Source organism: Drosophila teissieri, chromosome 3L (assembly GCF_016746235.2).
Source record: "Drosophila teissieri strain GT53w chromosome 3L, Prin_Dtei_1.1, whole genome shotgun sequence".
Lineage (NCBI taxonomy): Eukaryota > Metazoa > Arthropoda > Insecta > Diptera > Drosophilidae > Drosophila > Drosophila teissieri.
Genome location: NC_053031.1, coordinates 10,357,846 through 10,500,976, shown reverse-complemented (window position 1 = coordinate 10,500,976; position 143,131 = coordinate 10,357,846). Strand labels below are relative to the sequence as shown.

The window sequence follows — 143,131 nt, the reverse complement described above, 5'->3', positions numbered from 1 at the left end:
GGATCGCAGGAGGAGCAGGAGGAGAACCTCAAGGAGCCGCGGGCACTTGGAAAGTCCAGCGCTTAGACAAGTGCTAAGTGCGAGGCATTTTTATGAAATTTTAATTAAAAGCGAGCAGCGAAAACGAAAAGGGAAAATCGAGCGGAAGCAACTACGGGCAATATCAGTTAAAATCGGTCACAAGTAGGCATAAAAATCTCTCCACTAAAAAAACCGGTGGCAATCTGGTCAGATTTCGGTTTCACTAAAAACACAACAACAACAAAATAAAAAAAGAATATAAAAGAAAAAGGTAAGGTAAAGGTAAAGTACAAGGTAGAAAAAAACACACAAGACGATGTCGGCATCGTAAAATTCTTAAAACATAAGTATTTTATGGTCGCAGTGGCAGGGGGTCAACTAAAAAGCGGCGAAGAAATATACTAACTACAAGTTGACAAATTTGAGGCCCAAAAGAGGTCGAGAGGCTCATCATGGAGGCGATGGAGGCAATGGAGGCGCCCAAAAGGAAAACCAGCCTCATAAACGACTGCGATTTAATTTAACGATTCCCATACGCCGCCAACAGTTCAGTTGGCGTTTGGGGTTGGGGTTGGGGCCAAAAATGGGCAGTTAACTGGAAAAGCCGCAGAGAGCGGGAAAGATGTACCGCCAGACAGACAGACAGACTGACCGACAGAAGCCACCCACATAAAGCAGCGGATTCGGAACAATGCCGAAACCATTGTCTCTCGCATCAGGCGCTGAAATTCACTTGAAAAAAGCTCGTAAAAGCCGAAAAAACCGAATGGAATTGGAAATTCCTTTGCCATGAGTGGCCGAATGAGAGATGCTCTGCCAGCCAGGTGTGGCTTACATTTTGTAGAGAGATTTCGATAGAGATTGATAGTCTGCGTAGTTTGAAGTGGCAAGTATATGTGCCTACATCACCTACCATTAACATAAACCCTTTACCTCGTTTCAGAGGTAGCAAGTTCAAATAAGTCTGTCCGTCTTTTTGGGGAATCTTTCTCCTTCCTTTGACGTTTTTCCAGCAGGTGGATTTTCCATCAGCACTGTAAACATTTCGAGAGCAAGCAGAGCCCACCCACCCGAAATCTACGAAGGGTATTATTGACAACAGTCAACAAAGAGATCCATAAAAATGTATTGAAAAGCCCTAAAACGAAAGCGGTCCGAAGCGAGGGACTTGTGTGGACGCAGTGCACCCAAAATCCAAAATCGACGTGCCACGAAAGGGGGCATGGGGGGAGGGCGGGCAAAGGGGGGAGGGGCAGCCAATAAAGGGGGCGGGACACAGGTAGAGATCAACAACGTTGATCACGCGCATGCGACGACATTCGATGTGATTTCGTTTGAAGAGCGCCGCGCGCATGCGCGGGAGCAAAACAATCGCTGACAGTCAGCGGCGACTTTCAGGCGGACTGAACGGGGTGCACTTGGAGAAATACTACATGCTTACTAGAATGATTCGAATTTAATCTGGATTTGTATACCAAAGTATCAAGTTAGTTGGAACTATAGTTCTAACCAACTTAGCTCTAAGCAAAAGCTTATTTAGAAACTAATTTAGCAGTATTCCTTATATAAACACAACTAGTAATATTTCTCTCTGTGCGCGGCGCACATGGGCGTCACGTCCTGCGGCTGAACTGGGTCAGCTGGGCAGATCCCTTCGGGGCGACGCCTCTGGCAGCCGAATGAGCTCCTCCTAGACCGCCGCTGCTCGAAAGTCAAAAGTGAGCCAGTGCAATCTGATAATAATCTGACAAACTGTCGCCGGCGTTTGATGGCGCACAAAAGCAGAAAAGCACAAAAGCGCGCACAAAGGAGCAGGAAGAAATCAAATTTAGGCAGGGAGCGGCGGTGGCTCATCGGTGGGTTCAGTGGTGCGGTGCGGTGGGTTCAGTGGTGCGGTGGCTCTGAGCGGTAGCGATTGCCTTTTCCTAATGATGACAATTTGAGCTGTACAGCGCCGAGTTTAGTTGGCTTAGAGCTGAGAGCTGCTAGCTAAGAGCTAAGAGCCAAGAGCCAAGAGGCACGGAATCAAAGTCGGGGCCTGTGTTGAATTTTGAATGATTAGTTTGATTCGCCATCGATCGGCAGCAGATTGAGCCCGACTTTTAAATGTCGGCTGGCTGCATTTGAGCTGCAACTGAGTTGCAGCGACATCTCGGCTGCTTATTAGCCGCACTAAATTGCACTAGGGACCCAATTCCACGACGATCGCCAGTCAGGCGATCTGGCTCTCGAATGTAACGTGTGTCAGTTTTAAGGCAAGCGTCAACTCTAATGAACTCTTGTGTGAATTTAGCTGAATTCGATTCGCCGCACAGCGGTGCACAGCGAAAAAATAGAATATTTTAAAATGATTTTATGAAATTTGCATTCCCTTTGTTATAATACCATGTATTGTCGTCATATTTGGAACGCACATTTATTAAAATACTGACCTTGCAAATTTTGCTTACGTTCCAGAGTACTACGTCTCAGAATTACCATTTAAAAAGTGTTACAAATTTGTGTTGAAAAAAGCCATCAATTACACTTATAAGTAGGTAATAAACGCAAAATACAAATTTTTAATACTTTCAAAATGTATATATAAATAAAAAGCATTTATAAGACACTTTCTTAATTGAGTTGCGAATGTTTTTCATACGTTTGCTGTGCGATTACGTTATTTCTCTGCCTGATTGAAAACGAAACTTGGAAAGTAAAGGGTGAGTGGATCAGGTACTGTATATCAATTAAACGGACCGACTGGATCGGCCCCTCTCCACTTCCCCCCTTGCTCCCCGTGAGCGACGCCCACTTGGGCTGGATGATCAATGATCAATGGAGGAAGACACATTGAGGCACGTTCGGTTCTGTGCAACATGCGAGCTGCTTGTCCCACGTCAAGTGCAACAATTGAATCGCATCGCAGCAGCAACATCGCAACATTGCAACATCGCAACATTGCCGCTGACCGCTGACCAGTAAGTCGGACTCGAAGCTCCTCAATAAGAACATTATCGCAGAGGCACCGTAATCAAGATCAATTGCAATTACAACTCACAATGAATGCATTTACCTCCATAACTCCGCGACTATGACTGCGACCATAGACTCGCATACGACATTGAGTTTGAGACCCTGACTGGCCATCGATCTAGTTGCTGCCCACCTTTGCGGAGCGACAGTCCAGCGATATGATTACCCTCCGCGGAAATCTGGACAACTCAGGTTGGGAATCGGGGTGTATCCAAGGGGAATGAATCCGGTGGAGAATGGGCAAGACCGGCTGCAGTTGTCCTTCTGCGCGGATGATGCGACTAATGTGCTAAATTCACACAATTCATCATCATTGCAGTCACTGCAGTCCGCTGGCAGACTGCGATCCCGGACACTAACAAGCCCAAATCATCTTTTACAGTGGCAGAGGTTTAGCTTGTCAGGAGATTAGTGGCACACAAATAAATGTATTAAATTGTGAATATGCCACCTCAGTTTTCTTAATGACTAAGCCTTATATGAAAGAATTAATAGAATGATTTTCTACTGAACTAAATCAGAGAGGTAATAGATTTTCCTTGCACCTTACCCACTGTATTGTATACAGACCCCTACTGATGTCCCATCAAATCGATCTCCTAGCGCTATAATTGGTTAACGAGCGTTCAAAACTCCGCCAGGGAGGAGGATCAAGAAAAGTGGGCGGCGAATCAGCCACTGGCCAGAGGCGCCTTAATATGGCAAATGATTGACAAGGAATCGCTTTTGGATACACAACATAATACATTTATACCATATCCAAGCACCGCGAACTGAGAAAATGCGTTGGCGTTATTCAAGGGAAACCGAAAACGAAATGAAGGCAGTTCGAGTTGGGGGTACGAGTATCTGTAGCATTTGTAGCATTTTGTGATTTCCGCGGAATAGATAGATCTACAAATGTGAGTATATAAAGAGTTACGCCCGCCTGGCCGCCAAAGTCGAACTCCGAGGGCCCGGGAACTCTTGATGTGATTTCGTAGAAGCGACGGTGTTGTTGCTGTTGCTGCTCGCTGAGCGGTAGGTCGGTGGTAGGTAAAGCGGATTGCTCCGACGACCTCCGGCGGACAAGCTCAGCTCTATTCCATTTCCATTTCCAAGTCCCCAAGTCCCCGAGTCCGATTGCGAGCCGCGAGTCCCGTCATCATTTCATTGTGGCCATAAACTTGCATTTATGATGACTTACGGGTCAGTTTTTCCTTTTGTTTTTCAACTCTCCACCGCCGACGTCGTCGTCAAAAAAAAACCAAAGCACTTAATGTCGCACATGAGTTACAAAATGCGATGGTTGGTTCTCCTCCACACACTTGAGATGTAGGAGGCGGGGTTTTTGGCAGGTTAGCCCCGGCATTACGGGGTCTTGGGGTAGGAAGTTGGAGGAGTTCGAGCTGGAGTCGTAGTTGGAGTCGGAGTCGGAGTCCAAGCGGAGTTGAGGCGATTTGAGTCGCGTTGCTTCGACTGCGAGAATCCGCCTGGTGTCCATGTCATGGTGTTTGGCTTTTCGGTAGTTTATTCTCCCGTCTGGTGTCTTTTTCGTTTGAATGAGCCCTAGAGAAGAGTACTGAGTAATGGCAAGAAATTTGAAAGAAAACATAAGGCGCTGCCATTTAAAACAAGTCGAATCTCTCTTAAACGGACACCTAACGGACAAACTTGTTTTGGCACAGCGTTCTCTCGTATACTTTAATATGTAATGTTGTAAAATATTTGGAGGGAATATTATGTAGTTAGTTACATTCAATAGATTTTTTTGTTTAAGATTAAATGCAGTAGGGTATTAACCAATCCGACTTCCAGTAGCACCATCTCGCTTGCCTTTTTTTGTGGACCAGGCCAAAAGCGAAATCGTTGTTGCTGTTGTCAGTTGTTTTCGTTGTTTGTTCTTTTGTGTTAACCTTTTGTTTTTACCTGATTTCGACGTCGCCGACGTCGTTTACCAAACGCATTCGCCCTCAATGTCACAACAACAACCACAGCTACAGCCACAGTCACAGCCACATCCACAACGGGCAACAATCGAGAAGAGGAAGCCCCAGCAGTGGTTGTTGTAGCATTCGTAGAAATCACAAGTGCCACAAGCGCGCTTCTTCATTGTGGGAACTCTTTTTTCCACAGCCCCAAGCCTTCGATGCGTGGTGTGCCCCCCACCACAGTGGAACTGTCCATCGGCGATCGACGATCGGCGATCGGTGATCTTCTTGTGGGCACTTCACATGTCTCATCAAATATCCTTTCGAAATCGACTTGATTAACCATTTTGATGATCGCTGGCAATGAATATTTATTAACTGCGCCCAGAGGCGGCGCCTCGATTTCCCACACTCTCTCGGTGCTCGTAAAACTCAAAACTCAAAAATCGAAATCAAAATTAAAATCAAAATCCATAAACATTAATTTTCAAATGGAAAATCAAAACAAAACAAAAGGTGAAAAATTGATATAATTTTTAAGTAGCCTGTCTGTCTCTTTTGTAACAGTTACCATTTGATAACTCCCATTAAAAAAAAACTTTAGTACATATAAAATCGGGCTAATTGGGTGTTGGCCGTTGACTGTCCGCGAACTAGAATCCCCAGCAAATATAAATTCGAGTCGAAATTCAAATACAGTTAATTAACTGTTGGCCGGGCTCAGTTTTATGACTCAATTTGGGGAGTACAACAAAAATATATAATCAAATTGAAAACTTATTAAAAATGGCGCAGTAAAATCTTCAGTTCAGCTTAGTTTTAGGTTCGCCTGGGTGAGTTTTGGTGGGGTGTTTTCCACCTCATTTGCATTCGAGATTCGTTAATTGGGATCAAAGCCTTATCTCACTCACAATTAAGCGTATGGCAAAAGAGCCTCTGGGCCGATGAGTGATAAAAGCGATCGCATTAATGGCATTTAATGAACCGCGTCTAGGGAAACACATGTCGGAGTTACTTGCGACTATATATTTTGGATATACTCGTATATTGCCAGCGCAACGGAAACATAAAAGCTCAGAAACGGTTGTAAAACATCGGAAATGTTTCAAGATAAGCTCCATAAAAAGGAACTCGATTTGGAATGGGATTTCTGTGAGATTTTCAAACCGTTTTCAAATATAAATCCTATTTTGTTAGTAGAGAAAGGTGAATAAAGCTTTACTTACTATTTTAATAGGATCCACTAAACGGTTTTGATATTAGATGAATATTTTAAATGTAACCATATAGTTATTGGAAAATACGAATAATAAATACTAATTCATCTTTAATAAACCTTTATCTTGATAAAACTTGATAAAATCGCATATGATATTATAGCTAAATTAGCTTAAGGTCTTTAGACTGAAAGAGAATGCCCCAATAAGAAATGTATACCTTGGGTTTCACATCTTTTGACGTAGTTTATGAACTTGAGGCGAAAACCGAAGACCGAGTTTCTCCAGGCGGATGTGCGGTATGAGATTACCCCAAATAAGCCACGGATATATAACTTATCCGTGTTTATAGCGAACTTTGGATGACTGCACCGCAGGCCACCGAAATATATTAAATATATATTTGGATTGCAGACGGATATTTGAATTTTGAATATTCGAATGGCGCTCCACCGGATGGGTGGTGCTAAGTGGTGCGGTGGTGCTGTGGTGCGGTGTTTTAGTGTGGTTTCGGATGATTTTGTGATACACCACCTCCGGTGCATTAGCATAAATATGAAATTTATCAGCGGCCAGTTGAAATGGATGCTGATTGAACTCATTTGGCTATTCAGGCAATTCTTTATGGGACGCCACATCGTAAATTGATGCACAACCACACTCGTGTTTAGACAAAGGCTGCGTTAATAAATAGACACATGAAGCACGACAACTAACACCATTAGCTCCACTTTGGATGGTTAAATTATTCACAAGCTAATATGGCCGATTCCGGGCGACACACAAAACCGAGCGATAAAAGCCAATTTGTCTGTCATTTTTGGTCAATTTCATTTCATACAATATTTTAGTGGTCATTTTTGGCCCCTCCAGCCACTCTACACACTCTGCACAATGAATATATTTGCTCCATATTAAAACGATACGCTGTCTGCAATTTGGCCTAGACATCAAACAAATTAGTTTATCAACAGCCAGCGAAAAGAGCTGCTGATTAACTGATTATGCGGCCCTTTCACCCTCACTCCCTCTGTCTCTGTCTCTTTTCCCCCCGCCTATTGCCATCTCCCTCGCAATTAGCATAGGACGGGGTGTGGTCGCTTTTGGCCCAGTCTAGCGTCTAAGCCAACCAGCAGCTGGCAGGCGGCCATAAACGCCGGACCACCAACGGCAGCAGAAAGCGGCCAACAACAGGGCCCAATGTTAACCCACTCGCTCCGCACTAACCTCACCCAACTAAGAGGTTGAACTGCAAGTTAACTACAAGTGTCCATAACATCCACTAAATGTTTAGATTTCAATTTAAACTCATTTATTTTCGTATTTTAGTCATTAAAGACACATTTTCTGTGCAGCTTCCTTAACAGTTCATGAACCAAAAAGTCTAAGAAATAAATAAACTTAATAAAAATAATTTTAAAGTTGCAGTTTAGTTTGATCAAAGTTTACTCTTAAATGTTTGTTACTTTCGTACTTATTTAAAATTTGTAAATACAAGAGTTTATAGATACAAACAAACTTCTGTATTTAATAAAAAATTTTAAGTAACAAGAGTTTATAGATACAAACAAATTGTTTGATAGAATTAATTAAGAGAAACAAAATGCCTGCATAAAAGTGAGAAGCAACTAGTTGTATTCGCTTTCCAAGGGTTAACCGCCTTTGCTTTCGATATCTACGTCAGACACTAAAATATTTTTTATTACCAACTCAAATTAGTACGAGAGATCATAATTTCATAGACATTTCTTCTGCGATTTTATTGTTTTTCCTCGGACTCCGTAACATGAGCCCCCAATGAGATGAGTCGAGTTATGATGGGGACATAAATCTGAAACGTGGAGGAGCCATCGAAGGCGGTGAAATAAACCCCCAACGAAGTCCGAATTTCTGACAGTTATTTCTAAATTAGCCTTTGGAAAGCCACAATCATAAAAATATGATATTTCCTAATGGCCTGGGTCCGCGATCGAAGAGAGATATAGTGGATAGATAGATATATAATGGTACCATTCAGCTGCTAATTCGATAGATAAGACGTGAGCACTCAGCAACTGTAGCATGGATATGGATATGGGTTTTATTTATTGAAAAGGAGGCGGGTTGCTTATAATAATAAAGACATAGTCATATATTTGCGGCCTTAGATCGGTTTCACGTTATGCTCGGACAGCAACCAGTTTGAAAACTTGTTGTAAAGAGGCGATACTATAATTTTTGTCAATTTTTCGAAATTTATTTTATGAGCTACAATTTTTGTCGATCGAAAATAATGCCCAAGTAGTCACATAATTCATGCAAAATTTTATTTCGCTGCCACAATTATGCAAATTTTAATTGAAAGATTTCTCGAAGCCGCCGCCGCCGCTGCCAACGAAAAAAAAAACGATTTCTTTCAAATATTTTTTCTGAAAAGAATTTCGAAAAACACAATTTTTTTGTGTCCGCTCGCCGGCTGCCGCTTGCCAGTTGGCCGTTCTTATTTATTATAAATTTATACTTCATGTTTTGGCCGAAAGAAAAAAGGCTCAGAAATATCGAAAAACCAAAAACGAAACTCGGAGAGTCGGAAACTCGACGAGAACTGGCAGCATTGGCCTATAATTAAAGTATCATATAGCACTCGCGGGCTGAGCGTGAAACTGTCAAAATATTTCCAACTTCCAACTCCAGACTCCGTCGTTATCTAGCTTAGGCATAATGATTAGCCTGGTCATTAGCCGAAAACCACTCCGAAAACCAAAAACCGAAAACCGAAAACCGAGAGGGATTCATTTGAAAAGCCTTTAAGCCAAAATCTTATTTGGGGTTCGCTTTTGTTTGGGCTTAGCTTTGCTTTTGGGTCTGTCTCTTAGTTTTTTTTTTGTTTTTTTTGTGTTTTTCTGGTATGTCTTTTGCCGGGGGTGCAGCCTAATGATGCTACAAATTTTATGCACACATGCCTCTATAATTATGCAGACCCGTTGAGATCGCTCTCCCTCACTCAGCCCCTGCTGCCCCCGTTTCCTGCGGCATGGAACTTCACCCACAATGTGCGGCATCGCAGTTAGACGGAATCTTGCGGATATATCTGCGTATCTGTAGCTGTATCTGTATCTGTAGCTGTGTGTATCTGCACTGCGCATCTATTTATGCTAACTAAGCTGAGCAATGCCCGTCACTCCATCATTTGTTTCGCTGTCTTTGGCGTCTTTTGTCTCTGCTGGCTTTGTTTGGTTTTGGCTATTTTGAGTTTAGGCCATCGCTGGCCGATTTATAGCGCGAAAAAGCGTTTGAAAATCAATAATAGACGCCCGGGTCTTAAGGGCCCGATGCTGATAAGCAAGTGACAACGAGATTTCAACATCACAAACTCCCTATCAAAATCGAAGTTTATTTTAATGGCCCAGGCGGAGCGAGAGAAATGCCAAAATGTCTGATCAAAAGCTTGACTATCAGCGACTGCTTAATAAATAAATTAAGTGACTAGATGATCAGGGGTGTAGTCAAAGGGGGCTCTAATAATTGGATAAGGTTTATTCAAACTAAATTTACCGAATCGTTAGGATAACGTATTATGAATATTATTCCAGGCTTATACTTACTTTTCTAAGATCTAAGATTTCAGACCTATTTAATAATATATATATTGGTTTAGTATTTATTATTTTGAACCCACTCCCTTTAAGTTGTGCCCCTGAACCAACTCTCCACGCTCGATTTGGGCTATCTGGTTGTGCATATCAAATTTCATTCATCTCGATCCGTTAGTCAAATGCGATGTGTATCTAAGTAGACACCGTGGCTCGCAGATACAGCCGGGTGGGTATACAATAAATTTATATATAGATATATCGGCATTATGTGCCGCGACTAAATCGGAGCTAATTAATGCCCCCAGAGACACTCCTCCCGCATAATCAAGCTGGCAAACTGAGCCCAACGATTCCCAATTCGAATCCGAATCTGAATTTGTATCTGAATCTGAATCCGGAGTTGCTTTCTTTGGACGTCTTGCCTTTGATGTTTATGGATCTGTTCTCAGGCTTGCCGATCGATCGGCTTTTGTTAATATTATTAAATTAAATATGTTGTTAGTGTTGTTTACGGCGCCTTTCAGTGTCGCCGTTGATGTTTATGTCGATTTCAGATGGGTGGGGTTCGCCATTGAACCACTGAACTGGTGGACTTGTGGACTGCTGGACTGGTGGACCATCGAATGACTACCGTTAGGGCCGAAATCACAAAAGGCAAGGCCAGTTCCAATCAAGTGACATTTACAAGCTCTTATGCAAATCGCGCGGCCTCTTAAAATTCTAATTTATGAAATAAAATAAATGTTTACGGCCTTTTAATAAAACGCGTTACAATAAAATGCTTGAAATTTATATAAACCCCCCTGTCTAGGCCAGACATTTTGGCAGCCCAGAGGGGAATCCCCGCCCATTCGGAGGCGAGAGAGAGAGAGTGATCTGGTGGTGATCTGGTAGTGATCTGAGTTGGCCGGCGGAAATCCTCTGTCAGTCCATCAATATCAATCCGAGTGACAAACCAGAGACAAACCAAACAAAGACAAGCATCGCCGACGGGTTCGGATACGGATTCGGAATCGGAATCGGTTTCAAGCATTGCTATCAGTATCGGTATCGGAATCGGGACTCAGATCGGCATCCAAATCGCACTTGCCACGCAATTTCAAAGCAGCAGACTCGGAATCGGATATGTTGTCAAGTGTCAGCTGGCAGGCAAGTCTCGTCGAGGATAATGCACTGGGAAAAACAATATTTATTTGTAAGTTTCAAATATTCTGTAAAGTTCGAAAGATCAACATGAAGTTCCTTCAATCAATAGGTTGCATTTTAAATCGTTAAAAATCTTGGAAATTCTGAAACTTTGGTGCATATTTCTTAGTTGTCCTGAAATAACACATTCAATTTCTTGAAGTTTGGTCTCCTCGATCTCCTCCACCTTTGCAGCGGTTGTGAGACATCTTCTGGTTGGAGTTGGCGACTCTGCCTCTCCAGACGATCTCTCAATCGCGATCTGGCGCGATGTGACGGCCTCGATAGCGACGCTTTAGTGTCGCCTAATTAAAATAATATGCCTACTCAGGTTACGTATCAATAAATTTTGCCGCTCGCGAAAGCGATTCTGTCCATTGTTCACCTGCCTGTCGCTGCGTTGACTTTCCCAGCCAAATGATCTGGCGACCGAAAACCATTTCTCAATGGGCTGCAGCCACTTTCGCGGCCAATTTCATGAAAAATTATGTATAAAAGGCCGGTCCCGGCCGTCTGGTTTATGTGCCAGCCGAGTTAATTACAAGACGCGCCCACTACAAACACTCCATGCTCCAAGCTCCAAGCTCCAAGCTCCATGCTCCATGCTGCATGCTCCATCTCGAATCTTGAAGGGGATACCCCGACTTCCTCCCAGCAGTCGAGCCCAATCAAGCTACGCACAATCGAACATTTCATTCGCTCGCAGGCAGCGACAATAAAAGTAATGAAAGGGAATGGCCTGATCTCAGGAGATCTCAGCAGATTAGGGGGATCGACCTGGGAGAACCCTGTAAAAATTAATGGTAAGGTACTTGCCGAAAAGCAACACAATGATTTCCTAACAAGAGTTTAGTTACAACTATTTTCCAAGACTATAGTTGTTGGTTTTCAATCATATTGGCAGATTGTGTGCAGCATTGGTTACTCTTAAAATATCCATTGATCGACTGGCGGATCAGATGGACCCCCACCTCCAGGGTATTTCGAGTTTCCAAAAAAACAAATCGTCTCTTTCTGGTCGCTGGGTCGTTTTTCTTTCGGCCGACTCAAGCAGCGCCTCCGATTAACTTACAAATTGAGATTAGCGGGACATCACAGGGGCAACTGAACAGGCAGCCGGAACGCAGCCAGCGGTACTGTTTCCAACTGAACCCGAGGCGAACAAAGATGCAGACAGAGACTATGGACTCCAGACAACAGACTCCCGACTCCCAACTCTCGACACTCGATTCCAGACTCCATACTCCACACTGCAGACTTCCAACTTGCAGCTCCAAGCTGAAGACTCAACACGATCGCCGCAGGAAGCGATCGCCATGGGACGCGATGATCAGGTGGGGGGCCTATATCTTCTGGCACTCGAAACGCAACATTAGCACAATTAAAAGCGCGTTCCACGCATTCATTTTTCATAATTTAACACGCTGCCCCCGCAACCGCAGCGAAGGGTTAAGGAGTCGCCTCGAGTGTGGAGTCTTCATCCACAGTCTTCCCTCTTCGGTCTTTGGTTTTCGGTCTTTGGTATACAGTCTCATTAGATTTCCCATCTCTAATTATGTTTGGGAGATATTTGATTAATTGCCGGCGGCTTGATTGATTGTGTGGGACCTGTAGTGGGAACTGGAATGGGAATGGGACTGGGAATGGGACTGGTACTGGGGCAGCCGAAACACCTTGCTCACCTAGAAGCAACATGAGACACGCTGCAGCAGCAACAGCAGCAACAGCAACAGCAGCAACATCAATAGGCGCAGACGCCACAGCTTGCCACCGCAAGCAACTGTTGCTGCTGCTGTCGTCGTACCCTGTACAAAGTCAATTGTGGGGTATGCTGAAGTTTTAAATAGAATCAAATTTATTGCGAAACTTTACTTTTGTCATTTAAAGTCATTTATAAAGTACAGTAAAGTATAAAGTATATAGTAAATATATCATCAGGAACACTACCTATGCTATTAGATTGACTACTTATTACATATAATTTTTTATAAGACACAAGTTCTTACAGTGCTTGCCCTTCAAAAAATGGATCTATACAGTTTATTAATCACAAAAGGATGTTGCAATTAGGCAAGTATTTTTTAATATATTTTATATTTTTACTTTATTTATCATTTAAGGGTATTTTTCAGATCGATGCCCTATCAGCGCAATCCCCCACTTGTTAAATGTTGCTGCATGTCAGAGTTTCGATGTTGCTGCTGTTGCAGCTGTTTGATTGATTGCTCCAAATCGGGCATTGTTTGGCTTTTGTTTGGCTTATTGTTGCATTTCAATGCCGTGCGTTCGTTGCGTGTTGCAGCGCCTAAACAAAAGCTCGGCAATCCAGAAATCCGGCAATACGGCCATCGGCATTTGGGCCCATTGATGAACCGATGAGCCATATGCTCCTGGGCCAATCAATGACTAAGTGATTGGGCCCGAATGCAAAACAACGATTTCCTGCCAACGGCAAATTCGTTTGACATCGCTGGCCTACACAGGCCAGCCAGCAGCCATCGGCCATCGAATGAATCTCACGCACCGAACGGCACAGATAAATAAATAAATAAGAGCGGCTGACAGGCAGCAGGCGTAAAATTTATAGCTGCCAAAGGACAAAACCTCCGACAAACCAAACGGAAGAGAAAAAGCCGGTCCTGTGACATGTTAAACGACTGCATCGACTGCAAACGGAAAGAGGGAATGAGTTGGCCAACAACGAGAGGGGCAAGGGAAGTGGGTCTCGCCATTTGCAAGGCATTCGATTTGGCAGCAGATACAAATTAATTAAGCAGCATCCAGCAGATACGCTAACTTAATCTATTCGCGCTATAAATCAAATCGCAAAGCAGGCTGGCTTTTCGCAAGGTGGCTCTGCAATCGGCTGGCTTTTCCGCCTCAACTCCATTTTCCGTTCTCGTTCTCTGCTCTGCACTGCACTGCACTCGACTTTTCCGCACTCAAAGGCGCCGCAAACAATGTGAGTTGTCAGCGTGCAACGTGCGATGTTGCAATGTTGCAATGTTGCCATGTTGCTGCGGTGCTCAGGAGATGTTGCTGCGGGGCACAGTTCACGTTGCTCGCGGGCCAAGGCCTTCTAAGCTCGGCTTTCAGCACTGGTCATCAGACATTTCATCGACGCACTATCTCCGATCTGCCAGTTCTTCGAGTCATAAACATCCAACGCTTATCGGAATAGATAATTGCACCCTCAATTAGGTGTGTTTTGCTAAGTGCACTTAAAAAGATACATTTAATAGAGATCCATAACCTATGCTAAAATTAAAAGAAGTAGCTGTTAAATTATTAAGACGTTTCTATTCTGAAAGTTTGCTTCAGCCTTACCGCCAGAAGCATAAATCTTGTAGGGAACGTATGTAGGTATGTATATACTCATGCTTTCAAGTGCTTATTTATATGTAACTTATGATTTGAAATGAATATCCTTTTATTTCCCAGTGTATTAGTTATATCCAAGCATTTAGAACCAGAGCAACCACCTACCTGCAGCAGCAACACGGTCATCATCATCATCATTAGCGGGCTGCAACACACTTTTCTACGCAACATGTTGCAGTGGCTGCTGCGGCTGTTGCTGCTGTTGTTGCTGGTGTCTGGCGGCAACACTTGGCGTGGCGTTTGTTTATCGCTTGTTGCCAGGCGCTGCTCACTTGCCGCCCACTGCCCACTGGCCACTGGCCACCAGTCCCGTGGCCACTTAGTCCCGTTAGTCGCGGCCACCGCCGCCACGCATGTTTGGCCACTTCACGCGTTATTTACAGTTGCATCGGGGGAGGGAAGCGGCCCAAAGTCCGTTAGATGTCTGCTGCTGCTGTTGCTGTTGCATGTTGCTGCTGCGGCCATTGCTGCTGCTGCTGCAGCTCGCGCTGCTCCATCTACGTCACATGAATCACGGCGAGCAGCAACATTGGAAATTGAGGCAATTTGTTTGCTGTTGTCGCGCATCCTGCGGGTAATTAAAAAAGGCGCAAGAACACCATGGCACAAAGACTACCATACGCCATCATATGCCACTCTACTACCATGGCCAATGGGCTATGTTTTGGCCATAGAAAAGAAAAGGAAAAAAGGGGACAAAAAGAAGAGCGAACAACGAGCGACATTCTGCCAACGCAAACTGGTCACTGCAGTGGCAATTTGTGGCAATTACATGCGGAGCCATTTACATTTAGATTGAAGGGTATTTATCTACGCCGATCTTGGCCGCGGCTTCCACTTGGCTCCAGGAATGAAATTTGCATAAATCAACAGGCCCAAAAAGTTATCAAAAAGGAGCTGCTGCGCGTCGCTGCGCACAATGGGGGTCGTTCAAATAGTTTCGGGGAGGTACATAAGCCAACTTTGGGTTAAATTAAGTATTCAAAGTGGTTAATTTAATCTCAACATGAGCTGCCACAAAGAAAATGCATTTGTAGTAACTTAAACTCAAATAAATAAGTTGTTATATGTAGGTAATCATATATTTTAAGGCAACTTTCATAACTACGTTGAATCTCAAATAACCAAATCATGCTCAGTACTATTAACTTTCCCCCATCTGTGCAAAAGTACTGAATGTTTCCCATGTGGGATTGCGTTGGCGCCCCGTCTAATGAAGTCTCGTGCAGCGGAGATACAAAATGCTAACAAGTTGTTATTATAAATCGACATGGAAATTAGTTTACACTTGAAGCCAATTGCCGTTTGTCGTTTGCCGTTTGATTTATTGCCGCCTGTCACTCGACTGCCAGCTGTCTGCCTACCAAAAAGAACCTCAGAGATCGGCTTCGAGCTGGGGATATAGACGCCAGATTCAGATTCAGATGCAGATACAGGTACAGATTCGGCTTTGAATTCAGATACAGATACGGCTACGAATACAGATACAGATACGGATTCGAATACGTATTCGTATTTGGATTCAGACAGCCGAAACCAGCAACAAAAACGACAACGACAACGACACCACTCGAATGTCGTCGGCGCGTGGATCCCAGACCAGGGTTTCGATTGGGCTGCCGGCTGTCCGCCCAATGTCTGCTCGACTATATGTACTATATGTACGATATATGCATTACAGATCTGCTTATGCTTACTATAACTCATGGCAATCGGCGACTGCAGGCAAATAAATTAAAGCGTAATAACAAATAAGTCGTTCCGTTGACGTTGGGTGGTTTTCGCCCACGCCAGTGCAATTTGTCTCAGATCTGCCAGAAATCGTAGCAGCCAGGGTTTCTTACTCGGATTGCAAAATACGTAGCAGTCTACCAAACACTTGAACTGCTTAAATTGCGAAATATATATTAAGTAAAGCAAGAGTACTTTCGTGGTATGAATTTTACTACAAGTATATTACTTTAGTGGTGTGAACTTTACTACAAGTATATTACTTTAGTATTATGAATTTTTGTAAAAGTAGAACACTTTATTGGTCTGAATTTTACTAGAAGTATATCTCTTTATTGGTCTGAATTTTACTACAAGTATATCACTTTATTGGTATGCATTTAACTACAAGTATATCACTTTATTGGTATGAAATGTACTACAAGTATATCACTTTATTGGTACGAATTGTACTGCAAGTATATCACTTTATTGGTCTTAATCTTACCTCAAGTACCTGTTAAACCTTAAGATACATTTGTAACAATAAAGTGAACGCAACTATCAGTTGCACATGCAATGAAATATCCTTAGGCTTAAGTTATGACCCGTCCAATTTGTGAACTCATTTACCATTTTTTATTCGCAATCTGGCCGGGCGCTTTTAAGCTGTCAATTTTTGGCCACTTTGTGTCTGTTAAATGCCTGCTTAAAATGCCACCACACCACTCTCCGCCCATTGCAGCCGTGACACGCCCCCTTTTCGGAACAAACCAAAGCTGTCTGTAAATAAACGCTTAATTACATGTCATTACACGAAAGGCTCGGATGTGGAGGAAACCACCTCATAAGTAATAAAGCACGTAACCGCAACCTGAAATCCGATTCGGAAACGGAATCGGAATCTGAATCTGAATTGCTCATTGCAAACGGTAGCTCACCATGAATTATATCCACGAAAATTATAAGCATTTAATGTAAGGATTCTGATTAATCCTAGAAATAATACTAGACAATGGAAAAAAGAAAATCATAAATAAAGTAAAGCTATCTGTTATTACTAACGCATATTTCTGGCAATTTATGCAAGCGAGGAAATTCCGTTTTTTTGAAAGCTCGTGAGCCACCCGAGTTTTTGCATCCGCAAAGTGTCATATTTAGCGAATAAGCTACGAATCAATTTGCAGATGGCAGCAGGTCACTTAATTTCAGTCGAACCAGGCTCATTTCCAGGCTGGATGACATTTTCCTTTCTGTGCTGGGCGTTTATCAGCATAATGAGGAAACAACTTTTCGGACTTATCAACCCAACAACCGCTGGAAGTCGGGCCACTGCCCACCTGTCAGCTCCGCCTGCTGGCTTCGGATGAAGCTGCCTCGTAGTGCTGGGAGCCATGGTGCCAATGGAGCCCATGGAGCCAATGGAGCCATGGACTGGCACCGAAAAGTGTTGGTTAAAGTGTCAGAAAATTTCATTATCGCGCCGCCAAGCGAAAAATGTCGTGCGGCATGCAATACGCAGGGTATGGGGCAGCGGCAGTTGAGGTGGATAGCATTGCTCCGCCCGTGTCTGCAGCCATTTATGCCAAAATGAGATACAAATGAAAATTCAACAAAAAGCGCAGGAGAGCGCCACGCAGAGAAAAATGTCATAATTTCAGGAAATAGTTTATGGCACTTTTTAGAATGGTTTACATAATCTTACGACAAATACCTATCTTAAAAAAATATTATACATTTTTAAACATTTTTGTATGCATTGACTGCATTTGCATTGCATGGTTCTGAAGTCAAATATCATCTTAAAGAAATATAATAAATTTGTAAAAATTGTTGTATGCATTAACTAGTTCTCCTTTATTTCTCTCTCTGCACAAGTAGAGCAGAATATGTGTGATACGGGACAGAAAAGGTAGGCTGATCTGGTCGACACCGCAGGGAAAGGGGACCCACTCCAGCACCACTCCACTCCAGCTCCACTGCACGGCTGATATTATTAAAAAACTGTCAAAAACGCCTGCGCAATGGGGCTGGATGGAGATCGCGGACTCTGTGCGTGCCTCACTCGAATCTGAATGCGAATCCGAATCCAAATCAGAGTTTCAGTACGAGCATGAGGCTGCGCCTGGCTGCCAGTTGTATCTGTAGCACATTTATCATTTCCATTTCAATTTTGGGCGCATTATTCTGGCAAAACTAAATAGCAGACAGATGCTGGTCCAGATGCCGAGCGTGGGCGGACAAGTGTCTGATTGGCGCGTTCCACATGGCGTATGAGCAACGGCCATGCGGCACGGCCAACAGCAACATGTCCATGTCGCTCATTATGGGCAGGTTTCGCGCGTCTGGCGCTGGTGTGTCATAAAACAGTTTGAAAACCCATAAAACTGTCACTGGCCATTTTCCAAACGGCCAATGGTTCTGAGTTCTATACTCTGTTCTCTGTTCCCTGTGCTCTGTGCTGTTCAGGAAGTGTCTGCCGGAGAGGCCTGGGAAAGTAATAGGACTTGGAGTGGTCGCGATGAGCGGAAATGTTCGCCAATCATGGGCGAATAAAAGTAATGGCGAGCTGCTCGAATCAGTCGTTACTTTTGGTCAGGTGCGAAGCCATTTGCCATGATTTAGTGGCCGGCATTTAATTATACACATGATGCTTCATTTAAATGTGTAATCAAGAACAGGTGTGATTTGGAGCTTGGGCTGTACCGTATGTAATCGTATGTGTCATAAAAATAAAAAAGATTACTACTGTGATTTTCACTTAGATTGCACTTTGTTTTACTATCAGCCCACGGGGAATAAGATTTCAAATTGGTTTAGCTCTGTGAGCAACTAATTGAATTAACAGACAATAACTTTTCTTATTTTTATAGCTTAAATTAAATAATCAATAAATAATTAAATACGCTTTTACCATCTATGTCGTACACTGCAGTTAAATTGAAAAAGTGCATAAACATGCTTATTTATTCTTGGCTTTTCATTCCCATAAAGAGGTAGTTGCATTCGATTCAGTGGAAAGCTGATTCAATCTGAAATATCTGCACTGTGAGTTGTAAAAACGGTTTCATTTAGAAGTCCTTAAAGAGCAGCAGCACATATGTCTCCCGTCTCGAATAAATTGTGCAAATCTCGCTCGTCCTTTGGCTGCGACTCTTGCCATTTGGTATCCTTTGCAGACCTGCCAAAAAGACGGCAGATTCTGAAGGAAGGCACCTACGAACGGGCCAAGAAAACTGCAATGCCAACAAAAGTCAGTCAAAATTATGCAATTTATGAGATGTTGGCTGCGCTGGAGGGGTTAACCAAAAAACACACTTGGCGCCAGTTGCGGCATTGGGAAAGTCCTGGAAAAGTCCCATTTCCTCCTGCTACTTTAGATAGTTTTCCCGGCTCTGGCCCGGCTTTCCACCCATTGGTATTCCTATTTTGTTGGCTGTATAAATTTGCTAACCACGTACGCGACTTTGGCCCTGCAATGCGGCGCTTCTGCTGCTGTTTCACCAAAGTTGACTTCGTTGAGCTCCTTTGTTTGGATTTTTTCCAAACTCCTTTCGCCCCCTTCCCCCTTCCCAATTTCGAATCGGAGCTGTGGCTATAACAAAATGTATTAGATTTCGCACAGATAGCACGAGTTGAGCCGCGCTGAAGCGTAAAAATGTGCGCCTATCAAGCAAATTGTATCAGCAACACGTTCGGATTGCTGTTGTTGCTGCTACAGTTGCTGTTGTTGCTGCTGCTGCTGCTGCTGCTGCTGCTGTTGACCTGCGCGATCTGTGGCAACATCATCTAATGTTCGGGGCTGGCCACACTTTGTCTGGTAATTCAATGCCAGCGGGCGTTTTGCCATTTCGCACCTCCTTGACTTGCAGCTACCTAAAAATGAGCAGCAAAATGGAGGGGGGAACAAAAAGGAGGAAAGAAATACCCACCTGCTCCCAATGTGGCAGCAACTGTTGCAAGATCGCGCGTGCCCCCCACAAAAGCGGGATTTACGATTGCCCCAGTATAATCAGCGCAGGCGAATCGCGAACGGGCAATAAAATGCTTCCGGTGCAACAGCAACAACAGGCAGCATGCGGCATGCAGCAACAGCAGCAGCAGCAGCATGTTGCTGACGTTGGAGTGATGCATGAAGATTATCATGTGATATGTTCTAGAACGCGTGGACGTTACAGGACCGCGGGCTCCAGGCTCTCCACAATCCATTTTTTTGGCTGTCAGTTGAGGTTGTTGGTAGTGGTGGTGGTGCTGCTGCTGTAGCTGCTGTGGCAGCAACATGTTGCCCGTTTGGTTGTTGTCGTTTATCAATGGCAGCTGATCGGCGATGCATTTGATGATGTGGAGTCCTCAGGCCGCCTTACCAGCAGCACATTATCTTAATGTGACTGCAAAATAAATGCGTTGAGGGGCCATTAAAATTGTCGAAGAGGCTGCCGTGCCTGCGCCATTGAGAACTTACATTTCGCGGGACTTTAGCAGCTCCTTGGCCTCATTTGTCTTGCCTTCTAATGGATAAAACACCCGTACTGAGAAAAACTATAGGCATAATATGAATAAGGCACTGAATTAAGTATAAATTCATATCAATTCAATGATATTATTATGTATTAAAATATCTAATAAACAAATATTTTTCCCTTTAAGAAAGTAAATTTATGCCGAAACATTTTTGTAAACTGTTGTTTAATTTCTACGAGTGCAATCTCATTACGTATACGCCGTGGTGGCCCCACAAGCCTTGTGTGGTCGTGTCTGGCTCATAATCTGCTTTCTGGCAGCTGGCAATTTGCTTAGCACCCGCTATGAAGATAAAGCATTTATTGTCTTGTAATATTTAATCATCGATTCGCGGCAATTTGTGCACTTGTTGCAGCCACATCATCTGCAGCAAAAGCAGCAACAGCAGCAGCAGCTACAGCTACAAATGAGTCATCAATTTGGCTGCCGCCCATAGAGAGTTTTATTTTAAACTCCACTCACCCACACGAAAGGGCCGACGAGAAAGGATGAAAAGTGGGGAAGTGGTGAAGTGGAGAAGGGGAAATGCCGATCAGATAAAGGCCTTGGCAATCAGCAGCGTCATAATTTTTCCAGCGATAAATGAGTTGCGATAAGCAGGCAGTGAAGGCGAAAAAACCAAAAAAAAGAACAGAGTGAAAAGAGCCGAGTTCGCTGTAATTAAATGTCGTCAATTAATCAAATGTCACAATAAAAATAACAGAGTATAAAAATCCTGAAATTAATATGCGTTAAAATGGAATGGCCTCAACATGAGCAGCAGGAGCAACATGGCCAACAGCAACAATTGTGGCCAACAGCAGCAGCAGCAGCAGCAGCAACATTCTTGGAACAGAAAATCGTGGGAGCAATTATAATTATTTTTAATACAGCGCAGCGATGGAGGAACAGAGGCAGAAAGTGCGATGCATATTTGCAGATGCATGTGGCAGAATCTCCGGGATGCTCGCCGCTTCTCTGGGTGCCCCGGCCGTATTTCATGGGTTGTCTCCAGCGGAGGAGGAGGAGGAGGAGGAGGTGAAGGAGCAGGAGGAGCTGCATGCAGTGAGATGAAGGGGCAGCTGGACATCTGCGATTTTTATCGCTGCAGCGCATATAATAACAATAATTCTTAAAGTGGGGGAAGGTCAAGCGCACAATGACAACAGGCCAAGTCACAAGAACAGCAGCTGAGACCCCAGAGGGTGACCGGTGGGGGGCGGGGTAGATGGTGGAGGGGAGGGGAGGGGAAGACAGACTGGTGGAGACGCTTAAACTCAGCAGCAACATTAATTTGCAGGCACGACAACAACAGCAGCGAAGCCTCAGATACATTTGCATAAGGCTCCATAGAGATGTGCAACGTGGTAGTTCAAATAAAAGAGTTAGTAAATTAAATATTATACAATTTAATTGAAATAAAAATATGAATATGAATTATCTAATAACTCCATGTAGAACTACTCATATATAAACAATATTTTATATTATTATTTAATACCTCAATATAGAACCACTCAAATTTAATCAATATTTTATAGTAATATTCTATATTTATTTAAATATATTACATGCTTCAGCACATTATAAATAATAGTATAAGTTAGTGACATATTTTTCTGATTGGCATTTATTAAAGATGTAAATTTATCTCAGCAATTGAAGTTTCCTCTTCCCAGTTCGTGTCACGCACCCATCCCTAGGCAGTCCGTCCCTTTGGGGATCCCAGGCTGCACAAGTTGTAAAATGATATCATAATATGCGCCATCAACGGTTGCAAAATTTATAACTTATTTCGCGGAGAGAAAGGGAAATGGAGAATATGTGCCCCGCGGGGGAAGCAGAAGGGGGTTAAGGGAAAGGGTTAAGCGTTGGCGGCGCCAATTTGCAGCAGGACAAGGCATCCAAAGACCCCCTACAGTAGTGCCAATGAGCTGTTAATGCGAGCGGCAAGGATTTCATTTCATTTCGTTTCATTTTGTGTCCCTGCATGCGCCTTAATGTTGCGGGTGATTGCGATTTGATTGTCCTGGAAGTCGAAAGTGTGTGAGAGAGGGAGATACAAGGGGAGTAGAATGGGAGCCATGGCCCATAAGTCAGACAAATATATGGCCAAGAGAGTCTGGCCAAGAGGGTCTGGCCCAGCTATGTGGGATGTCCGGCAGTTGGCAGCCGACTTGGGCTGTGTGTGTCAACAGCATGTCAGAATGGGACAGCGGCCTGTGGGCCACTAGACAAGTTGCAGTTCCCCCTCCTGTTTGCCTTCCCCTTCCCTTTGATTATGATTTTATTTAGCTTTTTTTATTATATTTATATTCCACTGGCTGGCTGGATGGCTGGCTCTGCTCCGCTCTTGAACTTGGTCTGGCCCGTGGGCAGTTGTTGTTACGCTTGTCGCTTTCGAGCTGTCTGGGCGTTGCCGATAGTCAGCGGCAGCAACATGAAAAGCTGCAACACAACAGCAGCAACAGCAACAGCAGCAACTGCTTCTTAGCCATGGCAATTAATTCATAGAGGCTGGCATTTATCACATTTGGCTGTTGAATCAATTAGCCAGGAGCCACGAATACCTTTGGGTTAATCAGGCTTTATCGCACAAAGAAAGTAATTACGCTTTAATTACTCATAACCCGTAATTGTGCACTTGAGCAGTTGAGTGAAAGATCTATTGCAAATACCAATAGATACGAATGATGAAGGTAATGATTCTCATACCTAAATACTGAATGAATTTTCTTTTCTGTAATAAAATTCCTATGGAATTAAGCATCTTATAAACTGATTGGTTATGCTGCTTTATATATTGCCAAAATTTTCTTCGCCACCACCAAAGCCAGCTTTCTGCAGCGGTGCGGCAAGGAAGTCATCCGAGCCAGGACAGATTTCCCAGCTACCGCTCTAACGGGACTGCAGCGCCATCAATCTCCGCTGACAATTCGCGTCTTTGTTGCTATGTTAATGCTAATTCCTCGGGAGAAACCGGGAACGGCATTGGAACAGCGCTGGAATGGGCCAGGGAAGCGACAAAGTTGTCAATGATTTAGTGGAATTTTTATGGCAAATTTATTTGCGCACAGGAGAAAGATATTTTAATTGATTTTCTTTGCGAGATTTCCTCTGGAGAGCCAAAGTGTGGGAAGACAGCAGAAAGCAGCCAGCAGAAGGAGGAGCACTTGACCAGTTGACCAGTTGAGCAGTTGAAGAAAGTGCGCCGAGAGCGGAGCTGGCAAATGATATATTGATTTGTGGCAATGTTATTAAATGCTCGTGGGCCCCGTAATAAAGTGGCTATGAAGGAGGGGCCTGCGCTGCAGAGGCAGCCTGCTGCCACATCAATTTCTGGTTTCGATGCTGCCCCATTCTTGCCGCATAATTAATGCGAAAACCAACGCACTTGATGCGTACGGAAGGCCGCGGCGAGCAGCCCCAAACCGATGGCGACCCAACCCAAGGCGAGCAGTTCCAGTTGCACTTGCTCCTCCAAAACGAATCGCATCGCATCGCAGCGCAAAAGTGGGAGCTGCAGCCCGCGGTGTGGCATACACACACACACACACACAAATAGCAAGGATCGCCGACTGCAGCGGCAACTGGAAACAGCTCCCCACGCAACGCAGACGCAGACCTCAAGGCAGGCCACAATGCACTGCAACAAATAGGGGAGTTATTACTTGAAATTAAACTAAGAACTAGAGAGTGCGCACTGCATAGCTGAAAAACATTAACTTATTAATGATAACCCAAAAAAGAGATGTACGACTTTCATTTAATTGAACAGCTTATCATGTCAAGGAATATGTCATAGATTTTTCTCAGTGCTCATCTTCCCGCCAACTGCAAATTCCGGAATTTTTAATAATTGCACTTGTTGCGCCCCAAAAAAGAGACAAAAAGCTGTGGACACAGGTTCCTCGTTGACGAGTAAAGGAGACCGCACAAAGGCGGAATGAGAAGGAAACTGAAGCCGGCTCTTGGAAGTCCAAGGCGACGATGAAGACGACAACCGCAGCAGCAGCAACAGCAACGCAGCAGCAGCAACAACGCAGCAGAAGCAACAGCAACAACGCAGCAGCAGCAACAGCGACCACGACAGCGGCAAGATGACGAGGCAAGGCTGCAGGTGCAACCGGCACTGGAAGTCCCAGGAACCGCTGCGTCTGCGTGGTCATTCTCCAGTGGAGGAGCAGAGGAACACCCCCTCCTCGCGAAAAGAATTCCCCCCTCCGCCTCATTTGACTTCTCGTTGGCGAGATAAATTATGTCGCTAATGCAAAGTGCTCCGCTTTGTGTGGCGCGGGGAGTAGTTACCTGCACATGTTGCATGAGAAGAAGGGAAGACGCACTGCCTCGTCGGGCTTTATCTACCACTGAAGTTTCTGCGGCGACTTGGGACCTGGGACTTGGAACTTGGAAGTCGGAGACGGCGGTAGACTCTGGGAGTAGGCGTATTCCATATTAGCGGTACAACTTGCAGAAGTCGCGGTTGAAAGACACTGAGATCCGTATAAAAGAAATACGAATATCCGTTGATAAAGTGACATCGTTAGGCTGGCGCTGTCTCCCCGGCTAATTACTCCAGACTTCAGTCTGAGGCGTGGGAAAACATTGGAGCGCAGATGGAAACGGAGATGGAGATGCAGATGGACGGAGGTTCTATCTGGAGAAGATTGGGTTGGCTGCAACACGCAGCTCTCGAACAAGTTAATAGGTAATTCGAATTTGAAAGGTAATTATTTTTATTTGAATTTTTGCTCGAGGAAATCACCCAAATTAAGGAACCAATTAGGCGATGTGCTTAAATTATTTAGCCAAGCTAACAAAGCGAAAAGTGCAAAGTTATAAAAATATATTGGCAAGATCTTTAGTCTGTGAGATGAAAAATCTGAAATCAAATTGCCAGACCAAATGTTTGAAATGATATGTTAGCTATGTCTTCATATATGCACCCATTCTAATAGTTTAATTTTAATTGTTTCTGTCAAATATGCACTAGAATAAAACGAATCTATAATTCACATGATGGCAGACGAAATAAATGATATATCTCCCAGACCTATATTTTCCTTTTTTCCCTTTGGCATAACCAAATTTTTCGTATGTCTCGCCATCGCCGCCTTCAATTCTTGGCAACAGGCTGAGAACAACAAGCACATCCCTCAAATCCCCTGCCCTTGTCCCTTAACGAAAAGTTTAGGTGAACAGAGATTAATATGTCCAATTACTGTGACAAAACCGCAAAATGTTGTCTGCATTCCCTCCGATTTTTGCCGCGAACAAAAATGATATAATAGTGCACCGCCGATGTGCGAAATGCGGTGGTGCGGACCACTGATGGCGGTGGTTCTGGTGGAGCTGCAGTCCGAAAAAAAATTTTAAATAAATTTTAAATCAATTTAAGTGTTTCTTTCACATGAATTAATACTATTTTCATTTGAATATATCACAAATATAGCATAAATAAAAGTACACAAACGTACCACAACCACAACGTACAAAAACCCATAAATGCGAAACAGATCCTTCAAGATTCCTATAAGTTTGATATCTTATATGGTCTTGTTTGCTGATGATCACCATATACCATACTATACTATACTAAACTTTTTCCCCAGTGTGCTGGTGAGCCGCTGAGTTGGCGGCGCGTGCTAATTAGCGTCAGTCGTCGGCGGCGACTATAAAAAAACGTAGGCTAATTTGTGGAAAACGCTGCCCCACCCCCGGGGCGCAAAAGAAAGGGGTGGACCCAACCCCCAACTTGATTGGGGAAAATGCCTACCCCCACCAGCCCCTCCCCCCCACACGTTTAACCCTCTGAAGGCGCGCAAAAACATTTTCCATGTCACGTTGTTGGCGCAAAGTTTTTCCTGCCATTTCGGATGACAATTTTTGTGTTGCTGCTGCTGCCGTTGCTGCTGTGCATAAAATTAATTTCGCGATGTCTTTTGTTGCCGCTCACCTAAGTGGCCAGGCCAGCGGAAAATGGCTGCCACAGCAGCGGCAATGATTTTGCAACAGCTGCAGCAGCAACTCAAAGACAAAACAAAAAAAAATGGAAAAATGAAAACCAACAAAGCCAAATAAAAGAACAGAAACAGGCGAAAAAAGCCAAAAAAGCGTGCTCCCATTTTGGCCCTCTCGTTTTTGTTAGCCATTTCATTTGCTAGACTTTTTATTATTAGTACTTGTTGTAGTCGCTGTTGTGTTGTTGCTGCTAATTTGAACATTTGCGCTGGCTAAGCGAAAGTAAACAAGAAACACACATGCTCCACCCAGCAAAATGTTTTTGAATAAATATTTTTAATTAAATTCTGCAGCCCGCTGACTAAAATGAAAGACTTCTTCTGCCAAAAGTTGAATGGAGGCAGCAGTTTAATTCGGTGAAACAGGAAAAGCACAGCGGGCCATTCTAAAGGTGTAATTGTATCTTTAGATGAAGTTCTTGAAGTGAGCCAAACGTTCCTCACACATCACAGATACTGTTCATAAATCGCGCAGGATTATTGCCACCAGACGTGGCACAACCCCATCCACAGTTTGACACATTTCTCAGACGAGTTGGGGAACTCTTTTCGCAGCAATTTTCGAAACGAATTGCTAATGAAAATGTCATTCGAAAATTGCCGCACGTACGAGGCCTGCAAAATGGGCAATTTGTTGCTCGTGCCGCAAAAGCCGCAAAAGATGAAATAGTGCACAAAAAATAGAAGCTGATTTATATGGATGGGTTTCAATATATTTTGGATATTTTTGAGTTTAGAGTTTAAAGAATTTAAAAAGGAAATTGTGCACTTTATTAAAATTTAAACATAAATCAGTAACCTCTAGGTAGTTTAGATATGTATCTGTGCGGTTAAAGTTCAGAGTATATAAAAGGTTACTTTGAAAAAGTATCCAGTTGTTTATAAGCAAGTTTCAATATATTTCAGATACTCTGTATCTCTGTATCTGTGCGCTTAAAGTTCGAAAGACGTAAGTGGAAATTTATGAACTTTTTACTGTCATTTATAATACTGTCGTATATACTTGAAGCTTACTAATTGAACCTTCAAACGTTTACATATTACAAGCTAAGCATTTTGAAATTCTCACTTTCCTATCTCACTTTGCCTATAGTTTGTAACAAAAAAGGTCAACAAAAAGGTGTTATAAAAGCACATAAATAGACTTAAACTAGAGCTTAAGGCACCAAAAAAGAGTCAGATATGTTATATTTTATAAAAAGTAGATATTCCCAAGTATTCAGTCTGATTCCCCATTTTTCCTTTCAGTGTAATCCACCCGCTCACACCTGCTCTTATCTGCAGCCACGCAGCCATCGAGTTTGCGTCTCGTTAACTGCCAAACGTTTGCCGATTATCGCGCGATTTTTGCATTTCTCTGTGGCAAACAAAGTGTAAAATTATTTAATGCATGTGCTCAGTGGCGGAGGAGGGGGAGGGGGAGGGGAGGGAGTTCAGTGGGTGGCTGGCTCCATTGATGGGCAGCCAGCGATATCATGGGGCCTGCAATGCTGCCTCCTTTGGCTGCACTTGCATTTCGTAGGTGTTGCTGATTGCAGCACGTACTTGAAATCGAAACTGCGAGAAAAAGGAAAAATAAACGGGGGGCGATCAGGTGAGCCAACCAGTCGGAAACTCTTTTTCTTTTTTTTTGTTTTTGGCTCGCTCAAATTCAATTTAACTTATGCAGCAGCCGCGTTGTTGCTGCTTGTAATTTTTGTTGTTGCTGCCGCAGATGCAATCAGGCAAAAGTCGAGGCAAAAGCTATCGATATCAGTTGCAGTGTGTTGCTGTTGTTGCAGTTGCTGTTGTTGCAGTTGTTGCTGTGGCCGATGTTGCTGCGGAGTCAAAGGCAATCGTGCAACACGGCATGTTGCAGCTTGTTATTGCTTGATTGCCGCTAAAATTAAGTTGGCTGCAGCCACAATCCACCAGCAGCAGCAGCAGCAACATCAGAGGGAGACTTCAATGATAAATCACTTAATTGCACAGCGAACGCGTAAAATGGAAATTGAGCATGGTTTGCTATAAAAGCCGCGCCAAGGGGTTGAAGGGGGAGGTGGGGGTGGCTCACCCGCATCATAAACTCTAATGATTGCCGGCCACCGCCACCGCCACCGCCACCGCCTTCAATATCAATATCGAAATCAATGCCTGACAAATTGACACAATTGCCGCATGAGTCAATTGAAAGCGAAAGGAAAAAGCAGAAACACAAAAGCGAGTACAAAATTTCTCACCCATGCGGCAGTTGTTGCCCCATGTTGCCGCATGTTGCTGCTGCTGCTGTGTGTCGCCGCCTGTTGTTGTTGCCGCTGCTGTTAGTGGGCTGCCAAGTTTGTTTGCCACTTTATTTTATTGCCGCCCAAAAGGCAATGCGACAACACCAGCAGCAACAACAATAGCAACATCGAGTCCGTTGCAATCAAAGGTTTTTTTGTGTTGCCCCAGCAAAGTGAAACAAATGGATGGCCACGATTCTAACTGGGAATGGCCCACCCTTCGACAACTGGTGGCAGCAACATCGCGACACAGCAGCAACATCAATTAAGCCAACTGGCCGCAAATTGCCCTGCCCCCGAATGGCGAGATGCGGGTGTAAGTTGTCGCCTTCGTTGGCGTTTGTTTTGTCACTGATTTCATTTCGATTCGATTGCAAATTGAAATCAATTGTCACCCTTTTCTACCCCCGCCGAAAATCTCAATTGGTGATGCATTGATTGGGCATCATTTAGTGGCAATCTGGAATGGTTGGAGCAACACATTTGGACGCTGGGAACTGCAGCTTTTCCCATTCGAAATGGGTTTCCCTTGATTCCCATTAGTTATGGCCCCCGCTTGATTAGCACCCGAAATCAGTTAGTAATTAACCCCTTTTGCGCCTGCTTAGCCACCTGACTAATGCGCGTTATTAATAAGCATGCGACAGCGATCCCCACGCGGTTTCCACGCGGTTCTCATCGAACTCATCATCGATTCCCAGGCGCTGCCCACGCAAAATTTTCGAGTCTTGAGAGTCTTGAGAGCTGAAGAAACCTTCTTTAATTTGGGCCAGCAGCATTTGGACTTCGAGGGATTGGAAAGCTGGCCGAGTGTAAGAAGATACAGATACAAAGGCCAGACGACGGCGACTCAATTCAAGCAAACGACTGAATGACTGATTAAAGCCAGAAAAGGAGAAACAAAACGAAAAAGCCGCTAAGCTATTCGAATGCTAAGGAACTCGCAGTGCCCTGTAATTCTGTAGCAAATTACGAAATCGGAGAAACAATATCACTTATGATTGAATCTAAAACTAATCATTATCATCATTCTGTTATTCAGTTTTTATGCTGTGTCGTAAGATACTTTCCTTCAGACGAAATACTAGTTGTTGCTTACAAGATAAGCTTATTGAATAAATTCATTGAATTATATTTGAGTTCAAAAACACATACCTCTCTCTTAGCCTGCTACCCTGTACACAAAGGTATTTAAGCCAAACCCAGGGACAACATCCAAAGCGACACACACAAATTAGCATTTCCCTTGTTGCAGCAGCAGCAGCAGTGGCAGCAACCGAAGAGAAGAGCCAGAAGCTGCAGGAAATCGAGGCGAGTTGAGAGTCTGAATTCGGGGAGAATCGGTGGCATGGCGACTCCACTCGACTCATCATTAAAATGTGTCGTTCCAAAAAGAGGCAACACAAAAAAAGCAGAGGGCCGCAGACAGAACTTGATAGCGACATTCGCCTGTCGCTGATGTCGTCAATGTCGATGTTGCTGCTGTTGCTGCTGTTGTGCTGATGTTGCTGTTGCACAAAGAAGCCGCCAGGGAAAAATGCGAACGAGCTGCATACTCCCACAGACGCGACGATCCCAACTGCACCTGCTGTCCTCTGTTCCTGTCGCCATCCCCATACCCATCTCCCCATCCTCATCCCCATCTCCATCCTCATCCCCATCCTCGTACCCATCATGATGCCCATCCTCATTCTGCCAACTCTGTCCTGTGTCCTGGGCCGTCATTTAAATTACATTAAATTGTTTGCGCTGACCATGAAAAGCTGCGGCAAATAAATTCGTTAAAATAACTGAGCCGAAAAAAAAGCAGAACGCGGCCTCAGAGATTTGCTGCTGCCAAAGTGGAGCAACAGTTCCCCAGCAGCAGCAACAACAGCAAAAGCGGCAACAGCAACAGCAGCAACAGCAATTTATGCGACCATGTTGCTGGCGGGCATTTGATTTGCAACACAAACAATGACAACGGCAACAAATTTCATGAATGAAAGATTGCTTGGACAGGAAGTGCTCCGCATAACGGACGCGGAGGTGGAAAGGATGTGGTTGTTGTCGATTGCGGTTGCTGCTGCAGTTGCTGTTGCAGTTGCTGCTGCTGCTGTTGCTGCTGTGCTGGTTGATTGTCTGTCGATAGGCGCGTTGTTTTGTCAGTGGGTTGCGCAAAAATGTTGCTCAATCAGCATGCATAATGCAGCAGCAGCGGCAGCAAGACAGCAACTTCTCGACGAGGGTGGCTCTTGTAGTTTTGCCAGAAGTCGCACAAATTGAAGGCGATCTCCCCCAGTTGCAAGTTGCTGCTGCTGCTGGAGAATGCGCTCGTTGCAACTTGCTGTTGTTGCCGTTGTTGCTGTTGTTGCTGCTGTGGCCAATTATCCGCTTGGACACTGACATTGAGGCCTGGAACTCTGCCGACTTACTCCTTTTAAGGAGCAGGTTAACGAAGCGCATTTATATTGTAATTATGTTGCATTCGGCGTTAATTTTGTGGCCCAGTGAAATGCCTGCTGCTCGCGAGGGGCACCTGCAACTTGTGCCTGCAACCCTTTCGTCAGTCGCAATCATTTTAATTCAATTTACAAGTTCACCTTCCTCACCTTTCGCAGCTCCTTGCAGCTCCTTGCAACTCCATCACTTTGGCTTTTTCGCGGGTGCCAAGTGGCAGCCATGGAAATGGAATTTTCTGCCGCTGATGTTGCCGCTGTCGGTCGCTTCGATTGCTGTTGTTTCAGTTGCTGCTGCTTCTGTTGCTGCTGCTGCTGGTGTTGCCTTTATTTTGGCTTTGCTAAATTAAGATTCCATTAGTTTTGCGGGCTGCCTCGGCTTTGGCATCTTAGAAATGCTGGCTGCGGCAGCGACTATAAATCTTGCAAGTGTCAAATGATGCAGTCGCCTCCTCGCTAAGTGCCTGGCAGCGATTCTTCCCCTTCCCATTTCCCCTTTCCATTTTCCCTTTGCCCCTTTTCCCTTTTCCTTGAGACGCCCCCCTTTGGGGCACCGCCCCTGGAAATTTCTCTGCTCTCTAACTGGCAGACAAACGTGCGGAGGAACAATCGAAACGTGTCGTAGACAATAAATTCCAAACTACAATAAATTATTGCTATAAATATTTCGCCAAAGCTTTTTGCCTCAAGGCATCTTCTTTTTCGCTTGTTTTTCTCTGTTTTTTTTTTGGCCAGGAAGCCGGTGACAGACTGTCGGTGAGTGAGTGTCAGGGAGTTTTCAGAGTGCCGGAGCAGTCAAAAAAATTGAATTAGCAATCGAATCCGTTGCGGAATCGCCATTGGCTTGGGAAATGAAATCCCCCGGCTCAAAGGAAAGGGATTGAAATTGAAATGGTAAGGGGTTGTGGGCCATTGCAAGCAAATCCTTTTATGGCCAGGCCAAATAAATCATCTCAGCCGCACAATGATGAAATTATTATTTATGCAGTCGGCGGGTCTCTTTCCTCTCACCTGGCAGTTTTATTTGTGCGTGCTTTCTGCTCCAGTTAAATGTGTCTCCTTTACTTTGCACCTCCAACTCTATACTCTTTCTTTTTAGAATTTAAGGTTTAAAGAGGGACTTTTGAACATGTTGTTTATGAGACAGCTGTGCAAATTGCTGCGAATAAAGATGGTAAATATTATTAATAGATTTATTTAAGAATGATAATGTATCATGCAAGTTCTGGGGAAAAGGCTTAAAGCTGGCAGTTAAAAATCTTTACCAGTTTTTTTATATTTCTCCTTTAAATATTTATTTTCAGAAGAACTGGAAAATGGGGTTCAGATTGGGATAAGTTACTAAAGAGAATTAATTTATTGATATGAGATATGAAGGGTATGCATTTGGAATACCTTTTCTAATTCATTTCAAATTTTTAGCAATGTAAAATATATTTTCTAGAGATATTTCAGTTGCGTTGGTTTGAAGTTAAGATAGGGCATACACCTAACTTGATAAGGCTGAAATCCTGCTTCCCAGTAGCCCAGTTGACCGCCAAAGTTCGCTGCGATTTGGCCACTTGTTGCAGCCTTTCCCGAGCCCATTCCCCCCAGTATCCTTGCCCCATATCCTCGCCCCTCCCCCTTTTGGGGCGCCCAACTGTAAGCCTGGTCGGTTGTCGCCGGTGGAATGATGGCATGCAACATTTACCGTATTAATAAATTATGAGTATTTATGTGCTGTCAGAAGTCGTGACGGCAGAGCGACACACAAAGTGATAAAATTAGCACACAACAACAGCATCGCAGCATCGGCGAAAATCTCAGTGCGTTGTTGTGTGTATGTGTGTGTTTGTATCTGTAAATGTATCTGTATCTGTTTCTGTTTGTATTTGTTTTGTTTGCGAGGATCGTAAATAAAATATGCGTTTTTGTGCTCAATTGAATGTCTTCATAAGCGGGCGGCACCAAAACAATTGGAAATTTATGTCCGCGCCATATATGGAGCAGCTTTTGAGCATATGTAACTGTAAGGCTCGGAAAACCGAAAACCGAAAACAGAAAATCGAAAACAAAACCACTGAAAAGCAACAGGTGCAAAAGTTGGCCATAAATATTTGTGGTTTGAAAGGGGGAGGGAGAGGGGGGTTTATTGAGCGGGGCGAGGTGCTGAGATTCGGACTTGCAATGGACGCGAAGATCTTGTAATACGTCCTGCAACAACGCCAATAACAACAGCGACATGCCAACAACAACACTGCAACACTGCATTGCTGCAACACACCAACACCACCGGCAACAACAACTTGTCTTTTGACACTTGGCGCATTTGACACTCAACGCGCGCATTCACTTTAAATCTAAATTTACTGATATCTGCGTACAAAATAGTATCAACAGCGGCGACAGCAGCAACACCAACAACAACAACACCACCAACAGCAACAACAGCAGAAACGGCAACAACAAGTTGGCCGGGCTAAGACTGTCGAGTAACGAACGACCTTAGAGGTAATAAACATAAATAACGCCATTGAAAGCAACGCAGACGCAGCTGAGAGAGATCGAGACTGGAGACTTCAGACCCCAAGACTGCAGACTCTGCACTGGGAGAAAAAGTGTGCAGAATTCTGATTGAACTCTTAGAACTATAAATAGGTTATATGACATTAAATTACTTGTTATCTGCCATGGCAACTTGAATAAACTTTTAAGAAATGAAGTTACCATGAAGCTACCAAGTAAAAGATATTTAACAAAAAGTTATTAATATTAGGAAAATATATATTTATTTTAATAAATAAGATAATTGAATTTCTTTTGTTGTACTAACTTTACACACACTTTACACAAACTTTACACACGTAAGTTAATTTTTTTTTCAGTGCAGATCGGGCCAAGAGCACTAGAAGTGGGAGGTGGATAAGGTGCAGCAGGTAGCAGGGGCAGCGGGCAGGAGGCAGGTGGCACTTGGCAGTTGGAACTTGGCACTTGGCTCTTGAGAGGGGCGAGAAGAGGGAGGGAGGAGACTGCGGCTAGCCAAGCTATATGTCCGTAGACAGGCCGAAACCCTGGCTTGTTACTTTGTTGGCCACAAAAGACGGCGCGGCTGTCTTTGGGCCGTTGTCTATGGGCGGGCGTCGGAGACGGCGAAGGTCAACAGATTGTCGCTGTCGCACTGCACTGGACTGCACTGGATGGAGTGGATTGGAGTAGAGTGGAGTGAAGTACTCCATGGTGGCTAGATGCTGGTGGGGCTGTGGATGTGGATGTGGCTATGACTATGGATGTGGCTGTCGATGCCGGAGTCTGTTGTCTCTGGGTTCTCGGTGGATTGGTGGATTGCTGGTTTTCGGCTGGCTCTGGGCGTTCCCGTGATAATTGTTTCTTGTCCATTTGGCCAGCTTGATTGCAACTAATGAACTCTAATGAAAAGCCAGCAATGAGATTTCCATTTGCTTTTATTGGGGGAGGAGGTCATTACCCAAAAGTGCAATAACGGATAAAGAATTCGGAGATAGGTCAATGCGGCTTGTGAGAAAGAAAAGAAAAGAAAAATTTAACTATCTTTATTGGCTAATGACTAATGACTAACTAATGGGCTTTGACCTCTGCGAACTTGTACCCATACTTTGTAATATTATTGGCTTGGGAAAGTATAGTATAGCAAACTAAACTTTACTAGCTATAATTACAATTACAATATTTAATTGGTATAATAACAAGTACACTTGTGTTGCATTTTAGCTCATTAGCTTTATATTCTCACTTAAGGAGATTGTATAAAGCCATCGTAGAGCTGAAAAACCAGAACATAGAGTCCTGGCTTAAAAGTACGACCTTTACTCCCAAGAAGTTGTGGCTGAAGCCCAAGAAGTGTGTCCTGTGGTCCTCTCACTCTGCCTCAAAACCACAAATCTGGTCAGAAAGACATACAACTTAAAGTTGAAAGTAGTAAGTTGTAAGGTGGAGTACCACGATGATGACCACCAATTGCGAGCTCCGATTTCCGATGCCGCTGCCAAAAGCGGCGAGCGATGCCGAGTGATACCAAGTGGCAAGCGGCAAGTGGCAAGAACCATGTGCCAGTGGCAGGCCCACTCACTCAACCACTGCGAAGTGCTGACGAAATGTCAACAATGCCAACAAGTCTATCAGCCACAGCCACATCACTCGGGAGCGAGAGCCCAAAGCTGACACCCACAATGCCGCAATTTGCATAAGCTGCCAGCAGACAGATTGGCGGGTGAGGGGTGGGGATTTGGAGGATGGGCCACCAGATGAGATGGATGCAGTGGAATGGCATGGCATGGCATGGGATGGGATTGGATGGTTTCGTCTGGTTGAGTTGGAGGAGGCAGCGGCTGCGGGCCACAGACTGTAGGTGGATGTGCAACAAGTAAGCCAAGCCAATCATCGAGACAGCAGCCACATCTTCAGTAAATAAATAAGTTAGCTTGGGCACGAAAATAAATATACCCTAAAGACTACATATAAAATACAAACCTTACATTGTATAAACTGTAACCTATTATTTTTAGTGAAGCTGTTTATAACAAAAATAAGTTGAAAGGAAATTACTATATCTGTGTACATAAAATATCTAAGAGATACACAAGTGAGTAAACTTTACTGCAGTAACTAAACAATCTCAAACTTTCAAAATTAACCTAATATATCCACTTTAGTTTATCATTGTAGAGCATTTTATTGGGTGCTCAAGAAGCGAGTACATTCCGCCTTTACTTTTCGGTAACCTTCACTAAGCTAATGTTTACTCCTTCAGTGCATCCTGGAGCACTGTTTCTTTTTTGGTTTTTTTGGCGAGGGAGTGGGGAATAGATTGCCTCCCGTTTTGGGAGCCCGCTTTGGATGCTGCCACAAGACATAATAAAAATCTCTTTTATGGCACTTAAGTGCTCTGTGTGTGTGCGGATTGTGGGTAGCATTTACCTTCTGCTCCGGCCAAGAGCCACAAAGCTTGGGCTTGCAGCTCCAGCTTCAGCTTTAGCTCCGGAGCTCCGGAGTCTCTGGAGTCGAGATTTATGCGACTTTTGGCCAAAGTAAATTGTGCATAAAAAAGCCAGGCCAAGTCAAGCCAGTGTTTGATGATGAAGTGCTCAAAAATATATAATGCGAGCTGTGGAAATTTACTAAGTGCAAGAGCTGAATTTATTAGACAAAAGTTTGCTGTTTACGAGCTGTTGTCTCAGCGCGTGCTTATCAACTGCTGGCCATCAGCGGTCTAACTTATGGACCACTGGTCACTTCTTTTTGGCCCGGGTAACAGGTGCAGTTTGGCCGTGGTTTAGGCCCTATGCAGTTGGTCAAAAGCTCGTGTGCAGTTTGTAGTCGGAGTTCAAATGGAAAAAGTTCGCTCCCACGATGCTGGCAAATTACACGGAGAGAAATGAAAAGGGGAGCCAGCGAGCGGGAGGAGCTACATTCAAATCCCATCAGCCACGCAATGCAATCATCATGATCATTATGAGCGGAAATGCAGGAAAAGTAGGAGGTTTTTAACAGCCGCCGACCGCCGACTGCCGACGGAACGGGCGGCGATTGCAGTCGCATTTTTTACCCACTGCCGCTAATACCCAGTGCTTTGATTGGGGTATGCGCGACTAGCAAAATCAAATCAAGTAATATAATCAAAGAAAAATGTTTGTAATTCTGAAAACTTCAGACTTTGAATAATGATAATTGAAAACCTTAAATGCATACATAAATATATTGTTAAATAATTTGGCAATGTTGGAATATAATATATATTAATACTAAAGAATAAGACTTTTCTCTTAATTTGGAATTCAACTTTCAAGAACTTTACCAATAATATGATGCTGCAGCGTCTGTTTAACTTTTCCTGAAAGCTTTGCACACTTCTTGGACACCGACACACCCATGACTGATTCCAGGGTATCTCCGTTGTCCTGCTTCCCCGCGCCCAGGCTCGCTTTTTGCTGCCTTGGCCGGCATCCTGTTCGTTCTGCTGCCGCTGCGCAGGCATAAAAAAAGGCCGCGCGGCATGCAAAAAGTGCCGACGACGACGCCGACGCCGCAGCGAAGGCATTTTATGTCGCCATTGCCGCAGCAAATGACTTTAATTGCATTTCTCAATGCGGTTTTTCAGCTCGCGGAGATCCCAGATCCCAGTTGCCATTCCCCAGACCTCTGGTGTCCAATGAAGTGGCACCCTCGGGTCGCCAGTACTAAGAACTTATACCAAACTCAACCCAAGCTCAACTGAACTGAACAGAACAGAATGGAACGGAACAGACAGGGCGGCGTCGTGGTCGTCGCCAGTTTCAGCAAGCTCATCGACGCAATCTTGATATAAATAATAATTAAATGGATTAGCTCGCATATCGGCCATTAGAGAGGGAGACGCCCGGCTCGCGGTGAACGCCGCTGGCCAAGATGCTGATGGCCAGATTGCAATTGGTAATGCAAACAAAAGGAAGGCCTGACAGAAGCCGCATCTCATCTGCAGCATCCATAAGTTGCACACTGCGAAAAATCTAGCAATATCTGCACCATTTCTATGTTCTGTATAAGTAATGATTTAACTAAGAAACCGCACTGAAATATTAATATAAAAGCGAAATTAAATGGTTTTACATAATAATAATGTAATATACCTATTGTTATTGATGAAGTATCATGAAGTATCACGTTGTAGTGGGAATTATAGTATCTAGTAGATAGACCAAAGCACATATAGTATCCCAATTTTCTTGCAGTGCATCCACATCCCGCCGATGATGATCGCGAGTGAGCGGCTCGCGCTTGCGCTCAATTAATTAATGGCAACTGCCATGAAAGAGCCGACTCTTTGGCCGCAAAGTAAAAATCCAGCCAAAAGGCCGATCTGCAGCCGCAGCTCAGCGGAGATCGCTATCGAAAGTACGTCTGTACATGCGTGTAGTTTACATACTCGTACAAAGCAAAAAAGCCAAGTCCGCGTTCACACGCCGCCAGCCAAAACCACCTCTCCACCTCCACCTCCATCTCTACCTCTACCATCTGAACTGAGCCTAAGCAAACCCAACTGAAACGAAGCTTTGAATCTGAACTGAACCGAACTAAACTGAACGGAACGGAACGGAACATTCGCCCAATCGAATCTGCGCCTGCGCAACTCTTTTTCGGCAGCAACAAATTTCCAGCTTGCCGCCTTTCCATTTTGCAATACCCTATAGCCGCAAATGGGTAGCTGTGCGTTTCGCACAGCAAAACAGGAAAAATAAATATTACACTAAAATTTAATTTCCGCCAACCGCTTGGTACTCAGTTTAGAAAATATATTTATAAGCACCAGATCAATTAAAGGCAAACACGTTTTGCTCGTTTAAAATACTTTTAAAAACTAATGGGTTAATACGCCTTTCTAAATGAGACATTCCATATTTATTTGTTAGAAAATGCCTCAGCATATGATATGAACGATATCAAACATACTTAATATTAGGTACTTATTTTAACTAAAGATCTTTGATTTTGCATACTGGTAAAGAGTATTTTAACGATCGGCTTCTTGGCCTTTCCCCAATTTGGAGGGCCTAATCTGTGGCTGCTTCTTGGCTGCTTCACCTGGTGCTCCATCCTCTCCATCTCCATCTCCAACTCCATCTCCCAGTCCACTTCTGCTGACTTTTTCTCCTGCTCGGCAGCTTCTGTCTATCGTTTGTTGTTCGCCTTGTTTGGTCATGAGAATTTGCTTAATGAATTTCTTACAGTTTTATCGCTTAATTTGGCGCCTAATGAAGTTAGCAATAGGTGTCCATCCCCCAGTTTCCCCATCTCCCTGTGTCTCCATTTCGCTATTCCCACTGATTCACTCCCCCTTCTCCTTTGCATAGATTACACATACGCCGTGTGGTCCCAAGCAAATTGCTTCGGACGTTGGCAGTTCCCAACGTCAAATATTTGGCTTATCCCCTACTTGAAATCGCCAATCTGGACAAACAATTCCATATATACTCGTATATTATATGAACAAGAAAAAACATTTGCTGCAAATATTTTTTGGTAATATTTTCCGTCTACTTCGCATAATTACAGACCCAAATGAGGAAGTCTGAGAAGAAGGCGGAGTTTTTCGCCAGTCGCGTCATCATCGCGTGCTGGTGGCATGAAAAAATTGCCAAAAAAATCAGAAAAAAAAGGAGCAGAGAAATTAATTTTTTATTTACGAGCTGTCACAAATTCTGCTCTCTTTTTTCCTTTTTTTCGCCCCGTCTGTTGTGCACTCCACTTGACTTCTTTTCGGGTTTGTTTTTAATTTTTTATTGTTATTTTTTTTTGCTGGGGCTGCCTAATATATCAGGGGGCGGCAATTTGCGCTAAGTGGATAATGTGCATAATGGTAGTTAAATTTAAATATGTCGTAAAACACTTCATTTCGGCTGTAGACAGTCTGCCATGCCATGAAAAGCTGTCAGCCAAAAGTTTGTGTATCCTGACATCCAAAAAAATGAGGAAATGCTAATGGTAATTATAGGAGAAAATAGTGAGAGAGTGGATTGAGTTCGAATATCTGCAAACTGCAAAAATACCAAAGCAAGTCATGCAATCGCTGCTCTTTGGAAAGAAAGAACGGAACTCCAATCTTCAAGTTGAATGTCTTTGGGCTGCAGAATAATGAGAAAAACATATCTTACATATCTGCAAATTGCCAGTTGTCAACAATTGTCGTTCGATTTGATTGCCATTCGATTTCCAACTGTCAAATGTCCATTCGCCTGCGGCAAAGACAATAAAGTTAATAGAACAAATATGCAATTGATAATGGCCTGGTTTATGAGCATGGCATTTGCACTATAGGGGTACACTGAAAATCGTAGCTTTAGCTTAGCATAGCATAGCTTTAGTTCTTAACTAAAAAAGAGACTTTGAATTTTACTTAATTTTTACAAATATAAGTGTACTTTGTGCTATATCTAACAAAAGATCATTTCCTCTCCGTCTAGAACTTATTGAAAACTATTTGATTGCATTTGAGTAACCCTTTCATTGGTTTTCTCTCAGTGCAGCGTAAGTATGTGTCGTTTGGCCCGATACGACCTTGAGGCAACCAGTCATGTAATGAAATGCAATTACGATCAGAAACCGCACGACCCACACACAATATTTCCCCGAATGCAACTGGCCACACAGGCTCTGCCACAGCGTTTCCCCATCCGCAAACCGAAAACCCCAGCGATTTTCCATTTTTTCCTTTTTTTCATTTTTTTCAGATTTAAGCCATGGCCAAGAGAGCCAATATCCGATCCGAGTTGTGGTCGCAGTTAAAGGCTACGCATGCTCCGCGTGAGTTCTGGCGATAAATCGAAATTGTTTGCACTGCCAAAAAGCAAATAAATGCATCAGGTTCGTTGCATTCGAGGGAGTTGCACACACACACACACACACACACACTGTAGTCCAAAGCCCATCATGCGGCATGGAGTTATGGAATTATGTGTCAAATTGGCGCTGCAACAAACAAGAGTTAATGGCCCCATCCGCGGCGGCCTCTGGGGCTGGCCAAATGGAAATGGAAATGGAAATTGGCCGAGCGGAGGACGCCGCTGCCTGTGATTTTCCGCACATTGAATGTGTTTTTAATTACCAGCGCGGAGATGCCAAGCGGCCAAAGCGGCTGCGTTTGCCCGCCAAAATGCTACATTGGCAAAGTGGCAAAATGCTAAAATGCTAAAATGGTTAACTGGCCAAATGGTCGAGTGGCCAAATGGCTGAATGGCCAAATGGTTGAATGGCCGAATGGCCGAATGGCAAACCGAAATGCCAGCGCACACGCTGCACTCGTAGATAACAATTTTGCGGCGATTTAGGCATGTCCGAGATGCAGCTGCCATTGGAGCTGCGAATGGAGATGGAGCTGCCATCGGAGCTGGAGTTGGAGTTGGAGCTGGAGATGGAGCTGGGGATGGAGCTGGGGATGGAGCTGGGGTCCTGCAGCTGACCATTGGCAATGCCCACACCCAGATGCCAGATTTCAGATGCCAGATCCCACATCTCACTGCCCAGCACCCGCGAAGCCGGCGAACTGCCTGCGATAACCGTCTTTATGGGCAACTGGAGACGGGATCGTGAGGAAACTGTTGGATGATCTCTATTTTGCGATATATATCGTTAGGGATATATATATGGGGTATATCTTTGGCTCACTAACCTTAATAAAAGCCCTGCTCAAAATTACTCCCTAACCATTAATACAAATTTCTAACAAGGTTTATTTATGTTACCAAAGATAACTACATCAGTATATCTTAGCTCTTTAAAAAAATACAAAAAAATAGTATATATTTAAAGTAATATTACAGCATCATTTTATATAACAACATAGGTATTTGTTATACATATTTAAGGGTTATCAAAATGTTTGAGAATGCTTTTGAGCTAAGTTTGTATTATTATTGATTAAAGTGCAATCTGCAATCTGCAGATAACCTAAATAAAATTAACTATTTAAGCACACGTGTACTTACAGGTATAATTACTTGTTCAAAGGCGATTTGGCCCAAGGCCATCTCTAGGTGCTACTGTGCTAAAAGTTTAGCATGCGGAAAATTAACATGCGGCTCAGTTCGGCTGGGCTCTCAACTCTTTTTAGTTCTGGTTCCCCCCGCCCTCCTCCTCCTTCGCTTCGCTTCTCCATTCGAGTCGGCTTTATCTCTGCGTGTTTCCCGCTTACAGGGGGAGGTGGAGAAAAGGCGGGGGGGGCGGCTGTGAGATTTCCCTGGTGAGAAAAGTCAACGGGCAGCGGCTTCCGAGGGGCAAATTGAGCGTGTGACCAAAGTCAAGTGCAGTGAAAAGTAATTAACTGGGATTGGTGGTGGGCCAGTGGTGCGGTGGTTGGTTACTTCGGTGGTGCGGTGGTTCGTTGGATCGCCACTCAGTGGGTGAGCGACCACCGAGCGGAGCAGACAGAGACTTTCGAATTATTGAATTCAAATGGCTGCGATTATTAATTTTAATTCTGGGAAAGTCATCAGCCAGCAGCAGTCCCACTGATCCACTCTGATCCGACACAACAATCGCAATCGATTCGATTGGCGGTGCAGGCCTATTAAAATATTTGATTGGACCACCGACGGAGCTGGAGAGACCTTCCATTCCATTTAGTTCTTATGTTTTCCAGTTTCCTGATTGAAACATAAAATTCGTCGCAGTCAGCCTCTGAATGATTTCTCCATCGGCTATTTTTAGTGAGAGAAGCAGGGAAATATTTCCCAGAACTGTCCCAATCTAATGCAATTTGACATGCAACAAGGCAAAGTCAGTCACCGACTCCTGGCTTTCCATATTCCCCAGCAGACTCCCCCACATGGGTACACTGATCAAAATGATCAAAATAAGCTGTTAAAATATTTATTTAAATTAATAGTTCCTTGTATCTTTGTTTGATACCAAGCAACTGTTATTCTCAGAATTTTCAATTACTCATATAAATGTTTATGGTTGATCTTATTATCTTACTACTGCATTACTACATTACTCACTACATTGAGCTTCTTTTATTCGATTTGCAAGGCAATGCCACACATTCCGATGCCCTATTTTCTCAGTGTATGCACTTTCCTCCTTTTGGCCTGCGGACCAACGGATAGGAGGATGACACTTGTCTCCGACTGGGGATCCTCCCTCTTCGTCAAACGCCCCTTACATCTGTTTAGGGTGATATTTTTTTGGAGAATGCATATCAAGCTCATTACATTGCAAATTGCAGACGCGGATTCAGTTTCCTCGAATAGTTTTCCCAGTGAGTTGGGATTCATCTCCGAAGTTCAACACACCGAGCCTCTGCTGCGATGCCACTTTTCACACATGTGTCTCCTTTGCGATTTTCCCCACTTGTGGTTGGTGCGGGTGCATGCCCCACGTACATATACATATCTACATACATACAAAGTGTATATATAAAGATCTGCAGACAATCTGTGGAACAATGTGATAAATCTTCTGCTCTGCCAAGTGCAGGCAGCTCTGGGTGGGAGTGTTTTCCTGGCTCTCGTCTCGTTTGGGGATAAGAGGTAATAATAGGGATAATGGGTGTATGCATAAGTGCGACTTCAGTTATCGATGGATGAGCTTTGAAAGCCATGGAAACTAATTGTGCCATGGCACAATATTTACTATGCCTTAAAACATTCATTCAAATTACTGACAACAAAAGTGTACAAACTTATTTAATATCATATATTTATATTACATTTTTGGTATATAACCTTTGATATTTACAGTACAGGGTATCTTGCGTGTGCTAAAACTGCAAACGATCGTGGCATCTTCGCTCCATTGCTCCACTGAAAGTGCAATGTTCAGACGGGCAGACAACTGCTCCTCCGTCCTGTGCCCCTCCCCTTAACCCCCTGCTCGCTTAACCCTTGTCTCCATTGACTTTGCCACACCAACGCAGCCAACGGCCAACAGCCAACAACTTGTACATCATTTTCAATGCTAAGGCAACATGAAGAGCAGCCACAGCGAACAACTTTGCTCATGTGGCCGGCAGATTTAGTCTGCTCGTGCATTTTTTTTTTGCTCCACCACCACCACCACCGCCAAATAGTTGAGCGCAAATTACAAATTCAAATTTAATTAAGTAAAAAATTAAACAAACATGCAGACGCGTCTGCGTTGTAGTTTGTCAATCTTCATGGGCAAAAGGCGGCGAAAAAAAACCAACAGAAATCCGAGGGTATCCGGAGGTGGGGCGTCTGTCAATGTGACAAGCGACAAGCGGAGGAACATGGAGAATTCTCTTCAGTTTACACCCCCCCCCTTGAGAGATACCCCTTTGCCATGCTGCAGATGCAAATCAATGGCAGTGCAATTGACATCGGCACTTCAATCGATTGTCGCTCTTCTTCGCAGCCCGTCTCTTTTGCACCTCTAAATACGCGCGGAGCTATAAATGTTTCAATTAAAATAAAATAATATGCCCACTCGACTTGGGGCTCGCCTTTTATGGCCGCACTGCGGAAGGTGTTTGCTACGCTCTCTCCTTCTGTTTTCTCTATTTTCTATTTTTCTTTATATATGTACTTCTTTTTTCCTGCATAATTGTATGGAGCGCTAGCCACCCAACCACCCTACTCTGCGAACCACCCAACCACCCAACAACCGTGAATTATGAACCACCACTTCTCGGCCAGCGGAGAGTGTCCATTAGTGACCGGCAGGTATCAATTTGCAATGGGCATGGAAAACAGGGCTATGGAGGAGCCACAGCGAGCATTCAATTAGGAAAATCACAGTAGTGCGGCAATTATGGCATCGAGAGGAGCCTTCAAGGATATGGAGGCGGAAATTAAATTGAAATTCTGCCAGCATGGACAATATCTGACTGCAAACTTAGCTCGATATATAATTAAGTACAAACATCTATAATGTAATGCTTTTCAACTTTTAAATTCATATTCATATGCACCTTTATGCTACTAATCTTTGGTTTATGAAATAAACACCTAGAATCACATTTGAATTTTAAGAGAATGTGACTAAAGACAACTTTGCTTGACAACTTGCTGAGAAAAATATTAACTGATCAGGCAATCGCAGCACATTACCATATTCCAGCCTGTCGCAAGCGATCGCAGTTTGGTCACAGAATTCTGCAGCTCGGCAAACAGGCAAATCGCCATGACTAATCGCAGTGACTAAGTTCAGTGACTCGAAGGCCCAGCCCAGTGCGATTCCCCAGACTTTCCATACTAGCACCTCCCCCCCTGCGGCAACACCCCTCTTCTACACACCCATCACTCTAGCGGCTAGACCATCGAAAACTTGAGATGCGTTGCCGTCCATTTGCCATCCATCAGATGTGAGAGGTAGAGTAGTACGAAATGCATTTGCATTTTGCATAAAGTTGGCAACGTTTTTGGCCTGCAGGGCGCATTGGGAATCGCGTTGTGTCAACGGTACTTTGTGCCATAAAGCGTTTAGCCAATCGTCCGACTTGGAAAATGACAAACTGGCCAATGGACCAATGGACCAATGGTCCAACCAACAGACGAACAGACCAACCGAGTGGCTGGACAACCTGTTGCCGCCTGGCCAACTAATTATGGAATCGAATGAGCCGGGCGATGACATTAATAATGGAATATTTAGCATTAAGTTTATCGGCGGCACCTACATGAAATCATCATTAAATGTTGCAAACTCGTTTGCCGCAATTTGCGGCAGCATTATCCATGTGGCCATGTGGACTGGCTGAGGATGTGGCATTTTCCACAGCCGGAACGTGACTGCTCCTCCGCCGAGGAAACTGGGAACTGGCTACTGGGCCCAACGGAGGCAATTGATTTGACTTCCGCTCTGTGTGTTCTCGACCTCAGGAAGTGGCCCGACAAAGTCTGAAACCCTTATATAAATCAATTTCGATATTTGCCCACTGGCTGCTGAAGGGGAAGTTGGGGAAATCTTACAGAAGAAATCGCATGATTTTGGAACGCTCTTTAGATAGAAAAGATAGGAAAGTATATACATATCTACACAGAAAGCCAACAAATCTAAAAAATTAAAGGTGAGTCAAGGGAATAGATATTTGATAAATACCAAAAATGCATATTAATATGAATAATTCATAAGTAAAATTGGAATATTTGAGAAACAATCCTTCTTTTTTTGATATGCAGAACTCCCTCAGTTAGAGTAAAATGCCAATGAAAACGGAACTCGCAACATACGTCAATGTGGCAAAAAGGACAAGCCAACTTGGCAACAAGGGCAGTGAGAAAAAAAAAACAGAAAGAGCTGGAGAACAGAAAACCCAAGAAAAGAAATCTCAAGACGTTTCAAATTTAAAATGCGATTTTCCAAGAGAGATAAAGGAGGGGGAAGGGCAGACTTGGCCACCACACACATATGCCAAGTCAAATTGAAAGGATAATTCGCCCGCAAACACCCTCCTGGGTTTCGCATGTGTGTGTGCGTGTGTGTGAGTGTGGGTATCCTTGGGCGAGTTTATCCAAGACCCCGCCCGCCACATTTTTCTGTTCCTTGCCCCAGGACCCGGACCCGCTGGCAACTGAAGTCTACTGCTGATGGCATGCTAACACGCCTTTGAATTTGCCAATTGCTGTTGGCGCACGTACAAAACACTTAAATTCTCACAGCCCGAGCGCCGAAATATCCTTATGCACCCGTATTCCCAACCGAGCATATATATATATATGTATATATGGAATATATATGGACGGCGGCTGCTGACTGTCTGCCTGGCCTGGTCCAATGGAAGGACCCGAGGAGCCTTGGCCTGCCGCAAGGATTGCAGGGCACGTTTAAGAAATAGAATTTTTAAGCAAGTGCCGAGCTCGAGAAGACTTCCCAGTGGATTAGGATTTTGGTACCACGTATTTGGCGAATAATGGGCATATTGTGTATATGTAAGACTTGAAATGATTAGAAGATAACTCTTTGCAATCCAAACGACTTGGTTGTTATTAGTGTGAGGCGAACCTTTCCTCCAATAGATACATATAGGGAGGTCACCATTTAAGGACACCATTTTTAAGGACACAACTCTTATAATAACAACTAATATGGAAAAACTAATCATTTTTTACTGAGGAGTATTTCATTTAAATACTAATTTAAATCTATACATATTCTACTCAAGGTATCTGATAGTTCACAGATACTTCTGGTTACTGCAAGCTTAACTTTGTATCATTATGCTTTCCAATCGCTTCACTTCACAACCACCACTCTTCCCTTGGGTCCAGCTGTTAGCACCCGCTCTAATGAATGTGCATCGGTTCAATGCGATTTCCTGCACGATTTGTTTGTTAAAAGGCAATTAGTTGATAAGGGCTGTCCTGCCACACTATCCTCCCGCAGTTCCGCAAACTTTTCGGGGGATTCCCCGGCACACACGAGTCGGTAGTCGGTGGCGACTGCTGCATAATAAATTCGCTAACCACGTAATGCTGCAGCTGCAGTGCAGGGATTTCGCATACATTTTTTATGCGAAACACCCGCCCAGCGACGAAGGCGAAGGAGAAAGGCAGAGAAAGGTGGAGAAAGACAGAGAAAGGTGGAGAAAGGGGATGAGAAGTGGGGAAAGGCAGACAGGAGACAGGAGACAGCGAAAGGACTGCAGGAACTTGGGTCAGAAAGTTTAAGGCAAGTCAAGAGTTAACAATGCGGCTTCAACGTGTCACAGGACCTGAAACTTGCCCTCTACTTATTTCCCCTCCTTTGTGGAACAACAGAAAAACGTAAAGGATGTTTTTGCGAGAATCCTTTAAGTTCGCCGGCTAATTGGATTTGCGGAGCTCAATAAAAACGAAATTAAATCCACTTTCTTGGTGTGACCACCAAAGCCCTCCACTTTGGTTGACCATTGGACACAAAAGTTTTTGGCAGCCATTATGCATAGACAACTAACTATGAATATTTTTGGAGGAGTTGCCTCTCCCAGGAATTGAGTTTTAGTGACTCGCCGAAAACTTTTGCATATTAAAAGGGCATAAAAAGCAATGGCCACAATTTCCGTTGCCAATTGCATAAAAAAGAAATCTCTGGCTGGCTCTATGTTGCATAACCAACGTTGCGTATGCGCGATTTGCCCCTTCTTTTTCCCTCTTCTTTTTTGGCAACCGCCGCACCGCCAGATAAAATGTCATTAAGCTAAAGTGCAACGGCAGCGCAGCAAGGAAGGAGTTAAGAATTCGGCCGAGGAGAAGCAGCAGCTGCCCACACAGTGGTCAAGAAAAGTGCTCGCACATTGCGTGACGACGCCTTCGCATGCCGAAAAAGCAGCCAAGGCAAATGCAACAGCAGGACATGGATATGGGATATGGATATGCAGTCCAAGGCAGGTAGAAAAGGAGTCGCAGTCGAAGAGTTGGTGCCTCCTGTTGGCCAGATTACGCGCACGATATGCTAATTTACAAGGGGCCACGCTCGCAGCGAAGGAATTGCAGATGGAGATGGCGATGGCGCTGCCTTGTTGTGGGCGATGACACGATGGCCACGCAACGGTCCTAAAGAGCACTGCAAGAAAAACTTATAGGGATCCGGAAACAAAAATATTCCAGCTATTCCGAATGATTCATAAAGTCAAGCAGTGGTAAGTTTGGATCTTGCCTAATAATGATATACAACTTGACAATATTGAATACAAAGAAAATTGATGTGCTTTACTTTATTGCAAGTTTGCAGAACCTGAGTTTCATGTCATTTTATAATATATTTTTTAAGATTTTTGGGGTACATACCCCTTTCTTGAAGTGTAACTACCCGATCCAAATCAGGCGCAGAAAAATGTGGTAAATACAAGCAATCGAGTTGTAATAAATTTCAAGTGTAGCGCACCCGCGCCCCAAAAGCTCCAAAAAAAAGCCAGGAGGCATGGCAAAGACTCCAAGGAAGAGCTCCACGCTTTGGAAGAGTGGGAACTTGTTGCACGCATGTTGACACACGCATGTGGCATGAGGACGAGAGGAGCCATCGGTGCAACGGAGATACGTAAATAGGCGTTAGAAAGGTCTAAGCTGAAAGCCGTTGATATCTGGCAAACATTTCACCTGTTTGTGGCGCCCAACGGGGCTCATTTCCCTCACCACCCCCCACCACCCATTCAACCATTACGTTTCCCCCTCTTGACCAACTTCTTTTGCGGTTTAAAGCACTAAAATATCGACTGGCTGGTGCAACGGTTGCATGCAACAAGCGTCAATCACCCGCACAAGACTGAATATAAAAACCGTTGCCTGTTTTGCTATGGAAAATTGTTGATTTGCCGCTTGATTGCGTGCGTGCTGGAGTAAAAAACGAAAAAAATATATATAATAGTTGGGGGCGACGTGGTGGAGAGGGGGGAAACGGGGTGTACAGCCTGAGGCACCTGCACCTGACCATCGGGTGATTATAGAATCGCACTTAGTGGTGCAACGGGAAAGGAAGTTCGAAAGAAAGTTTTATGCCTCGAGTTTGGATGGCCTATTAAATGCTCTAAAGCGCCACCTATTGTCAGCGGGTGAGCACCTTGGTCGCAGTGCGAAGCTATATAAATATTATAAATATATTTATCGCCGCCATCCAGGCAAAAAGCGACTAACTCGAGTGTTTGGGAGACGGCTTAAGTTGAGCCCATGAGTTAATTGAGGGTCTAGGAAAGGCATCGTGACTGCGAACTAGTGCATACCCTGTACTATTGGTACAAGTTTCTTTACAACTGAAACAGATCACGAATCTTAATAGCTTACTATTTAAATGTATATACATATATACAATGTATTATACTGAAAGGCTAACTATTAACATCTCTATTACTGTTCAATAGAGCAAAGTTATACTCTGCTAATTTTCTTAAATGTAGCACTATATCTGAGTACCCTGCACTACTACTATACCCTGCACCTATTATCTAAGTGCCGACACCCCTGACATATCCCTGATACCCCACTCCAGTCCACTCCACCTCCCCATCCTGTGCTCTTTTATGACACACATTTTTATGCCGGAAGTCTGCCCCGTGGCGTTGAGCCAAACAGGAGGAGACATCCGCGGGGCAATCGCCAAGGGGGGCGTGCCAGGAGGGGCTGGAACTAGAGGGCCCCCCAACTGGGAGTGCAGAGCCTGGGAACGGAAGCTGTGCTCCACCGGCTGCAGCACAGAAGACTGGCCAAACGACAAGTCCAGCTTCAGTGGGCTTCAGAATGGGCAGCGGCAGTCATTAACAGCTTGCAAGCGTGGTAATTAAGCGTCCTTCGGCAAAACGAAGGTGGTGCTTTCGAGTCGGAAGCCCAGCTGAATCCGCTGGAAATCCGCAGCCTGGACAAACCCCACTCCTCCACTCCCCCACTGCATCTCCGCCATTGTCTCCAGCAGTTAGGTGTTAATGGAAAATTTGCATTTTCGCTTAAAGTTCGCTGGGCCGCCCGGTTAATGCCTTGCGACGCATCGATTCGACATGAGCTGGTTAATTGAATGTTTAAATGCTAGACAGGCGCAGAGTGAAGGGTGCCCAGTACCAAAAGCCGAGTGCCGAGTGCCACCAAAGCCCAAAACTCGTTGAGGGGCGAGCTCAATTGCTTTGGCCACGGTTGTAAAAAACAGACGCAAACCGCCCAGAGAATCAGCCACACATGTGTGGGTCAAAACGGACATGGCTCAGAACTGTTACCAACCTCTATTAATATTGTATATCGTGGCCAGGTTATTACAAAGTATTACATCAACAGAGTGCAAACACTAGCTTTTACTAGAGCACTGTTACTTTTCTTTTAACCAACAATAGATTTGTTGAAAACTTAAAGTACTTTTTCAGTTTAATCACTAAAGTATCGTGGAGAAGCAATAAAGGCACAAGTGAGCTGCAGAACAAATTGTTACTAATTAAGCTATTGGTGGAGCAAAACTGCAGCTCCAATCCAATTAATAAATACTTTACCCAACACAAGGCCCATTAAAAGTAAAGTTTTTAATAAAATGTTCCAAGAAAATTCAGTGCAATGCACGAAAAAAAATCGCAAGCCAACTGGACTATTATGCATCGTAGAGCGTAAACATGGTCAACTTTTTATAGATTCGCAGCTGCGATTTTCCCTGGAAATCTTGACGCACAATTATGAGCAGACTTTGGCGGATGGGGCACTGGAATGTCAGCACAGACCATTTTGCTGCACATTGTCCTCAGCGCTCCTTGGGCAATGGATAGTGATTATGGCACCACGATAAGCATATTGGTCAAACGATCCGTCCGCCGATTGGCGCACCAAAGTGGCAAGAGCAATTTGTAGCCGGGTGAACGTGCAACGACCAAAACGGCAGCAAAACCAAGCAAAATCAAGCCAAGTCGAGCCAAGCATTTCATTTAATTTTTTGTGGCTGCTGTGGCCGCTTAATTAATAGACAGCCTCACTGGCCGATTGTGCTGACCACTTACCACTTGCATATGATCAGTATGTGTTGATTGCCGGTAAGCATACACTGGCAGAAAATAGCACTTATACGGGAGAGTAGAAATACAAATTAATAGAAATTATGTCACATGCTAGATCAGCAAAGTAGCCTTTGATCAGACAACATAACTCACTATAAAAAGATTAAATTATGAACCTAAATGTATATTATTGTTACTCATTTTCTATTACTTCTTTATTGAATAAATATGGAGTTTAAAATGTGGCACATTTGTTAGAATACAACACCTTTTTATAGAAACATAAGATCACAGTATATACATATGTATATGATTCCATAACTACATCATTTGTGAAGTCAGCTTACCTGGGACCACTGTAAGCACCCACAATTTTCCACTTTTCAAGCCAGGCAGTTTACAATGCTCTACATTTTCAATAAACACAATTCCGCCTCCGATTTGGCATTTTCCCCAGTGCCCTCCCAGTCGTGAATCTGAATCCGAGTCCGAATCCGAGTCCGTATCTGTCCGGTGGCCGCGTATCGTGTTCGAATCTCCCATAGCCGCTGCTTTTATGGGCCGCAGTGTGTTGACAATTTTTGCCATATGTGCAACGGCCTTCGCGGCCGTTCTTGTCGCATAAATCAAGCTGCAGTTGCAGTTGCAGCAGCAGCACCAGCAGCACTAGCAATTGCAGCTGCAAGTCAGCGGCGCGGGAGAAAAACAAAAGCTCGGTTAAAAAAATATAGTAGATGTATGTATATGCAAGCGAGTGGAATCGGAATTGCGGGTGTTGCTCGTTTCCCAGCCTGCCACAACGGGTTTTCCGCTCAGGCGACCTTAGGAAATATGCAACTGCAACTGCAACGGCGACAGCAATTTATTGCCCAGCCATCAATGGAAGTCAATGAGCTGCCACTCCCCCAAGAAACCCCCCTCCCAGTGACTATGCCTAAGCTAAGGTCGCAAGTGGGTGTGGGTGTACCTGGTAAAAATCAAGGGGGTAACTCCAAAACTCCATCTGCACCTCCACCTGCACCTGCTGCTGCTGCTGTTGTTGTTGTCGTTGCCACTGCAGCTGCAACATGCCACATGCAAATTTGCGATTAAGGTCAGCCTGCTGCATCACCAGTCTGGGACTCAGTCTAGCGATGGTTTGTGTAGCTCCGATCGTGGGTGCAACTCATCGCTGGAAGATGAGTTGGCCGGGGGCCAAAAGGCAGCGGAGCCAGGGGCCAATCGTTTGTCAGCCAGAACTGATGGCCCCCACAAATGGGAAGAGTCATTTCAGGCTTGATTATTCATAGCGGCTGATTGAAGGCGAAAGGTTGGGACGGACATGTTAATGGAGAGTTGCTTGGGATGTAACCAAACTATTTAGGTATCTATTATATTATTACTATTGTATTGTTTATTGTTTGTCTTGCCTACAATAGCTTAGTCTCTTATATGGTTAATTATGCTAATAGTGGGTTTAAATATGTTTAAATAATGTTACTTGGGTTCCTTGATTCTTGCATTGCCCCTTGACATTTGATATGAGTAAACAGTACTTCTTTCACAAAAGCTGTCAATGTTCTTATCCTTGGAATATGTAGTAACAAAATATCCTTTTCATATACTTCTAACACTTGATCTTTCTCAATTCTAAGGATTTTGATATGTTTCATTCCCAAATATCATTGTGTGAAAGCCATTAAATAGTGGTAGAAACTTGCCCCAAATCCATTTACCACCAAAGAAACACCAACCTGCATTATTAGCAGAGGAAACCCACAATCGCTTGGCAATTTTGTGGCTACAATTGCGTGATTCCATTGATTTGTTCCTCGAATGGAAACCCCAAATTCCCCCGCCAGTGCAGACAATTTTGCGGCTGTTAACGACAAATGACATTCGGAAAGCTATGAATTTTATGGGCAGAGGAGCGCAGCTCGAGTGGATTGAAGTGGATTCGCGTCTGATGGAGTGAAGAACGCAGTCTGCGGTGGTGCAGTGGTGCAGTGGTGCTGTGGTGCAGTGGAGCTTAGGTGAGCGGGTTATGCGGGTGCTGCGAGCAAGGAACCCAAGAAGAAACCCCCCCTCCCCCCGCCAGACCCCATCTAGCCGGTTTCACCTGCCAGCCGCCGCAGCACTTTCCCCGCCCCCCGTGATGCCCCACCCGTCCGTGAGCTTGCAACGTGGTGTAATTAATGCAGCAGCAGCTGCGCTTTGCCTTCTGCACCACCGCCCCCTTAGGCCCCTGCTCCCCCCACTGTCCCCCCCTGCCCCTGACCATCAGGCTGTTATCTCTGGCTGGCGTATCGAACAAGAAAAGAAATCTTTTATAGTCTTTTGCGGTTTGTCTTTGAGTCATTTTGGCATGCATTTGGCATCGATTTAGAAACGCTCGCCTGCCCCGCGATCCGAGTGCGTGAGTGTGGGAAACGTGGCCCCAGTGCCACCACCGAGTGCCCCACCGAGTGCACCACCAATGCCCCAACGGGCACCCAATGTCCCACACTGCAAACAATCGCCACTTTGTTTGCTTTAAAATGTTACATATTAAACATGGTTCAAGTCATATTACTTACTAAGTGTAAACCATCACTGAGATAAGGAAACTGTTTAAAATACGGACTATCTTTCAATAAAATGTTTAATTGGTTTGAGTACAACTGTGTTTCGCGCAGTGCAGGCGGGTGAAATGAGCGATTCCAATCGCGTTTCTTGGCTCTTTTGGGGCTGCCAAACGGAGCGCGGCACCCGCCGCAGACCGATTGGAATCGGCAGTCAAAAAAAAGGAAAAAAAGCAACAGCAATCACAGCAGCAGTTGCAGTTGCAGAAGCAGGAAAAGCATCAGCGGGGCAAATGCGATTGCGATTGCAATTGCAATTGCAGCACCACCGCCTCCTACAAGTTTTCAATTTCTCGTCTGGCGCTTTGACAAGCGAATTTTTGGGTTATTTAATTTCTGCCGCCACCGCAACAGCCGCCAAGCAGATGAAACACGAGCGATAAGCGCCGCCCAAGAAATTGCATTTCATTTGCACTTGCAGTTGCTCGTAGAGTCGGTCGCCCAGCGCTGCAAAAACAGCAAATTGATGTGGGGCCCCAAAATCCGCCCAGAAGACATATCATCTAGAAGAAGGAGGCCCTCACGCAAATGGCGGGTCAAGAATGCCATGTTCCCCGAACCCAACTGAAGTGAACTGCTCACATCAGTTCCATTCCGCTCCAGCCCGTGTCATCAGCATCAACATGATGCGGGCCATAAAACTGATGGGGGATAGTGCATGGAAGGCATTGATACCCTGTGAAATAACTCGACAGAAAGATCAACAAATTATAAATTAGGGAAAAATGTATTCTAAGCACTATACAGAATAATTGAAAGGTAAGAAAGTAAGAATAAATTATACAGTTTCTAGGATATAAGACGTTCTTAACAGAAGGACTCATTTAGAATGTCAGTTATAGGGTATATTACTATTAAAAGGCACTCTGAATAATACTAGGCAGCTCCCAGTTATCAAGTAATTGCTACATACTTACCTTATAAATCAGCAGAGTCAAACCTCCTCCCCCAGTCGTCATACCCTCCGCTGCAGGGTAGCAAAGGCCAAGAGTCCTGGTCCAAAAAAGAGCTTCCAATTTGTGCGGCTTGTCGTAAAGTGTTTGTGTTGTTTCTGTTCTGTTGCTGTTTCGCATTTTTTCGCCACTTGCCTAGAAGCCATTCATTCATTTGGTTTTTATGAGCCGAGGCGGCGAGCGGCGATGAATGTGCAGCAGGATCTGCAGGTCGTCCTGTTTGCGAGTTGATTAGAAGGCCAGGTGCCAGCTGCCTTTTGGAGCCTGCTTAACCGTGTCTTGCTGCGGCATGTCCTGGCACTCTAGCCACTCCTAGTCCTGTTTCGCTTGCAGGATGTGGCATGGGGCATGCCGAACACCTTGCTGTTGATTTACGCCTTGGCTTATTGCTTTTTGGCCTGGCCCAGACACCCACAGTGAGTAGTCGCAAAGGAACATTAATGACAAAAGGTAAAAGGCTAGCGAATGGGGCAGACAAATGGCTTGGCATTTTTTAGAGTTGTCCAAATGTTTGGAAGTGTGTTAATTGTGCGATAAATTTGTTATTAGATACTGCCAGCGATCAGTAAATCAGCAATTGGATATGCTGCAGCGACCTAAAAACGAATGCACTGGCAAAAGAAAAAGCATTTGAATGCGTGCTGCAGTAAGTCAAATATTTTGAATTGCTTGACTTGAATTTGCTGCACCAATTCCATGGACTCTCCCCTTTCGCCGCCCAAAATCCTCAGTAAATAATGAGCAGGCTGTGCCACCGAATTCACCTTGGATCGTGCCGCTCCATCTTTCTCCATCTTTCTCCGCCATAAGTGAGTGATGAGCGATCGCAATCGGGAGCTGCTGATTGCAGATGCTTGCATCCGCGGATCGTGTGTACACAACATATATATACAAGTATATTTATATAGCGAATATATCAGTATCAAACTGTGCCATACAGGCAACTCGAGTTGCGTTGGCACCTGCAGCCAGCAGTTTGAGCCTCCAACTGGGCCGCCGACTTCAGTTTACAACTCAATAAAGTGAGTGAAAGGGGAGAAGCTGCCCGAAATTGGAGCAGTCTAATGGAAGGAAACCACCGAAATGGGCGTCCGGATCGCGTATATAGTCTCCATTCCTGGGAAAGGGAATTCGCCAGCTGCTTTTTGCTGATTTTCACTGGATAATTGATGACCTGCGAAAGGGGAGCAGACCTCATTCCAGCCACTGCCCCTCGAAGGCGAGGTCGAAGTGATGGAAAGGCCTGAAATGGCAGCCTTGACAGCCTCGCACCTCAGGTTACGCACTGATTGCGCATACGCAGCGTGTGACGCACCGATTTCCTCGCACAGCCAAGGGTGCACTACAAGAATTTATACACTTTTCAGATATTCCAATTGTGAATTTATGAGCATTCTCATAAATGTGTAGCTATAAAAGGCAGTAACCTATTATAATCATATGATTTGAAAAATATTTATGTATACAGTAAAGTAAGAAGTAAGAAGTAATATAAGTATATATTTTATTCTTTCCTGTGCTTTCCGAAAAATGTAAAATGGGAGGAGCATCCATATGTGTTGAGTTTAACGCAGCTGTGAAAATAATTACAAACTTGATTTTATTTGGGTATTCCAGTGAATTGTATCTGTATCTGATATTAATCACAATTTGTTCACTTGCAACGAGATCATCCTTTTCTTAATTAAGATATCCTTTGCTCGCATTGCGCCTGAAACCAGAACGTCTGCTTTCTCGCAGTGCGCGACGCTTTTTAATAATTGACAATTAAAGTAGCAATAATTGACAATAAATATTAAAGGCAGTGCCGTAGCGCCATGGGCCACTTATGCAGCTACCGCTCGGCTTCGCTCGACTCGGCAATTAATGGCGCGTTTTAGCCATATAAAGCCAGGTCTGAGTCTGGGCCTAAGTTCCAGCCCCTGTTTAAGCCCCAATCTCGACGTCAAACTTCAAACGTCAAACGGAGGCCGACTGCGATGACGATGATTATAATGATGACGCTGCCTGATGCCGCTGATGACGACAGTGTGAGAGCTTTTGCCCGTCGATCGATCGACCGGGGTTAATATAACTCAATTAGCTGCAAGTTGGGGCCGATAAATCAATCAGCCCGCTAACCAGAGTGGGTCATCCAAGGGGGGCGAGGCGATTGGGGGCTGGCGGTTTGAATGGTGGAGCAGATTCCCTGCGGTTTGGCACCTGGCTGCGACTCGTCCGCTGATGATTTGCGTGCCGCGCTGCCATTTCTCAGGATCGCATTTAACATCCGGTGCTGCCACAACTCCCACTCCCGATTCCAACTTAATTGAAACATTTTTGCGTAAGCGGTCAGACAACTAAACGGGGGGGGGAGTCGGAATGGAAAGGGGGGACATGGCACCTCGCCCACGCACCATTTTGTAGAGGAGAGACTCCAGGAGACTCCTGTCCTGTCCTGCAACTCTGCCACGGCTTGTCACAAATTGAAAGCTACAAGCGGCAAGTACACGATTTATGTGGGCCGAATGGGTTGGGGGCAGCTATTCGATCGGCAACTGCTGGGAGGGGGTGTGCAGATGTTACAGATGCACTAGGAAAATTATTTCAAATAACTTTTCCTTTTATACCAATTCAAAAGAGTCACCTCTTATTTAAGAAAACTCATACAGAAATTATAAAATAATACTGCGCTGTTAATAAACCTTCCTATTGCTCTAAAAAGCAGTTTTATATTGATTTCTTTAGACAGTTGATTTTTCTCAGTGCACAGGATCCATTCTGCGGCAGATAGCTGGTTGTTTGGAACTCGCAGTTCGGCGCTCTTAGCTTCGAACTGCAGTTAATCCAGCGACATGGCCATGAACGCCGCCAGTTTATGGCATTTTAATGGTCACTTAATTTTGTTTATGTTTAATGGGCGCGCCCCTGTCAGCTGCCCCGTCGCCCCCCCCTGCGGTCCTAGCCCCTGCACCCCGCCCCCTGAGATATATTGATTGCCGATTAACCGAAACGATGCAATGGAAACGCCATTGTTGGCCAAATTGCGCATAATTTCAGCTAGCTGCAGCAGGAGCAGGAGCAGGAGCAGGAGCAGTGGCAGAAGCTGGAGTAGTGGCACTAAAATATTTGGCCAAGCTTGTGCAATTTTAATCAGCTTGGCTTCCCGAGGCGGCGCATCTCTTTCCCACAGACGCCAATCGGCCCATGGTACCCATGGGTCCATGTCCATGTCCATGGCCGATCTAAGGCTCAATGGCGGAATTAACAAAATCATAAAGCAAATAGTCGGACCATATCGGGGCAATCGAGGAGAGGGTGAGCAGTGCTCGGAACACTCTAATGATGATGAGCGCATCGCTTTTTCAAGCAAATTGCAGCCACATTTCCTTTGTCGGCTCTCGCACCTCGGGATCCTCGAGTTCCTGGTCTTCCACGCCGGCCTCTTAACCCTCGGCATGCCCAGGTGACACATGTGTAACATACCCGCGGATTATGGCAAACACTCGAATACCACCTGCAGACTCCACTTATCGCCATCGATTTGGTCCAAGTTCGTGGTTAAGTAGTTTGACTTGGTCATTGCCATTCTTCTGTCAATTTATAGAATTAAAAGTGTTAGTTGACTGGATTTAAAATTCCTAGTTCTTGCCCTCTTATGTACTTCAAATAAACATTTAAAATTGTTTGCTAGATAACTACTTTAAAAGGCTAAAGTCCGGGAAAATATAAATAATAAGCAGAAAGTAATAAATATTATAGTTACAATAAATAATAAATATTTATACTACACGTAATTGTTTATCTCTCATTTTGTTGTTTAGCTTTTAAGCTTTAACACTTTAGTAATAAGACACTGAGCAAAACCACAATGTATCAGAGGGTTAAGCTGACCATTGTCCGTGGAAACCGCCGCCCGCTACCCCTTTCCCCCTCGCCCACCCCTCGAATCGTAATGATTTATTGGCCGCCATTTCAGCGACATTTTATTGCATTTTAATTAGCGTAATTTCAATTTTTGCCGCCGCCGCCGCCTCTGCCAGGCGAAACTTTTGATAGAACTTTCCGAGCTGGGGGAAATTAGAGAGTCGATTAAGGTGGAGATTACGATTATGGGGCCGGGAGGAGGGCGTGGGGCATCTCCAGCGAAACTCAAGTGCTCATTAAGTTTGATTTAACCGCCTGTCACTCGCCGCACCCACGCCCTTTATTTTCCCAGCTCGCGTGTCGTCGCTCAACGCCCACAAATAGTTCATAAATCCGCAAGATTTAATAACTCATAAATGCATGTAGATGCAACAGACGACGAGCAGCAACAACAAAGCCCGTACAATGTGCCACATATTTTGAATGTCGCATAAAGAGCTCTATGCCACAGAAATCAGGGGAAGGCAGCATCTGCACACATGAGGTGAAACAATGGTGAGACCGAAGCTAAAGTACCCTGTAAATTAATATTTCGTTACGTAGTTAAATGCAACATAAATAAGAGAAACCAGTTAAATATTTTAACAGCTTGAGTTCATAGTATTTTTATTATTTATTATAACCAATTTATGCACACTAAAATGTTATATTAATCTAATACTTGTACGTATTTTGTAGCTTAATCTCACAATTTTATCTGTGAGTTTTCAAATAGCTCTTGGGTTATAGTAAGAGTAAAATATAGTTATATTGCTTATATAAATGGATAATATATTATTTATAGGCACGCTTTTCCCAACAGCTTCATTATCATTTTCCAAATGCCTCGACTCTTTATGCAGGGTATAAGATATTAAGTGGAAAATTGGTGAAGAAAATGTCTCATACCGAGTCTTCAGCCTGATACCAGCCACGAAATCATTTACCACCGCGAAGCAGTTTCCCACGAGAAGTAGAAGACTGGCTTCCTATAGAATAATTCATAAAATCGCAGCTAAATAAATAAAATCCGCTTGGGGCAGCGAGGTAAATGATTCCGCCAGCGAAGTCATCTTTCTTCGCAGCGCTGGCAAAACGATGACAAATTGCTTGAAATAATATAAATTTTGCAGCCAAGACAGTAAAAACTGTCTGCACGGCTGTCCGTCTGTCTGGGCTTTTGGGTCCCAAAGAGCAGCTCGGGCTCCACATGAAATGGGAGTTGGAGCTGGAGTTGGAGCTGAAGCTGGAGCTGGAGTTGGAGTCACACTTTGGAGCTGGTGTTTTGGCATGGGAGTAAACTGTTGTTTTTCACGACGACGCGTGTCACATTGTCCACCCACAAGAGCAGACGACAGGCCAGACTGGAAATCCGGATGTGGAGCTCCGCGGAGTGGTGAGTGGTGAGGGGGGTCTTGGGAAATTTGCATAATTCGTTGGGAATTGCGTCTGGGGAATAGCACACCCACGCCTCCTCCGCGGGGAGACTCCAAAGTAACGCCCTCACTTTCAGCAATTTCCTATAGAGAACAGCTTAAACAACTCGTTATTGGTAACATCGATTTGGGGTAACTTGATCTTTGGCTGTCTAGTTCAGCACCTCTTGAAAAAAATTAGACTTAATATTGTGATGTTTTTTCATAGCCACTCAAACAGCTAATCTTTTTGAGAGTTAGTTCAATAGGTTACCCATCATAGCATTTACTATACTGCTAACTATATGTATATTATATCAATAAAGTTGGTATCATACAAATTTTGTAAACAAACAAAGCTTTCCATTTTTCCTTCTTAAGTCAAAAAAGTGTAAATTCAATCTTTTTTCAATTCTTATTTCAATCAAGTAACCAATTTTTTTAACTCTTTATAATCAATTAAAAAACCATTTATGTAAATGGAAACCCTGATGGGTAAAAGGGGTTGCTCGTGCTGACAATTAACCACTATTTCCCAGAGATTTTCCCGCTTAACCCGTTGGTGCACCCGCATGTCTTTCTGTTGCGCCAACAATGACAACAAATTGATATCAGTGCGAGATGTGAACTCATTAAGTGGAACAAGCTCATTACTCGCATTGCCAGCCAAAGTGATCAATAATTGTTGGGATTTTCATTTAATTTGTTTGAATTAGCAAGACGGAGGCGGCAATATGGCAATTCCCAGCCACATGCTGCAGTGCACTTCATAAATCTTTGTAAATTTATCGTTATCGCCCAATAAAGTGTCACTGGCGATATAGCACCTCCGACTTCTGCGGCTCCGGTTCATGGCATCCATCCCGTATGAGTGATAAATCGAGTGCGTCCAGTGCGTTTGAAAATCGCAGGCAATTAAGCAGCCGGAACAGCACTCGCCCAGCAGCTCTGGTCTGTCTGGGAACCAGCAACCAAGCCAAGCAAGCACCTTCAACTCTTGCAACATGTGGCAACATGTGGCATTTGGCCACTGTGCACCGTGGGCCATATCAGCGAGGCATCTCTCACTTCGGCGGCGGCGGCGTCCTCTGATTGCAGCGACATGCTCGAAATTACTTTTCTGTGTACAAACTGGCACTCGCAGGCGAGTCAACAATGCCACAACTCCGCCTGGGATGTGGGAGATTTACGACCTGAGGAGACGCCCAAATGCCCTAAAAAGTTCGAACTTCAAGAAAAGCTACTTTCAATTTAATATGCATAATATGTACAATTGCAAGTGCAATCACTAATAACCCGAATAATCGCTATTCAAATATTGTTGTATAAAAGAGTTGAAAGAATAATAAATTATTTAAATATATAGAAATCTTACTTACCCATATGGAAACCGGATATATATGTGGGGTAGAGATAAACTCGAATGCCAACCTCGATTCGCTTTGTGTATGAACCCATCGCATACCCTTTCCAAAGGCACCACTCATCCCAAACGGCTGGCAAATCTCAGAGCTATGCCCATGCCAAATGCCAGTTCAGATATCATTGTCTTACCAACTGCTACACATTTTCACACACTCCTCGAGGATTTGGGCCAAGGAGTGTTGGTTGTTGTTGGAGGTGAAACGAAGCGGCATCGGCAGCTGCGATAAGCGGGAATTAAATAATTTTACACTCCTCGCGATTATCGGCAGCGATTGGCGATGCCGATTGCCATGCGGATACGATTTGGTATATGCTAACGAGCTGGCTGCCTATAATTGGCCCAAAGGCGCGGACTCTTTGCCAAGTTGATGGAGGGGGGAAGGGAGGGGGAGGGGGCGAAGAACGTGGCCACGCGCTTTCGATTCGACTCCTTTGGGTTTTGGCCCGTTTGCTGGTTGGCCTTTTGGCTGCTCGCTGCTCGCTGCGTCTCGGGAGTCGAGTAATTGACAAACAATTACCTTTAACGCAGCATTGTTCCCCGGGTCTCTTTGATCCATCGGCATTCGTTCGGCATTCTGGCTTTCAAGTTGCGAAAGGAGGCAAACACCTCAATTTTGGTAGCCATGGCCCCGCCAACTGCTTTGCCTATGTGTGTGTGGGGTGGGCTCTCCAGCCCAAAAGGTTCTCCGCTCCACGGCTCCATTGAGCATCGGAAATCGGTAACCAGCTCCAGCACCCGCACCCACCAACACCTGCCTTTCGGTGGATGGCGATGGGAATGGGGAACTGCACAACGGAGATCTCGGCCAGCGGAGCCGGCGACCATAATAATAAATATTTCATGAAGCTGTCAGCAACAAATAATCTAAAAACTGCACCGCACTGGCCAAAAGCCACAAAAGAAGCCGCCAACCACTGGACCACTGGACCACTGGACCACGGCCCAAAGTCAAGCTCAAAGGCAAAGCCCAGCCTAAACATAGTACAAAAGTGCACTCAAACAAAAATTAAGTGCAAATATAGTATTTTCATTCATCAAATACTTCGATGAATCAGCTATACTTCATGAAAAGAAGAAAGAAATCCATTAACTTCTGTGCGTAAATGAGCTTTAAATGTGTAAGTAGGATATAGTTTTTGATATAAGTGCCATTTGAATGTGATTAATATATATATATATCACATATTTCTCTCAGTGCACTCATCAAAATCAGACTTGAGCCAAGAAGAGCGAGCAGAGCTATTTGCGGCTCACAATGAACACTCGTCGGCTCTTGTGGGTGTTATTTCGCCCATCTGAGGAAGTTTTTGGAGGGCAGGTGGTGATGGCGATGGCGATGAAGGCTACCGATCGGAAAGCGAAGTACACAAAAAACACACACACTATAAGAGAAAGCATTAACTTAAGATAGGAAGAGTGCAGTGCATTTATTAAACATAAATTCATGGCTATATGGATACGAAAATCGAATTCAACCCAAAGAATCCCCCGGGGTTTGGCAAAGATTTCTGGCGAGGATTTGGTCCATTGCATGTGTCAGGGGACATGGAATTAGAATTTATTGTGAAGAGACGTCAATAAGGTAAGGAAATTAATGCCAAGGCTTTTGCTTAACAGTACTTAAATGTATATAAATTAGACTTGATGCTGCAGACAAAACTATATGAAAGTATTTTCATATAAATATAGGATTTTTATATGACATCAGATTGCAGGAAATTAAATTTAGAAATGGACATTTGATTCTTCAAAGGTTCCTATACTCTTTAGAGTAGTAAATATAATTCATTCAGCTTACTTCTGTTTTCTCCAAAAACGTTTGAGTACTAGCGATTATAATTATGAAGTAACCCCACCTTGTCTTCCGTTCAGTAAAACAAACTTGAATGCTTCGAAACGCGACCATAAAACACCTAAATAATAAAAACCCTCAAATTCCCAAGCCATCGATCGCGGTGAGTCCTCCTGGATGGATGATGGATGCACTGACTGCCAGGCAGCAAAGTTCCCCGCAACGACTTATAGCCACCTTCAGCCCATCGGCGAGCCAAGCCAAGCCAAACCGTACCGATTTGAGCCTGTTTCAGTGATCTGGAGCAGCCGTCGCCCGGCTCCATGCACCTGTCAATACATTTGACATAAACCGGTCGCCTCTGAGCTTACGCACTGCTGGGAGTTTGCAGTTTGGAGCTGGGAGTTTGGAGCTGGGAGCTTGGAGCTTGGATGCTGGAATGGGGAGTTGGAGGTTGGGAGTTGGGCGGGGGCTCAACTGGGCAGGTGGAGTACTGGGGAATGCCTGGCGGACCTGTTGCCATCATCATCATCATCATCATTATTGCCATCTTGATCGCCGCAGTTGTGGTCGTCATCATTTGATGCGTCAAACATGCGCTCAAACGCCTCGATAGCGACAGCGAATGCAACTGCAGCAGCCACGGCAACTGCCACTGCCACTGCAACTGCAACTGCATTTGCGACGCGTTGGCGACTGCAGAAAATTTTTATTATTATTATGACCATTTTAGCTACCAAGCAATGCGTGGAGCAGGCGGCCAAGTGGGCCGTACAATGCACTGCAAGAAATTTAACTAGAAACTTGATGTTACCAAAGAAAACAGCTTTATAAAAATGAAATTCAATACTTATCTTAAGTATTTTTTACCTAATAATGCTAATGGGTTTTTCTGAATTTTTGGAAGAGATATTCTAACCTAGTGCTACATTGTTCTAAACTAACATGTTGCTATTTCATAGAACACTGTTGTTTTATTATATTCTATAATATATCATGGCTTGGATGCATACCAACTGCACAAGAGATTTATTACCATTTATTTTACCATTATTTATTAATAATTAAAGCTTGTCAGATTTGTAACCCATAAATACAATCATTATTTAAGTTTTCAGCATTTTCCTTTAAGTTTCAATCATGTTTTCGCGCAGTGCAACTTCAATGTCTGAGATGCGTCTGCGCCGGCGCAGCAGTCGGCCAATAAATTGTGACGCTAATGTAAAGTGTGGCAAGCCATTAGTAGAACGAACGGCAGCTCGGCTCAGTCAGGATCGGTTGTTGAACCCCCGGGACAGCTGACGGGTCTGGGTCTGGGTCTGGATTCTGGACTCTAAATGCTGCATGCTGAATGCTGGATGCAAGATACTGAATACCGAATACTGGGAGCGGGATCCCATGCTGGAGCTGGCTGTGTGGGAAGAGGCAAGATCTGAGGCGGCTGCCACGCCCTGCAGCAACTGCACATACATATAGTATGGTATACCCACTAAGTTGGCATTTTTATGGCATCCGCCGCGAACAGATTTCACTTCCAGCGGAAAACGGAAGCGGCCAGTTGGGCCGTCGATCGAGTTGGGTAGACTTGGCTTGGCTTGGCTTGGATTGGGTTGGGTGGGGGCCAATTCAAATCAACTCCCCAGCGGAGACGACTTCCTCAATGATGGCTATAGTTACTCATACCCTGAATGGGGCTCATACCCTACTAATCCTAATAAGGAAGTTGTCATTCATCTAAAAAACATTATATTTCAGTTTTTATATTTTAAAAATGTAAGTCTATTTCTTGTTTTAAAAAATGTTATGAGATTAATATTTAAATTTAATACAAATGTTTTGGCTTATGCAAATGTGGATTTAAGCCGCCAAAATAAAGAAAAGAGTGTATTAAAAACTTCGTTGTGGCGATGGCGCCTTCCTTTCTGGTTTTTTGTAGGCGCACTGGACTCTCGTTTGTGGTTTCGATTTAATAGATTAATTAGAGGCCACACCGGACCAGCGGCCGCCCAGTGATCAAGCAAAAGTTGTTGTCGCCGTCGGACTTCCGCCAAAAAGTGGGGGAAAAAAACATGAGAGGCATGCAATTGTCACAGCAGCAAATGCAATTTCAGCAAGTTAAAGTTTATAAAGCGCTGAAATCGCAGAGGTCTTCGCCTGCTGCGGTGGCTGTCCAAGTTTTTTTGCTCCGACCTCAACTTCCACTTCAACCTCATCCCCAGATGCAGAAGCCACAAGGCACTTGATGCCAAGCGATGGCGGCGCTGGTGGCGATGCCGCATTTCACTTGGAGGAGGAACGGCTGCTGCAGCAGGAAAAGCGGGTGGAAAAGCAGAGGCGAAGGGGAAGGGGGAGGAGGGGGCGCACCCAACGAGGACAGAACGTGGTTAGCAAATTTATTATGTAAACGGAAATACGGCATATCCTTGCCCAGGCAATGTCGGCGCCGCAGCAATAGAAATAGTTTCCAGCCCGCTGCTAAAAAAGCAGGACAAAGGACTCCCGAATCGCAGCCAGAGATGCCTTGGGTTTTTTATAAAAAAACAGATACCTAGGAAAATCTAGAGAAATTAAAATAAATATTTAGGGCTAAGTCGGACCACATAGTAAAATATTATTTGTAAAGAAACTATCTATGGAAAGTAAAACTAATACATTTCATAAACATTCGCAATAGAGAATCATAAAATAACTTATGCTTAGAAAACATGGCAAGAAAGGCACATAAATAATTTGAAAACGTATATCTTTTAAGGCAGACAGCTTAACATATTTTTAGTAATATTTATTATTATACGATCTGATATATTAGTTTATATGGTGTATTAGGTACTTATAGAAAATTGACCATTGTAAATGATTTCAACACATTTATAGTTCCTGATGTTTTTAAATATTTTTTAAACATTTTTTTTACATGAATTGTTATTTTTAATATTTTTTACGTTTAATTCTTTATGAAAGTAGCCAAATACCCACCACTGGACACAAGACGGCGAAGGAGCCCGCTCGTAAATCGCATAAATTGTATAATTCTGGGCACTCCGTTGCTTTTGTTCCTGTTGTTATTGTTGCATGTTTGTTGCTTCGTTTCGTTGTGTTGTGTGTTGTTTTGTTTCGCTGGCTGTTTGCTGGATTTTGTTGCCAAATTGCGTTTGTAGGTGACTCCATGTCCTGTATCTGCGCCCAGCGCCTTCCGACTTCAACTGAAACAATATGCTGCCAAGAGCAAAATAAGGGGGCGGCAAAGTTGCCCCGCCTGATGACAGGGGCGTGGCATTAGTGGGATTAGTGAATTAACGACAGATTGCGACACCTGCGCCAGGAGTCAGCAAGTTTGGAAAGTCGCATCGGATTGAATCCCATTTGCCGGCTCAATTAACAGTAACTTAAGGGAATCGGGTTCATTTAAATTCATGAAGTTTCCTTGCCACGTGGTCACGAGTTTTCCCTGGCAAAGGGAACAAAAAATGGGAAAGGAAAAAGGCAAACAGGACAATGACAGTAGACAGGACGAACGAGCGTTGACCACAACAGCCGCAGGATAACGTACGAAAAAAATAGAAGTGGGTAACAGGGAAAGGAAAACAATTTTATGGAGGAAAAACACGAAAAAATGTTGCAATTGCGAAACAAAAATTAAATGAAGACAGGACCAAAATAAGTGCATTTTGATTTGGTCTATGGATTTTCGAGTTAGTCCTTCAAAATGCTGCAATTGGACTACAAAACGAAAAAGGCAATGCCAACACACTTAAAATTCAAATTAGCTCAGTTTGCATTTAAAAATATTCTCGGCAAATTAAAAGGTCAACTCATGAACTCAAATAATTTTTTAACCATATTTTGTTTAAGCAACGCTTAAATATTTCGTTACATTTTATTTTATTTTTATTTTATTTACAACATTTAAAACCAACGAAATGCAATATGTTAATTCAGCTGTAATCCTATGCACTAAACGTATACTTAATATTTTAAAGTTGCAATATTCTCTGCCTAAACTTGTCGTTCTGGTTGCCCGCTTCGATTTCCGGAGGTCCTGGAGGTCCATTACCATCGCCTCCTGTCCACATTTGACTTCATTGCTCTCAATCTGGTTGAGGTCATACGAACGCATCAAATAGGCAAAGTTTTTTGGTAGCCAGAGCGACGCCTCGTGCCAAATTTATGACATTGAATTTATGTGCAGCAAGGCGTGCCGCCCCTCCAGCGGAAAATTGGGCGGGGCTGAAACGAGGAAGTCGGGCAGGAGCAGCCGATCGATTTGGCAGAATTAACATCTAAACAAGTGTCGCCCAGTGGAGCTGTGGACGAAACCCAAGAAGCACAAGAAGGCGAAGAATGCACATGAAAAAAGCGCGTTAAACTGCTTAACACTTCTGCATGGTCACCCAAAAGAAAATGGAAATGAAAACGGCAATGGAAATGGAAACTGAGGCCATAACTCATGCGACACGATGCCGGGGCAAATTGTCTTAGAAAAGCCAAAAAAGGAAATGGCAATGCATTAAGAAATAAGCAATTTGCCTCAGTCGCAAGCAAAAGGAGCCAGGAGATCGCATAAGGAATCGGCGAAGGAGCCAATTGGGGGAGGAGTTTTCCCCCAAAATGGTTAAGCCGAGCCAAGGACACCAAGAAATCCCCAAGCCCCGTGTGCTCCATGCTCCATGCTAAGTAGTTGCATTAAAAGCTTACAACAAAACCTGCGACAGACAACGGGACAAGAAACAAATTTTGGGTAACTCGATGTGCCTGGGTCATAAAGTCAGCCCCTCCGACTTGCCCGCAAGTCCTCTTCGCACTCCCCCTCCTTTTCAGTGTATCCTCACCGACTTTTCCTGGCAGCGACTCAAAAATGTGCGACTCTTTGGGCGGCGTTGGGGTTTCGAGCGTGTAAATCATGCGGACTTGTATGCAGAGTTCAAATGCTTAAAGATAATTTAAGGTTAATTCAAGTTTATTTATGCTGAATGTAACATGCAATAACACTAAAATTGTGACTATGAAAAACTTGTTAAGAGACTATTAAACTAAGGAAGAAAATATGCACGGTCTTTATCGCAAGGATTCTAAGAAAAAGGTCGATACAAAGCAATCATGATTACCGAAAATAATCAAAGTCACGAACAACAATGATAACAAAAAACTGAAACTAAAATCACACATAAAAAAAAATATATAAAATGGCTTTTAGTCTTAAACCAGAAATATGTTTAAATAATCTATTTTATCTATATTAATCTATATTTTTAAACATAATTTTTAGCCTGACAGTTCTAGAACTTTAAATTTCCTTGAGCGCCCTCTAGTGCCTATCATGCAAACTCGGTGTAAGTGTTCGTGACGAAAGCGAGAGAGGGCGCCACAACAACAACCTAAAGAAGCAAGTACAAGCTCCGCCATAGCGGAGACTTCCACCCATAAAAACAAATATTCTATTGAACTGCTACCAAACTATCTCAAGCTTTCTGCATTAATCTTTGCTAAAGATTATATTGATTTTAAAAATAGAGAGACTGTTTGAAATTCCAAGACTTAGATTAGCGGAATACCCCAATTTTAAAAGGCTTTTTGGTATATTTACAAAGTTGAAAATGGCACAAGCTGTATGAATATATAAAAGCCGGACGGCGTAACTTTCCGATAGTCGCGCGGTCACACTGTTGGAAAGTGAATAGAATAAGCGTGAATAAAGCGAGAAAAGCAAACGCAAAACGTGAGACTGTGTGCGTTCGCCGTCTCCTCGCACCGAAGTGGAGCGCACTTTGATTAATTCCGTGGATGGAGTGGAACAAGAAACACAACTGGAACAACAATTGAAAAGATGTTAAGCAGAGCACAGAGAGAGCGCAAAGTGAACAAAAGCGAACGGTGAAAAGCACGCGTTTTGTCGTTTTGTTTTCCGCTTTTCCAGCAGCCGTGTGCCAATTCGCTTCGCACATTCTTCGCAGCCGGATATTGTGGAGGCAATGGAAAGCGCAAGCATGTGTGCATGTGTGTCGCTGGGATAACGGCGAAAAAGGCGATAGAGGAGCTGTGAAACGGCAACAAAAGTAAAAAACTTAAGCTGGGATCTAAAATCGGATCTCAAGTTTGGGGACAAAGAACGAGTGTGAGAGAGAGAAAGACGAGGAAAAAGATACTCACACACGCATACATTTAACCGCTTCACACGCTCTCCCGTGTAAAACCAATACAACAACAAAAAACAAAAACAACATGCAATTGTTGCAAAGTAGTTAAATAATTCTGCCCTGTCTGCGCTTTATTTCCTTCTTCATTTCGGTTCTTCTCGTTTTTGACTTTTTGTTGTATATTTTCAACAAGTTTCTGTTTCTCGCTTTTCCCCACACACAAACACCCACCCACACAAACAAACAGTTCTTTTTTCGTTACTACTTCCAAACAACAAAAACACACGGCACACGAACGCCAACCACCAATACCAAAACAACGTCTCGTGTGACGTGCGAGCGCAGAAATTGTCGTCTTTAGATTTTGTTTGTGCACTTTTCGCCATTTCCCTTTGTGTTCCGTTGTGTGCAGAACAGGCGGAAAGAGGAAAGAAAGGGAGCGCAAGAGTGGCCGAGAAGCACCTGCGAAAAAGCCGCACGAGATCGCCAGAAAAGCAGAAAATCGCAAGAAGCAAAAGCGACCGGCTCCCCACTTCCACACGCAAACACCGAGAGCTCCCCCCATACACACACACATCCAACACTTGTTGCAGCGGACGAGGAGAAGGGGCGCCAGAACGATAAGAGGGAAAGAGACGCGGAGCAGGAGGAGAACAAGTGCCTAAGAAGACAACAACGCGCATCTGCTATCAGCGAATACCACTGCAAACGTAAGAACGGGGATAAGGAATGGGGTGAAACAGACCTGAATGATACCCTACAAGGAATACGTTGATAGTGCCCCCATAAGTCAACAGTTATGTAGTATCTTATGTAAAGTATGGGGAATGTGGGGATTGCAGACCTAGATATAACCCTATTAGCATGCATAGCTTAAAATGTTTACAAGTATTTAACTCTTTAAGAGAATGATATCCCTTTGGAATGTGGGTCTTAATAGACTACTGAAATCCGATAAAGTTTGCATTAATAATACATATGTCAAAATGCAGATAGGTAATCATTGGGGAATCGTTAGTAATACACTTAGATATTTCATTTAAGAGCCTCCGGTTTTGTAGACCATAGTATATCCATAAAATGGACATATAATAGACTTAAATTTCTTTTTATAAACTTATGCAGTGACCAATAGGACGCAGCAGATGGATAATTTGCTCAGTGTCTAGTTATTAGTGCTATAAATTCTCCTATATGAAGATAACATTGAATACTATAGTTGATATAGGGCCATTAAGCACACGTTCTGGGACCTCTTTGGCCAGCCCACCTACCTTGCTTTGTATGCACTCCCTACCGAACTAAACGGTCCGGTAATCTGTCTGATGGGGTTTCTAAACGTTTTCCGATTATAAACACACCGATCAATCAATATGCTAGCCGCGTGTTTGGTATCCCCCTCATCAGTTGTAAAAACTAGTGCCATACAATAGTCCATATACCATTAACGAGGAACGGAATCGGGAAACGAGTACGGCACGCTATCCGCCGGAGAAAGACCGGCTGATAAGTGATAAGCCGGACGGACAGTCGGTGCAATTCGCCAATGGCCCCACAATCTCGCATCTGATAAGGCCGGAATCACGATTTTCATGTGCCGCACATTTAAATTAAAGGCGTCAAGCTATAAAATGATATATGAAGAGCTTTGGCACCTATCAGCGATTGTTATTTTCAAACGTGCAATAACGGGGTAAAATATTGAGGGGATCAGGCAGGCTAAACTTATGGCCCTCGAATGTGACTGTTCTTATTTTGGGTGCTCTATTTTTTAGATGGTCAAGGAAAAGCCCAACTCGACTCGCATCTACGACAAGGATGGATTCAGGCGGCGAGCTGCCTGTATCTGCGTGAAATCGGAAAATGAGGCGGAGGTGAGTAACACTACGTAAGGTCGTTTAAGTAATTTGGGGTTCATAGATACTTTGGATTTTGCAAGTCTTAAACTATTTTGCAATTTTAAGAAATAAATTCTACTAACATACAATTTACTTGTACCCAGGTACTTCTGGTGACATCCTCTCGTCGTCCAGAGCTGTGGATCGTTCCAGGAGGCGGTGTTGAACCCGAAGAGGAGTCTGCGGTGACCGCCGTACGCGAAGTGCTCGAGGAAGCCGGCGTAGTTGGCGATCTGGGTCGTTGTCTAGGTGTCTTCGAGGTAAATAGGTCAACTTATAAAGAACTTCTACAATGAGCTAGTTTCCATTCAAACTGATTCTTAACTGCGTCCCGTCGTTCAGAACAATGACCACATGCATCGCACCGAGGTGTTCGTGATGAACGTCACTCAGGAACTGGACGAGTGGGAGGATTCACGGAGCATCGGCCGCAAGCGCCAGTGGTTCACCATCGATGATGCACTCTCGCAGCTGGCGCTGCACAAGCCGACGCAGCAGCACTATCTGATGCAGCTACAGCACTCGAAGACGTTGGACAACACGAATCGCGTGGTGAACGCCACGCATCCGCCCAAGTTGACCAATGCCGCCACTCCAGCCGCATCGCCCACCACGGCATAAAGACATCGGGATGCAGGATGCAAGATGCGGATCGCAGGAAGCAGGAACCACACATGCACACCACACTTAACCGCGAGACTAATCCAACACTAACCCTACAACTAACCCCATACCGAGAACCATACACATTTTGACATTTTGGAAATTTACATATAGACAGGCAGTCTTCTAGATTATGTTGGTTAAGCGATACTTATGTTACCCCGCATCCCCCACATAGCCCCATTTGCGTTTAAGTTTAAGTCAAGGCGTTCATTTATGTCTTTAGTAAGTGTATCAGAACTAAATTTATGTGTTTACTCCAGAGCGAGTGAAGAGGAGGTGAAGAAAACAAAAACGCTACTCGATCAATGCTTAGCGATAACTTATATTATTCGAGATCTATAACACGACGCAGATGTAGACGAAAACATGCAATAATTTTTGAGCGAATAGCACTTTTTGCAAACACGAAATGAAACAAAAACTAAAACTAGATGAACTAAACAACAAAATCCAGATTAACGATATCTATTAGATTTTTCTACTCTTTTTTATAATTTACTCAAAAGGCGTCTTAATTGATTAATGTAACAAGCAAACCAATTGGAATCGGCTTTAACAAGCGCAAAAGGAGATCTTAATTAACTATGCTAAGCGGCCTAAATAAAACGAAACCTATTTAAGCGATGACTAACGAATCGATTTCGTTTCAAATCACCCACAGTCAAGGACAATTTTCAAAACAAAACAAAAACCTAAGACTCAACTTGACAAACTGGACAAATGACGGCAGATAAATCATTAGAAAACCTTAATATACTTAACAACAGTTGCCTATGCAAGAATATAAAACCCACTGCAGGGGAAATATAAGGATAAACGTTAACTTATTGTAAAAACAAAATGCGAGAAATTAGAGAAGCCAGCAAACAACATATTATGAACTAATTCAACTACTAAGATATGTGCACGTTGTACTTTTCAGAAGCAAAAATAAAAAAAACAACCAATTGCGATTATAATATTAACACAGCTAGGAAGAAGAGGAGCATGTTTTCAATGTGATTTAAGAGATACAAGATACATACGAGTTAAACAATTTTATGTGACATTTTTTCGATGATTTTTTGGCACTTCAAAAGCGCGCAACAAAACGAAATTTGAATTCAAGCTCAATGGAAGCAAAGTCTGGCAGTTGAATCTATGATTTGATCAATGAATCTATCAATTGAACTTTAGTTGCAAACTAAAGCCGACAAACGAACTTTTATCGGAACGCTAAATTATATCACAAATTGTTGCAATTAAACGATGATTTACAACCAATAAAGAAGAAAACAAAACACAGCGTGAGTTGTTTGTATTAACAAAAAAATAACGATGCTTTCTATATACTTGCAGCTTAATGAACATTAAACAAAGGTGGTTTTCCTAAATTTACTTTATTGTTTATACGAATTTTGCTACATTAAATCTATTTCAGATGTTTAAGGACTACTTCTTCAGCTGAATCCTCTCGAATGGATGGGCCTCGATGTAGGCCAATGCCCTGAGGATGTAATCCGGAATGGGAGGCGGCGTGGGCAGATGGGCACCAGTCGGACGATAACCGTTCTCGTCGGCAGTGTATTGCAGTTGGATGGGCGTTCCATCGGGAGCAGCGTAGCTCACTGAACCGGCAGCTTGGACTCCACCCACTCCACTCTCCTGGGCGTCGATGCCGTTGGAGGTTCCATACTCCCAGCTGTATGAGCCATCCGGGTTGATCTCGTTGCGGTACCTGGTGGTCTGGGCCTGTGATTCATCTGCAGCTCGGGTGGCGGCCACCAGGAACAGGGAAATGATTAGCGCCTTGATTGCGGAAAAGATAACTCAATTAGATGTTCTATAATCGCTATTATCGCATCGGTCTTACGGTCTTGAACATTTTGGTGTTGGATTTGCTGCAGTTGCTATTGATTACTGATCTCCAAGTTCGACGACAGATCGTTTTATACTCCCGACGATCACTGACCTACACCTACAACATCGCCGAACAGGTGACACTTCGCCAATCCGAATTATTAATTTAATTCGCGCATCTGAAAATATGAATTTGACCGCGTTTTTACGAGTGTTGTCATTTGTTGTCTGCCTGTTGTTTGTTTTTAGTACGACTTTACGACCCATGTGCCCTATAACCCATGCATCTAACTCAATGGGTAAAGGCCCTCCTTATCTGCGCCTTAGAAATCGCAGATCAACGATCTCGATTTACAGATGCTGCCCCACAATGCCTCTTTTCTTATCTCATCTTGACTTATATTCATAATAAATATATAAATCGTAAGCCGAGCTTGGAATGCAAAAACATGTCAGCGAATATTGCACACTCTTTTCATAAGTCTTGAGACTCGAGAGTAAAAGTTATATATTTTACTAATTACATCTAAAATAAATGTATACGAATTCATTTCATGTTATAGGAATAGTTCACATAAAATTTAAGAGTGTTTAAACCTTTTTTAAACCTAAAAACGCATAATTGGTATAGTATTATCAGAGACACTAAAGCTAGCTACCAAGCCAACACATCCCCTCCTGAAAAGTTAGAGTATCCAGTATGGAGGCGCCAAAATACTATTCGGCTGTCAGTCGATTAGCGGCTTTTGTTGCTAATGATATGCAAATGCGAATATGAATGCGGGCAAATGCCGGCAGAGCAGTTTGCGTTTTGGATCTGAGTCGAACTTGAAAAGCTAGCAAAATAGCAAGTGTCATCGTAAATTTCTACCGACTGCTGCCGATTTTAGATAGTTTAGCTTGCATTTAAATAAGTTGAAAAACGTTTGACATTTTGGTATTATCCAAAAAGTATGCTATTGAATATAAGTTTCTATTAGCGCGAACTATTGGCTGTTTTTAATTTTGGTAATATAATTTGGTTAATAAATACTATTTTAGCTAATAAACCAGTACTACGTGTAGTGAAGGATTAAATCTTTATATTAATTTGTATACCCGTTACTCGTAGAGTGGTTGGGTATTCAAGAGTGAATATCCTTTTGTTCATATGAACGTCGAGATCTCGGGAACTATAAAATCTGAAAAGTTGAGAGTACGCAAGAACCTAACAAGCCACAATCTATCAACATTTAATGATTTTTTTTATATTGTCAGAAAGTTGTGAAACTCCTCCCTTGTAATTCTACTAGCTGAGTAACAGGTATCTGATAGTCGAGGAACTCTTTAGCGTTCGCTCTTGTTCATTGTTCTTTCTGCTGTCACACTCACATAAAAATTAATAAAATCTATTTCATGTTAATTTTAACAACTGCTATGAAGCAGATGCATATGTAGAACTAAAGATCGGTTTTAAAAAAGTATAGATTTTCTTGATCAGGATGGTCAGTCGGTCTAGCTATGTTTTCCGTCCATTCGATCCTGGGAGCAATAGATGCTAGGGAGTAGGCCCTTTTTTTTCATATTCCTCTTGGCTTAATTAATGAACTCTGATGTGGGTCCAGGTTACACTAAGCAATGCAAATAAGACTTCTTAGATTGTTTACGTTACGTCTTCGTCGTTTATTTCATTTCTACATTAACATTTTTACGATTCGTAATAAAGCTTTTGATATGTCGTCACATTAGACTCTCGATTCCGCTTAACCGAAGACCTTCCTCTGGAAGGCGGGGCTGCGGTACTCCTTCTCGACGTACTGGGGATGGGTGCGGATGTACTCCAGACTCTTCAGGATGGCAGCTGGGATTGGGGGAGGAGTGGGCAGGAGGGCTCCCTGGGGCTGGTAGCCGTTGGCATCAGCAACGTACGAGATCTGGACGAGCTGACCCTCGGGAGAGTAGTACGAGTAGCCTCCGCTGGCGTGGTTTCCTCCGATTCCGGCCTCCTGGGCGGCGATTCCGTTGCTGGTCTCGTACTGGTAGTTGTAGTTGCCCTCGGGCTGGATGTCGGCATCGAGCTTGGTGATGTAGGCGCTACCGTCCTGGTTGTAGGAGACGGCGGCGTAGGCGCAGGCCAGGATGGCGGAGGCGACGAGCATCTAGAAGAGAAGGTTAAGCAATTAGTGGAAATATTAAATATTATTTTATGATACATTGCAGTGTTGTACCAATGACAGTTTTAATATTGAAAGTCTTGAAAGGTCAATTATAGTAATGATACGAGTATCTATAAATCCGGCATGTTTTCACTATTAAACTGACGTTTCCATGTCTTAAAATTTTTAAAGTCAAATCGTAAGGATAGGATAGGATATCCTTGAATTTCACTGATTTCCACTGCTTTTGTGTAGTTATCCTTAATGGATATTGCAAAATCGTTAAAAAGAATTTGTAATATAAGGATATCCTTGATTTGCACTGATTTCCACTGCTTTTGTATAGTTATCCTTCCGATGTACTTACGTAGCGGAACATCTTGGCTGATTTGGAGGAGTGCGTGTGTCTGCGGCTAAGAGACGACTCTGAATGATGACTCTGTTGGAGATCAGCAATGTTTTATAGGAATTCTCGATACGAAACCCGATCCACCCAAGCAACTTTTACGGCCGAGTGCAGGAAACTCATATGAATAACAATGGCCAAACTGAGATTGACCAAACTGGAGCGGCTTAAAAAGGTAAAGAGCCGCATGCTAACTGAAGTTGGACTCTTAAATTATGGATAATTATTCATCGGGCAATATAGTTATTTTAAACAACAAATTATGCATATATTAAAAAAAAGCATATGCAAATATATTTTAATAGAATCTCATAATTTTCTTATTAAAACTTATCATTAATTAATTGATCAAATTCAACGACCCATCTTTGCAATGCTTAGGTTTATAAAATTGTTATTAAATTTATGTTAACCAATTATGATCCAAACAGTTAAAGAGAAGATAATCAAATCGTTATCAACTTAAAATAGGCAGCTAAATCAAATAATTTAAGTATTAGCAAATTTAATTTTACAAAGTTGGGTACAACAAACTAGCTCTGAAAACCCTTCACAATTAAATCCCAAACTCGACTGACTCAATTAATTCTTAAAATTTCCCCAGTTCCGAAACAAGTATTTTTCTTCAGTTAACCTTTTTTTTTAAAATTAGCAATCAAAGTTTTATTTGTTGGTACAACATATTTAAACAATATTTGGGGATTTTAAAAGCCATGAACATAAACATTTTAAATCTGTCACAATAAAGATAGTCTGATCAAAATATGATGGATAAAAGATGAATTTTACTAGCCCTATAATTCCAAGGTAACCGGTTTTAGGAGCTAATGACACTAAATGAAAAAAAAATGAAAGTGAAAATGGTACGCCTAATGGTTTTATTTTCGTTCTTAAAATCAAGCCTCGAGTTACCAGAACTTCTTACTATAAAACAGATAGAAAGTCGAAGTACAACAATCCTAAAGAACTTTGTGAAAACGTAAATATACACAAATTTAAGTTCGCGTTAACTCGCGGGATCTTAAACCGTGTTTCATATACTAACAACTCATTCTTCTAGGCCATTCTTATAGTTTTAAAGTCTAAAATGTATATTTCCTACGACAAACAAACAATTGATTTATGTAATTATTTATTCTTTATTTTGAAACATTTTTTAAATCGTAGTAAAGCTCTTGATTTGTTATCACATTAGACTCTCGATTCCGCTTAACCGAAGACCCTCTGGGCGGGGCTGCGGTACTCCTTCTCGACGTACTGGGGATGGGTGCGGATGTATTCCAGACTCTTCAGGATGGCAGCTGGGATTGGGGGAGGAGTGGGCAGGAGGGCTCCCTGGGGCTGGTAGCCGTTGGCGTCAGCCACGTACGAGATCTGGACGAGCTCACCCTCGGGAGAGTAGTAGGAGTAGCCTCCGCTGGCGTGGTTTCCTCCGATTCCGGCCTCCTGGGCGGCGATGCCGTTGCTGGTCTCGTACTGGTAGTTGTAGTTGCCCTCGGGCTGGATGTCGGCGCCGATCTTGGTGATGTAGGCACTAGCGTCCTGGTTGTAGGTGGCGGCGGCGTAGGCGCAGGCCAGGAAGGCGGAGGCGACGAGCAGCTATAAGAACAGGGGGATCACAGTTAGTCAGAATTGGTCAAAGGCATTTTTCGATTGAGGGATTTGTGTGAAGTTCTATATTAGCAATCGAAACGTTTATTAATTTTTTACATTTTGTTTTTTTTATATTTAAATGTTATAACTCTAAGCGAATATCCTGCGAGTATTTGACTTACGTAGCGGAACATCTTTGATGGCTTGGAGTGCGTTTGTCTAGACTGAGAGACGACTGTGAATGTGACTTTAGTGCAGATTGCAAAGGTTTTTATACTGATTCTCGACATGAAACCAGATACACCGAAACCACTATTCCGCTCTGCTGCAGGAAACTCATCTGAATAACAATGAAGCCGAAAGCCCAAATTGGCCAAATTGGCCAAACTGGAGCACTAAGAGTGACCAAAGAGCCGAAGAGCCACGCACAAGTTCAAAAATCCACTCTTTTAGTTTCCAGTCATGGTAAGATGTGACGCACAGCCATACAACTAAGGTGAACACATAAGCAGTAAGTGTCTGAAATAATTAATAAATTAATAATAATAATAATAGTAATTAATAAATAATTCATAAATGTATGTAATCTATGCTTGCCTGGTTTCTTGAATTTCTTTTAAAAATAATACATATCCATCGGGTAATTTATAATCCCATATAGGCACTTTGTTCCTAGATTGTTGCACATCGCTCCTACGCGCTTGACCGCTGCTGTGCGTGTGGGCACTGCATGAGCAAAAGCTATTTCGAACCCCATGCGGCAATGTCAATGTCGCAGCTACATAGGTCCGCTTAGAGGTTGGAGATCCGTTGGATGTTAGACATCGGTTTCTGGTTCCAAATTCAGTTTCAGCCGGCACACCCAAAAAAAGGTGTATTAATTAAGTGCATTTGAAACACAGACCAGTCTCGATACAATTTTTGCATAATTTATGGTTTTACTCCAATCTGCTCAATGGTTAACTTTTCCAGTTTGATTCGTCCAACCCTTTCATAGCTCTACGCATGTGTAGAGTCTGTCTGAGGTGCTGAAATGTGTGCGTTTAACAAATTGGTTCATAAAAGTGAGTTAATGCCTAATTGGTACACAGAGTGAGATATCAAACTGGATTAACCCGTTGCCAGGCGCGCCTAGTCCGCCTTATCCAAAGCCAAAGACTACAAAACGAATCTTGTCACCAGCGGCACCTTTAATGCGATTTTTCAAAATATCACAGCATATTCTAGCACGGTGGCTCGCGACCAGTTCTCAAGCCAACAGGAAGCTTCAAAAAATAATAAAATCGAATATATTTCATTATTTATAGCACCGATTAGTGAAATCAGTGGGATATTGATATTGATAACTCATGTCTACACTATATATAAGCATAGGTACTTTCACCTATTTAAGTTGTTATAACTAGGTTTTAAACATTGGATAATCTTTTACAATGCATTGAATACTTAGAAAATATATAAAATATTCGCCAATAATAAAATGACCTTAACAGCATTATTTACTTAAAACAAATTGTTCTTAATCAAGACTATTTTGATGCTATAAAATCTTTATTAACTACTAAGATTCTCCTTGGGGATTTGGAACCTTTTCCTCCTTTAATTGCTGATTTTGTCCACTGTGCTGATAGTTCTTCGATGTGCCAGTGCCAATGAGATTATGCAACTTGGGTGGCCTGGCCTTGAGAAGATATCCATGCGATGAGAACACGTCGGTCGTAAAACTAAACTTTATGACACGCCAAGAGTGAGATAGTCCGTCTGCTCGGATCGATAGGAAATGCTTGTGTTGCGTTGAATGCGAAGTTGGATTTTTGTGGGTTTCGGTAACATGGTAACGTGTCGAAGACATTTAAAAGATTTATTAATTTGCCGACTTTAGGCACAGTCGCGTGTTAATTCTGAGAACAGTTTGAACATCGATTACGCATTTAGCACCCTTGGACTTGCTGTCGTCACGAATTTAATCAGGGGATCCCCTGAACTTTATTCTCATAATTATGCATAGTGATATACGATTATGATTATTAATTTAATGCCACTTAATAATGCCGTTTATTATAGGAGGCTGCCTTTTAAAGTGTGGCTCAAAAGTGATTGGAGCTCTTAAAGCTCAGTCGTTACTGCCACTGAAAACAACCTTCCATCATTGCCGCTGTCTCGAATATATTTAAATAAATCATAATAAAATAGATTCAAGTCGCTCACAATAACCGAATGTTGTAAGTCGTTTAAGGGCCATTTATCCAAGTTAAGACGAAAAGTCAAATATAGAAATAAATCCCCAAAAGTAGCACCAAGAAAAGAGTAAGGTCGATTCGAGGTTCCAAAAATGATGACATTTGCTATATTTGAGTGACTACTTAGACACGATTACCTTTTGTACTCAAAGACTGCATCTTTCGCATAAACTAGTTCCAAATATTATAGTATTTTTAGCCGATTTATTCGGTTTTCTGGTTTTCCTTTCATTAATAAACAAATTGGTTTTGCTTTGAGGTGCGCGTCAATGGCTTCGGTGGCTTCAATAACTCACACCGATTTTGGGGTAAAGATATGTATAATTTCGCATATAATCTCTCAGGTTTCGATTCAGTTTTATGCAGATCAGGCGTCAATATTAGTGCAAGTTTTGTCAGACACGCCGAAAAGAATTTATAATTTATATTTCCCATGCCAATCTTCATATAGAGATCATCGTATTTCTAATGAGAACTGAATATATTAGCTCTTTAAGCACGACACAAGTATACACTATTTTAAATAAAATTTAACCATAATATTATAATATAAATATAGTAACAATCACTGCAGAATATTAATATTAAAAGCATATTGTTTTTTACTGCAAAATAATAGATTTAAAGCTGTATATAATCTAAGCCATTTGGGATAGTATTTAATTTACTTAAATTTAAATTAGGAATTTACTTGTATGTTTTCTAAAAAGTAGTTTGAATGCGTGGGTTAACTTGTCGTTTTAATGTTACATAAAAATACTTTTAATGACTAGGTCAAAGCATACACGACCCTCTTATTTTAAGGCGAATAATTTTATTCAAACTGCTTTAAAAGGCTGTCATGTGTCCAAACATTAAGACTTCATTATTAGTGTATTAAATGAAATGCAAATTAATTGGGCTGAACTCGTGTGCATATTAATTAGACTGAGTTTGAAACTGAAACTGAAACTGATACATATATTGCCAAATATGTCATATTGACTTTTAGCATTTTCCCATAACCTGTTGGCCTTCCGGGATGTCAATATTTGAATGGATTTTAACAGCGAGTTGCGAGATTATTAATGTAGTTTTCCAAAAATTAACTGGCTCTTAATTTATTGGACTCCTAATTTAAAGATGACTTTTCGCACCTTTCACAATGTTGTTTGAGTGCGTTTGCTTGAGAACCAATTTAATTTTTATTTTGAAGTCGACTAAAAACATTTTGTAGTCTTAATAGGAACTAAGAAATATTTATAAATATCATAGTTTGATTATGGAGTTTTAATTAAGCTATGTTGCTATAACCAATGATTCAAATAAGGATAACTTACTAAGGAATTTGAGGAAGCTAAGAGGCAGGCTCCTGGATTTTTGTCAGTAGTGGGGTTATTCAAAATAAAATTTAAAGTCAACACGAAATTTTAGCCAAGCTAAGTTCTTCAAGAGGTTGATGAAGATAACCAGCAAGGAAAAAAGTAAAGTAAGCGGAATTATTAATAAATACAAGTATTTAAAATAATATAAATTGTTCCAAAGAAAAATTTCACATTTTTTAATAAATAGTAATTTATTTTATTATTTTTATACAACTAAACTACAACCTATATATTACAAAATGTGATTTCAAAATAAAGATTTCATGGATTAAGTTTGGTTTTGATTTTAAATTTCAGCGGTAAACGATAATCCCAATAAAAAGCGCCAGAGGGCGCTCTTTCTGAACAGCTGTGCCTCTGCTTCTTTCTTACCATTCACCCGCCCGCGTGCCTTTTCCCATCTCACTCGCACTCGCCCAGCTCGAAACGAGGCGAATTTTATCATTTAATTTTATTTTGACCAAATTACGAGCACAGCGCACAAAATGCTGGCCCACAGGATGCAGCTTTGGCGGACAACGAACGCGGCGATGGCCTTGAGTTCGGCAGCCGGTCGATTCAACCCACAGGTGAGTAAAGATCATTGAAAAAGAGCCGGCGACCTGTGACATAACCTGCAAGTCGGCCAATGTTTGTGTTCGAAAAAGTATTCAAATTTCAATGAAAACTCTGCTTTTCAGGCATCCGCGGGAGGCAGGAGAGATCTCCACCTCCAAAGGATTACCAGGGGCAGCAGTTTGCCCTTGGCGGTCCCCGGGCAATGGTCCAATCTCGGTCAGCTTCGTTTCGCCAGTGGTGGAGCAGCTGCAGCGGGAGTTTCAGCCAGCAAAGGCGAGGAGTTCATGCAGGCGGTGCCGAAAACGGAACTAGTTGATCTGCCGGACATACCCGCTGCTCCAGTGCCCCCACCCACCGATGGTTTGAATGTACTGGACGTGGTGAATGCCGCAGGAGAACCCTCCTTCGCCTCCATTGGCTTGGGCGGCTGGTCGCCGGTGGGCATGGTGCAGAATTGCCTGGAGTTCTTGCACTGCACCTGGGATATTCCGTGGTGGGGCACCATCGCCATTGGAACACTCGCAGTGCGAACCATAATCTTTCCATTGGTCATCTTAGCCCAGAGGAACTCCGCCAAGATGAACAACAACATGCCGCAGATGCAGATGCTGCAGCTCAAGATGACAGAGGCCAGGCAGTCCGGAAATGCCATTGAATCCGCTCGTTATGCCCAGGAAATGATGCTGTTCATGCGGGAGAAGGGCGTAAATCCCCTCAAGAACATGGTGGTTCCTTTGGCACAGGCCCCGCTCTTCATTAGCTTCTTCATGGGACTGCGACAGATGGCCAACGCGCCGGTGGAATCGATGCGGGATGGCGGACTCTTCTGGTTCACAGATCTCACCTTGGCGGATCCCTTCTACCTTCTGCCCATGATCACCAGTGCCACGTTGTACCTGACCATTGAGATCGGAACGGATTCGGCACGCTTATCGGCTGCCAACATGAACACCATGAAATATGTGCTCAGAGCCCTGCCCATTGTGATCTTTCCGTTCACGATGAACTTCCCTGCTGCCATTTTGACCTACTGGGCCTGCAGTAACTTCATATCGTTGGGACAGGTTGCCGTGCTGAGGATTCCCTCCGTGAGGGAGTACTTTAAGATCGAAAAGATGCTGACCCATGCGCCTAGTGCACTGCCACCCAAAAAGGGATTTGTCGGCGGAATGAAGGAGTGTAAGTAACAAGGATTTTCCCACTTTATTATTGAGCTTTTCCGATTTACAAGCTTTTCAATCACTTTTCCAGCCTGGGACAACATGAAGATCTCGAAAGAAATAGAGGAGCGACAGCGCCTGGACGAGATCCGATTCGCCAAGGCCGGCAAGGGTCCGCTGGTCAAGACGTACAAGTACGATCCCACGAAAGTAGCAAAGCCCATTACCGCGGAGCCGCACATGCGGCTAAAGGAGCCGCCCAACAAGCAGGGATAGTTCCTCGCATCCTGTAATCGCCGCTGAGCGCTGTGTCTTGTTACGTTAATTTAACCCTTTAGTCTATAGTTTTTCATCATCCGTTTTGCTGCTAAAATATAGATTGTATATATACAGAGGCAAACTGTTTGCTGATGAAACCTAATTTGAGAAGTTGGAGGTAAAGTTTTGGTAGATGTAATCGCTGTAAAATAAATTCGTCATGGAAGATACGAATGTATATTAATACATGATCACCCATAAATTAAATCGCTTTGTGTTTTCAGTCATTAATATTATTAAAAAAAATTTTAAAGTGCTCAACAACTATTAGCCTGAGTTTAAATGCTGTACACTCATTGAGTAAGACTATAAAATCAAAAATCATCAATCATTCCAAACCGGGGTGGATTTTCAAGTTGCTGACCTCGATTACTAGCTATTAGTTAGCATAGGCTCGGATAATAAATAAAAGACCCAATAGCTTTGTAGATAACTGGAAAAATAGAAGTAGTATTCTTTAAATGGATTCGTAGGGCATTTACAAGTTTTAAAATGGCAAATCATTAAGCCAATTTGAATAATGGTTGATCAGTCCACACAAGTCTTATCATGGGTATAAAAAACAATTATAATTACCCAACAAACGGGGAAACAAACAATTACGACTAATAAACAGTACCATAGCTCAAAAACCAACTACAAAATTACAATCGATGAAATATTTGGAAAGGGAAAACAGGCACCAACTTCTTTTAAACCAATATTATTATTACTAAACCAACAGCATTTGTTTATATATATCCAAAACGAGGATAAATCTAATAGTTAACCCTTGGCGGAGATGCACTGGTTGATCACCTCGGCGAGGTGATTGTTCTCCAGGGCAGCAGCCACTCGTTCCTTGTCCGCCAATTGCTTATTCACCGCCTGCTCGGAGGCGTGCGTGCCGGGCGTTATTTCCACGGTGACCTTGAAGCGGGGCGGCAGCGAGCGGAGCAACTTCACCCGGATGGAAAGGCCAATCAATGTGGCCATCGAGCAATGGGGAATCGTCGGTGTGAAGCTGATGTGCACGGAATTCTGGCCATCGTTTATCTGGATGAGATCCTCCTGCACCACGTGCAGCTCCTCCAAGGTCAAGGGGTGTTCCGGGTCATTGATATTCCTGATGAGATCTGGCAATTGCTATTTATAAGATATATTCCTCAGCAATCTTCTTTCTTCTCACCAAAAATCTCTCGTTTGTCAAAGGGATCGGGCACGTTTTCGTCTTCTTCGTTGGCGGTTAATGCCCTATCCTTGATCCTTTCGTAGACATTGGGGTTTATGTTCTCGATTTCCGTGGGCATTTTGTACTGTTCCTCCTTTAAATCCTTTTATTTACACGTTTTTCGGGGAGAATGGAAACAATAACTAATATTTCCAGTGTGTCTGCACTTTCCACACTAGAAAGTTCCAAAAAACACCACATTCAGTTTATGGTGTGCAGACACTTTTTGGGCGCGAAATTGATTTGAATTTGAAATGAATGAAAACTAGTGTCTTAATTTATTTATACATTTATGCGCGCATCACACCGTTCAGCTTAATTAGTGATGTTTAATCACAGTTGACCAGTAGTTTTTTCTGAACTAGAATTATTTGAATTTAAATTCGATACAAATTCAGGGCAATTACTAGATCAATCACATCAAATCACCACGTACAGTTCCAGGAAAACATCGCACAATTGATATGTTTACCTGTCAACTTACGTAAAGGGCGTAATTACAGACGCCTCGCGATCCATATTTATGTGCTCTTCAAATTAGCTGCGGGAATACTTAACTTAGGTTAAACCAAGCTTAGCTTTTTTGCGAGCCAGTGCTAAATGGCCAGCAGATGTGGATGTGGATGTGGATGAGTCCGTACTTGGTAGCGCTGGTGACTAAGCCTTGAGCCCATTTCGCTTTTATTTTCCATATTTTTATTCCATATCGCAGCTTTTACGAGAAGCCGGCGCACTTGATGCCGATTTCCTCGGGTTATAATTAGCCAGACTTATCAATATCAACGTAGAAAAGCAGATTTACATTGTGAACGGGTTTCCGTGCACTTGGCGTGCATCTATTCGCAATTAGCACCGAATTACAAACTGGTTAACAGCCGCTGCCAACGGAGTGGAGGAGCCTCCGATCAGTTGGGTTTATAAAATGGGTCGCCGCTTGGCTCAGATCAGCAGTTTGGGTCACATCTCCCAGCGGTCAGCATGAAGTCGGTTGTAAGTCGAGAGCTCAGTTTTCTTCAACATTTCCCACGAAAAGTGAAAATGTCATCGTGTTTGTCTATACACAAAATTGTAATCGGTTAATTAAGGGGAGCTAAAAAATTTGGCTTTCGAATAATGATATTAAAATTTTAACGCGATGATATCCACATTTTCTAAGAATATCCCAGGAATCTGAAATATGTTCTAATCCATGTTGCACATTTTCTTAGATTATTCTCCTAGCCCTGGTGGCTTTCACCCAGGCAGCACCTGTGGACGTCAAGGAGTCCTCCTCCGGAGAGCTCTCCAGACCCAGTCCCATCAGTCCCGATGTGCTCGTCGACCCCAAGCCCACGGCCAAGGTTGTCCTGCTAAAGGATGCTCCCACCTTGAATCGTGAGAGGCGTAATGAACCCAAGAAACCCGACAGCGTGAAGACCCTCGAACTGATCCAACCCGCGCAGCCGACCGTTCTTAGTCATCAAGAGCAGAAGGCTTCTCCGGATGGACCACATGAGCACAAGCACAAGCGGGAAGCTCACCACGAGGAGGGTCACCACGGAGACGATGCAGTGCCCCAAAAGGATGAAGTGAAGGAGGCTCCCGAAGAGCCGGAACCCAAGAAGGAGAAGCGCGAAGCTCACCACGAGGAGGGTCACCATGGTGACGATGCGGCTCCCCAAAAGGAGGAAGTGAAGCAGGCACCCGAAGTCCATGAGCACAAGAAGGAAAAACGCGAGGCCCACCATGAGGAGGGCCACAAGGATGACGGGGGTGATCGACCTCAGGTGGAGGGTTTTTTGCAGCCCCATACCCTGCCCGGTGTGGCTCACACCGCCGAGTTGCCCAAGAAGCAGGAGAAGCGCGAGACTGTGGAGAAACCCGACAGCGTGAAGGCCCGTGAGTCCCTGCAGCACAATCCCCACAAAGCCGAAGAGCTCCAAAAGGCCATCGAATCTCTGACCGCTGGAAAGGCGCCGGAACAGCGTCATAAGCGCGATATTCCCGTGCCCACGCAAACCAAAGCCACCACCACCGATCAGCCGGCCACCACAAAGTCGGAGGTGGAAAGCACAACTCCCTCCAACCACAATCTCCACATTCCCCATCCCATTCCCGTGGCCGAGCTCTTCGAGAAGAACAAGCACGCGGATAAGTCCACTTCCAGTTCCGAGGAAAGCAAGGAGAAAGCAAAGCCCTAGGCTTCCCATGCCAAAAGACGCTAATGGCACCATCACGAGATTTGTAGTCGGCGAAAACGAACTAAAATAAAAATAAATATTTACATGCTTACATAAAGAGGCTGTGTGTTAATCAATTAATAAATATTTAGGTGAATGGAGACCTATAAAAGGCAGCTTTTAGATTAATTAACACAATGGGTAGACTGAAAAGCAGTTGTGACTTTAATTGGATCATTTTTGTAGATGTTCTAAAAATGAATTCTAAATATAATTGAATAAGACTTAATACTAAACTGGTAATTATAATTTCAAGAGCCAAGTTCTGTTTATGAGGAAAATTATTGCAAACGCCTTCAAGCTCTAAATATTTATGCGCCAAGTAGCTTCCTGGTAATAAATTTAATTTACGTTCTAAACGAAGCGGACACATTTAATTGCTATTATAGTAAAACTGTATTAGAATATTCTTAGAATATTTCCACTTCATAGGCAGCAATTTAAATGCGAAACTCCTCGGACTTCCCCGTATAAATTAGAGCAATTTAACTACGCGCTTCTCGTAAAAAATATTGAATATTTACATAAGCCCCTCTTTGCTAATTATTCACTAAATATTTATGGCATGCACGTAGCTAACTGCTATTTTATACACTACCCCAATGTTAGTAAGTAATCAGTAAAATAAATATAAACAGCCAGATGTAACAATAACCAACGTATTGTTTGCTTCGGTTTTTTCCATTCAATCTGTAATATGTTGCATTTATAACAAGTAGGTACTTAAATGTAAGTACGAAGCTTAATTAAGATGTCTTTGTTTTAATTTGATAGTTATTGCATATTCAAAAAGCATTTGAATGGCCTCATTTAAACACAAAATGCAAATTAAATAGTTCCGAGAAGCAATTGAGTTGCACTTAACCAACTTTACAAAAGTAGATGTTTTAATGTTTATGCATCTGCAAAGATCCTTAACAAGTTGTTTTCTATTTCAGGTAATAACAGCTCTATTAAAGCTATGTTTCTTCTAATTATTTACTATATTTAGTCATGTAGCTACGTAGTTCTCCTCCTCAGACTTTCCGAAGTAATCATCGGATTTGTAGATCTCCACAGGCTGATACTCCTCCTGGCTGAGATTGGATCGTGGCAGGGAACTGAGTGTGCTGGGATCGCTGGCACCTAGCTTGGCCTTCAGGGGCTTGAGGAGGAGTCCCTTGAGGCTGTAGTCCGTGACATGCAGCTCCTCCTCGGCTATATCCACGGATCTTTCGACTTCCGTCAAATTGGCACTAACTACACCCACAAATTGCTCCAGACTGTCGATCCTCGTCTTTAGTTGCTCGAAACTGTCTCCGAATCCCAGGATGGCGCAGACGTTGTTGGCCATCATGCCATTGGACTCGGCACGCACCTAAAAGACAATAAACTATTAGTGATATCACTTAATTTAATGAAAACAACTAACCGAAGCCAGCAAAGTCTCAAACTCATCTAATCTGGCCAGCATATCCTCTATGTTCGTGCCTAGTGGATTTATCTCCTTGTCCAGATCGGCGCTCTGCAGTATCTTGGCATAGTCCCGCGATACATTCTCAATATTTGATTGCATTTTCGGGTAGAGATTTAATGAACTGAATATTTGTAAATAAAAGCAACAATTGTTTTCTCTTCCAACCAGTGTGTCCATACCTAAGGCGGGAAAAATTCCTATCAGTTACAGTGTGACCCCATTGGATTTAGAAAAAGAGTTGCCATTTTCGTCCCGCTGCTGCTGCGGTCTCACTGTTTTCTATTGATTTTGGAAATTGTTGGTTTGGAGCATTTGCTTGGATTTGCAGCACGATGAGTGGCTACCGAGGCATGGGCGGTGGGGGATTCCCCTACCGCAAGCCAGCGAGTTCCGGCAACAACATGAACGCTGTACCGCCTCCCCCGATGCTGAATGCCCGTGGCTACACGGGATCCCGCGGAGGATTAGGAGGAGCAAGCCGTGGCGGAGTTACTGGGAGCACAACCTCGACGTCCAAACACGGCTACTCCACTCTGGACTCCATCAGTCAGTACACCAATGCCACCAATCTGGTTGGCAAACGAAAGGTGCACACGGACGATGACTATTTCGATGATGACGATGAGCCACGGGAAAAGGAGATTGAACAAGCCTATATACCGGCACCAGGATCACCAGGAGCCCCGCCAACTTCGGCCAAAAAGGAAGAGGAGTCCGATTCGGATGACGATCCCCTCGAGCAATTCATGGCCGGTATCAACCAGCAGGTGGAGAAGGAAAAGCGGCAACAGGCGCCCAAGCCTCCCACTCAGGCGATAAGAGGTGACATCGATGATGAGGACGACGAGGAGAGCTACTACCGCTACATGAAAGAGAATCCCAATGCTGGGCTACGCGACGAGGGATCTGATCAAGAAATCGAATACGATGAGGATGGCAATCCTATAGCACCGCCGAAGAAAAAGGATATTGACCCTCTGCCGACCATCTACCATTCCGAAATCGAGTACGAACCCTTCGAGAAAAACTTCTACACACAGCATGACGACATAGCCGCCCTAGATGAGGAGCAAGTCCGGGAATTAAGGCGCACACTGGGCGTAAAGGTCACAGGTCCATCCCCACCCAAACCAGTCTCGTCCTTTGGCCATTTCGGCTTCGATGAACAGCTCATCAAGGCCGTGAGGAAAGCGGAGTACACACAGCCCACCCCCATCCAGGCACAAGCTGTGCCCACCGCCCTGTCCGGCAGAGATATCATCGGCATAGCCAAAACAGGTTCAGGTAAAACAGCAGCTTTCATCTGGCCCATGCTAATGCATGTGATGGATCAAAAACAGCTGAAACCAGGCGACGGACCTATAGGTCTTATCCTAGCACCCACTCGCGAGCTTTCCCTGCAAATCTACAACGAGGCCAAGAAGTTTGGCAAGGTCTACAACCTGAACGTGGTCTGCTGCTACGGTGGAGGTTCCAAATGGGAGCAAAGTAAAGCTCTGGAACAGGGAGCAGAGATTATTGTGGCCACGCCAGGACGAATGATAGATATGGTCAAGATGAAGGCCACCAATCTGAGGAGGGTGACGTTCCTGGTGCTTGACGAGGCCGACCGTATGTTCCACATGGGCTTTGAGCCCCAGGTTCGCTCCATCTGCAATCACGTGCGACCAGATCGCCAGTGCCTGATGTTCTCGGCCACCTTTAAGAAGCGAATCGAACGTCTGGCCAGGGATGTGCTTTCCGATCCTGTGAGAATAGTACAGGGTGACCTGAACGAGGCCAACCAGGACATCACCCAGTCGGTGTACGTCTTCCCCAATCCCCTGCAGAAATGGAATTGGCTTCTGTGCCACCTGGTTAAGTTCCTGTCTGAAGGAAGTGTCCTGATCTTCGTGACTAAAAAAGTAGATGCCGAAACGGTGTCCAACAATCTTTTAGTTAAGGAGTACAATTGTCTTTTACTTCATGGCGATATGGATCAAGCGGACAGGAACAAGGTCATCACTCAGTTTAAGAGGAAAGAGTGTGATATACTAGTGGCCACCGACGTGGCAGCCAGAGGATTGGATATACCCCACATCAAGAATGTGGTAAACTACGACACCGCCAGGGACATTGAAACTCATACACACAGAATCGGAAGAACGGGCAGAGCCGGCGAAAAGGGTAATGCATTCACTCTAGTCACCGATAAAGACAAGGAGTTCGCCGGACATCTGGTGCGGAACTTGGAGGGCGCCGATCAGCAGGTGCCCGACGATCTAATGGAGCTGGCCATGAAGAGTTCCTGGTTCCGCAGTTCGCGTTTCAAGCAGGGCAAAGGCAAAAGACCAGCGAATACCCACACAGGATTGGGTTATCGGGAGAGAGGACATGGCGGTGGCTTTGGATCTGGTGGTGGCTCGGAGTCCAGTGCCAGTGTGTCTGTCCAAAGCCCATCCGAAGGACCCTCGAGCAAATCCTCATCCAGCGCAGGACCAGCCACAGATCGCTATGCAGCGATGAGGGAGGCATTCAGATCCCAGTACAACAACCAGTTCCGGGCGTCCAGCGATCGGACTTGGGAAAAAACTCTGCCGGACTCGGGAGTTTTTGCTGCACCAATGGCACCGCCATCATCTGCCCAGGGTGCTTCCTCCTCAGCGTCCAATAGCAGCAGTAACCAGGACGCCAAAAGGGCCAAGAAGAGCCGCTGGAATTGAACGGGGAGCCCAGTGAACTTACGCTGCTGTTTGGTTTATTTCTCTTCATATTATTTAATGTGTATTTGCTTTTGTTCCATCGTTTAAAATTACAGCTTATGAACTAAATTTAAACATATTATATATAATCAGATATATACCATGTTCATTCATAAAGATTACGTTAGTTAAATATTCGTATGTACAACTCTCTTCCTTCGCAGCCAGTTCCAGCGAACGATCCCACAGATCCAAATAAAAATCTTCATTAATTGTAATCATGGTTATGTGTATTTTATTTTGAATAAAATCACATTTGCGCATCCCAACTGCCTATCGATATTGTTAATCGTTAATCGTGTCATTTTCATTATCATTTCATTAAGCGAGAGAAGAAATCGAACTGGAATATCGAAATCTTGAAGCTAAATTGTTCGTTAATCATTATGAAATATTGTTTTACAATGAAACCACTACGAATTTTGTTTCTTTTTCGCTTTTGGATATACGTGTTTATATAATAATTTAATTACGAGTGTTTTTTGATAACATTGAGAAGAGATTTGAGATTCATTTAACTACCACATCGAGGCGATTTCGCGTAAATTTTCGAGTTTTTCGATTTGTTCGATTTTTTTTTCGTTTTGTTAAGCGCTGAACGGGGAATTAGCCGAGGCAAAGCTTAAAAATTTCGCTATATTTGAATATCATATCAGATACGTACATGAATATATATATTTGCCGTTATATATAGTTCGCGTATATACTCTATTCAAAGACTCGTCGGTGTGTGGGTGTTATACATATATATTTGTATATAAAAATTGGTCCATGTTAACCACATCGTACGAAACATATAGACGAACTCAAATCGGAACTCAAGAGAAAATCCACAAAAAAAATGGGGGGGAATTGTGTGTGGAAATAAAACGCAAACAAAATTATAACACTGTAATGTTAGTTTTTCAAATACTTTTTGTTTTCTTCATTTATTATTATCATTATTTAAATGTATTAATTAGCTTTTTGTGTGTTTTTTTGGGGGAGGGGTTGTGTTTTTTGTTGTTGCCGCATATATAACATACATATCCAATATATACAATATATTTTTTAAATCTAGCATTAAATTTGATTTACACTTTTAATAGTTTGTTTCTCTCATCCACTAATTATGCAGTTTTGCTTTGTCACTTAATTGTACACATTTACTTTCTGTTCGTTATAGTTAATATTTTCTTAATAATTCCTCCGCTGGTCTTGTTAAATTTCGTTTATCATTTACCAAGCTAAATCATTTACTTTTAATATGTAGATAGGCTTTAAAAAATAATTAAAATTATGCAACAATTAAAATGTAAATGTTTTCATTTTATAAATGTAATAAAATTGTTGGGATTTCACTTGTATGTATTTTGTGTTTCTCGATTTTCGCTTTTTTTGTTTTTCTTTGCTCATGTTTTGTTGTTGCTGATTTAGTAGTTTTTTTGTAATACTTTGTAAATGAACAATAAACATTTGCAACAAAAGTCTGGGATAAGGCGAACAAAAAATGTAATCTTCAAATAAACGAACAAAGGACTTTCTGCTGCATTTTAAATTCGTAAATTTCATTGAAGGAATTTTCATGCTCTCAACTGATTGAAATTTTGTTTAAATTTTTTATATGGTATAATGACTGTTTGTTATTTTTTTACGCTTTAGTGTGTGTGTATTTTTTTTTTTGTAATTTTTATGGGTTTTTCTCAGTTAGCTTTAAATTAAATGCCAATTAATTTAATTAATTAATTTTTAAATCACATTTCATTGTTTTTCAACACGGGCAAATTCAAATTTCCGTTTCGATTTCTCATCCAGTGTGTTGTTTGTAATAGTTTATCCATTTTTTGTTTTTTTTTTGTGTATTTTTACTTGTTGCTGCTGTTGGTTTGTGTGAGGAAACGAAAATGTTGGTTGAAGTACGCGACTGGCGTCTAGTGCACATTTCATTAAAATTAATAATACTATATACAATTTATGGTAGTTCTGCCACTTCAATTCTCCAACTCTCTCCCAGCTTCCCAGCTACCCTTCCTCCACTTCGGGCCTAGTCGAATAACGTGGCCAGCAAGTCGTCGTTGGCATTGTTGTTGCTGCTGCCACTCGAGGGCGGCGTGTTAAGATCGGGCTGGGGATCGAGATAGGACAGGATCTCCATGGGGTCCACATCTTGCAGCTAAACACGATTTAAAAAATATATCAATTAATATTTTTCCTATTATTCAGAGATTTATGTGTGCTGTACTCACATTCAGATCGTGGGCTGTATCGTTTATGGCCGCTGCCGCCGCATCGAAGCTCTGCAGCTCGGCACTCAGATCGCTTTCGCTGAACTTCAGCTGGGTTTGACTGCTCATCAGGGAGTTCAGGAGCTGCTCCTGCTGCTGCTGCTGGCTGTCTGCTGCACCTGCTCCGCCCATGCCGCCGCCGCCGCCCATTCGACTGGGCGTGCCCGGCGTCTGTGGCGAGTTGTGGCCCGTGCTGCTGTTGTTGTTGCCGCTGCCGTTGCTGCCACTTCCGCTGCCGTTGGCGTTGGGCGTACCGCCGCTGATCGGCTCGTTGTGGGAGCTGCTGACGCTGGGCGGTCCGCCGGGTGTCATCGGATGACTGGCCGCTCCAGGAGTGTGCGGGGTGTGGGGCATCTGAAAGTGAGGTGGAAAAAGCATTGAAATGAGTACAGGTGTTTTTAAAACTAAATTACACGATAAATAGATAATAAATAGAGAACTAATGTTGCTTGTTATATATTTATAATCTTTTATATTTCTCAGACTCCTACCTGATCGCTGAGTGACTTTTCCATGGCATTCAGCTGGTCGAGGGAGTTGACGCCACCATCGCCGCCAGGCAATCCGCCGCTTCCATCGCTGTGGTTGCCACTGAAGCCGTCGTAGCTGCTCCGATTGCCACTAAAAAGGGTAAATAATAAATTAAATCTCTTGCTAACAGGTATGGTATATTATTTAGTACTCACTGGTTGGTGTTGCCGCCATTGCCCATCATGTTGCCGCTGGCAATGGAGTTCATGTCGTGCATGTTGTAGGGACTCATGGCCTGCGCACTGTCCCAGGTGGGCAGTTGGGTGGATCCCGGCGACATGACCTTGGCGATGTCGTCGCACAGTTCCTGTTTGATGACCGGCAGGGTGGGGTTGACGCTTCCGTTGCCGGAATTGGTGCCGCTGCCGCCACTGGGATTGCTAGGAACATTCGATGGTGGCGGTGCATTGGGCATGCCGCCATTGTGCTGCAGCGCCCGCCAATTGGCCGATGAATCGATGATCACCTCGTCCACATCCGAGTTGCCCAGTGTGTTGAGTATGGCCCAGATGTACTGATCGATCTCCAGGGTATCGGTGATCGCCGACTTGCTGCACTCCGGGCAGCGCCACGATCCCCGCTCGCTGTTGATCATCAGATACGCCTCCAAATCGAAGCACTGCACGTGCTTGCACTCGTGTCCCCGGGCCGGAAGTCGTATCCGGGACTTGGTGATGGGGCACTTCAATGAGATCTTGGCGCACTGTTGCCCGCTGCCCTGCTGGGGCGTGGCATCCGCTCCAGCACTCGCCTCCGGCTGGCTCAGATTGCGCTTGATCTTCTGCACACTGTGCTCCAGCGGCAGCAGATTGCGCTTGTGCAGCGTCTGCAGCACCTGGCGCACCGAGGGTCGATGGACTAGCTGCAGCACGAACAGGTGCGACTGCAAGAGGGACAGATGAAGGGTTTTGTTAATACCAGTCATATAATGTATATGTATTTCGCTAATTTTATTCGCTTTATGCACAAATACTTACACAACAGCAGGAACTGGCGGTCAGCTGGAGCGTATTCCTGCCCGGCTGGCACACGGCCTTCAAGTAGAGCGGTCGCAGGGCGGTGCTGTTCTTCTCGGACCGCTCGATGTTCAGGGGCGTGGCATTCGCGGAGACGGTGACGGTGTGCGGCCAGTTGGTGTTCATCTGCCGGTCGTCCTGGTGGAAGCACTTCAGCTGCAGCTCCAGGTCGTTTCTGCAAATGAAAACCACACATCAATAAAGTGCCAATTGGATATTAAGTGGTGAAGGGTGACCTACCTGCACATCAGCGTGTTGTAGACATTCTGCTTCAGATGGAACACGTGGTTGCTGACCGACAGGTTGTGCAGCAGGCGGAAAGGAGCCAGGATGATGCCGTCGCGCACCGGGAATGTCAGTCTCATTTCTTCGCCTAAAAAACAAATAGGAAGTGCGTTAGCAAACATTCAAAGCGAGGTGCACCTAAGGAGAACTCACTGTTGTCCATGGGTGGCTTGATGTCCGGATTGGGGCTGACATAGGGCACACTGCAGGCGGGCGTCAGCGGTGGCGTGGGATTGCCAGGAACTGGACTGTGCTGATAGTTTTGCTGGAAACTGAGTACAACCAGAATACGTTATTAAGTGATTAGATGGTATAAAGATCAAAGAACTCACCCTTGATTCTGGTAGGGATTGCCGGTGGTGGCCACGGCGCCCGGACCAGCCGGGCACATGCCACCTGCCTGCTGCATTCCAGCACTTTGGCCACTGCCCGGATAGAACTGACCCTGATGGGAAGCGGCTCCTCCTCCGACGCCACCATAGCCCACTCCGGGCATACCGCCGCCGCCGGATCCTTGGGGCATGAAGCGCTGCTGGCTCATGCACCCTGGTCCGGGACCCATTCCTCCAGCGGTCATGCCGCCGGGACCCATGGGTCCCATCACTGGTCCACCGGTGGGACCCATGCCATTGGCAGCCGACATGCGGCCGTAGCCTCCATTGCCCGCGCCCATGGGTCCACTGCGTCCGTAACCATTGCCAGCTCCGCCCGCCTGCATGGGCAGTGGCACTCCACCGCCGGATCCGGGATGCATCTGCTGGTTGCCGTACATCTGCGCCTGCTGCTGCTGCTGCATGGGATTGCCCGGGTACATTCCGCCCGCTCCTCCCACTCCGGCGGCCGCCGCCCTTTTCTGGGCCATGTGCATCTGGGGGTGGGGATAGGGGGCCATGCGTCGCTGTTGCTGCTGCTGCTGCTGCTGGGTGAGACTGGGTGGCGCCTGCTGGGGATATCCACCATTGGCCATGCCCTGCATCTTGGCCATCGGATTCATGCCGCCCATTTGCTGCTGCGCCGCCTGCTGCTGGAGGGGATTCATGCCGCCGCCCATGCCGTTGCTGCCACCGACTCCCGGGCCCATGGACATATTCTGCATCTGATTCATGGGCGTCATCTAAAACAAGAAGGGAAGGCCAATGATAAGCGGATATTCCAGACGTTCATATGGGATTTCTTGGAAAGTATTGTACTCGAGCAATTAGTCGTGCCACTTTACCCTTATCTTTTTCAAGACCACACAGTACAAATAAATGGGGTTTCCAGCTCAAATAAGGCGTCAAACGTTTTCCCATTAAAAGCATCCAAAAGCGGGGAACTGCGGCAAATAAAGCCAGAGAGCTTGAGCGGATTACTGTCGCTCTTACAGTCAGAAATTTGTCATTTGCAAAGTTGCGGACTTCTGTTTTGGGTGCGATTCCAATGATTCGTTAATGGGTGAACGTTTCTAAACCTAAATCAGTGTACTGCCGCAAATGAATTGTCAACAGCTGGTCACCTAAAAGTGGCGGCAGTGAAGTCATCCGTCCATGCCCGAAATACCCTCTAATACACGTCCCAACTGGTACTCACCTGATGATGCCTCTGGGGTCCCATGCTGCCTCCACCGCCGTAGCCCATGCCCATGCCCTGGGCTCCATTGTAGCCGCCCTGGCCGGATCCGCCATTCATGTACTGGCCATTCATGTTGCCCATCATGCCGCTGTTGGGTCCAGGGTGCATGCCGCCACCCATCTGGAAGATACAATATAAATGGGTTAGGAAAGAGACTCGATATGGTAGGGTATCAGTTGGCATATCATTTGGCTATGTACTTCGATGTACTTCGCTTAAGTGGTAATCCTCACCTGACTGTAACCACCCATGGCGTCCATGCTGCCCATGTGCTGCTGCTGCTGCTGCTGTTGTTGGTGGTGATGTGGCTGTTGCTGCTGGCTGGCAGCAACCATGCCCGTGTATCCTTGACTGCTCGAGCTGCTCAGTCCGCTCAGCGAGGAGGATGCCGAGCTGTTGGCGCCTCCAAGCGACGTGAACTCCGAGTTGGGACCGAAGGTGTTGTTCAGGCTGCGCAGGCTGTCGCCGCCGACAAGGTCATTGCCCAGCATAAAGTTACCACCGCCGCCTCCCGATCGCTGGAGTTGCTGCTGCTGCTGTTGCTGCTGCTGCTGTTGCTGTTGCTGGTAGGCTAGGAAGTTGTCGCGCTGATGCTGCTGCTGTTGCTGCTGCTGGTACTGTTGCTGCTGCTGCTGCTGGTTGTAGTACTGTTGCTGGTGCTGCTGTTGCAAGTGCTGCTGCTGCTGGTCCACGCCGACTGTTGTGGCACCTGGCGGTGAGATTTGGCCCCCGGTGGCTGGCGCCCTTGAGGAGCCCGCCTGCTGGTTCATTTCATCATTTTTCCTGCAAAGTTCATAGTAGAGATACAGCCATGAGTTAGTTGGAATCCACAGTGTGACAGTGTAGTAAGATCTCTCCGTATCATTAAAGGAACTCGCACTTTGAGACATATTGCCACTTAAGTTCCCAGAATTGAGCAGAAAAGTTCAAGAACAATCGACCACTTGACAATTTTGGGCTGTGTATGAATGTTCCTAGGGGACAAATTAGCTGGGGAAACTAGATCCCATGCCTGCTCATAGCACATTGCTCTGCTTTCGTATGGCCTTTTTATATATTTTGTACTCTTTAAATTCCTAACCTACAGTATATATTCTAAAATGTATGTTCTGTTCTTATCGTTTTTTTTTTAATATTTTGGGTTTTTAAGTTCGTAAAGTTATTTTGATTTGTCTTGGGTTTAACCAGCACGCGACATTCTTATCTCGCGATTTGGTTAGTCACATCTGAAGAACTGAGTATCGCTTCTGATTCTCCGACTCCCTGCTGCTGGAATCATTATTCGACCTCCGTGGATGATGTCAGCCTAAGGCAGCTTATGTTCGTGATTTTACCCCAGTATCCGCAGCACCCATCCACCCATCCATCCATCCATCCGCCTGTTTCCAGCGCCCCAAACACCCCCAATAGCCCCACGATTCCAACCACCTAGCCATATCTCCATCATCGTCATTGTCAACGTCATTCATTGTACTGTTGCTGTGTGTTGCTGTGTGGCAATTGCATTTGCAATTGCATTTTCCATCTTCTCGACTGCTTATAATTCCCATTGCACTTGTTTCCCCTCGATTTGCTGTGACATTTAAGCCCGAAAATGTCAAATGGGCTCAGGGTTTAGGTTTAGGTTTAGGTTTATGTTTGAGTATTGAGTATATTGGTATGAGTATGAGTATGGGTTTTGTTTTGCCCTCGACATCGCTGCTTCGAATTGTTCCACCCATCCAGCCATTGAAATTGTTTTCGCATTCGCTTTGATGGCGCGACTTTTAAGGTAAAAATAATTAAGCATATTTGCCAGCCGGACAATAACAATATGAAGCATATGAACGCAGTGCGAATGCGAAGCAGAAAACACATAAAAAAATGAAAAACAGCTCGATAGCCGAAGATGGCAATACACTACATAGCAAAATACGAATTCGGAGAGGATAAATATGAAATCAAAATATATTTCATTTATGTTTTATCAAGTGCTACGTAGGAATGCAGCGACATTTTGTATGGCCATAATATTCCACCGGGCGTATGAGTAATTTTTGAAATTTTAGGTTTCAAGACAAGAGTAGTTAGAAAAATGTAATTCGCAAATTTTATTTTATAAAAAAATCTTGTGCTCTAGTTCAGCTTCAAGTTCTAATTTGTTATTTATGGAAAAAAACTTTATTTTTTCGAAGGGTAAAATCCTAAGCGAAACAACAAAAAAAGTCGCACATTAAAAATATAAAGTAACACGCTCACAATAATTGCGCATCTACAAAAGCAGCAAAACGCAAACACACACACTACACACACAACAACACAAAGGCAAATAAAGTTGGAAACAAATAAAAATAAATAAACCAAAAAAAAAACAACAACAACAAAGTACGTAACAAAACGTAACACAAAAGCTAACAACAATTGCAGCAGCGAGCGAAATGCAAATAAATGGCACACTAAGCGATTGGCTGATAATCGCATGACGAAAAGCCCGGGCCGGCAAAGTCTACTAAGATCGCTGGAGAATTGCCCAACAGGGGAGAGGGAGGGAGAGGGGGAAGAATTGGCCAGGCAGTAGAATCGGGGGAGGGGGGGAAGAATTGCTGGTGGAACTGAACCTGTGATTGCCGCGAGACTGTGACGATAAATTAGCATCGAGCACCTAGCAATTTCCAAGTGCAAAAACAGAGCGGAGAGGTAAACAGAGCAAAGCGGGTCATTAGGTCGAGTGTGCGAGAGAGAAGGGCAAACACGGCGGGAAAGAGATCGCAGGTACAGTCTGACTTAGTTGAGGCATTACAGTGCTCACTCGTGTGAAAAGAAACGCTCTGAAAAGGGCTACACTTGACTACCTTTGCGTCTGAATGAAACATTATTTATGATCAACTATAGATCGATTTTTAATAATAAATATTTTTGAATGATTTCAGAATTATAAACCTTTCTGCTTCGAAGCTTTCTCCCGCAAAGTATGCTATGCACATAGTGTAAGCAGCAAATTAACAGAAGAAACCATGTCAATCGCAATTTCTTATCAGCACGATGCACTTAGAAACCGAGTGACCTTCATCGAGAGAACTAAAATAAAGTTCTGAAAATAGTAAAAAGCTCAGATGCGAGATAAATAAACGAAAGACAGCGCTCGAAAACTGTATTCAAATGGAAAAGATATTGTGGAGCGCAGAATTCGAATGAGCAAACAACCAAGTTGCGCACTAGCGATCATATAATCGTCTCATTATGTGACTTGCACTGGAAAAAACTGAGTTACAGCAAACAGGCAGATCTCTGGTGACGCCGCATTGCTTTGTTTCAGTTTTTCAGTATTTTCAGTTTGCGAGTGGCGTTCTCGTTGTTGCAGCCTTTTGTACTTTGATTAGATATAAATTTCTTCATTGATTAGATAAAAACAAAGCAAAACAGGTAACTCGCAGGCGTGTGAGATAGAAAGGCTGTTTGGAAGCACTAAAACTCAGTTCAGAGGCCATCGGAAACACGTGCTCGCAGATATAGCTTCATATCGAAATCGGTGCACGATCTCTGGCCCCATCCCTTCTCCCCCATCCCCGCTTTACCCCTTTACCAGCCGATTCCGACGACTTTAGTTTGCTTGTGTAATTGTAAATTGTGCGCACTTTGATTTGCTGTGGTAATAAAAATTATTTCTCATTTGGCACACGAAATGATTTCCGTATGTCAACGGGCAGGGGCGTCGCTAAAGGTTTTTGCCCGGGGGCTTATGTTTTTTTTGTATCCAATTTATTTCGACTATATTTTCACAATTTATAGACATTGTTTCTGGCGCTATGAATTATGGCCCAGACGGCAATGCGACATTCAGGATGCCCAAAACATCCTTTTTCGGGGGGGAACACGTCTGGTAAACTTTATTACGCTGCCGCGGCACAACAATCCTTCAACGAATAAAAATCAAAAAAATCATACTTTTTCTCCTGATTTTCCTGTTCTATTTTTATTGTTCTTGTTGTTTGCGTGTTTTTTTTTTTTGTTCGATTTGCCTTTGCGTTTTTTGTTATATTCTGTTTCCATGTTTTTTATTCCACAGACGGCAGTTGGCGTCATGTAACAAAACAAGTAATATATACCATATACATATATACATGTATGTGTGCGCTTTAGAGGCCATGAAAAATTGTGAGACACGTGCGTGGAGCCAATGACAGAACGATATGTTGGGAATAGGTTCTCTCACCGCAGTGGGAGGTTTCAATCAAATGTGATATCAGAAGTGAGGCAGGCATTCAAAAGATTCAGAGCTTCATAAGAATTTTCAAATCATATAGATAATCAATAGCTTCCGATAATTTAATTTGAGCTTTGTGATGAATATTTTCTAATACCGCTTGTGGTAAAAAACCATTTATGAAAATGAAAAAAAATACTTCTGTACCCCCTGCAAAACCAATAACCCATCAACAATGTTGGACTTGCTCTCTTCGCCGTTTCAGGACCTTTTCGGGCTCATCAGTCACTCAAACTCCACTATGTTCGCTTTATTGTTTCGCTGCAGTTTCAGTCGACCCACCTCACAACCCACACCTCCCTCCGCTGAAATGCGTTTGACAGTTGTTTTTCAAGGGTGTTTGCAACTGAGCCATCGCACCACCGAAACCACCCGCTGCTGGCTGCACTTTTCGCATATGAAATACACACGCACACACACAAAAGCCAAAAAAATGAAAAAATACAACAAAGAATACTTTTTTCGACATTTTCTTTCACTCCTCCCAGTGCAATTTTGAGTTGGCAGTTGTCGTCTGTCTGTTTTTTGCCCCTGACTCGGTTGTGAATTCATTTTTTTCCATATTGGCCTGTCAAGGGAGGTTGTGTATGGGTTTTTCGTCCTGCCGCCTTCTTTTTTTTTGTGATTTGAGTACCCAAGGATGGGAGTAATTTTTTGTACGCAGCTTAGTTTCAGGACTTTGTATGCCATTCGCATTTGGGCGGCGCCTGTTGGTATGCAACACTTTTTGTCGCCTCAAGCTCAGTGGGAAAATTCTTGGCCTCATCTCTTGGCCTCGTCTCATCCCATTTAAATTGAATTTCCCGCCGAGTTTTCCTAGCCCTCTTCGATCGCTTTCATAATTCATCTGCCCTGGCATAAATTGCAATCAGAATGGAAATAAAAATAAATCAGCATAATAGACTCGAGCCCAGAAAACAAAGCAAGAAATAAAAAGAAAGCAACCACCAAGCAGGAGCAGCCAACAACCCTCCGCTCGAGTGGTTTTTTAAGCTGGGGGGGTGGAGAAGGGAACATAATAAAAATCGAACTGTAAACAGGGAAAAAAATAGAGAAGCCGAAGAAAAAGCTGCGGCAAAAAAGCGAAGAGAAATCGCGCAATTTTTGATTAAAAACCCAATGCAAATAATACAGATGGTCAGCAGGCGGATGGATTGTGGTGGTATGGTGGTGATTCCGATGGGATGGGCGCATGGGGGTTGGCAGTTGGGCAGATTTTTGAATATGTGCAAAAACATATTCAGCACTCAACCCCCTTTCAATCGCCGACAAAATGTTTGCCTCCCACTTTACGCTCGGTTTGCATTCTGCGGATTTGCAAATTCATTTTTATAAATGTTTTGCCGCTTGCGGTGGACAATAGGGAAAAACGGGCGGATCTCTGTCCAACATGTGGTATGAGTAATATTTGAAATATTTCTACCCCTCCTGTGTGTGTGCTGCTGTGTGTGCATGTTTTCAGCACCTGTAACTGGCTTTTATTTATTGGCAGACCCGGGAGCTGTTAGCTGCTGCTGCTGCCCTTTTGGAAATTGCGTATACGCAGTGTGCGCTGGGCCCTAAAATATTCGTTTTAGTTTTCAGGCGTGTGTGCCTATCGCTGTTTGTAATACAACTTTGTGTTTGCTAATTTGCATTTTCTAGGATTAGAGTTCAGGGTACAGTGGTCACTGTTGCAGCAATGATTTACGGAACACTAAAACCACAAAGTGTACGAGTTTTGTTCACTCAGTGGAAGATTTTGTATTCTAAAAATAATTGGAAAACTAATACATTCCAAACTAACTAAATTAATACATTTTATGACCTAGACGTAATAGATAAGTTTAAAAGGTCAAACGATGTTTGGAAGATGACACGTTCGGTATATATTCAAATCGAGTTATCAGGGCATTTGAACGCATGGTAATATTACTAAACGTTATGAAATATTCATGATGGCCACTGTGATCGCCACTTGGAAGAGATATTTACAGGTGTCTATGCATTGTTAAATTCGGAAATTGCATTTCACTGTTGGCTTCCCATTGTGTTTGTATTTGTAGTCGTCTGCTGTTTTGTCCTTGTGGTGTTGTAACCGAAATCGTTTTGATGGCTGATGGTGTCGCCATTGAAGTCTGCTCGTGTTGGCGATAAAAAAAAACTGGAAAAAGAAACCAAAACAAAACGCGCTGTGCTTGTGCTTGGTGTAACACACGCGCTAATCAGGTCGCTAATGGACGAACTACCAGAAAACCCCCAGCACCACCGACCACCCACAATACCCCTGTGACTATCAATCAGCGATGTGGTTTTTGCACACCTTACCCAGCGACTTTTTCGGCTTGGGGATCTGATGTTTCGGGTTCGATTTGCTGGCGGGTCTGGTTTTGCTTTGCTTTGCTTTGCTTTGCTTATCTTATCTATCGCGTTTTGCTCAAACTAAATTTATGCCAGTCAACGGAGACAGAAACAGAAACAGAAACAACATTGGAGAGGCCTTTTGAGCTGAGGATGGCGGGGATTTAGTACTCAGTGCGATCTATTCCATTGTCATCGGCATCGGCTTCGTTGCGTTTTTGGCATTTATCTAATCGCCAATTAAGTAAGCAAAAAACCCAACAAAAATCGTAAACATTCGGACAGACATAAACATTAAAAATAAATCGAAGGCTGCGACTGTCAACGCTCGCGACAACAACAGCAACAACAATAAAAGTCCACAAAAACAAATGTACGAAAAAAAGAAGCTGCAATAATTTCGTTCAAGTATTTTTGCACACTCACACATTGAGGAACATGCATAAATCACATTAAAAATAAAACAAAACAAAATAAGACAAAAATTGCAACAGCAGCACCAGCAAAACTTGAAGCGACTCAAAACCCAACGCATAAATCGCCAACGAAGACGTCGACAGCGACGCAGGCGTCGTACTTGAAAACCAGTTTCGAACAAAAATGTCTACTGAAGTACAGCTAAATAGCAGGCGCAAAAACAAAAAACCAAAATAAACCGATCGAAATGTGTACAAGAAAAATGTTTGCCCAAAAGTACTTGCCATCGGTAAAGGTTAACGCAGCAAAGATACGGCAAATATGGGACAGGAAGCGCTTCGATTGATAAGCAAAATCGAACTTAGCTGATATGTTGAGAAGCGCGTAGAGAGGCGCTGTGCCAACGAAACGCAGCCGACAGGTGGCGCCACCTGATCTCAGTGTGAGAGATTTTTCTTTGAAAAGATGCAAGAAATTAGAAATTAGTGAATACGCACTAGTGTCTAAAAATATTTGCAGTGATAACAGCGTTCTGCGCATCTAAAAATAATAAATTCTCCTTTAAGAAATATTAACTTGATTAGCAAGGGGTAGTTTGATTAGATTGGCTTTTGCTTTGATTTGGTTATCAAAATGATCTAATGCACTTGCTAACTTTGTAACTGCTTGTTCTAGAAAATCAACGATTGTTAACTAATCAGTTGGTTTTGCCAACATATGGCTTAAATATTCATACGTACTTATCATTTGCACTCACTTGCTTCCTGACTCTAATCAATTCTGCCCCTCCCTTCCCCTCTCTCTTTGCCAACCGCATTTCCAGCGCGTTCCATTCACAAAAACCCAGCGACCATTTTGCGGAGAATGCCAAATGCCGCGAGACTGGCGTACTATATGAAGGCACTACTACCTGGTCGTAAACCGCGATAAGCAATTATCGATAACTGAAATATTTCTGCATACCTAAACGCGATTTAATGTCGGTCAAAACAAGAGCAAAAGAAAAAAATGAAAAAGAAAAAGAAAAGAGCAGATGGTTGCGTACAGGTAGAGCCATTCAGAGAATGAAACTTTCCATTGTTCCAGTTGTTCTTTTGCACCGAAAAACATAATGAGACCGTGGGGAGTTTCGGTTTTGTTTCGGTTTCTCGCTATAGATATAGTACGATCTGCGGGTATAATTAGCTTGTCAGCCCCCCACCGCCGTGTGATAAGAGTTGGTTACCTCTGATTTGGAGCCCAGTACGTTCTGGGCCCATCGATTGCGATGGTAGTGTTATATTTGTATTTCTGTTTTTGTTTTTTTCAGTTTTCGGTGGTTGACAGTTATCTGTGCGGTTGTTGTGGCTGCTAAGCATATATTTTACTATATCTATGCGAATGTGTTGGTTACGGTGCGGTCTAGTTTGATATCAGGTTCGTTCAGGGGCTTTTAATTGGGTCGTTAAATGTTTTCGTTCGGTATTCGTTGCGTTTTGGGAACTTTTATCATGTGACTAAACGAACTCTGAATTGTGCGGAGTGGAGTGGAGTGTACGAGTGTGCGAGTGTGCGCCGACTCTTCAAGGTGCCTCGAAGAGCCCGAGGCGAGTCAAGAGTCAACTGCTTAACCCATTAATGTCCAATCAAATTCAAATTGTGCGATTAGATATGCACCATAGATCTAGTTCTCTCTCTGTCTCTCTCACTATCTCGCTTTGGCACTTTGGTGCCGTGTGTGTGACCTTCAATCTGGACTGATGACGGGGTTAAAGTCGGCGCGATTTTAGGGGTGGCTTTGTCGGCTTACACATGTAACTATTGTTGCGCCCTCGAGTGTGGATTTCGTTACGGGGGTTGCTCAGTTTCCAGCCCCCTGTCTGATGGGTTTATTAATATCGGACGCTCCTCCACTCGCTAAATGTTCCGTGTATGTTTCTGTTCTATTGCTGTTGCTGTTTCTGTTTGTTTCTTTCGGGGTTTAATCACCGAGAATGCAGTACGCTATCCCTCTTTGAACAGTGGCAGAGGGTTGTTGTTGCCTTCTGCGATTTGCAAATGGTTTTCCGCGTTTAGGTTTTGTTTTTCTGTCATTTACTCGTTTGTATCACATTTTTATTTCCCGTGTGAAAATCGCAAACAGTTGAGGGAAACAGGAAGTGGCCAGGAGCGAGGGATTCCCTTTCATACTACATACATAGGTAGCAATCTTTCTCAAGTCCTTTCGGTGGTTGCCTGATGATGGGCTGTGATTTGGTTGCCTCGGTGGTTGATTGATGATTGTCGCGGGCTTACGCAGTTTCTGTACTGTGTTCTGTTTTATGGGACGGCCAAGTGTGGGGCGGTGGTGGGTTGATGACATTAGAGGGTGTTTACGATAAGCTCAGGGCGTTAATTAACCATGGGATTGATCTGCCGAACCGGAATTTTAAACTGTTTCAACGTTAGTTCTCTACAAATAAACATAGAAGTGGATGCTCGTGCTGACAACTCTTTTGATAAATTACCAGAGAACCGGGTAATTTCAACACACTTGTAAAGATTTATTGCTGGAATTTTACAAATGTAAGAAGGATAACCTTAAAGATGAAAGGTTATATTTGCTGAATGGTTTGCTCTCTTATCTTCCGAGAAGGTCAATTCCCATCACATTCGCATATTCGGAATAATCTTCCAGCAATCGAGAAGAATGAATTCCAGATACTTCGAGACAAAACTGTTCACCGTTTTCTTGGGAACTCGCCGGCGACCCGAAGCGAAGTGCAACTACCTGTTTCTCTTGGGTTAAGAGCTGCGACTATTGCAAATGGGTTAAGGTTTACCTGTGGTCGGCATTTTTCCTTTTCTTACTTTAAGCCCCATACCCTTTCCGTTGCTCTCATCTTCTTTGCAGCGATGATGAATTACAAGCGAACCGAAAAATGTCTGCCGAGAGTTTTCCCATTGTCTGGGGGAAAAGAAGAGGGGGAGTTTGGCTGGGGAAAAATGCGTGGCATGTGAGAAAAAACGGCAAACGAGATACGGCAGGGAAAATGGTAGGGAAAACTGGAGTGGAGGGAGGCGAAGACGTTGCCTCGCTTCGAGTGACCTTTTTTCTTATATTGTTTTTTTTTGGGTTCCCCCCTTCATCTTGCCACAAAAGAAACTGAAACAGAAACAGAAGAGGCTACAAACACGAACACAAACACACGGGAAATGGGCGAAAACATTGTCGAACTGAGAAATAAGTGACAGACTTGAGCGGTTGTTTTCGGTTGTTCGGTTGTTCGCTTCTTGGGTTGCTCGCTCGTTCGCAAACGAAGCGGATCGTTGGGAAAATTTCTTTCTCGGTATCGATATACCCACTTCCATTTCCAAGTCCACAACCACATCCACAATTTACTTCTCGAGAACGATTCAATGGAAAAGGAAAACTCCGGCCACGAATACCTACTCTGCGTAGAAAACAAAGCAACAGCAGTAGGTCGAAATGTTTTTGGACTCAACTCAAACTGAATGCTTTCTTGGCTTCACTTCAGATACTTTTCGAGTGTATCTGTATCTGTGTTTTGGTGTCTCGGTGTATCGGTATATCGGTGTATCTGTGTGTCTGTGTGTCTGCGTCTATTTGCGTCTGCCTGTGTGCGTGTCAATTATGGGTCAGCTGTGCGTGAGAGCGAGAGAGCATTAGGCGAGGGGGCGGCGTGAGGAGGCGGTCTAACTAACAGCTGATGTGGGAATTCGGTCAAAATGAATCCACCGGCTGGCTCTTTAAAGTATCTCAATGGGTTTTCCCGGCAACGAGGGTGTCTTCGTGTTTCGTAGAATTTAATTTGGGCGGTTTCGTTAATTTACTGAAAATGCTGGTGCTTGATACGTTTAAATAAATGGACTGAATTTATTAACTCTGAAGACATTTACCCCTCATTATTTTGTAGGTTTTAAAATCATTGGGAGTATTCTAAAAATGTGTGGCAAGTAAATATTTTTGTAGGCTTATTCTAGGTTTTTCAATGTTATTGGTTGTCACTATTTTGGGTCATAAATATTTGTAATTTGCTGACAACAAAAATGAATTCAAAACTTTTCATTTAACTAAAAATGTATATTTAATAAAATTGTCACCACTTGGCCCGAGAGTAATTGTAACTCTTCTTGCTCAACACTTAAAACTAATTCAACTACACAACTAATGCTATGGTTTATAAATATGCACATGATTCCAACAACAAACAAAGCATAAGGAAAAGGCACAAAAAAAATTTACATAAAATATCTAAAAACAAAAGCACATTCCATTTGATTATTTTGATTGTTCGTAATTTGGATACAAGCACAACAATTAAAAGTTTCTAGTGGATAAGAAATAAAATTGTTGATGGCCATAAAGAATTTTTGTCTTTGTGTTTATAAATGGTTTTATTTTTAGCCAGGTGTGTGATTATTTTTAGCCAGTCGGATTTTATTGACTGTCAAGTTGAGAGGCACACCGACAATAAGTTGAAGTTTAAAAATTCTTTTGGCTCGTTTGCTGTGATTTTTTGTTATGTTTCTCTATTTTTTCTTTTTTTCATTTTTGGTTTTGTTTTGGTTTAAGTGGAATTTATTTTTAGATATTTTACCTAAGTTTTCTTTTTCTTTTGGGTTTTATGGCAACAGCGCGTGGTGTGTAAATTGTTGTTGTTCGTAGTTGATGTTAAAGTTGTAGTTGCTGTTGTTGTTGCTGTTCTTTTTTGTTTTGGCTGGGACAGGTGCACCACGTGAAGAAGAGGAAGAAGCGACAGCAGCAGCAGCTGTGGAACGCTATCTCTCTCCCCCGGCTTGTTGCTGTCTCTTTCGCCGCTGTTATCAGTTTATCACTAGAAGGGTTTTTCTTCTGGTTTGCTTGCTTGCTTGTTTGTTTGTTTGCTTTGGTTTGGGCACTTTTCACTGTTTGCTTTGCAGTTTGTTTATCAATTTTCAAATTTCAATTCTTTGAGAGGTTCTTCAAAACTTACTTTTTGGAATTGCGCTTCGTTGTTTGTTTGGAATACATGGGAATTTTGTCAACAATCAATTGCATGGCATCAACAAATACATGGGACAACAACACTTGTCTCTCTGTGTTGTTGCTGCTGTTGTTGTGGATTTATTATAAATTGTTGCTGGGTGTTTTTTCGTTTGTTAACTTTTGTGCTTCAAAATGGTTCACTGCAGCATTTTCAAACACTCACTTTTTCTTACTTTTCACTTCTGTTCACTTTTTGTTCACTTTTTGCTCATTTGTTTTTTCGTATCTTTTGTTTGTTTGTCACGCTTTCACATTTGTTTTGGGATGTTGCACAAGTTTGTTGTTTTCGTTTTTCTCTTCTCTTTAAATATTTTCTTTCTATTTTCTTTTTTGGTTGCCTAGCAAATTGTTGTAGTTTAAAAACGATTTAATTTTGTTGAAGAAAATTTCAGCGATTTTTTTGTGCTAGTTTTATGTGATAATACTGTTGTTTATAGTAATCCAAGTGGTTGTTGTGTGTGTGTTGCTGCTGCTAACAGGAACTATGTGGCACTTAATCCAAAAAATGTGCTGTGGTTTGTTTGCGTTTTGCTTCGTTTGTGAACTTTGCCACTTGAAATTGGTTGCTTGCTGGTGTTTGGTGTTTTTTTTTTTTATTTTTTCGAAAAACTAATTACGCGATTTTTCGAAAATTTCTGATAACTGTTTCGTTTCACTGAGCCGTGGCTTTGAGATTTTGGCCTGGCTTTTTGGCGAGCTGCGCTTTTCGATTCGATTCAACCGAACGACGACAACGTTCGACGGCAGCCAGAAAGGAACTGAATGAAGTTGGCAGTTGGCAGCTGAGCTGACGTCCGGCGACCGACTGAGCAGAGCGGTATGCCGATGCCGTGCAGCTGCGACTTCGGCTGCTCACCCACACGAATGCAACCACGGAGCGCACACAGATAAGCGCGCGCTCTCTCTCTCTCTCTGTCTCTCGGGTTGATTTATTTCAGGTTGGTATTTCGGATTTCGTATTTCGTATTTCGTAGTTCGTCGTATTTCGTATTCATTCGGTCTGTTAAGGGGCGACGACGCGCGAGCACTTAAGTAAAATAATAATTATGTATACGTATGTCAATTTGTTTGACTTCTTCGCCTCGCGGGCCCCTTGCTTTTGCTTTCCATGCGGAAAAAAGGAATATAGTAGTTTTTCTACTCCGCTTTCTGCTACCTTTTGGTCGGCGCTCTCTCTCTCTGTGCAGAGCTCTGCTTTGGCAGCATGCTGTCTGAGAATCATACCTTTCTGCTTTCTGCTACCTTTTTGCGGGCAGCTGACATTTATTGGGTTTGTTTTGAAAGCGTTTAATGGCTGCATGCGTGTTTGCGTGCAAATGTGTGTTTGTGTGCGAGCATGTATGAGTGTTTGCGTTAAGTAGATTTTTCAGCACATTTGTCTTAATTGTTGTGATTTGTGGTTGATTTTTGAATGATTTACGGCGTGTGCAGCGCCATCGGGATTAATTGTTTTTTAAATGTCAGCAGGGCAAGAGACATATTTTATTTTTAGCTGGGTTAAGCATGAATAAGGTAAATATTTATTTATTTATTGATATTTGCTAGTTCATTATGTATGTATGTACCATTGGTACATAAGTTATAGTTCAAGTTCCATTGATTGGTAAAATCATTAAATCCCCGTCTGATAAATTGGCAACCCTTTTGCCGAGCAGACCGCAAAATTGAAATACTTTAATTACCCGAATAAAAAACATTTAACAATTTAATCTGAGCATATCAATTGCCCACACACGCAAACACACACACACACACACCCACTCTCCTCTCTCACGCGCTCTTTCTCTCTCTCTCTGGGCCGAAATCCACTCCCAATTTATCACTCAATTAGCACAGAAAAATGTAGTAGTGTATTTACTACGCTTCTGGGCTCGGGCCCTCGTGCCATCTCTTTCGCCTCGCATATACCCATCTCTCTCGCCGTCGACGTCGCTGCTTGGCACAGCGTGAGAAACTCTCGTCGGCTTTCTGGTATCGGGTGTTCATCTCAATGAAATTGTAGCATATTTGTTGCCATATCGAGATTAAATTTTCAAAACACAAACGAGCACAGCACGAGAGAGCCAGAAAGGGAGGGCGCTATGCGGCGCAAAAGAGACAGCATGTGCCGAAGTGAAAGAGAGAGAGTGTGTGAGAGAGAGAGAGCGAACACAGTTCGTTTGTATGCGTGGCTTGTAAGCTTTTGTATAATGTTTGAGGTGGGCACACAATATTCGGGTGCGGAGTACGAAGGTGGTTCCAGTGGGTGGTTGGGTGGCTGGGTGTTTTGTGGGTGGTTTGTTGGGGTCGCGATTTATTGATGACGTCGACGCCGACGGCGACGGTGACGGCGACGACCACGACGACTGCGCTGCGACGACCGTGTTAATGTGTTTGTTGCTCTCTGGCATAAAATTATGTTTTATTTTATTTAACATGTTCTGGCTCGATTTTTGGCAGTCCTTGTCATAATTCCCATGAAACGCCCGTGGATTGAGCGAGAGGGCTAGCGAGGTCCTGTGCGAAAGGAAGTCCTTTTTTCTGGCTCGAGTACCAGGCAACAGCAACAACAAGAACAACAACAATCGCCGACAGTTGTGCGCTGACGACGATGATGATGGAAGTAATGATGATGTTGCTCCGTTGGCAGAGGCTGCTTCATTGGGTTATGCTTATGGGTTTGTGTTTGGCTTCGGGTTTGGGTTTGAGTTTGGGTTTGAGTTCAGGCCTCACATTCACACACGAGTGGCTAAAATCCCTGTGTGACTGTACAGTGGTCACTCACATTGGACATTATAGCGGTTCATATTTTTACTAGAAAACTATTCCATTTTATCACTGGGCATATCAAGCTAAAAACGTAGGTTTTTGGAATACAGTTTTCTACATAATTTTATATTGTTTGTAAGCACTTTTTCTCCCTTCTACGTATTTAATATTTATTTTAGAACTTTGTGAAATATTTTAATAATATATGTACGTTGGTGGCGAATATTCGAGGGACTACTGTGCTCATGAGTGTGCGTTTGCACGGTGTGTAAAAGGAGGTGTACAGCGTTGTAGGCCGTCGTCATCGTCATCGCTTGCTGCTGTTGCTGCTGCTGCTGTTGCTGTTGCTGCTGCTGTGATGCTGCTGTTGCTGATGTGCCGATGTTGCTGCCGCTGCTGCTGCCGCCGAGGGTGATGGTGAGGGTGTGGGGGTGGCGGAGGGACAATGGGTCTGTTTGTTGCTCGGTGCCCGGTACCCGGTTGCCGGTCCTCTGCCTTTTCCTCCGACCCCGTTTTCCCCACCCCGTTTTCTCCATGCCCTGCATTTCCCTCATCCTGCCAGTATCTGTATCTGTATCCGCATCTGTATCTGTGTAAATGCGTTGGTTGTTGGCTTGTTTCGTCGTTCCTCCCCCTCTCGCTATGGCACACCTCCCCCGCTCTACCCCACCCACTGTGTGTGTGTGTGTGTGTGTGTGCGCGTGTGTTGTGTGTTGGTTCCTGTGCCTGTTCCTATTCCTGTTACTTTTGCTGTGACGACGACGCAGACCAGAGCACTGTGCACCACATACAGGGTGTCCCGGGATGTGTGGGGGTGGGCAGGACTATTAGCTAATGGCGAGGCCAAAGGTTCACCACAAGGTTTGTGCATTAAGGTTTATTCCGGAATGTTCCAGAGTTGATAAACGGAATAAAAGCATTCTGATTAAATTGCGTTTATAAATTTAAGTCCTTGTTTGCTGCTTATTGCATTCTTGTTTAATAATTTCATTGAAATGTAAATATTCATAAATAACATATTTTATAAACAAATCGTACCTAATAATGATTTTAATTTTATTTTGGCTCTATTTGTCGGTCCAATCAGGGTGCCCATAAAATATGTGAAATATGGTCGAATCATTTTAAATAAACATGTTGATAATTAATGACTCTGGGTGCTTGCTTAAATGCATTAAAACCGCATAAATCTAAATTGTCATCGAAGTTGTCAGTATAACTGGCTTACGTATCACCCTGTTCTGGCTGCCAAAAGCGGCTGTAAAAACAATTTAATGCATAAAACGACAAAAATCTGGTTTTCACAAAAACCGAAAACCCAAACCAGCAGCAAAAGCAACAACAACAGCAACAAAAGCAAAAGCAAGCGACGAAAGCACTGCCACCAGTTGTTGGATTCCAGGGGCGAGGCGGGGGGCACTGCGGTGGGGTGGAGCTTGCCCCCAGGGGGAGTTAGGAAGCTGATGTTGCTGCTGGAAGAAGAACTCGCAGCAGCAGCAGCAGGAGCAGCAGCAACAGCAGCAACACTCAAAGCAGCAACAACATTAGCAACAGCAACACCAAAGCCAGCAGCAACAACACTTGCAGCAACAACAGCAGCAACCACACTTGCAGCAACAACAGCAACAGCAGCAACATCAACAACAAATGTTGAGATTACGTTGAAAGTAACTGCCAACGGGGGCAGCGAAGCCAGCAGAAGCAGCAGCAGCAACAGCAGCAGAATGCAACGCATTTGGACGAGTGCAGCACTAAAATCAATTATGTAGCCAGCGCAGCAGCAACATCGCAGCAGCAGCAGCAGCAACATCAGAGACTGCAGCAGCAGCAACAGCAGCAGCGTGAAAATAGTAGTGAAAAAAAGAGAAATAGCAAAGCAGCAGACGATAGCAAAAAACGTGGGGGTGGGGGGGCTGTGTGGAAGGGGAGGGGCAGGTGGAAAGTAGGGAAATGGTCGCGTAGAGGAGTGGGGAGGGAGGGGAGGGGTGGAAAGTGGGCGGCCAGGGGGGCGGCACAAGTGTCTGTTTGTCGCTGCGTCGGTCAGTCGGCAAATATGTTGCGCATTTGTGAGCGAGTGAAAGAGAGCGTCATATGGGGTGCGACAGAGACAGCGCAGCATCGTCAACTGCTGTTGTAACTGTTGTTTTGCAGCTACAACTGCTGCTGCTGTTGTTGTTACTGTTGTTGTTGTTGCTGCCGGGGGGTGGCTGGGCGGAAAAGCGAACGCTGGTAAAATGCGTGCAAAGGCAAAGCCAGAAGGAAAGAAATAAAAACCGAAATGAAAAGCTGAAGGGCGAAACTCGAAATACACTTATAAAGCGATTATACTCGAACTCTTTGAAGGGGCGAGAAAAGCGTGCTGCGTAAAAAGGAAGCTGTGCGCCCAAATTCGAATTCAAATACAGGAATACAGGAACTGCATTATCAGTTGAAGGAAACGTGTTTATTATAAACACTTAATATTCCTATTTTAAAAATAGTGGGATCACTTTGCTTAGGGATATGAGCTCAAACAATATTATTTTAAGATATACATATGTATATTGTAAACAAAAGATTGGGGATCACAACAAACCAAAGATATTTTATAGAGCATATAGGTAAAATTGTATATAATTATTGAATATATTTATACAATGGCCAATTGAATATTTATATTTAAGCTTAAGAGCTAACTTAACTAATTGTAGGGTAGCAAGAAGCACCCACAAAACCGAAAAAAAACATAAAGCCAAAAGCAGCGGCAGTAAACGATGAACTTTGCTGGCTGCTTTTGTTGCTTTTTGTTATGGATGGTTTGGGTCTAAAGCAGACACCTTTCCACGTGCAGGTCGGTACTCCCCGCCCCCGTCCTCGCCCCCGCCAAGACCCCAAACCCCCCTCCACGCTCCCCCCAGTTTGGGGTCTGCAGAAAATAATCAGCGAAAAACGTAGGAGAAAAAGAGCGTGCAAAATTATGCTGAGTGCTTGGCTGGCTGCCACACAAAGTGAAAGAAAGGCAACGACAACGACGACGTCTTCACCGCTCCCACCTACCCCCAACCCCCCTACCCCCCTGGGCCACTGTAGACCCTGCAGTGCCCCCGTTCGGGCGCCCCTGGACCGCCCTCCAAACGCTGGGCTCTCCTTTTTTCACGAGAGCAGCATAAATGCGAGGAAAAAGGCAGAGAAAGAGGAAAAATCAAGGAGGAACTTGGTTGCCAGCAGGGGCGTCGGCGAAGGGGGGGACTTGGGTGGCTCTTTGCCGGCAGATACTTCGAGATTTAGCCCCATGCCTCCCCCCACTGGTTTTCATGCATTTTATCAGTCGACGCTGACGATTTTCTTGGCGTTTTTATTTTTATTATTTCGCTTTTTTTTTATTTTTCCCTCTCGCTCTTTGCTCGGTTTCGTTTATGATTTTTTTCCTCCGCTCTGCGCTGCTCGGGGTTTTTGTTTTTATTTGGGTTTCGTTTTGGGATCGGGCAAATGTATCTGTATCTGAATCTGTATTTGTATCTTTATATGTGGCGCTGCGGTCGCTGCTGTTGTTGTTGCTGCTGCTGCTGCTATTGTATCGCTTTTGTATCTTTTAGCGCTGTTTTGAGTTAAGCAATTGATGGATATGGTTTATTTATAACGCTTGGCGACCGAAACCGAACCGAACTGAACTGAACTGAGCCGAACCTCATCATCCTCTCCATCGGATCGGCGGCAACCTCATCATCGCCATCGGAATTCCGACGACGTCGAGCAGCTCGCACAATGAGTGCGGACGTGTATCTGAGTATCTGCAAGATACTCGTACTCGTACTCGTACTCATGCCCGTACACACTCACTCACTCGCTCGCTCGCTGCCTGCGTTCGATAAACGTAAGCGTAATAATATTTTATTGAAATTTGTTTTCTTGCCTGTACTTGCCTCGCTCCCCCCTGCCCACCCTCCCCCCTCTTTACCACTGTCTCTTTGGGTATTTTCTTTTCGTTTCGGGTGCACCGTAAATTATTTAAATTTATTAACATTTTATTCCCCTCGATCTGTGTTTTTTATATATTTCTTATATTTATCGAGGTCAGCAATGAAGAATAGGGATATTTTTTTAGTCCTTGAAATTCGAATTAAGAACTGAATTAATGTTGAGTTTAATTTTAAGCTCACAGAAGAAATTAAAAAACGAAATGAAGTTAAGTTTAATTTAAAACTAAAAAAAAAAATGTTGATCGCTTCTTTTAAATTATTTCTAAGTCCAAAATGAAACTTAAGAAAACGGTTAATATATACAACCATGTTTTTAAAAATCAAATATCTAAATATTACTTTATATAAATTAAGGCAATCAAGCGGTAAATTCTACTTATTAAATCATTTTTAATTCGAATTTTAATGTATGAATGGCTGATTTTAAAACAAAAATATAAATATAATTACTTTGTTATTGGTTATCGAATGACATTAAATGATTATCTAGTTTAATAACATGTTAATGCAAAGAAGTGGCTTGGCATTTGGTTCAGTGTTGTGGGGACTTTGGTGGGGACTGAGGGGCCTTCATTTCTTTTGTCGCTGCTTGCTTTTTTGCGCTCCGCTATAAGTATCTGTTGGATAAATATGAGGTTAAAGCGCTGCCTGCTGCCTGCTGAATGCTGCCTGCTGCCGTCTGCCTGCCTGTAGTTTCTTCACTTCACCTTAGCTCAGTTCACTTGCATCTGTATCTGTAGTTGTATCTGTAGCTGCAGCAGAAGTATCTGTATCTGTATCTGTATCTGTAGCTGCAGCAGAAGTATCTGTATCTGTATCTGTACCTGCAGCTGTAGTAATACCCAACTCGAACTCGAACCCAAACCCGCACCCGTATCCGTATCTCTATCTGCATCTGTATCTGTATCTGCATCTGCATCGGTGTGTTTTTCATTGGGTCCCTGCTCTGGAGTCTCGAGTGCAGCGCATTTTGATTGTTCGCCTGCTCTTTTGATGAAAACATAAATATCACAACGCCGCCGAGCGAAAAGAGCCCGAAAAAGAAGCCTCAAGACATCCGAGAAGTGGATGAGGATGAGCCACAAGACGATGGCGTTGGTGATCATTATGATGATGATGATGATGCCTTCCACCATCGGAATTTCTATTTAGCTCTCTCGATTCCTGTTCTCGCATTTGGAATGAATGAAAATGTTTTTCCTCTTTCCCGCTCTCTTTTCGTTGCTTTTCTTTTTTGTGAGCGTTACAACTCCAGGAGTTTTCTGGGTGATTTTTTTTTTTGCTTTTGGTTTTTTGCCTTTTCCCTGTGCGGTAAATTGATACGGCAATGGTGGCTTAACACCGGGCGTATAACTTCTCTATTAATAGGCCTAATTAAAGCCACTGAAAACAGCAATTGGCTCGGGTTTTTCCTGCAGGCTGGCTTAATAGTGTTAAATTGGGTTTTATTAGAGATTAAAATTGATTTTTGAGTTTCGGCAGCGAGATGAAATATCAGGAGATTGGAAATTGGATTACTTTTAAGACATCATTTTTCAGTTTGCGCCACAAGATCGAATTTCAGGAAGTGGTGGTTGAAAGTAATTGAATTTTAATGTTATTGTGAACAAATGCTGAATACAAATTTTGAAAAGGAATTATGGAAATGAGCATAACTTGAAATGAACAACAAAAAATATGTATTTTATATAAGAAACAGGTGAATTCAACGGTAAATTTGATTCCTTTAAAATATAGTTTACAAATAAGAAATAATATTACATTTGAAATACATTTTGTATTTGCTTTCAGTTGCATTTTAGAATGCATTTCCTCAGAAGACCCTATTTTGTTTGTCGATTAATTATGCGGCCCCCTCAAGAAATGATTGAGCACGTTTAAAAATAAGTCGGATATCAGGGAGAAATCCCATAAATTTTGGGGTGAGTGCAGTACTTCTGCATACCCCTCATTTTATGACCCTCCTCGAATAACTTAATAATTATTCATGCAGTTACCCGACGCAATTACAACAAAAGTGGATGCCACATGCCCACGCTTCAAAAGCGCAACAACAAGAGCGATAAATAAAAACAACGATCGACAACAAACAAACAACCAACAACGAACAACCGAAACAGCAACAACAAAAGCAAAGACAACAACGTGAAAAGTGCGTTGTACATAAACGAAATCGAAACGAAACGAATAATAAATGAGAGGCAAAGGAACGACAATACTTTATATAGTTGAATGACTGAACCAACCCGTCAACCACACCAACGACGAACAAATTAACACACAAAATACTTATGCGCAATAACACCAACAATACCAATAACACCAACAATACCAATAACAACAACACCAAAAACAACAAGAACTGGCCCTCTTCGCCAACAAAATTACCTTAAAAACCCCAAACAAGCTGAAACACAAAAAAATATGGAAAACACAAGCCAACAAAAAATCTGAAAATAAAAATACATTAAACGAAATAAGATGAATACCAAACAAATAAAAAAGTTATGCGTTGCACTTGGTTGTGGCGAGTGCGAGGGGGATGGGGCTAGCGGAGCGATAGAGACGGACAGTGAGGGATTGTATAAATGGAGGCGAGCGAGAAATTATGCCACAATCAAGTACAACACAGCGGCAGCAACAACAAACATAGAGGAAAATTCCCTCGGAAAAATGCGTGGTGATGGGAAAACCGAAGTTAGAGATGGTCAAATTCATCTGGGATCAGAAGAAAAGAAATGGGAGATCATAAGAGCCATTTAATCCATAAGTTGAATTCATTCAATCTTTAAACATTTTCATCTAAATTAATGGTATACATTGGTATGCATTGAAAAAGTAAAACAATTTAATGAAATTTAAGTCTGCCACTATTAATTTTAATAAAATTGAATAAACAGTCGAGCACCACTATTAATTTTAAGTGAACAACTTAGACAAAATTATACAGAATACGCACTTAACCGCCTTTTTTCTAAATTATACGCTGAGCGATTCTTCTTTGTCATCTAATGAAGGTAATCCAAACAAACCCTAAGTTCCCACCTTCAAAAATCACCGCCGTCATAGAATAATCCACTCACGCAGTCATCGCCCAAATGGATCAGTCAGTTTGCGATCATATCAGGGCAGCGAGATATAGTAGAGCAGATCGCCTCCAAGGCGCACAAAGACGCAGATACAAATGCAGATACAGATAGAGGGCAGATGACGATGGTGTTTGTATTCCATCGCGATGATGATCATGATCGGCGGTCAATGATAATTCCATTTTGTTTTGTTTTTGCGTTTGCATGCGACGCTGAAACGCTTTCGTATTCGGATTCGAAATCGGAATCTGAATCTGAGTGACTACCCAACTGCTTGCCTACGAGCTAATGTATCTGTATCTGGGCATTTTTCTGGGTATCCGTGTATCTTTGTATCTTTGTATCTCTGTGTCGGCTGGCACAAAACAAGCTGCCGCCGCCGTTGCCGTTGCAGTGGAAGATGCTCGAATGCAATCGGCTGTCTGCTTACATTCCATAGATACACAAAAATAAAATGCGGCTACAATAAATAATATTTAAGGAGAGGGAAGGTAAATGAGTACAACCAATGCTGCTGGCTGGCTGGGTTAGGTAAAAATCAGTTCACCCCTATCCCAATTTTCCACATCGCTTCGTGAAGTTCTCCCCCAGCGCCGATAAAACGTTATCTTTCATCATAATAAACGGAGATAGCACTTAGGTTGGGCAATTACCAATAGGCGGCAACACCTCGACGCGACTTCACTTTGCCGTCTAATTGCTTAACAAAAGCTTCAATTAAACACTTCAAAGAGCTTATTACAAACCAATAAACCGCACCACTCACCAAACGAGAATCCCTGGGCGCAAAGAATTCGCAGCTCCTCAGGCGGAACGACGGCGAATGTCAAGGATACGCCACAAATACAGATGGAGATACAAACACACAGCTTGTGGAGATACAGATACAGATGCAGATACAGATACAGCTAGGGATATAGACACGAATTAAGAGCCAGTTTCACTGATACCCGTACACTCGCGGAACAAAGAGAGCACGCTCCACTCCATTCAAGTCCACTCCATCGATGTTCTCGATGGCCTGGAATATCGCTTTACACACATGATATAAGTGCCATGACTGCGTGGCCCGATAATTGTCTGTTTTGTCTGCCGTTTGTTGACTGCCTTTCAGTGTCCTCAGTCCTCAGTCCTCCTGCCCTCGACCCTCGGTCCTCGGGCCTCTGCTCCTGCCGCTCCTGCAGCTCCTGCTTATCCTGTCTAGCCAACTCTTGACGGTGACGCAGTTGTGCCTACTCGAGGCTTCTGTTGTTCCCCGGTTGACAAAAGGCCTTCGAGCCTCTTCACAAGCCTACGAACAAGCGATGCCCCTGTGCGGTTCGGTTTTAGTGGGGACTGATCCTATCTACACCGCGAAAAATGGGTACTTATTTCAAGATTAGTGGCCAATTTATATCATTTATTTAATGATTTTATATTATATTAAGTGCCCATTTATAGACTCAAATGATTTAGTGCTGATACATATGTTGCATGTGATATGGAAATGTTAGTGGGTATTATCAGTTGTCACACACATTGATTGTAAGCAAGTATACATTTCAGTGCAATTCTTTATACAATTTAATATATTGCTAAACTGCAAATAAGTTCCTTCCAATTTTATTCCCTGTGACAGACTTAGATTTCCGCAGGCAAAAACCTTCACATTGCAAACCGATTGTTCACATTTAGGTATATCCATTCGGCTGCTTCTTAGTGCACCTATATTTTTATGTTCGGTGGTGGCTTTACTACTTTCCCTCACTTCTTTCTTCCCTCGGCCTTTCTTCTTTCTATTTTCGATCTCCCCCGGGTAGCGTTTTATTGGACTCTTAGCGGTTCCTAATGTACATCCTGTTGCGCTCTCGCCGGCGATCAAAACAGGGTGTCTTATCGGAGGAACATCCTTGTTTGACTACCTGAACAACTTCCGGCTCAGAGGTCGTTCTTATACATCCCATTCATTGAGTCATTTGCATGATGATGGCAAGTCGAGAGGGGTAGATCATGGCAGCAGCAAACGGAATCTCTTTCAAGTCAAAGCTCAAACTCGAAATTATTTGAACGGCAATCATCATAATCACAATAATAACTTCCCTGCGACGCACATGTTTGCCCGAGTGTGTAAGGGTTAAATGTCCTCGGTGAGGTGAGGTGTGGGTTGTGCACACCCCTTCGGGACCACCCCTTCTACCCCTTCCACCCCTTTCCAGCTTCCAGCATCTTTTGGCCAGCAGCCCCTTGTCTGGATATGGTTTTGGTGTTGGTGTTGGGGTTACTTCGGGGTTCATAATGCCTGCCTTCTTTGAACTCTTTTTGCGTCATCGTTTGCGATTAAATATACCAAAGAAAATAAATAAAATGAACGAGGATATATGTGTGCAAACGTATATAAACGCATGGCCATTTACTTATGTACAATATATGTACCTAGAAATTCATGTATTTTTATTTGGCCTTTTACTTTTCATCGGTTTTGCTTGTTTTGTTGTCGAAGAAATCCTTTTCAGCTTTTTCCGCTTACTTTTTTATGGTGCGTATACCAAATACGAACCTTTTTTGCCAGCAGTCGGGGGGTGTGGGGTGTCCCCGAACACACGCCAAATGTAACCTCAAAGGGTTAAACACGCAAAACGCAAAAGCTAAAAAAATGGACAAAAATAAATACAAAAACGAAGGACCAACCAAAAATATGAAAAGCAATAAGCAAACTCGGTGGACGTGAAAGGGAATTAGTATTCAAGAGGCGACGAGATACCCACTTTCAACAAAGAACATATGCAGGGAGGAAATACCCTGTAAAACGCACTTCAACAAATTACAAAGAGAATAATAAATAATCTGAATGCTTAATTTCAGATTTATATTAAAGCCTGTGCACACTTTTCTTGGCAGTGTGACCTTGATACTAAAATTAAGTGAAAAATAGGTTAATATATAGATATTATTTTTTAGGCACTTACATAGTTGAAATATAACTTAAACTTGATGGTTAAAATTAAACTGGTTTAAATAATTCTTTAAAAATATGTATTAAATGTACTTCTTTAAGTCAGTTTCAGGTGATCAAGCATGTACATACCTATTCATCCGAGTAATAAATAACAATAACCTATCAACCAATTTGTAAAGTTAGCGATCCTGGCTCCATCTCACTTAAGCCAATTCATCGCCACTTCATGGCTTGCTCAAAGCTCTATTCATAACCAATTCTGTCTAAACAAACATTTGGATTGGAATCTTTCGAGGAATTCCCCAACCGAAAACCAAAAGGGCTGTTTGCCTCTCCCATTGTTCGTTCGGCTTCGCTCGACATTGCTACGCGGTGAGATCGCTTCATTATCATTGAAATCGCTGGCATTATCAGATAATTAGATGGAACAATTGTCTCATTTATCTACACCAAATAACGTGTTGTATGTCATGGTCTTACCTAACCGAGAGACCCGAGAAAACCTCCCTCCCTACCACCCAGCAACCCTCTTGCTGGGTTCTTGTGTTTGGTTTTCAGTAAATTTGTTTGCTAATAGAATTTGAAAAGAACATTTGCCACGGAGGATAAGTCGCAGGGCGGAGAAGTTGCCCGGGTATTACGCAATACCTTTTGTCAGGGTCTCGCATTCGGTAGCCGTCTTACCTTACCCACGGTCCCAGGTCCCAGTCTCATGTAGATTTCTCTGTGTATTGACTTGAGATTATCGCACGCCGGGGTTAAAAACGTCCAATTTAAATTCAATTTCCGTGCAAAATGGTCAAAAGTCTGCGTGGCAAGAGGTAGAGAGGCAAGTAGATGCCGTGCACGAATAAAAAAAAAACCCACCACTTAAGGGTTTGCCAACTGAATCCGGAATGCTGAGTCCTGGATCCTGGACGCTGAATGCTGAATGCCAGCCGGATATCAAAGCGCAGACGGAGAGAGATAAACAAGGAAGCCAAACAGGATGCATGACCATGCAGGCGAAGTCACTTCATTATCGAGATTATCGGCGCAACTTCCAACCCTGGCGAGGCAGCAATCCCTCAGACTTAACATCTACATCTTGGCACAGAAAGAAAAATTGTCCTCGTAGAAATGGCCCATTTTCAAATTCGGTTGAGATTGAGGCATCGATTGAGGCATAGATCAAACTGGTTGTAGTTTGAATCGTATGTGCACCTGGTCACACTAAAACTACAAGTGTTGCCTTGCCATCGCAAGTGTGGCCTATTCTGAACACTTGTAATAGGGTAATTAGGTAATTAACTTGGCAGGGAAGCAAATATTTCAAACTAATGAATCGTTTTGCTCCGTGCACATCCTCATCCTCATCACTCTTCCCGAAACCCATCCCCCTTGTCGCCGTGGTCCACATCCTTGTGTGCATACGTTCGCGCGTCAGCACAAATGTCAAACCACTCACTGAGCCCTGTGGTGGTGATACGGTGGTGGCGCTGGCGATGGTGATGGTGGTGGTGGTGTTGGCGATGGTGGTGCGGATGTTGTTTGAATGGCGGGGTTGGTTTCCCGCTTCGCCACCCGTTCAGATCCGTTTAGGTTCTGGCTTTGCTGAGCGCCTGGCCACGGTTATCCTTGAGCCCTGCTTATTGCGAGTCGAGCCCCCAGGACAGGCTAATAAAATTTGCCAGCCAAATCCGCAACAAACCCCGAGAAATCGCTGCTTCCAAAAGGGAGCTCGAGGCGATCTGCTGAACGATGCGATTTGTGCCTGCCTCCTGAATGCCTGAATGCCTGACTGCCCGACTGCCGGCAGCCTAAGCAAATTAAAAGTGTTGAAAGTCAGCGAGGGAAAATTGGAAGGCATAATGAAAGGAAATTGTTTCAAATTGTCGTCCTTGAGGAAATGCTATAGGGTAGCAGATACTTGAGTCCTTGCGTTGCGCCAGTTGGAATCGTTTGCAAATTGAAATGAGTCTTAATTGGCCAACGGTTTGGGCAGCAGTTTGTTCAAATTGTGTTTGATCGAGTTTGATTAGCAGCGGGGCACTTACTTGTAATTGTGACATGTGTTTCATAAGATTATTGTATATATGAGTGAAAGTTGACTTTGGAAATTATAGCTTATTTATAATACAGAGAGATGGATGTACTATATACAAATAAGGCTTTAACATTAGTTCTCCTTTTCTCATTTTTTCTAAGGATTGCTTTTAGGCAAAGCTTAATTTATTCATGGATATATATTAGTTAAATGAGCCATTCTGAATGAATTCAGAGGTATTAAAGGTGAATGCTTTTATTAGAATGCCTACGTTGACCTTTAGCAATCGAATTAACTGATTACTAAACTCAAACCCTTTTAGGAAGAGGTGCTCTTTTTACCCAGTAAATTGACCCCCATAACTATTTAATTTTGGTGTAATAATCCACTGAATAAGCCACCGACTTATCAAATCGATTGGGCAGTCGCACTCGAAAGTATCTGGCATTTCAGGTAATTCAGCCAAGTACTGTTGCCATTCAGAGATGGGAAATGCTTATAAAAGTTAATTAAATGCAAGGCAAAGCAAACAACAATCAGGGGTAAGAGTTCCACGGACGAATAGGAAGTGGAAGTGGATGTGAAAATGGAAAAGAGAACAGCACAGTACAACAAAAGCGACAACAACGATGGCAAATCAATGGGCTAAGTGAAGGCAACGTGGCTAATCGATTCATTTGGAATTCAATACACAGGCACTTCGGACAAAGACGGGTAGCCGGGAAGCAGAGAGACGGGGCGGTTTGGAAAATCAATATGGAAAAGCATAAATGGCAACACGCTGGCCAAGTGTCAAATGGAGGTATGAGCCATCACCCACCCCACTTCCCAGTCCACCCCACTTCCCTCCCCTGCACTCCACTCACCCCACTTTGTGTGCTGAAAATGCAATTGCAATGGAAACCGAAAAAGCCGTCAACCACACACACTCACGGTCGCAGCGAAACAGACAGTCGGGCAGAATAGACATGTATGCACAGCTCGGGTCACACTAATAGGACTAAACTTAAGTTTTAACTAAAATACCATTTAAACAGAGATTGGATTCGAACCTTATAATATCTATAAGCCAAAATGTAACTAAAACAAAATATTTAATTTATTATGAGTTCCAAATTGACTTAGTTCTGTGGTCTCTGTAAATTATTCACAAATACAAAATCCTCTAGCTGTCTTAGGTATTAAAAGTAAAGCTCAAAGATTTCCACCACCCCTCATAGTTATTAATGTTTTAATGAGTTTTTGCAGACACGCTTGCATATTGAAGTTTGTAAGAGCTACTACAATTCCTTCCTTATCTGTTGCATGCACTCGTAAAATGGTACAATACCTCCTGGTTATAAGTCCGCTTCCCGTTCCACCCCCTGGCACCCACTCGCTCTGCCGCTCCGCCGGTCTGCCATTTTCAATTTATTGTTATTATTAATTTTGATGCCGAAATAGGAAAAAGGGATGCCGTGCCGCCAGACCAGAAATGCAAGGAAAAAATCAAACGAGGGCCGTGGCATGGATGGGATACCATGGGATGGGATACCATGGACGGCTGATGGGTAGGAAAGGAATCTACATCGACTGGCAGTCGACGAGTTTATTTGTGTGAAATTCAAATGTAAATACTTGAGGGTGCTTAAGGGTGTCTTTAGGGGTTTAATGCTCGACTGCTACGCAATTTTTCTCTCTTCGCTCAGCGCTCTCCACTCGTCGTGTATTTGTATTTTTCGGTTTCAGTGTCGGTTTCGGTTTGGGTTTGGTTTTGGTTTCGGTGTTTGGTATTTGGGATTTGCGATTTGCCTTTAGCTTGCCAAATGATTCTCCGCTGGTTGGGCTGCCATTGTGACATGCTGCACTCCCAGTCAATAGATGCCCAAGTGCATGAGGAGAAAGTACGTATTTGTATCTCGAAGGGCTTCAAAGGGTTGGGAAGTGGATTCGGGGTATTGGAATCGAGAGCAAAAGTGCAGCTGGGAAGGAGCTTATCCTTGAAGGAGCTGAAAGGGTTTGAATTTGAGTGCTTGGCGGCCTGGCGGTCGGGTGTAATATGTCAACATACGAATTACATATGATTAGGTGGGGAAACTTTTATGCAAATAAGCCAACATATTTTGAGAACCAATTTGAAAGGCACATCTTTCAGTAATATAACTCCATTGTCATAGCAAATCATTGTTAGCAATATTCCTAACAGTTGAAGATATATGTTGAAGATAAATCAAATACACATGCATCTATATTGAATGAAAGGGTATATCTTAAGTCTTTTTAAATATTTATATACATATATTTTTTCAGGCCCTTTTTAAAAAATCATTCCTACTCACATGTACTTTGTCTGTAGCACACCTTTCTTTTTAAATGCATTAAATAAGTAATGAACTAATTAAGAATTCCATGTGAAGATGCAAATTTAGCTATTTTGGTGACACTCTCGTTAGAGGGTACTTCCCAGCCGAGCATACAAAGGGAGACACCCACCTCCACCTCAGGTCAAACAACTGCCTTTTGTTTCTTGACAATTTCGTTGGCAAAGACGATGACGACAACAAAAGCCACCGTCAAAGATTAGTCATACGCAGTTGTTCCGTGGCCTGGAGTGGGTGACTCTGAGGGAGGGATTCGGAACGGAAGGAGAAGGAGAAGGGGGGAGAATGGGAAGGGGGAGCTGAGATGACGAGGACAGCGACTGCGGGACGCCAGGCGACATTCATTTCAATTGACACGTGCACAATCTGCCCGTTCCCGTCATCCAGAGACAGTGGAAAAATGTTCGAGAATCGGGCGAGGCGACTGCGAGAAGCTGGGATTACAGCCGGAGAAAGGAACCGGAGATGGAGGTGGAGGAGGAGCGGAAGATGGAGGAGGAGGAGGAGCTGGAGATGGAGCCTTATGAATATGAAAATGTCTGACAGGAGCTAAGTAGATGTCTCCTCGCACCTTGACAGCAGCTGACGATCCGGGAGGACGTTTCGCTGGCATCAGCATTAGCTTTAACCTCAAGCCAGCGAACTGTTCGCTTCTTCTTTTGTTTATAAACATTTTGGTTCACGGAAAAAATGATTAGTTCGTTTATAAAAGTGGATGATGTGACTGAGTTTAGAAGAAAATTTAAGTGCTTTCTAAACACATAAAATGTTAAATAATTTTATACAAAATATACTGGGAACTATAAACTTCTTTTATACCAGATCTTCATAACAAACAGAAACTTGAGATGCATGTATGCTAATGGCAACGCTGTGATAATTTCTCCCTGTGTACAGTCATTTGACATTTTTGTCACCCAAACAAATCAGCGGGTGGCGGCGCCCTCCACCCCGCAAAACCTAAAGATCTTTTGGCAGTATTAAAAAATTATATGCCAAATCGAAAGTGCATGTTTAACATAAACAGCCAGCCAACTAAACGAGGCGAAGAACAACAGCTGGAGTTTAGGGGGTATTTCTAATGCCTTTTTTCTTGCGCTGATCACCCGCTGGGGCGTTTGGCAATCTGCTCTTTTGATTTGAACTCTATAGTAGTAGTTCTTTGGGTGTTTACGAGTCGAGTTTTTAACCCTTAAGTGCCACGACATTTATTGCCATTTATGAGGCTCGTTTTGGGGGTTACGCATATGAAGCCGGCGGGCATTGTTGTTCCGGCATCGTTATTTATGGATATATGTATTTAATAAACTCCGTGGAAGGACACTGAATTGAAAATTTGTTCATTTGCCATGGTAAATTATATGGTTGAAGAGCAGCGTGATAGCGAGGGTGAGTGTAAAGGGTCCTATGAGAGATTATCAAAGCATATTATGGGGTTGGTATTAATTTAAACAATACGCGGATTAATAAACTGCATATTAAAAGTTATGAAACATTATACGAGCTTAAGTGTGCTGTAGTTGGTGTATACATATGTTCCAATCTGACTAGAAATTGTAAATAATATTAAAATTGCCCCCAGATGTTTTAAATCTATTAAAACCTATTTGCAAGCTAAAAGGTTAAGAGCAATCCGGATTCCGATGGCTTATAAAACGGATTTCCACTCATTAGGCAATACATTTCAAATAGAAATTGTTTCATTGCTGCGCGTCAAGCGTCAGTTGTCCAATGCTTTGATATTTAATCAAGGCAATTAATTAGCATAATCACATTAATTGTCGCCGGCAAAGTAAAAGCTCAGTCTCCCTACAAAATGCACCTCATTGCTGCCGGGTATATGGGGTTTTAGAGTTTATGAACTGAGTTTTAAATGTAAAAGCTCGCTGAATTTATATTCCCAAGGGTGTCTTTGTTTCGCTACTTTTGTACCTTTTTTTGCCATCGGAAGATGGCCTCTGTCTGTGGCACTTGGAAGCCCCTCCACTTGGCTGCTCCTCAACTCCTTAACTCTGAGCAGTTGAGCTCAACTGTTCAACTGCTTTGTTTATGATTTTGTGCCGTCATTGGGTTTTTAATTTGCCTGCCATCCGAGTATTGCCACTGCCCCGCCCCCTTCAGCTGCTGCCAAGTGCAGTTAATTCCGCAATTGCAATTGCAGTTGTGGGTTCTGGGTTGTGGGTGACTTGTTGTCGTCATCGTTGTGGGTTGCCTGTCCCCCCCCTTCTCCTCCCTCCCCCTTTGCGCCCGCTTTATGTGCTTTCCTCGCTGGCGATTTGCATAATTTGTTCTTTAATTTATGGCATGCGAATGCCTTTTCCTCGCATTACTACTCGTATTATTGTTGTGACAGCGAAAGAACAACAATAATACGAGTAGTAATGCCTTTTCCTCGCATTACTACTCGTATTATTGTTGTTCTTTCGCTGTCACTCGGCGAATGTCTCAGAGTCGGTCGCAGAGTTTTGAGTCTCCCTGATTGAGATGGCTTAATTAACTAAACGATGTGCCTGGAATTTAATTGGCAACCGCTCAGCGATGGCGGAAGCGTTTTTCTCGAGTTTAGTTTCGTGCTTTTGCCACTGGAACTTTCCACTCATGGATCACATTCCGCTGAAGAAGACGCGCCCACCAACGATCTGCTAATGCCAGATGGCTTTAATTTATTTTGTAAATTATTTCCCATATCAAAAGCAATGAAAATACATTTTCCCGCCCTCTCCCCCGTTTGCCCTGAAAATACATTTTGTTCATAAACAAAATGTTTTCGTGGGCCATCCCGAAGGGAAAATACACAACTAGTTGTATGGAACTTGGCAACAATTCTTGAATTGTGATGGAAATCGAAGTGAAAATCGAGAAAGATGAGCAAAGAATTAGGAGAAGAGGCCTTAAGTGAACCGAAAGCGATAAATAAAGTTTTTGCCTTGGTTTATAATTATAATCATCTTAGGCAGGCGGAAGATCTGCGGAAAATACTTTCGAAACATGTTGCAATTGCTTATAGTAGTTTTAAGCAAAGCCAATTAAGTGGTGAACATATTGTTAAAAACATTGGAATGTTCAGAAAATGTTTATGTCTAAGTGCTTAAGAAAATGAAAATTAAATTAAATCATGTCAAGAGATACATATTTTATACTATATATTTTTGGAAACTGTAGCATACTATTTCGGTAAATTATTATTGTAAGTTATTATCTTAATATACGAAATGGTTTTAGAACAGACTAAATTTGTTGATGAAATTTAACAATTATAAAAATTATTGGATGGGTAATTTAAAGTTTTAGGTTGGGCGAAAACTCTCAGAATTACTTGTAATTATGGTTAATAAAATCCTCTCTCCCACAAATAAAAGACAAAAGTTTCGAAAGTTTTCTTGCCTTATCGGGGGTTGATGCCACCCACTTCCTGCGATCCCTCACCATTCCCTTTGCCACCTCATTATCTTTAACTCTGAACTTTTCCATTTCGCCCAATAAGGAAAATTCCGCTTTCCTCGCCCCCAACTCTCAATTTTTCTCCGTTTTAACATCGAGCTAGCGCCAAACGATTCTCGGAATAATTTTCCATTTTGCTGCTGCTTTGGTCTTTTGCTTTTTAATTGAGTACATACAACCTAAAAGATGCAGACGAGAAAAAAAAACAACGAAAATTAAATTATGTGCAAAGAGGAACGAAATCTTTTTCGGTGACTTTTTCATTTGAATTTCGGAATGGAAGTAGTCAGCGAAGCCATTATGAAATTATTTATTAAATATTGTGAAATCACTCGATGCACATGGACCCATTTGGAACCTTGAAGTGTCGCTGTATCTTTATAGGAAATCGTAGATGTAGTTGTATCTGGGTTTTATACACGCAAAGAAGTGAATTACTTGAAAGTGATGGAGCAAATGTATAAGTTTACAAATGTATCATAAGCTGGGAGTCCTTTCTCTGGTGATTAAAGTCCCAGCGAAGCACTAGAAATTGTAGATATTTTTGATATATATAGGTAAAGATACAAAGATACATTTTTCTCTCTCTGCATCTGTATCTGTTTATGGGCAACAGGGCAACGCTTGGATTCTAATTGTCGAAGTCGTCGTTTGTCGTCGCTTTTTCATTGGCGTCATCCATCGCTGTCGTCGGGGTGTGAGATTTAAGTCGGTTTATCGACAGCATCGTCGCCGATTTTGGTTGCGTATTGTCGCCTATATGGTACTCCCCCCCTCTCCCTCCCTCTTCCTCTGAAAGCCCCACGCGATTGATCATCATTCGCGCTGCCTTTGTTTGTGCGACTCGCGTATTTCTTCAATAAATTTTCAGTTTATTCGGTTTATTTATTTACTTATATTTGCTATCGCTCTTTAGCTCGCATCCACCGCCCCACTTCAGTTCACAATTCCCTTTCCATTTCGGCTTTTTCGCTTTTCGCTTTTCGTTTTTCGCTTTGTTTTCTCGCAGCCTTATGATTATTTTTCTCAGTTTCCACCTCCAAAGCCCCATTCCCTCGAAACCTTCGCCTCCAACGTCTCCATCGCCTCCATCGTCTGCGTCGCTCGCGTAATTGAATTTCAACTTGTTTGCATTGTCGACGATGATGATAATTCGTCGGGGTATTTTGCGTATTGAGATCAGGGCCTCATCAATTAGTAAATTAATTTTATGCTCGCCGCTTTATGGAAATAAAGTTTTGCAGCAGCCATGCCGAGGAAAGTGGAAAATCTGAGGGATGGGAACAGGAAGCGAGCTTAAGATTGGAAATCTTGTTTGTTTACTCAGTTAGAAAATCGCCCGGAATTCTTCAGATATTCATCAAGAAGGCCGTCGAAAAAATCTTTCTTCAACTTATGGCTCTATTGATTTTTGAACAATTTAATTAATTTCTTTAAGGTACTGCAAACTACTTAAATGTACACAAGTTCTAACTTATCACATATTGTATTGAGAAACAGAAATATTTTCAATAAAATTACTATTTAAAACAGCAGCTCTTCAAATGATAAATGTATTTTAACTTAACTGGCAATTTCCACACATTTTTCAACTGGTTACCTTTACATTTGTCCCATTTTACGGAATGAAATGCCAGTAAATATTTTTGTAATTATTCGATTTATTTTTGCACCATTTGACGTACCAAAATTTCAATTATAATCAGCTTTGGCTTAATTTAAATATGGCATACATTTGCCAACCACTTACTCCCACTTTCAACTTGTTATTTATTTTCTACTGCCCGTTTTCCTCGGAAAGTTGCAATTATCATATTTGACTTTGCCGCATAAATTCTGTGAATTATCTCACCGCAACTATTTTTATTTGTTTTAATTATTATTATAGTAGTTTTAGCAATTGTATTCTGTTGGCATTTTTTTGTTCGTGTTTCATAAAATATTACAGAACTCGAACGAAATGTTTGTGCCATTGATTCGTATTTGCGGTTGGCAAACCGAAACGAAATGTGCAACAAATTATTTCTGATATTATAATTTATTTATAGAGCAAAGCTGAAAATAGAAACAGTCGGAAAATCGGAAAAATATGAAATGTGACAATTCAATCAGAAATCGAGATAGGAACTCTCTCACTTTTATATATATTATTTGTTGTGTTGATCCGAGTGTTTTCACCGTTAAAATGCAATCTAACTTATTTAATTTGTTTGACATTTGGCTGGCAATAAATATTCATTTCTGCCCGCAGTGGGTGGTCACTGTAGATATGGGAAAATTGCATGCAAACACAATTAAATGTTTTCATTTGCATTTTGTGTGCTCCTCGATTTAATTGCTGCCAAGGGATATGTCTTGGTCAAACGGTTTACGTGGCGTATACTTGATAAAAGGTATTTTCTATGAATGTGCAAATTGCGCAATTGAGAAAGAAAGAAAGAAAGATTAATCAAGGGCTTTTGGCGAATATGTTCTAAACAATGTTGAATTTATTATTTCCCACTGAATCCATTGCATAATTAAACATTACAATTCCTGTGGTGATTTCTGGCCATTTTAATCTGCTGCTAAGTCCCTCTTTTGTCCGGTCAATGTGTAAATCAATAATGCATTCAAAACTTATTAGAACAAACAAGGATTCATTAGGCGCAATCTGTGTTCGTCCGCCTCGCAGTTGTTATTTATATCGATATAACAAGGTAATAACTGCACACTTAAGTATGCAAATAGCCTCGTCCGCACCTCCGTCCTTGTGTGTGCCACTGTGTGTGGGTGTGTGTGTGTGTGCGTCTATGTTTGCACATGCAAATGTTATCATTTGTGATTAGTTACAGTCCTGAAATGCTAATGCCCCTTGACAAGCAACAGCAACAACCGCAAGACAACTCACTTTCGGGTTAACTGGAATGCCAGCTTGCATGTGTCTGTATGTATGTATGTCTGTCTGTGTGCGTTTGATCCTTATGAATAGTCAGCCAGCCGGAGGACAAGTCGAATTTGGCCCGGACTGGCAGTGGGCTTCGCCCTGAATTATTTACACAAATCCAACTGCAATCGTTTGTCAATTTGCCAATTGACAGTGAACATAATTGATGGTGATTAAGGGTGCACGTAGTAGGCAAAGAAGGTGCGATTGCTTCATGAAGTCATTCGCTTGGCAATAAATTTGGTGAACTTATGTGTAAGTGTAACTATTGTAAACTTGAAAGACCTATTTTCAAACTTTATTTGTAACCCCTTATTAATAATAAGTTGAAGTTCTATGAATATAGATAGTTAATAATATGTAAGGATAACATACTTTCCTTCCTTGAGCGCATCCTGCAACTGCTTCAGGCATCGATCGATCTTCCTTTCCCTCACTTGTGAGCCATATTTGGATGACGAATACGGATCGAACAGGAATGGAAAGTAGGGATGTGTGTCAAACGTTAAAACGCAAGTCGAATCATCTTTGCTGACTTCCTCCTTGACTTTCTCCTTTGCGGACTCCTCCGCTTTTTCCACCTTTTCACTCATTTTGCCACTTGCCAAGCCGCGTTACGTATACGCCACGTTGAGCAAATCACGATTAATCCGACAGTTTCCTACGGCACTTCCAAACGCATCGAACTCTCTTTGGCAACTGTCGTCTAGTTCTTTGTCCGACTTCCTCTGCGATTAATTTTTTTAGCAGTGCCTCCAGTGCCTGGCAGTAGTTATTACAGTTGGCCAGCACATCTTAGCCATTGCTGCACTAATCACCAGCGCCATCAGCTGCAGTCTTGCAGCAACGGCTGCCACTCGATTGCATCGCCTTCACCACCCATTCTGAAGGCCACGTGAAGCTTTTTGCATATTGCGTATACGTCATGTGTGTCCGGGATCGAGTTTCACTTCATGGTAATATATGAAAAATTCCTGGTAATGCAATGCGATCCCCAAACTGATTGCTTTAATGGCATGTTGATTCAGTTAGCTGGCGATTAACAACAGCTTTTGTCAGCGAAATTTACAAACTTTTAAAGTCGGTCTTCAAGTATATTTGGCCTTCTGCTGTGATCCTCATATATTTTCTAAATTATGTGGTATTTTTAGAAGAGTAGTAGGAGTATATAACTTTAAAGCAATAGACTTTGTGGTAATTCCTCACATATTTTCAACGTTCGTCGCTCTAGCTAGGAAAATGGAAAATTGGGAAGTGAGAGGTGGAAAAAGTGACCTCATTTGGCATAGGACCTCATTTCCTAACGCCCAACAAGCAGCTATTTTTTGTTGTTCTCCTTCGCAGTTAAGTGTCCTTTCGCATTTCGTTTGCTTGGTGTTTGTCCTGTTTTGTGGGCGGTTGATTTGCTCCTTGGCTCCTCCCGCATCCTGTTCTGTGTTCGTCCTGTGTTCGTCGTGCCCTTGTTTTGCTTTCGGTTTGGTGCCCATGTAACTTGCTGGAAAATTAATAATAATAAAAAAACACCTACAGGGGGTGGGAGTACACGCGTGACCCTATTAAATGTGTGCTAATAAAAGCTTGGTAGCTACGAAAAAATCCAACGAAAACGAGCGAAACACGCAGGGGCAAGAGGGCAGATAGCTGACCAAGTGCGTAATGTTGGCCAAAATATTTCTATGCCCAAGTGCTGAAAAAGTCTTGCTTACAAATTTCTCAAGTGAACAAGGGACGGTGAAATTACTTAAAAATTCACCAAGAACTGCGCAAGATGACGATGATGATGGTGGGGAAAACAAAATCAACGCTCACAAAAGCGGAAACATTTAACGTGGGTGGCGGGTGGTGGGTTGATGGTGTTTCTATTTACGCTAAAGGTCAACTTTTTCCATTTGCAGCTTGGTCATTTATAAAATCTTTCGGTAATATTAAGCAAAGCGAGGAAAACCAACTAAGAGGATGAAGTGGTGGAAAGGTCTAAGGAAGTACATAAAGAAAAGCCAAGGAGGACCAAAGCCGAGTTCTGTTGTGCTCGCGATTTATCAAATTAATGAGTATCATTTTATTTTCATTTCATTTTCCATGCGCCAGCACAAAAAGCGAAGGACGAAATCTCCGAAATTCCTGCAAGGAGTGGTCAAAAAGGAGAGCTTCGAAAATTAAGGTAACTTTTTGGCAAAGCCAAAGGAAAAGTGAGTGGAAAAAATGTATAAAAAAGAAATCAAAATAAATGAGAAAGAAAAGGCGAGGACTGGTCAAAGTAGTTGAAGATTCCATTCCATCTACGGTAAAAAATCTAATAAAATGACTAGAATGAGGACGAAATAAGAAATACCCTAACTCCAATGAAAATAAATATTATTTCCAAAACAGAAATGTTAAATATTCCTATCTAAAACAATAACAATTTTTAAATGTTTATATATTTCTCAAACATGTAATCTAAATGATATATTATTTTTTACCCAATTAATAGTATATGTAGCTAAGTAGAACTTGAAGCAATTGACCTTTCCGGAAAGATAGCAATCTGTGTTTCAAAATATCCGAATAAGTTATATGATCCCACGCGAGTGCATAAAATAAGAGAAGCAAACACATGGCAGCACAGTCAGAAACTAATGTCGGCGATTACATAAACAGGACACATGAAAGGACGATCCCAGACGAGAGAAAAGAGTGGGAGGGACATACACACCCAAAGGCCAAATAGGAACACCCAGAAAACCAACATGAGCATAAATCCTCGCACCCGAATGCCAAACCCAGTAACCCTCCGCATTCCGCCCCACACAAAAAGGATACAAAACACTTTGCATTGGCAAGGTACAAACAAATAAAGTGACCAAACCCGGACCAAGTAGGAAATAACCACCCACCCACCCACACACACACGTATAATAATAAATAAAATGCTTATGCGAAAAAAAAAGAAATCCAAGAAGAGACCCGAAAAGGGCCAGAAGTAACCCAAAGGAAACGGACAGGAGCGACATGCAGAAAGGAAAGGAAACGAAAAGAAAGGAAGCCAAGGCGAATTGTTTTATATCCCTCATTTGTCCATTTAATGGCTGAAACGAGCCACATCCAAAGAGCCAAAGAACTAAAGAACCAAAGAACCAAAGAACGAAAGAACCGATGAGGACGGAACCCAACCCAAACAGGAATCCAGGACATGAGCAAACAAAGCTGGGATAGCACAGGAAACGGATGGGGGCAAGGATGGCTGGGAAAAACGCAACCAAGCAAAGTGAAAAAGAATATTGAAACACTAATAAAAATGAGGATAAGCGGGGAATGCATTAAGTAAAATATAGAATAAGTGCCCATACATGGGGGTGATCAGGGTGAGGAATTTTTTCTGGGGGTGGTCCGTACGCAAAGGTTAGCGTAAGGGTTATGGCCGGGTCGCCCACCCATGATGGGTTACTCTCTAAGGGTTGCTCTTCCGCCCCCAAAAAGCAAATACGATCTGATATAGCAATAATTTAACCCTTCGGCAGCAGCATGTGGAAAACAATACCTGGTACACCCTGAGCAACAGATTTTCAACCTAATGTCTCAAGGGTTCTGTTCAAATTTCACGAACTTTTATGTGTAACACGAGACGAGTCATCAGTGGTGATTACAAATACGTCAGGCAGTCTCGTAAAAGTACTCTTGCTAAGTAGTATTCTCCAATAATCTGACAAATTTCCTAAATCGACAACAATCATATTTGAAGAGATTACTTTTTGGTCCATTTGTTTCCATTGGAGATTTTGTTTACTGATGGCCTCTGTCAGCTAATTCGTCTGGGAAAAAGGCTTAATTATAATCTTAGTTAAGAAACACTGCAAGTTTTTTAACACACTAATGAAAAAGATCTCCCTTAAATAAAAAATTCACAAAATCTTCTTGATTTGAATCTAAATATTTATCATATTTTTCAATACTTTGGTATGGGTGCTATGCTTGGTGTTGGATTACATAACATCTTAAAATGCTATTTATTTCCAAACTGAAATACATTTTTGAGTACATCACAATTTGTTTCCCCTGCCATTAGGCTTAGCTCCTTAGTAAGCTTAAATCTCTCTCCTGAGCGGACAACTCCCTTGAGCGGACACTTCTTTCTGGCTTAATATCTGTTACTTGTGCTTGCATTTGCTGCTGCTGCGAATGTTCTTCCAACTCAAATGTCAACTTTGTCGCACTCCCACACGGTGAACTGCGCCCGGGGGGCGGACAGGTGGAAGTTCGGGGGCATTTCGGGTGGCAGTTGTACAGTTTGTCAGACCCCTGACCCCGTGCAACCGAACGAGTCAACATTTTTGCAGTTTTTTGCCGGGTGGAAAGAGAAATGTAAAACAAAGTTGAAGCCAAACAGAAAAAGGACACAAAAGCGGTTAAGGGGGGGTAAAAAATAAATTTTAAACGAATCAGAAAATGGCAAATGGGACTGGCAAAATTGGGGGGAAAATAGTGTGTGGCGAACATATTTTAGCTGCTGCGGCTAGGGGCAAACAACAACAACCACAACAACAAAAATAAGCGCAAAAAATATGAATGCGAAATGCAGAGCGCAGAATAGGGTTGCCAGGCTGCTGTGCAGATGCATATGGAAGTGTGGCAACAACGCGAAAGTTTTTATTTCCTTGCGAGTTCCGTTCCACCAAGTGTGGTGGGTACCCAGGGGGTTATATTCTGGGTGGCATGCAACATTCAATGCATACAAATGGCATTTAAGCTTCCCAAAAGCGGACCAAAAACGAGCTAAGCGCAACTCTGACACATACATTCACATTTAGCCGGCAAGCGGCAGAAGCGCAACGCAATTTATATGCGTGGCGTAGAAAGAGATGGGGCGAATGGGTTAGAGGGAGACACACATACACAAAGTTGAGGGGACACGGTGAACTTAAACCGAGTCAAACTGCCGGCAAAGCTACTAGCTTACCCACACAGCTGCATGCTATGCACACACGTGCACTGAAAACAATTAAGAAATAAGTGATTAAAAGCTAATATGATTAAAATTAATTTATTTATTGTTTAGTCATAATTTAATGATATTCTTGGACTAGAGTCTATAGTATTTAAATCTCTTTAACGAATAATAAACAAGTTGTTATTTTTCCAGTCTTACATGTATATAAATTTGCATTCTTTTTATAGTTGTTATTTTTTCTGTCTTAAATTATATAAATTTGCATTCTCTCTATAATGATTTCTTTCAGTGTCGAGTCACACACTACACTCGAAGCATACAGTACTATTTCGACATGGCCTGTAGCTCGACTGCTCCTCCATTGTGCATAGGCATGGCTCTGTATAATAGTTGAGGGGACTGCCTACCAGGAGTGGACCGCGGGGTGTGCGAGGTGTTCGGGGGATATGGAGTGCTTCTGGATGAGGGCCGCCGGTGGGGTGCGGGTGTAGGTGGGGTGGTGTGGTGTGGTGTGGGGTGCAAGGCAGAGTGTCGGTCGGGCTGTTGGTTATGGTCATAAAATAAACCAAACAAACAAGCCGGAACCATGTCAGAAGGCAGCATGTGTGATATGAACGTGTGTGCGTGCGCCTGTGTTGGTGTGTGTTTGCGGCTATGTGGGTGTGGGTGAGAGTGTGGGTGTGGAAAGTGTGAGGCGCGAACAGCAAGGACGAACCTCTGGTTTAGGGACAGTGGGCACATTTCGAGTGGGCGAGCTTAGAATGGCTTAGTTTTTAATGTGTGAATATTATTCTACTGTGTGAATATCCAATTGTTGACCAGATTTTTGGCATATTTTTCAAGGATATGTATCATTAGTAGGGGTAACATAGTTTAGTTAAGCAAGTTAATTTAATGGCAGTTACCACTGCCAAGCTAATAAATAAACTCCATTGGTTATGAGCTGAGTATAAAATATTAAAACAAAACGGTGTAAAGTATAATTTATATATTATTATTGTTATCCATTTTTAAATTTGAGTATATCTTTTTACTGTTCTTAGAAAAAGGAAATATTTTATATATGTATATTTAGCATATGTACATGATATTTAAGTTTAATTGGCATTGGATATTAAGCAAAATACGTTTAGTTTCAAATAATTTAGCCCATTGTTTGGCTGGCTGTTGATGAGGGGTCAAGAAGGGTGTTGGGTGGGTAGTTCGTTGTTTTCCGTGTGGGTGGGTGGAGCTGGGTGGCTCGCGACCACTACGAACGGTGCGAGCTGTTTCATAATTTTTTATACACTTTCGTTGTGCTGCGCTGCGTTCTGCGGTTCGACATAGACACGACCCACCAACACCAACTCACGTACACTCGTCAATGGACAAAAAGACAAAAGGAGGGAAGTGCTCATACACACACACACACTAAAAGATAGATAAGCGGAGGGAGGGACAACCACACACATGCCCGATTATCCCGCCCACTCCCCACCACGTTCACCGCCCCCTTTGCCCACGCCCCTCCTTCCTCCCTCTCCGACGCATTTGTTCGTATGTCTGCACATTTATCAATAAAAATTCCCTTGCTGTTTTTGTTGTTGCCTTTGTTGTTGACTTTGCGGTTTTTTGTTTTTAATATTTTCACCGCTTTAAGTGTTAAAAGGATATCTGGCATTTAATGTGTGTGTCCTGTGTGTGTATCCTGTGCACATCCTCCTGTGGGTGTGTGCGTTTTTGGTTGCTTATCGCCATAAATATCATATTTACGTCTCTCTCTCCCTCTCTCCCTCCATCACTTTGCATGAGTGTGTGAGTGTGCGTTTGTTTGAGTGTTTTGGCTGAACCCGTATATTAAGTATACGCAGTGTGGTCCCGTAGTGAACAACAAACGGAGCAAAATGAGTGCACGGAACGAAAATAAAATTCAATTTGATATTTCATAAAGCGTATAGGTAATTAGTTAAGTACAACTTAATTTAATTATTATCCCATTTACATTTAATATATTTTGTGGCATTGGTCCAGACAGTTTTCCATTATCCATCAAAAGTTCCATTACATAAATAGTTATATTTAACCAAACTCATTTTTTTCGTTGTGTAGAACTTTAGTTTATGTGAAACTAAAGGCAAAAAGTTATATCCCCAGCGTTGCACTGTCCCATTTCGCATTTTACAACTCACCCTTTGCTGCAAGTCCGTTTTGGTACATTTTATTTTATAATCTGACTTTATTCCTCGAGTGGATGTTTGTCATAAAACTCTCTAGCCTCCTCATTTCCCATTTCACATTTTCTCTACAGTTTTCTGTCCTGCGATTCCTTCTGCTCCAGAGACTTTCAATTGAATGTGGGCCGCGATGCAGTTTTAAAAATGATGAAAACTTTGTTGAAGAGCATCCTTATTCCTATTCTCCCTGAAATAGAGCTGAAAATCGCGCAATAAATAAGTGCGCAAGTGGAGGAATGAAAACATTAAATAATATGTTAAACTGAGCTAGAATTTATAGATTTATAGATTTAGATTTATATTGCAATATCTCATTTGAACCGATTTCAATTAGGGACTTTTTGAAATCTTTATTTCTTTTAAAGCAAATGAAGGATCCCGACATCTTAATCTCGTTTTTATCGCCTCATTATTCTTTTCTCTTTCAACATTCCCCCGCACATTCCGTGCCAATTTGGCTGTTTTTCAGCACATTCCCCCGAGTTGCGAAAACATCCTCACTCATTTCATCTCATCTCGTCCACGATCCTTGGCAATCATCGTCAACGCATTGCTCAAGGTGTCATTTCCGGCTGCCCGGGCATTTTCCCCCATGGTGCCCATCCTTCGTCCTCCACTCTGATTTCATTCCCTTTCCATCTGAAAGCGGTGTCAGGAGCAGTTGGTAAGTAACAAAATTAATTTTCGTACAATCCGGCATCAAGGAGGACGAGCAGGACCAACAGGAACAACAATGGGAAGCAATAGCAGAGCGTTAAAAAAGGTGCAACCAAGCAGAGAGTTTTATCAGAGGAGTGTGCCCTCCACCTCCCTTTTCAGCTCTTCAACCTCCGCCAGCTCCGTTTGCTCCGCCATCCCCATCCCCATCCCGAATTCCCATTTCAAAAACCCCACATCCAACATCCAACATGCCGTTGTGCTGGCCTTTTGTCCAGTGGAGCATGGCAAAGCGGCTCCTTGACAGGACAACGCAGGAACAATCGCAGCGTTTTCAACATGTACTAATTTTCCACTCCACACCATGGAACAATCACCCACACGCTCACAAGCACATACACACAGATGCACGCCCACACGCACAGGACACAGACACACACACACACACACACACATTCAGTTTCAAAGGACAAAAGCCATTGCAGGGACTTGGACTTGACGCGTTTGGTCCTTGGCACTACAAGGGATTAACCTCAAAAAATCTCATCAAAGTCAAAGCCAAGAGGAAGACAACGGACAAAAAAATAAAGATGGTGTCCAGGGAAGTGGGAGGCGACACACTGAAAGAAAATATAGGTCACTTTTTAATTAAATTTAGCTGGCAAAACTTGAAACACTTGCAAGGTGCTTATCATTAAAAATCATTGGGCTTAACATTGAATTTTCTTTTTGATGTTTCATGATTTTAGTTGAATTCTTCTCTTCTTTTTGAAGATCGGTATATAGTTTAGATCAAAATGGGTTTAAGAAAACCCCAAAATTGTTGAAGGGTTCTTCAGATTTATATCAAATGGCTTAGGACTCTTGCATAAAGTTCTTGACTTTGGGTCAGCTCTCTTTTCTTCCGTGTGGAGCCAATGGGTGTGAGTTCTCAAATAGCATAAGCATCCAACGCACACACACTGAAGTGGGGGGGGGGCAACTTTGGGGATGGAGCCATAAAAATAAACCACCCAAAAGTGGGCTAAAATGAAGTTGTGTGTGCCAAGAACAATAAAAGCGGCAAAGGAAGCTGCGAGCAGCAAAAGACCATGGCAAAAAAAAATGTTGGAAGAAGGGAAAGAGCCGGCTGCCAACATGATGATGATGGCTAAAAGTTACAGCCTCGAACCAATGCGATGAACAGAATAAAAAAAAAAACACCAAGCGAGGAAAGAAAACCCAAAAGGAAAGCTCGCAGCGAAGGAATGATGGAAAGAAGGAAAGAACAAATGGAAAAAGACGTGCCACAGACAGTGAGGGGAGTGGGTGGGTGGATAGAAAGTTAGGGGGTTGGCTGGCGAGGCGACAGAAAAAATTATACAAATACAAAAGGAAGAAATCAAATGGGCAAAAAAGGACAATGACAAAAGAAAATAATACAAGCGATTGGGTTGAAAGCCTGTTGTGGGTGGTTGCTTGAAGCTTCAAGCTCGAAGCCTGTCGCACGGGGGTTGCAATGACGAACGTCCGATGACAATGACATTTTTTTCTTTTTTCTGTTGTATTATAATTTAGCAGTGTGTTCTTGAATAAAACCTGTGCATATGCAGCTCAAATTTATATCCGATATTTCCACGAGCGGATGTGCAGTGTGAGTTGGGCGAAAAATATCCTGGCAGCTTGTCAAGGGTCTCGCAACGAGACAGCCAAGGGATGGGTATTGCGAATTTTGGGTTGGGGGATGACTGCGATGACTGCGATGACTGGGATCCAGACAGTGGCAACCTTCTTATGGAATAATACCCCGAATATGCGTAAATTTATTTTTTTCCGCCTGATTCATTGTCCTATGCAAATGAGGTGGAATCGCAATCACAGCGAGATGGCTGGTGGTGAGGAGGTGAGCGCAAAAAGAAAATGGATAAATGTGAAAAGTGGCAAGAGGAAAATGAAAATGAAAAATGTTCGAGCGAAAACCGCAGGAACTTTGCCTCGTTTTGTGCATCTTTTTTGCGCCAGTCAAACCAAATTCCTGCCACTTAGCGGCAGCTTCGTCATTTTCTGGGTAATTCGAAACTTTCCCAAGGGATTAGATGAGCACTGGGTGGCAAGGGTGGCTGCCTGCGCTGCGGCATGTAAGTTGACTATTATTTTGACATGACTACACAATCAAAGCCTGAAAATATCCCGAGAACGCGGTTGTCCTTAAAGCTGCTTTGCTTATGTCCTCACCTCCCGCGTTATTTGCAGTTTTCCCCAACGACCACCAAACACCCAGCCACATCAATGGCAAACGACCTTCGCTGACAAAATGCACAGTGGCATGGCAATTTCGCAGATGCTGGGCTGGAATTTTGCTGGTGGGGGTAATTGATGTGGTCGGAATATATGCATATTTCATATTAATTTTAAGAAAAAGCTGAGGGAATACGTAAATGGTGAAGGGTGTCCCATTTTAATTAAGTTTCAACTTCGCCCTGCCTCTTGTAAGTGTAAGTCATTTTTAAAGTTGAAGTTATCATTTGTAAACTTACAAAGTAATAACAATGATTTCACAAAACTGAAGGAATACTTCAATGTTTAATATTATGTACAAAATAATAACTTTGATTGGAACTGAGGGAACTAAGGGAATACTTCAACATTTAATATAATGCATAAGGATAATATAAGAATCCAATACACTATACAAACATTATTTTGCTTAATAATAATATTTTTTTTACACCTCTGCACTTATTTTCGTGAAGTGCATATTAAGCTAACACAAGGGACTTTAATTGTTAGATCTGTTAAGCTGGCTCTTAGGCGTTAAGCCCCCAATTTTCGACCACTGTGCCATGTCTGTTGAACATCGCTGTCGCGCTGCCTCGTCTCTAAGCCAAACATTGTGTTGACGGCTTTTAGGCATGTGCGTGGTGCTGACTGGGCTTCCGAGCATGGGGGTGGTGGTGCAGTGGGTGGTGGTGGTGGTGGTGGTGATGGGGGTTTTATTCGGTACTCGGTGTTTTATTCCGCCTGCGTTTG

At 43.1% G+C, this 143,131-nt stretch overlaps 10 protein-coding genes and 1 long non-coding RNA gene across 13 annotated transcripts; 5 read left to right on the top strand and 6 right to left on the bottom strand.

Moving 5' to 3' along the window:
- Positions 1-68,838: 68,838 nt before the first annotated feature.
- LOC122616971 (diphosphoinositol polyphosphate phosphohydrolase 1) lies at positions 68,839-72,522 on the top strand. The gene is made up of 4 exons (XM_043792582.1): positions 68,839-70,033; positions 71,099-71,197; positions 71,326-71,481; positions 71,564-72,522. Exons 2-4 carry the CDS (start codon positions 71,099-71,101, stop codon positions 71,840-71,842), a joined length of 534 nt encoding a protein of 177 aa, XP_043648517.1. The 5' UTR covers positions 68,839-70,033; the 3' UTR covers positions 71,843-72,522.
- Positions 72,523-73,250: 728 nt separating this feature from the next.
- LOC122616972 (endocuticle structural glycoprotein SgAbd-8) lies at positions 73,251-74,042 on the bottom strand. Its single transcript, XM_043792583.1, has 2 exons — positions 73,740-74,042; positions 73,251-73,675 (listed from the first exon to the last, which is right to left on the bottom strand). Exons 1-2 carry the CDS (start codon positions 73,749-73,751, stop codon positions 73,319-73,321), a joined length of 369 nt encoding a protein of 122 aa, XP_043648518.1. The 5' UTR covers positions 73,752-74,042; the 3' UTR covers positions 73,251-73,318.
- Positions 74,043-75,468: 1,426 nt separating this feature from the next.
- Positions 75,469-76,286, bottom strand: LOC122617591 (pupal cuticle protein Edg-78E-like). The gene is made up of 2 exons (XM_043793508.1): positions 76,229-76,286; positions 75,469-75,864 (listed from the first exon to the last, which is right to left on the bottom strand). Exons 1-2 carry the CDS (start codon positions 76,238-76,240, stop codon positions 75,469-75,471), a joined length of 408 nt encoding a protein of 135 aa, XP_043649443.1. The 5' UTR covers positions 76,241-76,286.
- Positions 76,287-77,476: 1,190 nt separating this feature from the next.
- On the bottom strand, positions 77,477-78,128 carry LOC122617524 (pupal cuticle protein Edg-78E). Its single transcript, XM_043793419.1, has 2 exons — positions 78,043-78,128; positions 77,477-77,866 (listed from the first exon to the last, which is right to left on the bottom strand). The coding sequence occupies exons 1-2, from the start codon at positions 78,052-78,054 to the stop codon at positions 77,477-77,479; spliced, it is 402 nt and encodes a 133-aa protein (XP_043649354.1). The 5' UTR covers positions 78,055-78,128.
- A 3,309-nt stretch (positions 78,129-81,437) lies between these two features.
- On the top strand, positions 81,438-83,707 carry LOC122616149 (mitochondrial inner membrane protein OXA1L). Its single transcript, XM_043791481.1, has 4 exons — positions 81,438-81,568; positions 81,762-82,033; positions 82,145-83,201; positions 83,274-83,707. Exons 2-4 carry the CDS (start codon positions 81,950-81,952, stop codon positions 83,456-83,458), a joined length of 1,326 nt encoding a protein of 441 aa, XP_043647416.1. The 5' UTR covers positions 81,438-81,568; positions 81,762-81,949; the 3' UTR covers positions 83,459-83,707.
- A 480-nt stretch (positions 83,708-84,187) lies between these two features.
- LOC122616150 (MIP18 family protein galla-2) lies at positions 84,188-84,877 on the bottom strand. The gene is made up of 2 exons (XM_043791482.1): positions 84,669-84,877; positions 84,188-84,615 (listed from the first exon to the last, which is right to left on the bottom strand). The coding sequence occupies exons 1-2, from the start codon at positions 84,787-84,789 to the stop codon at positions 84,266-84,268; spliced, it is 471 nt and encodes a 156-aa protein (XP_043647417.1). The 5' UTR covers positions 84,790-84,877; the 3' UTR covers positions 84,188-84,265.
- Positions 84,878-85,546: 669 nt separating this feature from the next.
- LOC122616888 (neurofilament heavy polypeptide) lies at positions 85,547-86,987 on the top strand. Its single transcript, XM_043792473.1, has 2 exons — positions 85,547-85,700; positions 85,919-86,987. The coding sequence occupies exons 1-2, from the start codon at positions 85,689-85,691 to the stop codon at positions 86,888-86,890; spliced, it is 984 nt and encodes a 327-aa protein (XP_043648408.1). The 5' UTR covers positions 85,547-85,688; the 3' UTR covers positions 86,891-86,987.
- Positions 86,988-87,599: 612 nt separating this feature from the next.
- LOC122617470 (biogenesis of lysosome-related organelles complex 1 subunit 4) lies at positions 87,600-88,559 on the bottom strand. The gene is made up of 2 exons (XM_043793334.1): positions 88,341-88,559; positions 87,600-88,286 (listed from the first exon to the last, which is right to left on the bottom strand). Exons 1-2 carry the CDS (start codon positions 88,482-88,484, stop codon positions 87,921-87,923), a joined length of 510 nt encoding a protein of 169 aa, XP_043649269.1. The 5' UTR covers positions 88,485-88,559; the 3' UTR covers positions 87,600-87,920.
- Positions 88,560-88,648: 89 nt separating this feature from the next.
- LOC122616021 (ATP-dependent RNA helicase DDX42) lies at positions 88,649-91,344 on the top strand. The gene has a single exon (XM_043791259.1). It carries the CDS (start codon positions 88,718-88,720, stop codon positions 91,085-91,087), a length of 2,370 nt encoding a protein of 789 aa, XP_043647194.1. The 5' UTR covers positions 88,649-88,717; the 3' UTR covers positions 91,088-91,344.
- A 1,468-nt stretch (positions 91,345-92,812) lies between these two features.
- Positions 92,813-132,918, bottom strand: LOC122616604 (zinc finger MIZ domain-containing protein 2). 3 transcript variants are annotated; one of them, XM_043792126.1, is made up of 11 exons: positions 132,701-132,918; positions 97,067-97,616; positions 96,792-96,953; positions 95,555-96,336; positions 95,376-95,494; positions 95,178-95,310; positions 94,899-95,112; positions 94,077-94,804; positions 93,882-94,011; positions 93,352-93,744; positions 92,813-93,278 (listed from the first exon to the last, which is right to left on the bottom strand). In XM_043792126.1, the coding sequence occupies exons 1-11, from the start codon at positions 132,916-132,918 to the stop codon at positions 93,150-93,152; spliced, it is 3,558 nt and encodes a 1,185-aa protein (XP_043648061.1). In that variant the 3' UTR covers positions 92,813-93,149. The 3 variants fall into 3 exon arrangements, with proteins under 3 accessions (XP_043648061.1, XP_043648062.1, XP_043648063.1); XM_043792127.1 differs by lacking the exon at positions 132,701-132,918 and adding an exon at positions 108,789-109,601; XM_043792128.1 differs by lacking the exon at positions 132,701-132,918 and adding an exon at positions 97,714-97,850.
- LOC122616605 lies at positions 115,206-118,203 on the top strand. Its single transcript, XR_006325916.1, has 3 exons — positions 115,206-115,442; positions 117,340-117,470; positions 117,542-118,203. It is a non-coding gene; the product is annotated as an uncharacterized LOC122616605 (long non-coding RNA).
- Positions 132,919-143,131: the final 10,213 nt, after the last annotated feature.

Excerpts from the sequence above, each read along its gene's own strand:
- LOC122616971 (XM_043792582.1), top strand. The coding sequence starts at position 71,099 with ATGGTCAAGGAAAAGCCCAACTCGACTCGCATCTACGACAAGGATGGA. Across the intron at positions 71,198-71,325 it reads AATCGGAAAATGAGGCGGAG|GTACTTCTGGTGACATCCTC; the intron begins GTGAGTAACACT and ends ACTTGTACCCAG. Across the intron at positions 71,482-71,563 it reads GTTGTCTAGGTGTCTTCGAG|AACAATGACCACATGCATCG; the intron begins GTAAATAGGTCA and ends CCCGTCGTTCAG.
- LOC122616149 (XM_043791481.1), top strand. The coding sequence starts at position 81,950 with ATGCTGGCCCACAGGATGCAGCTTTGGCGGACAACGAACGCGGCGATG. Across the intron at positions 82,034-82,144 it reads CCGGTCGATTCAACCCACAG|GCATCCGCGGGAGGCAGGAG; the intron begins GTGAGTAAAGAT and ends TCTGCTTTTCAG. Across the intron at positions 83,202-83,273 it reads TGTCGGCGGAATGAAGGAGT|CCTGGGACAACATGAAGATC; the intron begins GTAAGTAACAAG and ends TCACTTTTCCAG.
- LOC122616150 (XM_043791482.1), bottom strand. The coding sequence starts at position 84,789 with ATGCCCACGGAAATCGAGAACATAAACCCCAATGTCTACGAAAGGATC. Across the intron at positions 84,616-84,668 it reads TGACAAACGAGAGATTTTTG|ATCTCATCAGGAATATCAAT; the intron begins GTGAGAAGAAAG and ends AGCAATTGCCAG.
- LOC122617470 (XM_043793334.1), bottom strand. The coding sequence starts at position 88,484 with ATGCAATCAAATATTGAGAATGTATCGCGGGACTATGCCAAGATACTG. Across the intron at positions 88,287-88,340 it reads TTGAGACTTTGCTGGCTTCG|GTGCGTGCCGAGTCCAATGG; the intron begins GTTAGTTGTTTT and ends ATTGTCTTTTAG.
- LOC122616021 (XM_043791259.1), top strand. The coding sequence starts at position 88,718 with ATGAGTGGCTACCGAGGCATGGGCGGTGGGGGATTCCCCTACCGCAAG.
- LOC122616604 (XM_043792126.1), bottom strand. The coding sequence starts at position 132,918 with ATGAGTGAAAAGGTGGAAAAAGCGGAGGAGTCCGCAAAGGAGAAAGTC. Across the intron at positions 94,805-94,898 it reads CCGCCAGTTCCTGCTGTTGT|TCGCACCTGTTCGTGCTGCA; the intron begins GTAAGTATTTGT and ends TCCCTCTTGCAG. Across the intron at positions 94,012-94,076 it reads AATGGCGGCAACACCAACCA|TGGCAATCGGAGCAGCTACG; the intron begins GTGAGTACTAAA and ends TACCCTTTTTAG.